The sequence below is a fragment of the Nyctereutes procyonoides genome, unplaced genomic scaffold, assembly GCF_905146905.1.
Source record: "Nyctereutes procyonoides isolate TBG_1078 unplaced genomic scaffold, NYPRO_anot_genome, whole genome shotgun sequence".
NCBI classification, from domain to species: domain Eukaryota; kingdom Metazoa; phylum Chordata; class Mammalia; order Carnivora; family Canidae; genus Nyctereutes; species Nyctereutes procyonoides.
Window position 1 is genome coordinate 41,742,562 of NW_026575042.1, and position 138,424 is coordinate 41,880,985.

The window sequence follows — 138,424 nt, forward strand, 5'->3', positions numbered from 1 at the left end:
ATAAAATCTTAAAAAAAAAAATAACTGATGTACTCCCTTCACCCCTAGAGAATGAAATTTAACAGATCTATGTGAGCATCACAGCATTAAATGCTTTTTTTAAAATCCTAGGTGATTCCAATAGGAGTCCAAGGTGGAGAACCACTAAATGACTTAATCTCTAAGGTATTTCTCTAAAATGTCAGGATTCTATGCTTAGTCTCATTTAACTACAAACAAGTATATAGTTTGCTTAAAAAAAATAAATTAGGATAATTGTAGCCATACTCAGCACTCTTTTTTAGAAAGTTTTACAGAATATGGTAGGCCATCCCAGGTTGGGGTGGACTTTCTAAAAAGTCTTGCAAATTACCCAGATGGAGTTATTGAAAGCTTGCTCATCATTTTGGGTGATAAGAACCAGGAGAAGAATGACAAAATTAACTTCTGTGACAGAATCAGCGGTCACAAAGATTGCACAGCTAAAACTAGAATTTAAAACTAATAAATAAAATTTAATAGTATTCTATACTTGGCTCAATGAAAACGAGAAAGTAAGTAGTATAAAGTGAAACCATGGCTCAACAGCTTCCAGCAGGAAGGAAAACAAAATTTGGCTGGACTGTAAGTTGTCAGCAGTATAATACAGTTTGTCACTCCGCACCAAGTGCAATTTGATATCAAATTGTAGTAACAAAAATCAAAAATATGAGTGCTCTTCACTTTGTTTCTATATTACTAATACCTCACCTATTCAGATCTGGGCACCACCATGGATATGTCGACACGTGTCCATGGACATATTGACAGATCTTTCCAAGTGGAAAGGAGAGTGTCTGCAGTGATGGTAAGTAACACTTCGTAAAATCAGCAAGCCACACTGAGCAGGAAGGAGGCCCAAAGGGGGCCATACAAGGACTAGTAAAGAACATGATATATTTTAAGTGTGGAAAAGATAATATGGTGAAGTGAAGGGGGTGGAGAGGAGAGAGGGAATGTTGGTGATTACTGATTTAAATATTTGCAAGATAAGCCTGTATCAAAAGGCATTTTTTTTTCATATCGTTCCCAAATACACAAATACAAACTTTAAGCAGAAATTACAAAAGACAGATTTTAGCAAGGGATTATAATGAAAGGATAGTATTTAAGTCAGTCTGCAATTTCAGGTAAAATGATGGGCATGTAACAGATACCTAGCAAACATTCACTAAACAAAGTTTTCAAGTGCAATCTGGATAATCATCAACCAAGGAAGCTTGAAAGGGATTTATTTAGGGTGGGAGGAGAGCAGAGGTTGAATGACCTAGCTTTTAAAACTACTTTCAATCCTGAGATTCTATTGCAAATTAAATCACTAAACCTTACAATAACTCTACGTTTTTATTATTTTATTTTATTTTATTTTTTTTGGTTTTTATTATTTTAAAATCAATACATACCTAAATCTATTTCTCCAAACAAAATATGTATCATTTTCTCAAACATGTGATTGGTTTTATCAGGTAAAAATAAGCTACCTTGCAAGTCTTTCTCCCACACGTGTGTTGTGGGCCTGACACCTGTCAAGGCAAACTCCTTTCCAAATAGTGACTCAGGACCCAGACATCTCAATATATATGCTTCAAGGGTCCCTACTTGGGGTTCTAACATGGTTGGCCTTGGGAGTGATCCGCATCGCTTCTGCTCATAAGGCACTGGCCAAAGCAGTCACATGGCTCTACCTGTAAGTGGGAAATCTGGGAGGCATATGGATTTTCTGTGAAAAGCACATGAAACTGTCACAAAAGTAAAACATCGTTGAAGATTTAGATTCTGGGCTACAAGCATCTGAGAATGGATGCCAATTAGGCATGTCACATAGACAAGTACATTTTCTGCACTTCTTGTTCTGTACTCATTTTAGACCTTAAACAATCATGTAACATTAGACTAAATATTTGTGAGAAAGACTGTTGAAGGATGAAACTGAAAAACAGTGCACACAACATACTTTCCAAAAATAATAGTATAATCTGACATCTTAAGCTCAAATGTCCCTAATTAGTAGATGTGATCCATCTAATCAATGGCAAGTGAGATGTGAGTTTATGCCCATTTGTCACATTCTTGTTTTGTGTGTGTGTTTTGTTAAAGATTTTGTCTATTCATTTGAGAGAGAGAGATCGAGATAGGGAGTGGAGAGGAGAGGGAGAAGCAGACTCCCTGCTGAGCAGGGAGCTGGATGTGGGGCTCAATTCCAGGACCCCCGGACCATGACCTGAGCCAAAGGCAGACACAACTGACTGAGCCACCCTGGCGCCCCATGTCACATTCTTGTTTTGAAATATAATTAGATTGATTATAACTCCTGAATCTCATTGCTGTCTCCCAAGTCTTTACACGCTTGAATTCACTGTGACCTTTTAAATGTCTCAGATTTGCCAAATCTTAACCAATTTTAAGTAGATAATATCTCCTCCATTTTTGTATAAAAATACTGCTACCCATGTCTGCTTTATTCAATCTATTAGTTATGTAGTCAAAAAGTTTCTAAATTCTGGATTTTTCTGACATAATCTCCATCACAATTCTCCTAAACAATTCATTTTTTTTTTTTTACCAGATTCATACAGGTCAATAACTCTGAAATTGTAAAGTTTTAATTCCATTATTCATCACATTTCTAGGAACACACAGACATTGAAAAATGGTGCTTGGTCAAAATCAACGAGCCACACCCAACAGCTGTGCAATCTGTAACCATGGTAACAACAGTAGTTCCAATGAAAATGCACATCAAGGCCACATCCTCCTTGGTTTCAAAATGCACTGTTTTCCATTTTCCCATTTTATAACTACTTTTCAGTTTAAAGGGGGATGATAAAATACAGTTTTTAGTCACTATATAAGCATGCTCTTTAAAATATTTTGTTAAAAACTGTTTTAAGATAGGTGAAACCAAATTCACACAATTCAAAATACTTACTGAAAGTCTAATACACCTATGGCCACCAAGCAGGTAACTCATAAATTGGTCACTCTCTGTCTCAGTCCTTCAGCACAGAAAGCTGAGGATAATAATGTTATCAATTTATTTTTACAACATCGTAGTATATCATTCTATCCAACTTGAGGCCACCACCTATTATTCCTTTATTCAAGAACAAGCTATACAATCTCTCTCAAGTCTTTACCTCACACATCATAACCAAATTGCACATTATTAAAAACAGATTTATTTTTATTTTTGGGCTGTTAAATTTAAAACTCCTTCCTATTCTCTTTAGGGATCATTTTGATTCAAATACAATGAAACCTGACATAAAACCAACTCTCTTTCACTATTTTTTTTTTATTTCCCAAATGAATGAGACCATATAATGTTTGTCCTTCAGAAAGGGAGACAGAACATGAGAAACTCCTAACTCTGGGAAACGAACTAGGGGTGGTGGAAAGGGAGGAGGGCGGGGGGGTGGGGGTGACTGGGTGACGGGCACTGAGTTGGGCACTTGATGGGATGAGCACTGGGTGTTATTCTATATGTTGGCAAATTGAACACCAATAAAAAATAAATTTATAATAAAAAACCCAGCTCTCCATTACTTATTCACACGTAAGTGCATACTGTGCTACACTGTATGCTAGGGTCTAAAACAGAAAAGACTAAATATGGCCCAAGCCCTCTCCTCAAATTGCTGATGGCTTATTAAAGAAAATGAAAGATAAATAATCAACCCAATATATTACGTGCTCAGAAAAGTAGGCTGAAATTAGAGGCAGTATAGACGATTATCCCTGTTTCGGTTACATCTACTGTGATGCAACAAACTACACAGGACTTAGTGACTTAAAACAAGGTTATCTCTGTTTCTCATGGTTCTATAGGGTGATTTGGCTCAATGGGTGGATTTTTCTTAGGGAATCACATGTGTCACCTATGGAGACAGTAGCCATCTGAAGTTTCAACTGGGTTCATTATATCCAAATAATTCACACACATAAGTGCCAAATCACACAGTGACCCAGCTACAGCTGGTAGCCAGAGTGCTCGTACATGGCCTCCCCATGTGGCATGGGCTTTCCACAGAATGGCACTCGTATTCTAGAGAGCGTCCTAAGAACGAATATTCCAAGACCACAGAGCCGCAAGGCTTTGACTCAACTTGCACTGTGCAGAGCTGCTTCATGGAAGACTCACCCAGGTTCAGGGTGGAGGGAGTGGGACAAAGGTATGAATCCTGCAAGTCATGGCTCATTGATGACCATCTTTGGAGACCTGCTATCACAGGCACCACATCATTTAGGTTTCAATAATACATAAATATTTTTAAATTTCCTCTTCTCTTAGTTCACAGAAGATCAATAGAGAAGCTGTCTTGGGACAATGTGAAAATCAATGAAACCTCTCTAGAGTTTGAGGAGGAGCCCCTGAATTCAGGCAAGCAGCCAGAGCCCAAGATGACCCAGTGGAAGGAAAGGAGATGGAGAGGATGTGTCGTCAACATCTGAATCCACGACGGGGATCCCTGGGTGGCTCAGCGGTTTGGCGCCTGCCTTTGGCCCAGGGCGCAATCCTGGGGTCACCGGATCGAGTCCCGCATCAGGCTCCCGGCATGGAGCCTGCTTCTCCCTCCTCCTGTGTCTCTGCCTCTCTCTATGTCTATCATAAATAAATAAATCTTAAAAAAAAAAAAAAAGCCTGAATACATGAGAGCTGGAGTAAATTAGCCCTACTTTAGTACACCGCCTTCCAACAACTTCAGCAGGAACACATTTTGTTAACCCTCAAAAGCTAAAACAGAGATCATTAACTTTCATAGTTTGTTTGAATCACTCAGTTTTCATACCACGGGAATCCTGCCCTCGTTGCTGTACTTACCAGCCCTTTGCTGATTATGAAGGAAAAAAAATTGTGATTTATCTTTGACTACCACAAAGTTTTGAAAAATATTTTTACAATGAAACTCTCTGGTACTGTCCTAACGTAAATTATTTTGTGTACTCAAAACCAACTACTATATCAGTTGTGGTTGAGTCTGATCACTTCTACGCTGATTTTATTATTAGCCCTGGCCCGTATGCCCTAGTGAACATAGATTAGCAGTTTACAAAGTAGGTATAGAATAGAAAACAGATTATTTCCTCAGTATTAACTGAAAATAACGCTAGCTGTCCTTCCTTCGGAAAAAGGTATCAAATTCTTTTCTTTAAAATATTATTATCAGGGACACCTGGGTAACTCAGAGGTTGAGCACCCGTCTGCATTCGGCTCAGGGCGTGATCCTGGGGTCCTAGGATCGAGTCCCACATCAGGCTCCCTGCATGGAGCCTGCTTCTCCCTCTGCCTGTCTCTGCCTCTCTCTCTCTCTCATGAATAAATAAGTAAAATCTTTAAAAAAATGTATCATGTTACTGAAATAAAAATTCCTGAAAAAAATCATCCAATGTTACCATTTTCATTCATATTAGCCCTTAAGAAAAATTTTGAAAGCATATATTTTTTTAAAATTAAGATTCCTGCTTTTTGCTTAAAATTTGGAGCCTATTAGTTATCTATATTGACCACAAGATGGGGCTGTGATGTCATAATTTGGCAAGATCTATAAAATTTAGAAACTGTAAAACAGATGAAAACAATTTAATAAAACAAAGTTTAATAAGAATCTCATGTTTCAAATATGCATATATTTTCAATTAATCAGTTATCTAATCACTGATGTTCAGCAAAAGAAAATTACACTTTAATTTGTCCATTTCTCACTTGGAAGTTACTGAGTTTTTTCAAATGCAAAATCCTACTGTGTAGATGCAAAATTATATATAATGACATGGTTTCTTTAAGGATTTTTTCTACCATTTCACATTGCATTTTTAAAAGTCACTGAACTTAAATCAGTGCTAAGAAAAATGTCTTTTAAAAGTATTTTAAAATTATTTTCTAATTAAGCAGAGGTGTCAATTCCTCATCACAAATCTACATAAAATTTTTCCTCTCCTTTTCCATTCCTTCTTTTTTTGTAATCTAGTACAGTTGACCCTTGAACAGCATGTTTGAACATGCATACACTCATCTGTGTTTTTTTCGATACAGTACTATAAATGTATTTTCTTTTCCTTGTGATTCCCTTAGTAACATTTGCCTTTCTCTAGCTTATCTAGTGTAAGAATACATACATAATACATATGACCAAAAAAAAACATGTGTTATACTTTATATTATCACTAAGGCTCCCAATAAATAGTAGGCAATTAATAAATTGGGGGGGGAGTCAAAAGTTATACATGTGTTTTCTACTACGCAGGGAATGGGGGTGGGAGGGTGGTCCTAATCTCTGCATTATTCAAGGGTCAACTGTATTTACTTTGGGGTAAAGATGATTTGAAAGAACCCAGTATAAAAAAAAGGAAAGAAACAGTATTTTGTTTTTTTCTTTTATGTTATTTATAGCATGCATGATCCGTTCACCTATGAAAACTTAAGTAAACTTCAAGTTGATCATGTGTGTGCTATGTAGTGTTAAATAGGCAAAAAATCCTTTTTAACTTTCAAAAGATTATAAAGATTCAGATTTCTTAGTTAACCATTTTTCAGTAGAGACACGGCAGCATGCCAAAATAACAAAATAATTGGTTACTTGATTTATTAAAAAAAAAAAAAAGACACCATCTCAAAAATCAAAAAGTAGCAAAGAAGCTACTTTTTACAAAAGTGTATTCTTATTTTAAGATTTTATTTATTTATTTGAGAGAGAGAGGACACATGAGCAGAGAGCACAAGCAAGGGGAGCAGAAGAGGGCGAGGGAGAAGCAGCAGGAGCCTGATGAGGTGCTCTATCCCAGGACACTGGGATCACAACCCCAGCCAAAGGCAGCTGCTTAACCAACTGAGCCACCCAGGTGCCCCTACTGAAGTGTATTTTAAACTATTTTGATATATTAACAATGATACAAAATTGTAATTTAATCCTTACACTCTTTTAAAAAGCTGGAAGAGTTAAAATTTATAAAGTCCACACATTCCTAGCATGTATACTCATCTTTCCAATTTTTCTAGTTCCTTTTATTAGAATAATTAAGCTATATCATACTTTGCATTTTTAAAGCATGTCTACATATAGTTTTCTACTCTTTTCACTACTTCTTTATATTTCTCTTCAAATTTAATCCAAAATTTATTGCTATCATTAAAGAGTTTTATACATTTTTCCCTTCCCCCCCCCAGGGCTTTTTCTTAATAAAGAGTTATTCTAAAATAAGTCTGTAGCTCACTATCCTGAAAGACCACAGATAAACACTGCTGCTTGACAAAGGCTGCTTTCATGAAGTCTTAAAGACTTTAATTTTCCAAAATAGTCAACATCTAGTCAAAGAGGGCTATTTGCTGAGACTCTCAACTGTGACTAAAAATTGTATTTGGCTTTTCCTGCAACTTGCAGAGATCGTTGAATAGACCAATCCATAGTCCAAATGAATGACAGGACCCAAAAATGTCATACAAGATGGGCTGGGGGGCTTAGCAAGCAGAGAGGTTCATAAGTGCAGATGACGGACAAGAAAACAGGAGTGAGGGAATATATAAAAAGATTCTGTCATTAGGATAGACAGAATGGACTCCATTTATATGGTAATAGTTCTCCTTATTTTAATTCTGTAGAAGGGTGTTTGATCTCCTAGGTAAGTTACCCACACAAGCAAATTATTAGTGTTTTTCAGATTTTCAAAAATGAGGCGGAATCAAGAAAAATAACATACTGAAATACTATTAAGTATCTATATTAAGGAAAAAATTCACATTGATTCCTATGCACATTAAGAATTAGGGAGCACCTGGGTGGCTCAGCAGTTGAGCGACTGCCTTTGGCTCAGGGCATGATCCCAGGATCCAGGATCGAGTCCCGCATCAGGCTCCCCATAGGGAGCCTGCTTCTCTCTCTCTGTCTTTGCCTATCTCTGTGTGTCTCTCATGAAAAAAATAAATAAAATATATAAAAAAAAAAAGAATTACGAAAAAAGCCAACATAAGAGGATTTAAACATCTCTGGGAATATATGTATACATACACCCATACCTGTAAACACAAATAGTTATTGTTGATATCAATATACTTCCATTTATTCAAATTAAATTAGTTGGGAATTCTCCCCTTTTCTGTTTTTTCTTTATATTAAACAATTAATACACAAATATATATCCATAGCAAAAGATTTCAGTTCCACAAACACTAAAAATAGCAGTGATGTGATCTAGCAATTCCATTCCTGGGAGTATACCTGAAAGAAAATCATGATCTCAGAAAGCAATCTGCACCCTCATGTTTGCGCTAGCAGCATGATTTATAATCGCCAAGACATGGAAACAACCTAAGTGTTCCCTGATGGATGAATGGATAACGACAATGTGGTGTGTGTGTGTGTACTGAATAATATATAATATGTTCTTTTTCTTTTAATTTTTTATTTATTTATTTGTGATAGGCACACAGTGAGAGAGAGAGAGAGAGAGGCAGAGACACAGGCAGAGGGAGAAGCAGGCTCCATGCACCGGGAGCCCGACGTGGGATTCGATCCCGGGGCTCCAGGATCGCACCCTGGGCCAAAGGCAGGCACCAAACCACTGCGCCACCCAGGGATCCCTGAATAATATATAATATTGAATATTATGCAACCTTAAAAAGGAAGGAAATACTACCATTTGTGGCCGCATGGACAAGCCTTGAGGACATTACACTAAGTGAAATAGGTCAGAGAAAGACAAACACTGCATATCACTGATACGTGCAATCTTAAAAAATGAACCCACAGAAAGAGAACAGATCAGATGTTGCCAGAGCTGAGTGGCTTCAAGGGACCATTTTCTTCATCTGTCCAATCCTATCTGTTTGCCACCTTTTATTTTTTATTTTTTTTAATATTTTATTTATTTATTCATGAGAGACACACAGATTGAGAGAGAGGCAGAGACACAGGCAGAGGGAGAAGTAGACTCCACACAGGGAGCCCGATGTGGGACTCGATCCGGGGTCCCCAGGATCACACCCCGGGCTCCAGGCGGCGCTAAACCGCTGCGCCACCGGAGCTGCCCTATTTGCCACCTTTTAAATTTGCTAGTCTACCTATGGGAATTGTTTACACTCTCCCTAATAACTATGAACGTTCTTTTTAAAAGTACATTTCATATCATTTCATGAAACCTGGGATAAAAGGGAAGACAGAAAATGCTCAGTTGGCTGCCTTGATCCAGTTTCTGAAGACACAGCATAAGATTAAAGTAGTTACTACAGGCTGCCATGCACGTGAACCACAACTGAAAAGAACGAGCAACGAGCAGACGTCTTTCCTCTGAAGTGTATCACATGGACATTATGCTGCCTTGCACTGGTAGACTCTTTAAACGACCAGAGTCTGCTCGCACTGGCTGGCACCCGTGACATATCAGCTGTTACGTATTTAGAATACCATCCTGACGTATAGTAACAGAATTAAGAAATAATGAATAACATGTCTCTTCAACAAAGTTGATGGGCTATAGGAATTTACTTCAAGTATTAAGTGTCACCAAGGAAGAGAAAAGAGGTAGAACCCAACTTCCTTATTTCCTAAGTCCATCCTCCAGTAATTATAATCTTGATCATCACTACATCCTCAGTGCCTGGAACAGTGCATGGCCCACGGTGGGGACTTGGAAAACACCACTGAACAGATAAATATATATTTAACAGATAGATAAATAGAAAATAGATATTGAAGAAATGTTTTGTCTCTATTTCTTCACTTGTAAAATAAATTAGACAATCCCTAGTCATGAGATTGAAGGTATCATAATTCAATTCATATATCAATAAGTAGAGTTTTCATTAAGTTATAATATCAGTAAATGTACCAACCAAAATGAAAACATCATAGCCTATTATATCCAGACATTCCTTTAGGATACTCCATCATACCCTGTCTTCTAAAGATAAATCACCAATAATAAAGAGACCAACAGAAATTTATTTTAAATTATTTTATTTTTCATAATCTTCTAACACACAGTGTTAGAAAAATGAATTTTGGCACCATGACTTAGAACTGTTTTTTCAAGTTTAACCTTTAAATTAAAAACAGTAGCTACAATAAGTAAATTTAAACCTCACTCAGAGAAATGGTGAAAAATCAAGTCACAAATTTTTTGTGCTGGGGAATTTTTTTTAAAAAAAATGGAATTAAGAAAAGGTAACAAAAAGAGTAGGAAGGATAAAATGCAGACTATGCTGGAGAGGCAAAAAGGTAAATAACCCTCCTCTCTAAGAAGGGAGACAAAGGGCAAAGAGAAGAAGAAAGGCTCACCAACTTTATTTTCCTGATATAAAATTCAAGTACTTAACAATGTTTTTTAAAAATCGTAAAATGCTACTACTAACCTCATGAAATTTTCTTTTTCCTCATTATTTTCTAGAATTAAAATCAAAAGTCTGTTTTGACTTAAGGACACTTGCTGATCTTAAGTTGATATTTGATATACTTTACAAAATGGAAAGGCTTAAAAGCTTTCCTAAATCTAATACCTACTCAATATAATCCACCTTGGAAAACTCATCTGAAGGAATATAGGGTTTGATTTCTAATACAAATGTAACAAAAAATCTAATGATCTAAACAAAACTATTTTCAACTGGCTCTCCGCACCTTAGTTGTATCCTGTACTGTTTCTTGAGGAAAAACATTGTGTAATATTTATTGTTCTTTGTATTCCTTCAGTAATTACTATAAAAAGCACCTGTATAGGTCATCAAAAAAGTACCGACACAATTAGTTGCATACAAATTCAGTCATAGCTCCAGTTTTCCAATGTTTCAAAAATTGTCAATTTTCACTTACACTCATTTTGTTGACATGTTGATAAATAACATTCTTCCTAAGCATTTTAAATAATATCACTAGTCTCCTGTCACTAGTACATCTGTAGCTGAATATTTTATCAATTGAAACACAAATTCAGAAAATTGTCATTATTCTCAGAGACAATAAGGCATAGAAATAAATATTTGCTTTTACTTTTTCTTTCTTTTCTTCTTCGATCTGTGTTTTAAGGCTCAGAGCAGACATTAAGAAATATCAAACAATTTTTTTTACAAAAAGTTATTCGAATGTTTGGCCCAAAGTGAAGTTGTTCTTTTGAAGTTATTTAAATATTCCTCTCATCTTCTCAAGCACAACTTCAAAGACATGTTCATCCATTCCAAAGAAAATTCAATGCAATGAAAAGTAAATAAGTTATGGATCTATAAATGATACTGCAATGTATCTCGTTCCATTCTTCACAGGAAGTCCTTCATGCAAATGTGTGAGTCTCCCAGGATGCATGAAGCTCCAGCCTTTTCTGGGTGATTCAATAGAGCAATTGTACCTTAGAAATTTGCATCCGCCTCCCTAAAAGAGATGGAACAAATAAATGTATCGCTTATAATATTTAATTTTAATCAGTGGAAAATTCAAATTACGCCATCTAAGCAGAATCTTCAAAAAAAAAAAAAAAGGCAAAGGCCTTTTCATAATGATATATTTCTTTTACAAAAGGTAAAAAATAAAAGCCGTAATTACCTGAAAATCTTCTCCCACATTATTGAGTGCAATGTTGATGGTAAATGTAGAAGCGTCATGATGAGGGCGAAGGGAACGCTGTCTTTCAGGGGAATATTTTACTACAAAATTCAATAGCGCAAACCCCTAAAAAAAAGCAAAGTAAACCAATGGATTCACTTATCAATAAAAATATAAAATAGCACATTTGTGTAAAAACTAGTAGGAGGTAGACAGGGGTAATGGGAGGATAACTACCTTCGTATAATAACCCGCAAAGACCTTCAGCGTAACGGGTGCAATAAACTCCCGGATAAAATGAAGCCATACATTCTCCAAATCAATTTGCTTCATGTGGATATCATCAGTTGGGACATTTTCATAACCACCAGATATACGGCTATCCTAGAAACAGCATTAATGATGTCATAAAGTGTGGTCCACATGCAATTCACATTTATATTACCTTGGAATTTTTTTTCAACTGCAAGATCATAATAGACAATAAAAATAACAGTTATTCAATTATGTGTACCATCTGCTTTAGTTGCAAAACTATCAAAATAACTTAGATAACATGGCTTTGCAAATGTATCAATGATGAAGCAAAGTGTTGTAGAGTCAGTAGACTCCTTTCTTACTTGTTTAATATACATGTTAGCTCTGACTATAGAGTAAATAAAACACATCTCCAAAGCCTTCCTGTGCCTCCTGAAAAATTAGTTTTTTACAGTAACCCTTCAGGCGATCTTTGCTACCCAATGGACAAAGATTCTGCTTGTCTGCCCTTTCGATCCCCTACCCACCGACAACAAGATTTCCCTGCTATGTTCCCCACTTTAATTTTATGATACCCAAAGTCCTTCCATGATTGCTTTTTATTATCTTACAAGCTGCTGACTTCACGTTCTTCCTCATACTTTGAACTTCCATCTCTCTGGTTAGCTAACTAGCTGGGGTATGAAGTTGAGCAGAGGCAGTAATATTCCAGAGTATTCCCTAGAATTCCTCGGTATTGTTAAGGAGGAGCATATGTGGATTCTCAGAGGAAAAGAAAAACATTGAACCACCAACAGCAATACTTCCTGCCAAGTCTTTGACACTGAATATAAATACAAAACTAATTACGCCAATGGCATTCAAACAGATTTCTTCTTCCAAAGTTTACAAACACACAAAAACTTTGGCAGTCAACCAGATAAACTTTGTCTTGGTACTTTCACTACAGCTCACTGTGAAAATGCAGAGAATAAAAAGTGGCCCTGGAGAAGACCAATACCACAAAATAAATAGACATATATTGCCTTACCATTCAGCCTGGAGACACCGACCTGTGGAAACCATCCAGTGTAATTATATATGTAAATGAGAAAATGAGGCCAGATAGATTAAATGCTACCAGAGTCCCCCTGAGAGCCTTGGCTAGTCCCTGTAGTTAGGTCTAGGAGTCAGAGATACAGGACAAAACAGATAAATCCCCTCTAAATTCTCTAAATATCTATCCCTGCTCCTATCCCACATACACATTACAGTTCTCTGTGTGAAATTACAACTTACATGATGCTTGCCCCCAGACCACTGGCCATAATGCTCCATTTCTTCCACCAGTTCATCACAGGCTTTTTCAGAAAAGATGGGAAACCAAAAGACATCGGGACAAGGCTATAAAACAAGGCATCAACATTAAGAGAATAATACTCCATGTCTTTTAACTAACCAATGGCATTTGAAAAGTAACAGGATGGAATTATTCAATATTCATCTCGCTTAGATGCCTTTTTAAGAAGTTTGCCCAATATTACTGACATCATTGTTATAAATAATAGCTTTTTTTTAATGCTAAGACTTTTTTTTTTCTTTTTTGCATTTAAACACCTGTAAAATCAAGGCATCTTTTAGATTCACATTTGAGCAAGCAGCCGTGATGTAGCTGTAACACTACAGTGTATATATACTGGGCAAATTTTCCTTTGTTTCACCTTCTGTGTCTCACCTCACACACTATATATCTCTGTGTGTGCAAGTACACACACGCATGTAGCTTGGTGTTGCACTTGAACTGACTTGCCCTATTTAAAATTACTTACTTCACGATTTGCCGTTGAAATGAAAGTTATTATGCATACAGTGCTCTATGACATATGCTAACATAATAAGTCTTGATACCTTGAGAAGTCTAAAATAGCTCTGTCAATATGTATGAAATAAATGGCAGTATTCTTATTTTTTCTCACAGTACACAAAATAACAGAGGATCTCAGAATTAAAGAGGCCTTACATTCTCTGAAATAAAGTATTAGTAATAGTTTGGAACACTAATCTAAAATAGTTCATTTTTTTAAAAAACATCTTTGAGAAGATTCTTGAAGTTCAATTTCTTTCAGAGATAAGCTTTTATTGAGTGAGGCCTACACCAAAGATTTGCCAGTTTCCTTATTTTTAGTGATTTGAGATAGCTACAACATTTGGAAGCATGCCAAAACAAAAGGCATGCTCTTAAAATTATTGTTCATCTCCAAGTTCTACATTTTTACAACTTTATAAGCCTTAAGGCTATAAAATTTGTAATTAAGCTGCATGATTTTTACATAAAAGATGGTTTTCTCCACTTTCACAACATCCTCTGCTAAAGCAATATTGCATTAACATTGTTCCCTTATGAAAAACAAGGCAAAAGTGCTCTACACATCATAGTAATTATTAATACAAACCTGTTCAACTATATTTTCAGTGAAAATTTTTGAATAATCACGGTTTATATATTTTTCCTTCCAGTCCTACCAAAAAAAAAAAAAAATCAAAAATCAATTGCACAGATTGAAGCAAGTATCTTTTTATAAATAATAGAAAATCCAAAGTTTATGCATTTCAGAAATTGCTCAATTTATAAATGACTCTGTACTGGACGAAAAGGAATTTTCAGGAACCATAGTTTTTTAATACATATTCTTTTTTTTAATACATATTCTTATTCTGCATATGCTCACATCATTCTATGAAACATCAAATTTTTATTTTTTTTTATTTTTTATTTTTTTTAACATCAAATTTTTATTTATGAAGTTTTATACCTCAAGATTTTAAAATTTGAATAATCTTATAGCAATTAGATTTACATGCTATAGTCTATGCATATACACAGCGATAGGTAAATATGTGCCTAGAAGTTAATGATAAAGAACAAAATCCTACCAACTAATATTAGTAAAAATTAGCAAATTAATAAACTAGGGTCTTACTTATATATACTTTAATAGTGAATTACTCCAAAATAATTTTGATTTTTTAGAATTATTTCAAATTTTTCTCTTCACTTCAGTTTTAAATATGTGTCAAAGAATGATCTTGGGTTACTAACACTTTCATTTCTTTTAATTATTGAAAGTAAGGTATAGAACCATACGTTGAGGAATAGCTTCTCTTCATGTTAATTCAGAAACCTAATTCTTCTCTTTGACTAATTTCTGATACATAAACCACATACTAAGATATCTTAATTAAAAAAAAAAGATACCTCAACTTTTGTCAACATCAGCTAAGGAATCCTTTTGCTGGGTTAAATGTTTTATTTAAAAACCACATATTTAGAGGGTATATTAAATACGGAGTGATTTAATATCAAAAAAGATCTCTTCTTAAATGTATTTAGACATGTTTAACAAAATTTTTAATTTTCTCTTTACAAAGTACAAACAGGGAGCCAGCAGGGAAGAACTGAGGTATAGACTTAAAATAATTACAAACAAAATATGTTTCAGAAAATATTTGTCTGAAATATATCTTTTGAGGTCAGATTTCATAGAGGCCTTGGTAATTTAAATGCCATTCTTAGTTTTGCACATCTCTGCTTATATGTAGCTCAGATATTTTTGATATGGAAAAACCAGTTATCTTCAAATTCTTTAATAAATTTCATTTATATGTAGTATGTAATTATAAGAATCAAATTACTATATTATCTCATTAATCCCTTCAATATTGATTAGTTCTCTGATTCCAAAATAAGGTGGGAAATTTAAAAAAAAATAGTCATTCATAACATTTCAGAATCTTTAAGTTTTTTTTCTATCTATCATTATTGATTTTAAGTAAAAGGAAAAAGAACCCCAAGATCTTACATTAAGGCATTAACTTCTCATTTTAGGCTACCTTTCAAATATCATTGAACAAACTGTGACTTTACTCATTTCTAAGTTCTCACAATGGGACAATCATCAAAAGTCATTAGTTAAATTTCAACTCGAAATCCCTCAGGAAGCATACTGATAAGGCTAATTTACCAAAAACAAGACGAAGCCATGGAAAGGAAAGCAGTTCCTACTTACTTCTCATGTTTTCATTTCATATTCTCCAAAGATATGAATTCTGACACAGAATTCTATAATTCAGGATATAATTTGGGATATTTTGTTCAAGAAACAAAATAATTCTATTCCTCAAAATCACCCCAAGAGACTCAAGTGTCAAAGTAAAATATGTAATTCCACCCTCACCATTTTAAAAAGCCTTTTTAATTATACTCCTGTGAAAGATGAAGATATGTAGCTAAAATGAAATGACAGAACTTTTAAAATACAAAAGTGTCAAAAGATATTCTTTTTCTACCCAACAGAGTCTTCAGAGACCATTAAATTTACTATCCTGGATGTAAACTACTCCTACAAAATAAAGGACAATTCTGATCAGGTGGATTGAATCTTTGTAATTTAAAACTCTTACTAAGGACGAGGGGAAAACCCCAACAGTAGCATTACAGAGATGATTGCTAAAGGGAGTATTTTCCCTTGAATATACGTTTTAAGTTGACTGAAGAAACAGGCTCCAGTAAAACAAAAAAGGAGTGAATGAATTCCTGTATGATTCAAATCTTTAAGATAAATAATTTTAGAGTTAGAAGAAAATAATTTCTTCAACTTCAGACTTTCTAAATATGCTGAATCCACTTACTCTGTAATCTTTTCTGGGTGTCTCTGGTGTGTACATTAACCAAATTGTTATACAAAAAATAAAATGATAAAATAAAACGTATTTTCCCAAACTAATTTTGTGAATTCTTTTCTTGAAAATTAAAACATAATATTGTCATAGGTGAGCTACTTGTAAACAGTTTTTCTCAAACCATAATTACAATTTTTATATGCTTTTAAATATATAAAAAGAAATATTGAGAGAAATCATAGACTTATAATTCCTTTCCCCACACCTAATATATGTCTTAATTTAAAAAAAATGTCTTGGTCAAGAAATATATCTTTTAAAGAAGAATATAAATAATAGTATTTTAAATTATATTATTTTTTAAAGACAATTATTATTTCTTAAGCTGTTTTTTAAACTTAAACTTTTTTAAAGACTCTTATCACATTTTTTCCTATTATTAATCCACTTGATTTATATCTATTTATAGTTATAGGAAAAAAAGAAATAAATGAGTACAAAATACATACCACAGGATTTTCAAAAATCTGCCAGAGGTCATTGTTATAATGGGAAATATTGTAATTAGCAGTTGATAAAAGTCTTCCAAATTCATGTCTATTAGAAATGTACATAAACACACCCTATGTGCCAAAAAATAATAGTATTAACAATCCTAGAGGAAAATACAAGAAAATACACTTAACCATAGGACAAATATGTAGGAGATATTCATTTCAACTTTTTTTATCTTATTCCTGAACATGCATTTTTGTTTTTCATATGAAACATGCATGATTTAACATAAAAGAAATAAATTTTTTATTAATTATGTATTCAAACAGCAAACAAAACTAATTGGTAGCACTGACACTCAACTGAAAAAAAGAAGAAGAATGACTGTTTTTGTCCCTTTCTCATTGATCCTAGATGTAGACATCAGGGGAAAAAATCCTGTTTGAAAGCAGAAATATTTTTGAGACACCAAAGTGCAATGAATTGTACCTCTTTTGGCTTCCTTCCCTTTCAAAGAAAACGTCACATTTTTAAACAAGAATTCAAATGTCAATATTATTTCATCAGACTGTATCATTCTTTTTATTGTCTTGATGTTTAAAAACTGAACACAGAAATTACTTGTTCATTAAAGGCAGCTAAAGAAAACCAGTCTTATATCCTTGCCCAAACCAAATAAATATGGCAAACACCACTATGGTGAGTTTGTTTCTTTTTGTACCTGTTTTAATGGTAAAAAGGGTTAGTTATTAATAAAAAATTATAATAATGAAGAGTACCCAAATCTCATTTTAATCAAGATGTACATTATATTTACTCCTACTTCTTCTCTCCCTTAAACAAAGCAAAACTAGAAAAACTAGTGAAAGGGTTTTGGCTTTAACTTTCTCTCTCATTCATCAATCACCAAATGATGTAAATCAGCTCAAAGAACTGGGTTGAATTTCACATAATGCCCACCCCCAATGCACAAAACATACACACACATACACAAATTAAGAACCAATGAATACCAACATTTTACCGTGCTAAATGGAAAGACGACTCTTAAAGAAATTTTACTGCTAGGCAAAACACAGTATCTAATATTAATTAAATAAACAAAAATAAATAAAAATAAATAAAAATAACACCTTTGGGGGGCTGAGCATTTGGAATGTTTCCGGAGTAGGGGAGTCTTTTTCCCTTTGTAAAGTCTAAAATGAAGAGAAGCATTGGGTAAGTTGACCTGCACACCCACACTCTCTCAGGTATTCTTAGGTAAATAACATTAGCAGCCCTTGATCAAAAGCTGACATTCTGAAATGTCCTTCATGGACAACATGCATAACAAGCAAAGCTTATAGCGCACACAAAGAAACAACTCCAGCTCTTTCTTTTTTTTTTTTGTCAAACATAAATCCAAGCTCATTCCTTAGTAGAATTTCATTAGACACAAAATTAAGACAAAGGAAAAAATGTGTAAGAGAGGCCATTCCAGGATGCGCTGTTGAGTCAAATTAGCAGAACATGAGCACATATTACGATCACGAGTACTGACGATACTCAATATAACAGTGCACACAGGTTTGTGGGAAAAACAAATATACTCAAACAATACATGCCTTATTGCACTAGAAAAAAATACTTGCCAACTTTTCTGATTTTCTCCAAATCACATTTGCTTATATAAATTTGAGTAAAATAACCTAGTCATTTTAAAATAGAAAACTATGTAAATGTGTTTTAAAACATTTACACATTTTGAAAAACAGACTACTTTCTACAATCACTGAACTTTTATAATGAAAGTAGATTTGTAGAATAGCAATGAATCATTGCTTTTCACACATGAAATATACTACATATCACCATCCTTCTCTCAGTGTAGTGCTAAGGAAATGCTTTGAGGAGTGTGTGTAATTTATAATGATAAAGAGAATAATGGACATTGATTTCAGAACAAAAGTGTGTTCTTCTTAAATGTGTAAATGATTTTTTCACCCAGGCTTTATCTAATTAATTTTAGTTAGGTCAGTTTTCCACTACAAAATTTCAAGTGGAAGTGAAGATGAATTATTAAACATGTAAAGCTGACTTGTAACAAATCCATATTTATGACTGAAATCTTGCTGGTGCTTATGAATTAGCCTAAGCATGGACCTAACATTTTCCAAACTGTTTCTACAGGTAAATGTACACATTGTTGCTCCCAATTTTTCAATAAAGAACCAAAAAAATTGGCTAGTACTTACAAATTAGAAAGAAAAGGGGAATCAAAACACAATGACACATCCACTGGTAAAGCAAGCCATTTTATAAGAACATTCAAGCAAGCCATCATTGTATACCCTACCATTTCTCTAGCATTTCGGCAGAGAGCCATATCAGGATCCAATTTATCACGAACAAAATAGTTTCTTTCATTCATCTCTGATCGAAGCGTCTTTCCCTTAATTAAGTACACATTAGCCATGTATGGGACATTCCATATCCCTCTGAAAGTAAAGACAAGACATTCCAAAATACCACAAATAAAAAATATTTTAAGGTTTATTTTTATGTTTTTAAAACAAAGGCCTTGTATGTTTTTAAATTTTGTATATATAAATCATTGAATCAAACTGCATGCAAATGCAAACACATGTAATGACATTTAACATACTTATACACACATATATGACCATCACCTGCTACACACTACCTTTTTGTGTAATAAATCACTGTCTCCCTACATAAACTTTATTATAGGGTTGGTATCTTCTCAGCATGTTGGTGGTAATCCTTCATCTCATTATTGTAGTTAGAGTATAATATTCTATTGTATAAAAAGTGTTTCCATTTAGGATTACGCAGTTTGATAGCAAAAATAGTCACATACAACCTAGGATACTACAACTAGCTCACGCTGGCTCCTCAGAGCACTTAGCTTCACTTTCCAAGTCTATACTCAGTGACTTCACATTTGAAGCTTGAAATCAGCTGTGGCAGAAGCATTTATACCACAGAAATTAGTAAACACTACAAATCAGGGTGTCCCTCAAGCCCAAGATCCAGCTGTTTGACCTTTACCAGCATACCACTACGTACAGCCTAAAATTCCCCTAAAATATGTTCTCTTGAGATTCACTAAGCCAACTCAAATTTCTCGAGAAAGATTAGATAGGAATAAATAAATAGCTAGAAGTACATGAGCATTGGGAGATACTTTATTTTATCCTTCATCCTTTCCCACATTTGTCTTCTCACTCTGCACATGACTCATTTCCTAAGAATAGCGAGTAAGGTTTCAGCCTAAGGCATATGCCTATCGCTTTTAGAGAACAGAAAGGAAAGATTTTGACAAAGGAAATGTAGTTAGATATTAAAAGGAATATGATTTCATTTTGTCTTGCTAGATGAACCTCAAAGGAAATAGCCATAAAAGATACACAATGTGTCATCTGAATTCAGAAATTTATCACTGGCAGTATGGAGTGTCTCAGTTTTGAAAAAACAAACACACACGTACACACCTGTGTACATACATGTCATAAGATGTCATTCCTTCATGTAGCTTTTGGACATGAAGTACATTCTTGTATTAACTAGATCAAAAGCCTCTCACATATTTTTTTCCTTGCACTTTAAACAACTGTGACAGGAGGCTGTACAAAGTATTACCACTGCCTAAAGCAACTTAAATTAAACATAAATTTTCTATTCTACTTCTGTAAACCCTTATTTCTGCTATACCCACAGACAGTATCAGGCATTTGGTCTATACAAATCATCCCAGAGACAATAAAAGTACTTTGAAACAACAGAGTATGATCTGAAGAGTGTTTTCTCAGCTATCATGCTTAATTACAGCTAACAGTAGCTTTTATCATATTTATATTATTCTAATTTACTATTTTCACAAGTAAAACACCTTTTTAATACTCAACTGTTCAACAAAAAGTGTATGGGGCTTCTATTCTAAATTTAGGGGCACATATCTTTAGTCATGAGAGAATGTTTTCCCTTTTTAACTGGGCTGATATATCTGCAAAATTAGGCAAAGCATTTAACATCTCGGTCACTGCTCCATCATCTGTATGAAGAAAGAGGATAACATTCCACTCCATTACTACCTAAACACTACATCAATTGTGATTAGTTTTTATTCTAAAAAAAAATCAACTGTTATCTCTGAAATAAATATCAATTATGTACACACTTTGTAGCAAGTATATTCTTTTCAAACTCTGGAAATGGAAATCAGATATTGGTGAAGAAACTGATCTTGAAGCAGAATATTAGCTATTTCACACAGAAAACTCTTGCAATAGGAAATGTTGGAAAGTTATAGCCTTTGGTTATTGTTTTTGTTTGTTTATTGTAAATTTGAAAGGCTATCAAAACAACTTTCATCCCAGGCACTAAATTAGCTAAATGAAATTCCTTTTCTAAACTTAACTAAATAATATTAGCATTCTGACAACCATCTGATGGCTACACATACCTACCATGTAGCATCTCTTGTATTTTGCACAATAGTAAGTTTGTTCCTGAGAAAATTCAGGACTTCAAAAATGGACCTTTGTAGTATTAGTTTTACACTAGTATTTCAGGATTCCAAGTGATCTCCGGGTTTTTGGATTTCCATTAATCATGAAGCAAAGGTAATGTTAATAAGACCACATAAGATTATGTGGCACTTTACATTACAAGATTGATCAAGTAACTTACACTCTATTCCCTTGAACAATATCCACATAATCTTCAGATCGAGCATAGTATCCATCAGGACTTAAGGCTCCCCAGAAATTGGACCACAGCTTTCCATGACGAGTTACAAGAGGAGCAATGATCTTTCTAAAGACAGAATGAGAGAAAAATAAATCCACGTGATTATTTATTTTTAAATTACCACAGAATTATGTGTTTTGGACTTAGCATGGCACATACAACACTACAGTTCATTTAATACACATGTAGTGAATCCAAAATCCTAAAAGTAAAATAAAAGAGAAACAGGAATTTCTTTCTACTTTTTCTTAAATAAGCATATTGCTAATTTTCAATGATGTTTCTTAAAAAGAGTAACAAAAAAAGGCACAATAATTGAAAGTGCTAATGAAAGTATAAAAATGACTTTTAAAAGTACCTAACTATATTCGAATAACTCAAACTACCTTATTTATTTTAAGTATTTCAGAAATTATACAAAATGAAATCAAATATTTTCATTGTCATTGAGAATACATAAAAATCCCTGGTGCATTGAAGTATCCAATAAATATCTGTTGAATAAAAAAATGAATTAAGATGAGCTGAGATATTTGTAAATAAGCCAGTTTTCCTAAAGTTAAGTCCTGAATTACTTTAAAGTATGTTTCCTTTTTTTTTCTTTTAAATTTTTAAAATGGGTTGTGCTAGTCCTGGCAACACTGGACATTCTTCTGGTCCTTCAACTATTTAAAAAAACAAAATAAAGGGTAATTGCCATAGCACTCTGCCTGACTACCTACCAGGAAAGTAGTCCCTTTGAGACAAGCACACTTTACAAATTCAAAATATGTCAGATTTTTTTCTTAGGAAAATCTACTTTTCCTAAGAAAATGTGTTAATACTTCCCAAATGAAGTAACGAAATCTGAGGTTCCTCTAGAATTACTTTTTTTTTTTAAAAGATTTTATTTATTTATTTGACAGAGAGCAAGAGAGTACAAGCAGGGGGAGCGACAGAGAGAGGGAGAGCAGACTGCCCGCTGAGCAGGGAGGCCCGTGAGAAGAGGGGCTAATCCCAGGATCCCAGGATAATGAGCTGAGCTGAAGGGATGATTTATAGACTGAGCCACCCAGGCACCCCTAGAATTACTTTTAAAATGAAATTAATTATAGTGGTGTCAATTTTTTTTTAAATGTATTTATTTATTTATGATAGTCACACACAGAGAGAGAGAGAGGCAGAGACATAGGCAGAGGGAGAAGCAGGCTCCATGCACCGGGAGCCCGATGTGAGATTCGATCCCGGGTCCCCAGGATCGCGCCCTGGGCCAAAGGCAGGTGACAAACCGCTGCGCCACCCAGGGATCCCTAGTGGTGTCAATTTTTAAGAAAAGCTCACACAACTCCATGAGGAAGTTTATGAACCAGGTGTTTTTCACACACACAAAAAAAAACCCCGACAACAACTATTTCATAACACTCTAGTCCTGTGAAGACCATGTGTGCCCTTTCCCTTACCTACAGAAAAGTGAAACATAGTCTGTAAATACACATCATACAAAATAGTGATTTTGGTTTCTTTTCCCTGGTTCCTATTAAAATGAAATGTTAACCAAAAACACTTAAATTTTGTTTTGTTTAGAATGTCTATAATATTAGGAATGGTAGTATAAATTAGAATTTATATACTATGTTAATTTAAGGAATAATTCAATGGTGATAACTGACAAGCTCAAATACATAGTTTAAGAAATCTTGTAACTTATAATCTCAGCTGCCTTCCTAAGAAGGTTGGGCAAAGAAATGGAAATCAAAATCCATCTGCAGTGTGCCTCAGTGTTTTTGAGTACCGAACTACCGTAAGGCCCCCATCCACGCTTTCACTTTCCATAGTTTCATTTACCCAGGGTCAACCATGGTCCAGAGGAGATGATTCTTCTGATGAAGCATCAGATCAATAGTAGCCTACCACTAATTCACACTGTCTGCGTCATTCACCTCACTTCATCTCATCACGTTGACATTTTATCATCTCACATCATCACAGGAAGGGTGAATGCAGAACAAAAAGATATTTTTTTGAGAGATCACATCCATATAACTTTTTTGATAGTATATTATTATAACTGTCCTATTTTATTACTGCTGTTAATCTCTTAATGTGCACAACTTAGAAATTAAACTTTATGTTAGAAAAAAACATCGTATATATAGGGCCTGGTACTATCTGTGGTTTCACGCATCCACTAGAGCTCTTGGAATATATTCCCTGTGGATAAGGGGGAACTACTTTATCAGGATAGTGGCTGGGGGATGATGAATTACACTATATCACTGAAGGAGTAAAATCTGCAGCAAAGCAGTAAATTGTAGAGATAGGAAAAGAGGGAAAAGAGAGCTGATGAGATGCTGTAAAGCCACATGACTGAAGATATGACCCATCCCTTATCCCTCTAACCTTCAGTCAAGTCTACTACATCTTAACAATATTTTTTTCCTTTTTATTATTTTTTTTCTTTTTTTTACTTTTTTTTCATCTCTTTCTGTTTTCTTACATTTTTGGTGTATGTAAATTCTTTCTGCAAACTATATGCTTGAATACAAGAGCAAGAACCACAGGTACCATATGAACCTAAACCTATGATCAGTAACAGAAATTTATGGAATTGTAGAAATAGCCTCAGTTTTATTAGCCCTCTAAGGGCAATGGCCCCAGATGGCAGTTAAGTTATATACAAGGGAATTTTATTTTTTACAAGGTTTAAAATATCGGATTAATATTAAAAGGGATATATGTTAAATACATAGTACAAATTCATTAAATAGCTCACTTAAGAATAATAGCTATCTGCAAAAGTGTCATATAATAGAAACATATAAATATTATTTAAAAGTGTGCATACTACAATATTAAATTTAAATCAAATTAATGGGCAATTAACACTACAAATTCAAGTAAGTATTACTGAATTCCTTTTTTTTTTTTTTTTTTTTTATGATAGTCACAGAGAGAGAGAGAGGCAGAGACACAGGCAGAGGGAGAAGCAGGCTCCATGCACCGGGAGCCCGACGTGGGACTCGATCCCGGGTCTCCAGGATTGCGCCCTGGGCCAAAGGCAGGCGCCAAACCACTGCGCCACCCAGGGATCCCCAGTATTACTGAATTCCACTAGGTTTTAAGAATTACAAACTGCACCTCTATCCCGTATCTCTATGGTAGCCCAACCACTTTTCCTTGCCAAATGGTCAAAACCTTATTCATATGTTTTGAAAAATTACTTGAAATTTATATCTATAAATTCAATACAGTGGGGCTGTATATACTGATTAATACTAAGAGGTCTTAGATTTTGAAGTAATAACTAAATTCTCAAATTGGCAAATCATATTACATATAGAGGAGGTTAGTATAGCATAATGGATTTCCTCATATATTTTACTCAGCAAAATAAAACCAGTAATTCTAACATTCCAGTCCTAACCATTCTATTTACTAAGAGAAATAATTGTGTTAATATATGTAAACATACTTAAAAACAATACCTGGAACTTAATAAGCACTCATTAAAGGTGAGCTATTCGTAGGAAGATTAATAAACTACTAGTAGCAATAGGCGTAATATAATAAATAATGATTAATATCATAAGGTGGTATAGATAATGTTTTTTTCACACTTCAATTCCATTAAATAAAAATAAGTACTGCCAAGTAATAATTATTAGTTCAGTACTAAATAAAATCACAGATCTCTGAAATTTCTTTCAAATTCTAAGAACTTAGAACTCTGCAATAACTTTTTAGGTCATAAGTTATGATTCTACTTTAAAAGTATCTATGGAAAATTTTAAAATTCTAAATTTTATTTATTTTAATTAATTAATTATTTATTTATGATAGTCACACAGAAAGAGAGAGGCAGAGACACAGGCAGAGGGAGAAACAGGCTCCATGCACCGGGAGCCCAATGTGGGATTCGATCCCGGGTCTCCAGGATCACGCCCTGGGCCAAAGGCAAGCACCAAACCGCTGCGCCACCCAGGGATCCCAAAATTCTAAATTTTACAGATATATCATAATTTCATCAAGCTTTAAACAGAAAAATATGATTTATAACACTGCATTTATGATTATAACTAATATTAAATACTTCTTTCATTGGGTTTTCTATTTGACTTCTTCAAAAGAAAATAATTAATTCAGAATTGAAAGTTTCTAAGACACAGAAAATAACTTCTGTGAGTTCCCTCAATTCACTAAACATAGATATATAAGCACAATATGTCCACATGGACACAGAAAATGATTATCATTTTAAAAATAAATTGACAATGAATCTTACGTAGTACCTGTTTTGTTCAATCAAAATTTTTAAAGTCCTTGGATTTGTCAAAACAACATCTGCATCCATACTAAAATAATAATCACAGTTTTCATCCTGACGGCAAAAATCCCTAACATTGAAAAAGAAATAAGAATTAGATAAAACAAATACTTGCTAGTTGAAAGATGTCAATATAAAGCTTATATATAAAATAAAATTTCTCTAACATATTCTTCTAATCAAAATAGTAAGACCATATCAAAAAGGATAAATATTGTCTTAAATTTCAAAATGGTCAGTTTATTAACATAAATATTTATATAGAGATAATCATTAAAAATTTTAGGTCAAGTGAAATACATTTTCTAAGCCACTAAAAAGTTTAAGGCATAAAATATCTGGTCAGAGTGGCAATTCAGAGTTTATTATTTAGACCTCTCTGAAAGGGAAACATAATTTAACTCAGTGTATTTATCAACAACTTTTTTCACAAATCAAAATGCTTTTTGCACACCTACACACACACACACACACACACACACACAGTGCAAAACCTTGCTTATCCCACAATTCAGCTTTAAGTGAATCTTGGAGATATAAATGCCATAACTGTTTATTTATTAATACTTTTTAAACTTGATTTGCATGGAATTCTAAGAAATTTACTTTCCTGCTTCTTATCAGGCGTCACAGACTATGATTCATATTTTTCTTAGATCTGTAGCCTTATCATCAGGAACAACAAGGAATGAACTACTTCTAATACATAAGATGCTTCCAAAGATTATGGTTTCTACATTTGGGGCTCTCTTCTTTTGAGCTCCCTGCCCTCACTGATGATCCTAGTTATCACTTTCGTCTATTGTCAGTATGTAGTCCTATGCCACATTTATATCTAAGCAAATGTCATATAGGACAGCAGACAGAAAACTACTAAAATTGTGCAAAAAAATCAGAACATTCTTTACAATTTTTCTAAGTATGTATGATGGCAGATGGTAATGACTTATTTTGGTGATCATTTCACAATGTATACAAATATTGAATCATTATGCTGTACATCTAAAGCTAATATGTTATATGTGAATTATAATTCTATTAAAATACATAAAATAGCCAAAATAATTTTGGAATAAAAATTGAAGGAATTAACACCACTTGATTTTAAGATTAATATAAATCCCTGGTAATAAAGTATGGCATTGATCTAAGATCAATGAAAAAGGGTAGAGATTTCACCATCACTCATAAATATTCAGTCAATTGATTTTTGACCAAAGCCAAGTCAATTATATAGGAAAAGAAAAGGCTTAAAATAAAAAGGAGTATTGAAACAACTGGAATTCCATTTGCAAAGAATAAAACTTGACTCCTATTTCATTCCAAACACAGAAATGTATTCAAGATGAGCTGTAGATTGAAACATCTTAAACATAAATGCTAGAACAACAAAGCTTATAAAATAAAAAATCCAAAGAATGTTTTCATGAATTGGAATAAGAAATATTTCTTTTTTTTTCAAAGATTTTGTTTATTTATTTATGAGAGACACAGAGAGAGAAAATGGCTGAGACACAGACAGAAGGAAAAGCAGGCTCTATGTAGGGAACCCGATGTGGGACTCGATCCCAGGACTCCAGATCATGCCCCTGGCCAAAGGCAGGCGCTCAACCACTGAGCCATCCGGGCTTCCCAAGAAAGATTTCTTAAATAGAAAACAGGGCAGCCCGGGTGGCTCAGTGGTTTAGCGCTGCCTTCAGCCCAGGGTGTGATCCTAGAGACCGGGGATTGAGTCCCACGTTGGGCTCCCTGAATGGAGCCTTCTTCTCCCTCTGCCTGTGTCTCTGCCTCTCCTTCTCTCTTTGTCTCTCTTGAATAAGTAAATAAAATCTTAAAAAAAAAAAAAGAAAGAAAGAAAGAAAATAAACCCAAAAAGCAAAATAAACAACAAAAAAGACAACCCAATGTAAACAAAAATACACAAAAGATTTAAATAGATACTCCACAAATGAATACATACAAATGGCCTATTAACACAAAATAGCAAATTAGCTGTAAGGAATTAAATTACAATCATATTAAGATATTTCTGATACCTAATAAAGTAGCTAAAATAAAAAAGATGAGCAATATCAACTGTTGACAAATGTGGAGCAGCTGAGGTCTACTACCTTGCTGTCAGGAATGTACAATGGTACAACTGTTTTGGAGGACTATTTAGCAGTTTCTTATAAAGTTAAACATACACCTACTCTAACCCATCTACTCTAAACATACATCCTGGTTAGTCTGCTCGTTGGTATTTTCCTAAAATACACTAAAGCAAAATACGTACACACACACACACACACACACACACACACACACACTCTTCTAATAAGGAATCTTCATTAGCAATCTTATTCAAATGGCTCCAAACTGGACATGATCTAATGTCTATCAACATGAAGGTGTAAAATCCACTTGCGGTATATTCAGATGATAAAGTATCAATCAGTGATGAAAGGAATGAACTGCTGATAACTGCAACGATATGAGTAAGAAAACGTACTGAGCCAAAAAAGCCAGACACAACAGAGCATGTAAAAAACAAATTAGAGAAAATAAGTTCCAAATGTGGATCCAAGGCATTTTCTCCAATGAATAAATTATGGAATCATTAGTTTTGTCTTTCCGAGGCCTATTTTCCTGCCTATCCCTTTATTCACACACCAGGCATGACCCATTACTCTGAGCCCTGAGCTTCTGCAACACTAGAAAACATCTCCGGAAGAGAAGGTCACATGACTTTGTCACCTTTTTCTCAGCAGCTCTTAATCCACTGCTGGCATATTCAATTAACATTCACTGAAAAGTGACTGTTTTTATTATTACCAGAATTTTACTAGTAATCTGCTGAAAGACCTAAAAATTTCTTCTGAGTATTTTCTAGATCAGTAGGTGACTAGAAAGTAGGAATACCCTTTTCACTCCACAATATGAAACACACATTTTCACCACACATAATCTTCAGAGAGTAAACACTTAAATCACTGCTACATCAGTCATACTATTCATTTGTCTGAGTAATTTTTTTTCTTATTTCAAGTAATCTCTATGCCCAACATGAGGCTCAAACTCACAACCCAGAGATCAAGAGTCATATGCTCTTCTGACTCAGCCAACCAGGCATCCCTGAGTATTTTTTTAAAATCTGGATCTGCAGTTCAATTAATAGTTGGATTAAATATGTTGACTCTTAACCATTATATATGTATATACGTATAATATGTTGACTCTTAGCCATTATATATATATATGTGTGTGTGTGTGTGTGTGTGTTATGTGCACACATACATATTGCTATCTTTTTCTCTATATGTATATATAATTTTCATTGTCTTTTACATGTAATACACACAAATATATAGTCTGACATATAATATATAGTTCATGTGCATACATACACACACAGTTGAGACACCCAAGTTTAGGATACTAATTTTGAAGAAAAGTTGTTTTTCTTTAAATTTCTTTAGTAGAAATTGTTAATGTAAATTGATTAAAACATACATTCCCATGTTTCTGGCTTCGGCTTGACTTAGATTTTCTTCTGGTCCTACTATTTTTATAGTATTGATTTCATGTTTAGCTTTATCAAAAAATACTTTGATGTCCTTTTCATGATAAACTTCCTGTAACATATTTTAAAAACCAAAAATTAGTGCAAAAATGACAATAGGATGACTGAAGTATTCATACGTAGAGATGGCATCAAATTCAAAGTTGTGAATTCCATAATTCACATACTACTTAAATTACAAATGAAATGAGAACCTATATCAGATATATTATAGTTAAATTCCACCTAAATATCACATGGAGAATCTAAAATAGATACATATCAATATTTTTTAAACAGAAGATACTTCAAAATTCTTCTAACATCTACTACTGTACAGGTCCTTGAAGAAAAATTTAAATCCTGGGTGCTACAAAGTGTTTCTGAACTGAAAGAAAAATGGCTTGTAGCCTGAGAATCTTAGATGTATGCTTTAAAATATCCATTAAAATGTCTATTAAACCTAATAGCTATTAATCTAAGTTATAAATATAGTCACATTTTAGAAAATATTATAATACCCTATGAACCCAGAGAGAAAAACTAATGGTCATATGTAAAATTGTATTTTTACAAAAAGAAGATAAACTTTAACAAAATCCTACTGACAAGGAAAGAATCATAAAATCATGAACATATAAATCATAGTAGTGTGATTCAACTGTGCTAAATTTAGGTAAGGTTATGTATCTCCAACATTAGAACATTTCAGAGCTTTTTTTGTATTAAGTCTCACTAAGTATTTCTGAAAGCTTTTTAGCTGGTTAAAACTAAAACTAGTTACAGCATAAAAGCTACATAGAGTTAATTTTATATAAAAAAAGAAAAGACAAAATCCCTCTCATCAAGGTCATATGAAAAGAGGAAGACATAAATAAAAGACACAATATATAAAAACAAAGCACTTAAATGTAAATAAATACATTACAATGCACTTTACATAGCAAATTCTCAATGATTCACCCTTTTCAACTTATTTTTAGTTGGTTTTTTGCAAACTTAAAGTACTTTTGAGAAAAGGCAAATGATAACCTGACATGTACAAATGTTAAACAAAAAGCATTAGGACAAAAGAAAAAAAATGCATACTTCATAGCTCTTGTGTTTTCCTACAAGATGTTAAGTGTTAATTATTTTAACAGGAAAGAGACAAGTAAATGGGAAAATATTGGGGAAAATGTCCTTAAGTCTAGATCGTATGTGGGAGGTTTTAGGGAGGTTCTGATTTTTTTTGGAGGAAATGACAGTATCAAAATCCTTTGGGGAAGAGCATGCCATTGTGTGTTTAATCAAAACAAGACTATATCTGGAAGCTATTTTAAGTTCTGATGTTACAATATTAGCTGAAGCTGCAAACAATTTAATGACTAGTTCCATAAAAGAAAGTCCGAGAATTAACCCCAAAACAAAGGAATATGAGGACTTTTGACATTTCTTCACTTATATATTAAGTTGAGATATGAAAATAGCTGATATTCCACCATTTTTGATCTACGAAATTGAGTTTCATGTGGCTCATTCCAATACTGTGATACTAGTTTCCAGACTATTAATCCTTAGGTCCTAAACAAACATAGCAGTTAATGACTCCAAAAATTCCCCACTGTATTTAGCCCAATGGATTATTTTAGACATAGATAAGTAATAACAAATAGCTCCAAAGAAGATCAAAATAATTTTTACATAAAATATTCATTTCTCAAATACTTACTTTGTTATGAATAAAGAGTTTAAGTGCTTCTTTTGGGTAATCCAGTGTCAACAAAATGTCCAGAAATCGAGGTAGGAAAGGGGTTGGTTGTTCAATAAAAACTCCAATTGTTACATTTGGATGGACCTTTGTTTTATGGCAAACATAAAAGCAAATTATTATTAGTGTGGATTTACTCTAAATTCTATTTAAGTCTTGCTGCACCTGGCTGGCTCAGTCGGTTAAGTGTCTGCTTTCAACTCAGGTCATGATCCCAGGATCCTGGGATAGAGCCCCACCTCTGGCTCCCTGCTCATTGGGGAGCCTGCTTCTCCCTTTCCCTCTGCCCAACCCCCACCTCATGCTTGGGGCTCCCTCTCTCTCTCCCTCTGCACTTTCTCTCTCTCAAATAAATAAATAAAATATTTAAAATAAAGAAATAAATTCTATTTAAGTCTTAATCAATACAACATAAACATATTAGGAAAATCAGTTCAACATAATCTGCTAAATTTCAATTGCCCCATGGCAATTCTCTAACACTTAAAATACATCCCTACAGCCTCCATCAAAGTGATTTACCCAATCACATCCTGGCATTATGACTTAGGTTTGAAGAGGAAAATCTCACTATCTACTTATTACATGAATATAATACAGGAAATTGCCTACTCTACCATTCAATACTTCCTTTATGATAGTCTCTAAAGAAATTTCCTCTAGATCTGAATCTATTTGACATTTTCATCTACGAAGTCAGAATGTTAATTATGTTTCCCTTTTTGTTTCCAAGGCTTCTAAATTCAGCATTTAATTTATAGCTCTGATAAAGCAACCATGGAGGTCTTGAGCCTTTATTCCTATTCTTGAATATTTCCTTTACTCTCATCTTATGGATAGTACTTTATTTTGTTTCATTATTACATATAAGAAAATTATTTTCTTTCACTAATATAGTTTATCTTGTTCAATCTTCTTTATAGATTTTTAAAAATCCTTTTTGGGTATGTTTTAGAGATAGTTTATCATTCATTCATTGCATGAGAACTTTTGAAAGTTCACTTTACTTGTCAGTCCTTGTGGATAAGCAACATTTAGGACAAGGAGTTCTTGGCTTGAAAAATTTACAAATGGTTGGAGAAGATAGAAACATAAGTAAATATCATGTAATAGTGTTATTACCAAAATTATATGAAAGATTTCTTTATAATGCCTTTGTTAAACATGTCTTAAAGCCTGAATTGAAAGATTAAGGATCTTTAGAAGTATCATAGAAGTTAAGTGCTCAATTAGGTACCTCCTCTCCCACCTTTTCACACATGATGCCTAATATATATTTGTTATCTGGATCATAACTTAATATTTGTTTGCATTGAACTACACCATATACACCACTGTATTTCTTTATGAATTCATTTACTCACCCAAATATTTATTACTGAATAAAAAAATAGTAACTGAAGACAAAATATCAACCCTCTAGGAGTTCTCGATTTAATAGGAGAAATAAGTAAAAAGTCGATCAAAACTCTCCCTTATTAAATGAGATAATACATTCCATTTACATTTCATAATAACCTTAGAAGTTACTTATTATTACAGAACTACACATGAGGAAAATGAGAGAGAAATTAAGCAACTCAGAACACATAATTAGTAAGTAAAGAGCTGGGTTTCAACGTGCTACATTTGCATTAGCCATCTAAGTTCGTTTTATATACTAAAAATAATGCAACAGTTAACACTGACTGAAGGCTTAGCACTGCATATGTTTATATACTTTATACATATAAAATAATACTTACATATATGTATAAAGTTTCATTTAACGCTCCCTTTCTTTATAGAGAAAGAAACTTGCCTATGGCCCACATCTAAGAATATGGTAGGCCTGAGATCTTAACTACCCACATCATTTTAATTTTTATGCCCCTATTGCATAACAACTAAAAAATTTTAAATACTTTTCTATCTTTGTACCAGAAAGTTTATGTAAAAGAAGACTGAACAGATAAAAGCATTAACCCTCCCTCCAAAGGACAATACTACTTTCTGCAAAACAGATCAGGATTAATTTTTAAACATCATGGTGCTGCTTCATTCAAAAATATTCTAGCAGTCTTTCCAGATAGGAAATATTCAGTTAGTTATTTGAGAGACAAGCCAAAAAAAATCTTATTTTCAAGAAAAGTAGAGCTTTATTCAGAATTTCCTAAATGTGAACAAGTTACTATTTGTCCTCCTTTCAGACAGTGGTAAGCATGGAAACTATTTAATTCAGGAGCTTTGGTTCTTTACAGTGAAAGCATTTTATATTTGCATGGATCCAGGAGTTACCAAGACTATATACTTGGAATTTTATTTTTGCTTATATTGGTTCTACCTATCTGGCATGCTGTAGATACTCAATAAACCTATGATGAATGAAGAAAAGAATCAGCCTAATGACAAAGTCATTCTTAGAATTAATTGTTCACACACATAATAACAGTCTCCCAATTTATGAGAGCAATTTTTTAGAAGAAAAATGTTACTATAAGATATCCATTAGAATTGCTCTGGTTGGGATCCCTGGGTGGCGCAGCGGTTTGGCGCCTGCCTTTGGCTCAGGGCGTGATCCTGGAGACCCGGGATCGAATCCCACGTCGGGCTCCCAGTGCATGGAGCCTGCTTCTCCCTCTGCCTGTGTCTCTGCCTCTCTCTCTCTCTCTTTCTCTCTCTCTGACTATCATAAATAAATAAATTAAAAAAAAAAAAAAAAGAATTGCTCTGGTTGATGACAGAAGAAGGATGCATCAAAATGTTCTACAGATACGTATTATCTCTATTTGCTCCTTTACCCTCAGAGTATAAAAGATAAAGTACAGTTATAATTCTCTATGAAACATACATATAAGAAGCACCATACCTGGAAAATAATATGTATATGATATCCAAGCAAAGTTGCAGTGCTCAGAAATACAGGGTCTAGAGCCAGAATGCTTAAATTCAAATCCCATCTCCAACACCTAAAAAAAATCTGTGTGCTCCTAGTACACAACTTAAGCAAGTTAGTTAATTTGTGTGTACCTCAGTTTTTCATTTGTAAAACTGAATCAATAGTACTATCTACCTAAGAGGTTTTGTGAAGTTTAATTGAGTTATTTTATGTAAAATACTTAGAAGAGTCTTTAGCTATATAATCGTATATTATTTTCTGTCATCAAATTTGAAAATCAAGCAGATAATACTAGTCAATACAAATGCTAAAGCGTTTTTTTCTCAATGCTTTGACTAAGTTAGCAGACTAAAGCATCCATCATGACAAGCTATTAAATATTAACAACTAAGTCCCTTTTATTGAGATCAATTACTAGCTAGTTTTACTTTCAAAAACAGTTGAGAAATACACAAATCTAGCAATTTTCGGAGTCATGTTTTAGCTTTATAAATCCATTACCTACCATATTACCAAAACCATAAAATAATGTGCTTTTTCTGAAAAATCACTGCATTTCATGACACTGTGCTTTTTCACACATAGTCAATTTCACTCACATCTACTGTAGATAAGTCAATTGTATCCAAATCACAAAGAGTGCAGCCATTATCCTGTGTCCATGCATTAGGTACATAGTTTCCAAAATAATTCAGGAGAATCTAGTAAATGAAGGAAAACTGTATTAAGAAAAGTAAACCTCTCCCATTAATGTGCTTTCATACTAAAAACATCTAGCTTCAAAGCAGGTTTTCTGCATTAGGTATATTCTTTAATAATTCCAATATTTAGCACCTAGAAATAAACACTGAACTAAGTTCTCTCTAGACAATGAATCATAAAATCAGGGCAAACTTCTTCTAGAAATGCCAAAAAACGCATTATAAATCACAAAGGTCATTTTATTCCATTATGTAAGAAATACCAGAGGAGACAATAAAGAAATAGGACAATGACACACAGAGTTTTAATTGAGCTAACGAGACTCAGTAAAAACAACACTAATAAGAGCAGTCTTGTGAATAGTAATTTAGTAGTAAGATAAATATGTGCAAAGTTGTAGTGCAGACACCCAGTAAATGGGGCAGCACCAGCGTAACCTCTTGTCAACCATCACCACACAAAACAGGTATTATATATACTTTATCACCAAAAAGCACTAAACTCTTCCAGGAAACTATGCTACCTACTATAAACTAGGCTTCTGGGCAGTGGTTCGAGGCACTGACTTCAGGAAAAGAAAGCCTACAGATTAAAAGAGATCTAGAACAAGGTCTTAATTACTGCCATCCCATAAATCCTGTTGACAATAAACTGAAGAACTATACTGCTTTCCCCATGTACCTCTTTCAGATCACTCAGAGCATTTCCTTTGTAAGGTATCTCCCCCTCTCCTCAGGCATCTATTGGCACTCATTTCATCTGTAAAATCCGAGTCCCTTGTGTATGTTTTGGGTGGAGAAGAAAGTGTGGGAAGGTAGAGGTAGACAGAGTAGAGACATAAACACTAAAATATGTTCTGAGCCCTCAAGCAAATCCTGAGTATTCCTGGAGTGTAAATATTTTAGAGAAAATTCTGTTGATTTACTTTTTAAAATCAGTACACTTTTCTACTGCAATTTTAATACCTGTAGTGGTATGAACATTTGTAGTTTTTAAATTTTTATGTTTTTATTTCTTTTCAAAAATTATTTCACCTTAAGACAGTGAAGCTGTAGCAAACAAGCTTCAGCTGTGATTTTATATTATGGTGAAAAGGAAGCACCTAAAACCCTCACTGTTTATATAATCATTAATTTTTCATTAGAGAGGTGAGATGAACTCAAAAGAAAAAAGTATCAAAACATGAAATACAATAGTCAAAAACGTACAGAAGTGCCAACTGGATTTCTCTAGCTTCCTAAGATGCTAACAGATCTTACAGTACAGAATAGATGAGGTAATTAGTCTAGTACCATTTTACCAGATTCCTCTCAAATATTTGGGATGCCATCCAAATATTTCTATTGTGCTAAAACTGAAACAAATGTTGTTGAAACAGTAGAGTATTAATCACAATAGGAAAAATCTTTAGGTTATGCTATGTTATGCAGATATTGTAGATAATAGTTACCTTTAATCTGTAGAGTACGATCCTAGCACATGGAAAAGTAACTCATTCACATCTCCTTTCAATTACATAATTCAGGAAACAAATTATAAGGCAGGAAATAAGTACTTATGAAATTCATTAATGACATTTCAAGGGTCAATGTGGTCATTTTAATGTGCCTCTACAGTAAAAATAAAAACTTTTACTATTGTCAAACTATAAACACAAACATTAGTCATTCATATTCTATATAGTAATATGGTTTTGAAGGAAGAAAACAGATTCTTGTGAAAATGGAATCTGTACTAAGCATTATTTCTAAAAGAAATTTTAAAACACTTATTTATTTTTATTTTTTTAAAGATTTTATTTATTTATTCATGATGGACATAGAGAGAGCGAGAGAGAGAGAGAGAGAGAGAGAGAGAGAGAGAGAGAGAGGCAGAGACACAGGCAGAGGGAGAAGCAGGCTCCACGCCGGGAGCCTGACGCGGGACTCGATCCCGGGACTCCAGGATTGCGCCCTGCGCCAAAGGCAGGCGCCAAACCACTGAGCCACCCAGGGATCCCCTTAAAACACTTTTTTAAAAGCTAGTGGAAAAAGAATTTGTTTAAAATATCCTGGGAAAGAGTATTTTCTTGAAGAAAAAAAATCCCCCCAAATAGTTGACCATATCTAAAATTCTCATCAATGTGTAAAGACTGGCACTTTCCTCATCTCAGAAATCTCATAAAAAATAAATATTTATTTCATGAATTATTGATCAGTCTATTAGGACCCTTGTGAAAGTGAAAATGAAAATGATCAATATCTTTTAAAAGGTTAGAGCATAAAAGGTATTAGTTTTAGTTTTCAGAATTAAAACTTCACTTTGTAACCTTTTTACCTTCTACTTTTTACCTCAGTTTCATTGTCATAGATAATTAAGATATTTTTAAAACATTACTTTTGACTGGAAACCTTTCTCTTTTGGATCTCTTACTACACAGGCAGAAGTTATCCATCACCCCCACCTTCCATTTACATCTGTTTTCTTCATTAAAATCTGCAGACATTTATGCTGGCAGCTTTGGACAGTGCAGAAAACTGTTTATGTAGTTAGGCTGTTCCAGGCAGTCCCCAGCTACTAGGTGGTAGTACTTTCCTCATCCTTCTTTCACAATATTAAAATGTTTCCAGGGATGATGTCATTTCATTGGCAGAGAAACTTTTCCAACCAATCTTTCTTTCTTTCCTACTTTCTTTCTTTCTTTCTTCCTTTCTCTCAAATCATCCAATTATTTAAAGTCATTTGTGTTTGTATGTACAAAACTAACATCCCTATTTTTATTGGAAATCAAATTAGTTTCAGGAATGCTTTTCTTGCTCAAATTAGGTAATTTGATCTTCTTCTGTTCAATTTTAGCTTCTATAAAAAAACTACCAATTTCATGATTACCTTAACATGATATTTTTAGATATTTAAAAGAAAAGGTAGATATTAAAGTAAGCATCTTATGCTGTGTTACTAACAATAAATGAGTTTCAAGAATAAAAAGTAAAGCTTCAGCCAGAAATCACAATTTCTCTCTAAAAATTTATTTATATCAGATTGTATGTACCTAACCAAGTATGAAAATAGTCATGTAGATTACAGAAACATATTTTAAATAAAATGTTACTTTAAAAACACAAAATTGTTTACACATCATTATGAAAATAAATGCAAAGTATAAATGTTCATAGATACAGACTGAAAGGACATAAAAACTGAAAGCAATCATGAACAAAATAATATCAAAGGTTAGTGGGATTAAGTGATTTGAAAAATTATGTTCTAATTATTAGTAAAAATCATTTTTACTAATAGCATAAGATTTAGAGAAAGCAACTAACTTTAATAACTTTGGTCTATAAACACATTAAAAACAATTTATCATTTTTAGATTATGTATATATTTTAAATGAAAAAATGGCTTAAATATTATCAATTAGGTCAATGTTATGGTTCAAAGCCACGGACATTATAACACCCTTTGCTAAATAAAATAAGTAAAATTAATTTACAAAAATTCATACAAAATATCATTTTGCCTTTCGTGATGGTTAAAAAAAGTGTTTGTATCTAGAGAATAATCTGCTTTCTTTCCCCCATGAGCCTGAACACAGGAAAATGTGATACATTCATGTGCTTCTAATTTTAACATATTTTTAAATAAGATATTAGCATTAAGTAAATGACTGTTTATATAATCTTTTCTCAAATGTTTATGTTATAACAAGTACAATTTTTATATTATGATTTCTATAACTTGTAGGCTAAGGCCCAGTAAGAGAGACCAAAAAAAAAAAAAAAAAAAAAAAAGTCAATTCCATCCCCGTCCAGCATGTGGCATTATGTACTATGATGGAGGAAGTTCCAAATGTTATAAAAGCATGCAGGAAACCTGAGGAGTAAAGATGATTAAGCTGACATCTAAAAGGTGAAAAAGATTTAGTAGGTGGTTACAGCAAGTGGGAATTAGGGGCAGAGGATTCCAGAGTGAGTGAAATGCAGGTACAGAAGACTTGCAGAAGGAGAAAACATGAAACTTGCAAAGTCCAAAGTAATTCAGTATGGCAGGAGTTGAGGGAGAGACAAGGGGAGAGAATGAGGGATTCTGAGAAATGTATGTGTGGATATTTGTAGTGTCAGGAGTGGTGGAGTCGATGGGACTGGTGACCACTAAACCAAAAGTAAAATTTTAAGAGCCTCAAAGGCAAGTTGAGAATTTGGATCTTCACCCCTAAGTCCACAAACACCATTATACAGGTGAGTGATATGACTGGCCCTTCTGCTTCAGCAGAATACCCTAGTTCCAGGGTCCTGGAAGTTTTTTTGTTATGAAAATTATATTTGTTATGATATGTATGTAACAACTTCTATGCACAGGAGTCAAAACAAAATAGCTCTTGATTTGGGAATGGGAAAGCAACTAGAACCAAAACAAAACTCCATATCCAGTTAATCAACTGGATGAAAAAGGAGGCAGAACTGAAGGTCTTGAGCTCTGGGTCTCATATGATACAAAAATCTACCAACTGGATATTCAGGCTGGAGGTCAAGGAAGGTACAGGAGCTAGAACAAGGACTTGAAAATCATCACCATTAAGAGAGGATTTGCTGATGTAGAAATGAAGCAAATTAACCAAGCATTTGTGTAAAAGAAAAAAGGAAGGTGTCTCAGAACACTTAACTAAAACTATAACTAAAAAGGATCAATGCCAACCACCCCATCTACACAGTGTGTTAGATTTTTTTCAAATGTATGCTTAAAAAATAAAGAGAAAAAGATAGAGATTTAAGAGACTAGAAAATTGGTAGGCAAGCCAGCAGAGAATTGCTCAAACAAAGGAAAGAGTATTTCAAGTGGGACCAAGTGGGATCAACATGGTCCAATGTTATCTTTGGGTAAAGTAATATGAGGGCTGAAGATGTCACACCAGACCTCAGCTGGAGCATTTCCTGGTGTGGTGGGAAGAACTGAGGTAGTTGTAAGTTGCCTCTACTTTAAAAGTATGGCTGTGAAGGGAGGAAAAAAGACAGGCAGGCGAAAAGGCAAGGGGATTGAGGAGGATGTTTTAGTATGTGCTGGCTCAGTTTTGTTTTAAGATGGGAAATACCTGAGAGTCTTTAAAATGCTGAAGAGTATGAAAGAATAGAGCTGGGAAACCTGATACGAAACAGAGAAAGAAGTACATCCAGCAAGATGGCATTGTAGGAGGGCTGAAATGGGACAAAAAGTAGGGTGGGAAGATTAGAGGAGACGAGGAATCTACTTCTTTCATTCTGATGGGGAAAAGCTGCCAATATGGGCTTTCCCTTGGATTTCTTCCCATCCATATAGCTCTTTTTTCCATCCATATAGCTTTTATTGGAATTCCAGACTACTCAGTCCTCTGAAACAGCAGATGACATTTCCCCTCTCTCTCTTCCCACAGTGCATATCTGTTCATCTCTTTTCTAGGTACTTATGAGTAAACTAAGCATCTCATTATCTCAGAATACTGCTTTAAGCACAGGTTTCATGAAATAGATATTAAACTTATCTATGAATTTTGCAGTCAATAACATTTTCAGCAAGCTCAATTATATATATTTGAAAAGCATCCAAAATTGCATGAGTCACATTAAATCTTTGGCAACTATAACCCATCAACCTTTATATAAGTACAAAAAGAAGCTTCCAGCCCTTTAGTTATACCTCAATCTTCATATCTTCATAGAGTTGTTAATTGAAAAAATGGTGACCTACAGACCTGCACATTTCCTATTCAGATAGGATATCCTGCACAAGGGAAATATGGCTCCTTCTCACATTCACTGTTACTATTAAACATTAAAGTGAAGTGTGTTACAAACAGAATAAGCAGGTATCACTTTGCTCAGGGAACATCAGTTTGATGAATCTGAAGGAAACCACATAATCTATAACGTAAAAGATGAAGCCAGTAGATTGCTAGCACCAAAACAGAGCCTCTTTAAGAGTCTACCTCTTAAAAATAAAGGAACAGGGGTAATCACTGTGACTCACCTTGGTGGGTCCATTTCCATTAACTGCCACTGGTAATGTTTCATAAAAAACATTCTTAGCTCTAGCCTTGCCATTTTCAAATTTCAAAACAACTTCATCTGGGTTAAAAAGAAAAAAAAAACAGATTTTAGTCATTTAAAACATATGTGTATTCATATACCCATATACATGTATACATATATCTTTTGGTTATAAAATTTCTCACAAATACCATTCCACATGCCACAGCACTTTCAAAATTTTTGCCTGCACTACATCAGCAGAGCACCACAATCACTCCAACACGGTACTAGCAAGCTGAGGTGCTAAGCCACTGGAGTGTCTAGTACAAGGAAAGCATCTTTGCAATCCTGTCTTCAGGGACTCTGTGTGATCCAGGTGGAACACATAAATTACTGTCTGAATGTATTCAAGTGTGAACAGGAATCCTTGCCTGCCTTTCAAATATAAGTATGGTGAATAGAACACTGCCAGACACAAACAAGGTCTCCACAATTGGCCATCATTGATAGCATTGCCAGTTCTTGAAAATCAGGCCTATTGCAATTCCCAGGAAGATACAAGTCAGGTGGGAGCAGAAACAGTTGTTTTTTGTTGTTGCTGTTGTTTTCCAGTTCCTTTCCTCACATTTCCTAAGCACTCTCAACTAAATGCTTTCCATTCTAAAAAGCTTCTAGGGCATGAACTGCCTTGAAGAGTTATACTGAACTGCAATGTATTTCTAATGTTTAAAGCATTAATGCATTAATGAATTAATATATTTTTATTTTTAATATATTAATTACTGTATTAGGATATTTTTGCCAAGATATTTGTCTATCTAGGAAAATACAGGCATACACGCATATGCACACAAAAACACAGACACATAGACACACACACACATTCCACAGTCCATTACCAGTTACCTTCAACTATGTACAGTACTCTAATATACTGAACATATTACTGAAACATATACTGAAAAATTTGTAATAATAAGGTATAATTAATTTAAAAATATATTTACAGTCTCCAGATAGATGATGAAACATTAAATTCTAAATTGCCTAAAGCTAGAAGCTTATCTTTTTTTGCACTAGTCTTAGGACATGATTTTAAGTAAATGTATTTCACCTGTATCAAGCTAAGCTCAAGTCCATTATTCTTAAAAGTTGTAGTATCTGTAACAGTAAACCTTAATCATACTCCCAAAATGGATAGAACAAAGGACAGACAGTTGAAAACATGGTGTTCATTTGTATACATAATTCAGTATTTAGGAAGCATACCTACAGCTCCATTTAAAGTCTGGAAAATTTTGCATTTGTGATCCAACGTGATGTTAATAGCTTCCTAAAAAGTGACAATACAGATACCATTGAAAATGACAACAAAAATATAAACAATACTATCATATTAATATAATGTATTCTCTTGCAGAATCTAAAGATATGATTTTTTTTTAAGTTTTTACTTATTTATTCATGAGAGACACACAGAGAGAGAGAGGCAGAGACACAGGCAGAGGGAGAAGCAGGCTCCCTGCGGGGAGCCCGATGTGGGACTCGATCCCAGGACCCTGGGATCACCACCAAAGCCAAAGGCAGTCGCTCAACCACTAAGCCACCCAGGTGACCCCTAAAGATACTGTTTGTAAATTATTCCAGCAATACTCTTTAGAAAGAAAGACTGTAATTTTATTTATTTGACCTTAAAGGATAAAGGGAACGGCAAAAGATTCATGCTATTCTCCAAACAGTTCCACTTCTCTACCTTATGACTAATTCTGACCAGTGAATTTTTAGCAGAATTTAAATGAATCACTTCTAACCTGGAGCATGGAGCTTCCAGTTTGAAACCTTAAGTATGCCCTTTGGCACATGAACTGGTAAGACTAAGACAGCTGCTCCAATGCTCCAACAGCTTGAATCCCCAAGTGACAACATAAGCAGAAACCCTCTGCTGACCTAGAATGGACACATAGCAGGAGAAACAGACCTCTGTTGTGTTAAGCTCTTAAGGTTGGGGTTATTATTGCAGCATAATCCCCTATCTGACTGCTACAATAGGTATATAATTAATCAACATAATCATAAGGATTAATCTGCTTTACAAACTTTATGATTCTCAATGGACCAGTTTTTCAGCTACATTTCTGTCGTAGTAATATTCCTAAAATTGACTTTGTATGTTGTTAGAGATTGAATGTTTGCATCGCCTCAAAATTCAGATAAAGTCCTAACTCATATGTGACGATATTTGGAGACAGGGCCTTTGGGAGGTAATTAGGGTTAAATTGAGGTCATCAGAGCAGTATTCTCATGACAGAATTAGTGCCTATAGAAGAGACACCAAAGAGCTTGAACACTCTGTGTGTGTGTGTTTGTGTGTGTCTTTGTGTCTCTGTGTGTCTCTCTCTCTTCAGCATGTGAGGACATGGCAAGAAGGTGGCTATGGTCTACAAACCAGCAAGAGTCTTCACCAGAAACCAACTATGCTGGAGCCCTGATCTAGGACTTGCAGCCTCTAGAACTCTGAAAAATGCAGTTCTATTGTTTAAGTCACCCAGTCTATGGTATTTTGTTATGACAAACTAAGTAGACTAGGACACATGCTAACCAGATAAAATTTTATGCTTAGAGAGAATCTTAAACATGATTTATACAACTAAAAATACTACAAACTCAACAGTGAGATTTCAGAGAAAGCATCCTGAAGCAGAAAAAACTAAATAAGACTCAAAGTACTTTCACAGTTGAATTACACCGAGAAAGACAACCATCATGCTGCATGGACTAGTACTTATGCCAAGAGTAGGTTTCTCCTCCCAGATGAAAGAGCAAGTCCTCAGGCTTGCTGTGTCAGGCACATGAGAGCAAAAAAAATGGAGATGAAGAAAAATAAACATTTTAAGAATAAAGTTTCTTAAGTATTAAGTGTCTAATGAAAATACTTAGACGACTGAAATATTTATCTAAGAAATAGAAGCAGCTAGAGTTGCAAACTCACCATAAAATATACTTTAAAAAAACATGTTTCCAATAACAGCACCCACAAATTATATAATTCAGTAAATTTTAGAACTATATCAGTTACACACAGTGAATATATGCAACATTAACTTACATTATGTAAATATATTAAAAATATTATCAAATTAGAGAACTTTGGTTTTACTTTTTCTCCAAAGTTTCATTTAATTCAATCTCAGGAATATTCTTTCAAGGGCTGATAACACACAGTTATTGTTCCCTCCATTCCCCTCCTATTAATAGAACTCAGATTTTCAATGGGCGATTTTTGCTTAAAACAGAGGACATTTTCTTTGCATATTGTTCATAGCCACACAGATATGTTTTGGTCCAAGAAAAGAGAATTTTTTTTTCTAGAAATGTTATTTAAAGAGAGTTGATACATCTGAGATGGCTCTTTATTTGCTATTCTATCTGTTAACTGCCTAGAATATGGATGCATGGTGGAGTTCCAGTAGCCATCTTAAACCTTAAAAAATAGATTACATTGAATATGGGAGCTGTTACATACCCTCTTCAGTGGATCAATGTAAATTTTGGTGTAAAATAGCTGGTCATCATCATTATCCTGGAGATTCCACTGTTGAACTATCTGGTTGATATTCGGAGCATAACCAATAAATCCTGCAATATAACAGAGAGAGATTAGAGAATCAAGTAGTTAAAAACCAAAACTTGTGTGTATTAATTCCATTGACCAGTTGCCCAGAGTTGTAAAGCCATTAGGCCTAATCTTTAGGTTGGAATTTTACAGTCACCATGAAAGAAATGTTATTGAACATCCTCTGTTTTATATATAAACTATAATAGAGTGAGTTTTTACCACCAACTGCAAATCAAAGACTCTTTTTGAATAAACACATCCTCAAAATTAATGGACACAAGAGAAGGATTAATGTTTTCCAAGGCTCCGAAGGGAAAAAATTACTAGGAAAAGAACAGAATAAGACAAGAATTTTCTTCCTGGCCTTCTAAAATGTTCTTTCTTGGATCCTTTGGAGAGGATTCACTGTTTCTGGAAAAAAAAAAAATCTCTACTACAGTGGTTTCAGTGTCAGTGCCAGTGATACTAGCAAAATCAAAGGAATGTTGGAAATGTCACTGACTGCAAACATCTCAAAGAAATTCTATATCTAGGACATTTTGGGAATTTTTCCTTTCCTTGAACTAGTCATTATTGTACCTGCTAAACCATTTTCTGGCTAGATTTTATGTGTCATACTCTGGAGAAAGGAAGTCTAAAATTGGATTGTTCTCCTTGGCCTTCAAGCATAAGCATTAAATTTGCCAGTAACAGTTGTCTATAAAAGACACAGACAACAGGATCATTTTTCTCCTGTTTGAATTTTCCTCTGCATTTCAGAAATGCAGCCAAACTGCTATGTTTCATTGACATGCAATACTTTTTAAAAGGAACCAATGTTACTCCTGTGAACTGAAAGAAAACTTATTTTTTTACTCTCAAATTTAAAATTTCCTCATAGGAATAAAAGAATGAAAAGAAAGAAGTCTGGCGATATTAGTATTACCTAGAGAAGACAAAATGAAAACATGCTTAAACCAATCAGTGGTTGCTCATTTTTGTTATTTTCATCAAATTAAAAGATCATAAAACACTGAAAAATAGGGCATTCTTAATTCTTATAACCAATCTACTGTGATGAAAATATGTCCAAGTAGTAGCATATGACATTTTCCAATAGCTTATATTACTGTTTTTCAAAAATTACATTTCCTTATCCTTTTTATAAATCTACTTCAATATTGAAAAGAAATTCCATTTTCTCAGTATGTGAGATTTCATGATTTAAATTTTTAATTAAAAACTGCCATATTATTTCAAAACTAATAAAGTTTATAATATTCTGAAATTTTCCTGATAAATACATTTTCTTTCCATAAGTTTATATAACCATAAACAAAACTCTGTCCCTTAAACAACTCTCAATATACCTTTTATGAAATTATATAATCTTTTGTTGAATATATTTAGATTTCCCAGCATCACTTTAATTATTATGACTACAGATAGCATAAGAATCATGTTTCGACGTCCTTATATGATCTCTTTCCCACTTAAAAGCACCTTTCCCTTGATTATACTTGTTCACAAAGGCACTCACTTGCTGGTTTTCTGCTGTTTTCATAGTACTGTGCATCTGTCTGAAATTTAGATTCCTAAAGAGATATTTCACCATCTAGATGAATTTACATATGATACTTTACTACATGTGTCATGTTTAGACAAATTAGCAAATATGAAATAAAACTTCTCCCAGAGGTCTATAGCTAAATGCCTTTTAAACTATCCAGGACGGGATCCCTGGGTGGCGCAGCGGTTTGGCGCCTGCCTTTAGCCCAGGGCGCGATCCTGGAGACCCGGGATCGAATCCCACGTCGGGCTCCTGGTGCATGGAGCCTGCTTCTCCCTCTGCCTGTGTCTCTGCCTCTCTCTCTCTCTGTGACTATCATAAATAAATAAATAAAAATTAAAAAAAAAACTATCCAGGACTTTGGATAAGTTAAAAGCTAGCCATGTGTTACTGAGAGCCTGATAGTCTGGAGGTAGAAGTGGCACTAATCCATAACCGAGGGTTCAGACAGACATCAAGAGTGGGGAACAATCTAGGGAGAACCTTTGTCAGTGAGTAAACTGTAAATGTAAGAGGAAAAGACTAATAGCTAAGGTGATGGAGTCGGAGTGACCATCCTGAGAAAATCTAGGTTCTGATTTGAATATGGAAGTAAAATCCAAAAGTGGTAGATAGATAGGGAGAAATATAAAATGGTCAAGAGATCCCCAAACGAAAAACTGTGGTTGTACTGAGAGGGAGAGAAAAAGTAAGTTGAAACCTACGCAACACAAACTGGAATTTAAGGTTTCACAAGTGCAGTATTTACAATGGGCTGACAAACTTCCAAGGTACATCTACAGGAATGGGTGCTAAAATATTTTGCAAGTAAGGAGAGCTGGAATGGAGTCATCCCAGAGAAACTATATTACTTGCTAAAGATTTCCTTGCCAAAAGTGGCTTAAGCAGAGCCTAGAATCCAAAAATGCTGCTACTTCAAACAGTACTCACTTGAACTAGACTGAATAGTATCAGTTATGTACATGTAAGTCACCAAAAAAAATCTGTTTTCCCAATGTGGCTTGTAACTTCCACCCAACTTGTTCAACATGTTCCCCATCCTATTTGGTTATGTCTTCTGGTCATATGTGTTTATATTAATCTCAGTCTAAGGAAAACATTTTGGAGTCGTAATAATGTCCAAAGTCAAGTTTTATTTTATTTTTTGAAAGGAGAGAGAAAATTTTGTTCCTTTAATCCATGGTGGAGTAGCTAATGCAGCACTTTATACCCAAACATTCAATGCTGAACCTTTTTGACTAGGGATTTCAAAATAAATCACTCATTTACTCTGATATAATTTAAAATATAGATAAAATTAAGTAATGCCTATTTTTTACAGACACATGATTGTAGCCTGCACTTTTTCCTAAGTAAGGTAACTTACTACATCCATTATGCTAGAGGCAGATAAATCTCAAACTGTAAGCAGAAGATTATAGTGTTTCCTTGAACTGAATGTCTTTAGGAGAAATCATTCAAATTTGGGGAACATGGGTTTTCCCACTTATAATCTGGAAATGATAACATTTACACTGCTTGATTTTGTTAAGAGCATCACATGCTACAATATGTGGAAAATCTTTTGTCAACCACAAATTACACAATGGATTCTAAATTGATATAATTTTTCATAGTAATAAGATAATAATTTTTTAAAGTTTCATTGTCTATAGTTACATATACAAAAAAGATTGTTTCATAAATATTTATAATTTTCAATCACTAGCATTAAACTTCTCTGCCAGTAGCTTACCCACCTCCCGAATTCAGGTAGCGTTTCCCAATGTGCACAATGGGATACTTGTCTGCTAGTCTTTTATCTGGCCACAGAATTCCATCTGCTGCAAAGACCACTTTGTGGTTTGACTTTTGGAACTTTTTTAGAACCTCTTCTGGACCACCAGCAAATATGACATTAAAGCTGTTTAATGAGGGAGGGAAAAAAAGTTTTAAAATACACTTGTCAGAATTTAGGCATGTAAACCAAAAAATAATCACTAATAAAGTTAGAATTTAGAATCCAACAGATAAGATTAATACCAACTATTTACAGAATCCTCCAATTTTCCCTCAATTTAAACTAAATAGATTAAACTAAATTATTAATGTTTACAGATGTTGGCAAATGAAGTCCAAATAACAATTTTTTTAGTACTCGTCTTAGTATTCCGCAAAATCCAAATGCTAAATCAGTGTTGAAAGGTTAAAAAGTCAATAACTCGCTATAGAACTTAATGATATAGACACAGTCATTGAGAGAGCAGCCATTACAACTGCCTGATGTTTCAATTTACTTTGTACCCATTCATTATAATTTCTGAAGATTTGATTATCTTTCACAAAATGTGTCACCTTCATAAATTTATATTTGAATCACTATTTAGCCTCAAATCTTAAAAGTGTTTAGACAAGTACATCTTTTTAAAGCTCAATAAATTTGAAAAAAATTGTCCAGAAGTTGACACTATTTTAATATCTATGGTTTCACTGATTTTTCTGAAGACATTATTGCTCATTGTTCATTCACAGAATGACAATGACTTAACAAAATATGAAGTGTAAAAAGCCACTGCTTGATATGCTTCCTGTCTGCAATAAATTCTTTATTCTTATTACAATCCCAAATACTTTTGCATCCTTTTTTATTTTCACATCAGAGTGAAAACCTCTGACCAAAAGTTTCTAAAGATGATAATTTAATGACCTAACATCCCAGGTAGCAACAAACAATAAGAATAAACTAACATTCATGAATTCAGCACCTTGTCTTCCCAAGAGTCGACAGATAGTCCAGATGCACTGCTGTGATAATGTGAGTGGAGGGGTAAGGAGGCCCGGCTGTTCCACATGCCTTGCCCAGCCAGACTCTCTCTCAAAGAGCTTGTTAATATGCCAGGATAGTGGTAACGCATCAGGCAACATTTAATAACTTTCTATATATGAATTATTTTATCAAAATAAAACACATTATTGCTCATCTCAATGAAAGTAGAGAAGTTTTAAAATTACTTCATACTTCAGCAAGAATAGTATAAGCCTATACTTGTGGCAGAGATGCTAACTGACCCCATAGGAATCCTGCTAAAGATGACCCTGAAGCTAAATATGGCCACATGCCTAAGTCTGTCCAGTGGAATGTGAGTGGAACTGGTGTGCTTCTAAAAACTCCAGGTCGGCCTGCCCTCTCCTCCTTCCCTCTTTTTCTTTCCCTTTCATGGTGAACTATACTTTACAAGTAAAAAATACCTGACATATACGCACCTTCATCATATAGTCTACTTCTGAATCTTAAAGCAAAACAAAACAAAAAATAAGAGTGTTAAAATGTTACTAATGTGTAACTAAATTTAGTAATTGTGCCCAGCCTTTTTTTTTTTTAAAGTAAAAATATGGTTGGAATCAAAGAGATAGACTATTTCTTTTCATCTTATATTGTTCTGGAGGATTTTAATTTTATGACTTTTTTTCTTCAGTTACAGAAAACATGATCTCAAAAATAAAACATATCTATATAAACATATTTTGGTACATAGTTTTCTCTTTCTTCCAGAACCAATAGACAAGCTTCAGTTAATACTAGTAATAACATATTCATAAAGGGACTCAGAGAATACGATTTGAAGTCCGTTAGTTGGGTTTCTAAATTTCAGCTTTGTCATGTACTAAGTTACCTTAATCCAGTTACTTAAACTCTTTATGCTTCAGTTTCTTCATGTAGAAAATGGGGAAAGGCAGCACCTATCTTATCAAGTTATTGAAAAAAATAAAAAAATTTTTTTGAAAAAAATAAAAATTAAGAACAATATCAGGCACATTATAAGCATTCAATGAGGTTAGAAATTAACATTATTGTTACTAGAAGAAAGAGACTCCAGTCATAGGAGAGGCAGGAGGTAAAAACTCACTTTTAAGTTTATACCAATCTGTAGTTTATTTATTTATTTATTTTTAAAGATTTTATTTATTCATGAGAGACACAGAGAGGGAGAGAGGGAGAGGCAGAGACACAGGCAGAGGGAGGCTCCATGCAGGGAGCCCGATGTGGGACTCGATCCTGGGTCTCCAGGATCAGGCCCTGGGCTGCAGGCGGCGCTAAACCACTGAGCCACCAGGGGTGCCCTCCAATTTGTAGTTTAATTTTATTCGGGGGGGCACCTGAGTGGCTCAGTCCATTAGGAATCTGCCTTGGGCTCAGGCTGTGATCCCAGGATCCTGGGATCCCACATCGGGATGCCTCCTCCACGGGGACCCCTGCTTCTCCTTCTGTCTCTGCCTCCCTTTCTCTCTGTCTCTCATGAATAAATAAATAAAATCTTTTAAAAAATAATTTTATTTTTATATACACATGTTAAGATAAATTTTAAATCAGAATAAATGTGTTCTGACTAAAACCTCAAACTGACTTTTCTCTGTTGATTTTAAAACTGAATTAATCTGACTACACAAAATAATATTTATAAAAATGTATCAATTGCCTCTTTTTCTTATAAATATGTACAACTTAGTTCTTCAGTATGAGCACTTCAGATTTCTGCCTACTAGGATAATCCTGTCTTTTCAAACAGGGTTATTTTCCTGAAGACTCCTAGTTGTTGACATAATTTTTTTAATATTAGGGGATTAGGAGAGAAGACCAATGTCATGGGTAATTGAGCCATGAGAGGCAAGGCAAATAAATCAAACCTCTGGGACAGAGACTGTCCTCTAAGTTGCAGAACCACCCTAACACATTGTCTGGAGATGAAAAATAAGGCTTACCATGTCAGAGAATCACATGTTTGGAGACTTAGGCCAAGTGATTCAGAAATTTTGCAGGTAGCATTTTGTCTTTAAAAGTATAAATGCACATATTTTTTGTCTTTATAGCCCTAGTGAAGGATACAGTATCTATACTGTATATCTCAAACTATTAGCAAAAGCTAGTAGCTTGAAAAGGAGGATTTGTGGCAGCTTTTACTTTTATGATTTAGTAGTTTATAAGCATGTACTACCTTCATAACAAAAAACAATTATTTTAAAGTAAAATGTAAAGGCAAAAATTATGTTCACATAATTCAAGTAAGACTGAATAAAAATTTAAGGCTGCTAAAATTTCCCCATCTTATTTTAGTGGCATTGTCATTTTTTTAAGTACTTTAGAAAAGTTCTCTGAATTGATTTGAAACTTTTCAAAGGGCAAGCAAGTTTTTCTACTTAAAATTACTTTGGCTACTGTAACCCAAATAATCAAATTTTTAAAAAATGCACAACACTCACAAAAATAATTCTCACGGGAATTTAGTCCATTTAAATATGAAGAATAAAATAAAATTTTCCATAGTTAACTCTGGTAAATACTCCTGCGTCCTGCAAAAACCATAAGGTCCCACCTTATGTGGTCATATTGAGTTCTCTAACAGACATGTCAGCGTTCTATCTCCAACAGGTCATTCAAAACTTTTACAAGTGTTTGTCCTTCTGTGTTCCCTGTTTCTGTGGCACCATCAACCACCCAGTCACCCAGGGTGAAAATCTTTCTTCCAGCCTTGCCTCCTCCCTTTCTACAGCCTCTTTCATCAACTATTTCGCCAAATCCTATTGATTCCATCTACTTAATCTATTCAGCATTCAAATCCTCTCCACTTTTCTAGAAGTCACTGGACTAGATTAATTTAAAAACCCTATCAGCCCCCACATTACCTATCTCCTTCTCACTTCTGATAAGGATTGCCTAACAGATTCTCCTAAAAACGATTCCAGCCTCCAGACTGGATCAGTGGTTCTGAACTAGGTTTAAAGCAGTACTCTGCCAATATTTACTATCTAGCCTTTTACAGAAAATACTTTTGGCTTTGAGGATAGTATTTTCTACATTGCAAGGACATAATTCTACAGTTGTGATGCAAAAAGTAGCCAGAAGCAATGAACATAGCTGTGTTCCAAAAAAAAATTATTTATAAAAACAAGCAGTGGGCTGGACCATGGTTTATCAATCTCTGACCTTGGAATAACATCTAAATGAATCAGCAATAATAACTTTCTATTAAGTAACCTGTTCTGAAACTAAACTGAATTCTTTGATCTGTAATCTGTTACTCATGATGTTCCATCTGCTTAGCACATCTTTTCTCAACTGGGTCCACACCATTCACTCGAGGTCTATTTCAAATCTCACCTCCCCTAAAAACTCTTCTACTTGATCACCTAAATGGAAAAGAGCATTTCCTTCCTTCTAACTACCACAGCTCTGCTCCTCTCTCCTTTCATGCAACATTTGATTTCTTGCTTTTCATGCTGGGAATACCTACGGTATAATAGACTGCCTGTTCTTCCTTCATATGTCAGATTCACATCTTTACTCACATGTGTAGTCCCCTAGCCTTGTATTTTGAGGATAGTCAATAAATATTTGTTGAATGAATGAATGAATGAATGAATGAGTCATCCCCAGTCTTAGCAAAGGCTAATGGTAGCCAGAACAGAAAGCAACAGAAGAGTTCCCTAATTTTATTTATTTGTTCTTCTACAATCCAACACTTTCTTCATCATCACTGATGTAAACCTAAGCCAAAAGTTATAATCATCCAACTATTAGCAGCTAGTGGTTAAAAATTTAAAAGTCTAATGAAACTGAATCACACAAGTAGCAACATACCTGATATTTCTTGTCTTTAATCATGTTCTCGCTGTAAACACGTATCTGTATTTCCATAGATAATACCACAGACCAAATACTATGAAACCACTCTCTCCCCCTCTCCAAAAAAAGGCAGCTAAAATTGTGAACCAGGGGTGCCTGGGTGGCTCAGTTGGTTAAGTGTCTGCCTTCTGCACAGGTCATGATCCCAGAGTCCCAGGATCAAGCCCCATATTAGGCTCCCTGCTCAGCAGGGAGTCTGCTTCTCCCTCTCACTCTGTTCCTTCTCTCTCACTTGCTCACACTCACTCCCTCAAATAAATAAATAAAATCTTAAAAAACAAAAACAAAAACAAAACTATCAACCAGGGGACACCTGGCTGGCTCAGTCAAGGTAGAGCATGCAACTCTTGATCTCAGGGTCACGAGTTTGAACCTCACGTTGGGTGTGGAGCTTACTTAAAAAGAAGAAATAAATATTTTCTAACAACAACAGCCCAGTTAAACTTGCAACATAAATTACAACAAAATCAGTACAGAATGATAAATACATTTACTGTTAGGAGTTTTGAAGGAAGAGGTAGGAATTAGCTCCTAAAAAGTGGGTACTATTTTAAAAACTAAATATTACTGAGACGCTTTTTCCTCCAAATGGTATATACTTTCATTTCCTGTACAGAATTCTTACTGAGGCTGAGCAGAGGTAGGAGTCAATGAAGACAATGCCGGGGCTGGAGAGTCACCTCCTCCAGACTGAGTAGCTAGTGCTGGAGTAACACCTAACAAAGAAGGCAGCCAAGGCGGGAATGGTGGCAAGACATCAAACCGCTCAAGCTGTTAGCTACCTGTGCAGCCCCGAGTCACCATGATTTGTTGTTTCAGGGTCAGTCTCCTTATTGGTAAAATAAATAGTGAAAGAAAAGTTTCACTATTATAATAAATAAATGAAAATTAAATATTATTTAATTATTAAATATTAAATAAAAATTTCCCTCTACTTGTATAGCTAAGTTTATCTCTGCAACATGAGAACTTACAAATCTAACACATATTTAGTACACACACAGTAAGTATTCACTAAATTAATAAGGGAATTTAAAAAAAACTTTAAAAAATTCCCAAAATTTATTATTATGCAGCTACGATATGCCAAATACAACATGTGCAGAGCTGTGGATAGAAAAACATATCCGGGGGCAAGATTTCTGTATTACTCAGCCTCCTTGTCTGACTCCATTTCCAACCACAGTGGCCAGCACTATATTTGGCACATAACAGATACTTAATACACATTTACTCAAAAGAACAAACTCAAGGAGTTGGCAATCTGATTTGGAAAAAATTATATGTATATATATATATGTGTGTGTATTATATATTATACACACAATAAATATTTGTACATGTACACACAGATACAGTCAGGCAAATTAATGCCATATAAGAGTATCATATATCAATTTACAGATAGATAAATAGATAGATAGCATATATAAACATCCAATGCTGTTTTTTTTTTTTAAATGTTTATTTATTTATGATAGTCACACACAGAGAGAGAGAGAGAGGCAGAGACACAGGCAGAGGGAGAAGCTGGCTCCATGCACCGGGAGCCCGACGTGGGATTCGATCTGGGGTCTCCAGGATCGCGCCCTGGGCCAAAGGCAGGCGCCAAACCACTGCGCCACCCAGGGATCCCTCCAATGCTGTTTTTGCATACAATTTAATTCTTCCTCATTCCAACATATCCACTAATATACTCAGTAAATATTAATAAGAACATTTGAGCAACTTGAAAAAAACAAGACATTCATTTCCTACATAATTCCTAAACATATTTCAGACTATTCTGGATAAGCCAGATGGCAGTACAATATATTTAAGTGACAGCTAATTATTTCAATCTTTCTTTCAAAAAAGGAAAAAAAGAAAAAAGCAATACTGAAACTAAAAACTCATGTATTTTGGCCTTCCTTCATACTAATATAATGAAATGTTGTCCATTGCTAATGACTAGGTTCTTTGTGTCTGCACACTTAAATTGTCATCACTGCCAGGAAGGAGGAGTCCATCAAATAAACCTGCCATAGTTGATTAAAATTATAGCCATCATACTTGAAAAGCGTTGCTTTCAGAAAATTTTTATTCTGTCTTCTGCATAAACTATGTAAGTTAATATAAAATGCAAGCATACTGTGTACATAATCTTAACTATAAAAGGTATAAAATATTTACTTCTTGGAATAAAATAAGATAGTATCTGGTCACATCTACAGAATGTACCCATATAAATTATACTTAGTAACAACAAAATCATAAAAATATTTTTATGAACAGTTAACAAAATGACCCAATAAAACATAATTTTTGACAATTTTCTAAGTAAATGATTCTAAAAAGATTATGCCAACATGCGAGGTTTGTTTTTTTTGTTTTTTTTTTTTAATTTTTTATTTATTTATGATAGTCACAGAGAGAGAGAGAGAGAGGCAGAGACACAGGCAGAGGGAGAAGCAGGCTCCATGCAGGGAGCCCGATGTGGGATTCGATCCCGGGTCTCCAGGATCGCGCCCTGGGCCAAAGGCAGGCGCCAAACCGCTGCGCCACCCAGGGATCCCGTGAGGTTTTTTTAATACCCAAGTTTTTTTAATTATATTTACATACACACATACATACTACAGTATGAAATAACTTGAAAAAATTTGTGGTACACTCTCATATGGATAGTTTCAGTTTTCATTTTAAGAACCAAAATCTTTGCCAAATATTTGGTTTTATCTAAATTAAATATTATAAATGCTACCTTATAGAATACATTTATAAACATCTAATCTCTAATTTTATTTTATTATTTTGTTTTTTTAAAAGGTTTTTATTTATTTATTCATGAGAGACACAGAGAGAGAGGCGAGAGAGAGAGGCGAGAGAGAGAGGCAGAGATGTAGGCTAAGAAAGAAGCAGGCTCCCTGCAAGGAGCCTGATGTGGGACTCGATCCCGGATCACACCCTGGGCCAAAAGGCAGATGCTCACCTGCAGAGCCACCCAGGCTTCCCTAATCTCTAATTTTAAATGTTCATCCAAAAGTCAGTTTAGAATACATATTCCCATGGAAGCAATGTTATAAAATTGTTTCCAAATTAATTCGCAAAAACCTATCTAAATGAGCACAAGGGAGTATTTGCAGGTATTCTAAAGGGCACCTGGGTGGCTTAGTCAGTTGAGCATCTGACTCTTGATTTCAGCTCAGGTCATGGTCTCAGGGTTGTGAGACTGAGCCCCACGTCTAGTAACTTGTTTAAGATTCTCTCTCTAACTTGTTTAAGATTCTCTCTCTCGGAGCACCTGGGTGGCTCAGTTGGTTAAGCAACTGCCTTCGGCTCAGGTCATGATTTCAAGGTCCTAGAATCAAGCCTAGCATCAGCATCATGCTCCCTGCTCAATGGGAGCCTGCTTCTCCCTCTCCCTCTGCCCCTCCTCGCCCCTCTGCTTGTGCTCTCTCCTCACCCTCAAATAAATAAATAAAATCTTAAGAAAAAAAAGATTCTCTCTTCCTCTCCCTTGACTCCTCCCCCACCTTTCTCAAATAAATAAATCCTACTGTTGCCTTTTTTGTCAAGCTGGGTTTTAACATATCATCTAAATAAACACAATCTCAAGCAGTTTTCAGATACCTCAAAGTGTCCCTTTCTTAAGACAAACAACTGGCATCTTATTAAATCAGTTACTTCCAAGGCTAAATCTTAGACTGGGAGGGTGGGAGGAGGTGGAATGGAGCAGGAGAGTAAAGGCAGAGGTTCAGAGGTTCTTCTGAAAACACAAAAGGAGGTTTGGGGATCTAAAACCATTACCGGCACATAAGCGGCAACTTTTACAAGGAGAATTTACCTCAAAGTCAAAATCAAAATGTACATGTGGTAAATTCAAGCTGACCAAAATGGCTGTTTGAAATCCACAGGATTTTAAACCAAAACATACTCAATATTTAATCTAAACAGTTATTATGAACTTCCTTCTCTTTTTCTAAGGATAAATGTATATATATATAATAATACAGTCTGCATAAAATTCCTAGTACACAAGCTCACACCAGCTATCCTACATTTCATGTTGCAAGAACAGGTTAGTTATAAGCAGAACTTTATTTCTTGCCTAAGAGACATTAGGGAAATTCTAAAGAAGCAAGTGTACAGACCCTCTCAACTTTTAATGGTTGATGGCACTAGGGCTTCTTTATGTCTATTTTCATTTCAAAAATTATGCCTTTCTTATTTTTATATTTCCATAAAAAGTATTACTCTTTCTTTTATCTGCAATAATTTATGGTTTGGGATTTTCAAAATGAGGGAGAATTATAAGTAGATTTTCCTAAGTTATAGGGGGAAATGCGTGGGGATTTGAAATGAGCAATCAATGACCAAAAAATAAAAAGGTAGAAAAAACAATGGAAAAAAAAAGGTAGCAACTAGTAATGACTCATGACAACTTGATATAAAAACTTGTAGAATGAAGGTAAAGAAGGACAGTAGACACTCGAAACCAAGAAGGAAAGTAAAACAATATACAAAAGATATTCACACATTAGAAAGGATTTTCTTTTTTAAAAAAAATAGGCTTTCTCATTTCTCACTTTTAACTTTTCATGATCTGTTTCCTCCTGGTTGACCAGAATCCACTGAGTTACTCTCCTCAATAGAAAAGCTCAACATGATCTTTCTTCCATCTCAAGTTAGGATTAAAACATGAATTTCACAAAAATGCTAACTCCGCCATGTTTTCTCATTGTCTCATCAGATTGAACCGATTACATAATGATGTCAGACCACGGCTTTATAAGTAAAACCTACTTTTTAAAACAATGATTCCTTGTGAATAAAATAATTTAATCTATAATCCCCAAATCTGAATTTTGATACTTTTTAAAAATAATTTAATGTATACTTAAAAATCTATAGATTATTTCTCTTACCATTCAGTAAACAAAACAACCAAATCCTCTTGATTGGCATAATGTTCCATGACTTCTTTCATTAATCTCACTTTTTGGCCACCTCCAATACTATTAATTCCATCACCACCTCTCCACTCTTCTCCTTGACCCAGGACCTATAAATGAAATCAACATTCATCACTGAGCAAAACTCAAGTTATCACAGTATAATAAAAGCTAGAAGTCATTAGGAGCTTGTACAATATTACACAGTATCCACTCTTTAAACATTTCACTAAATCACTGAATCATGGTGCTACAGAGAAAAACATTTGATGCAGAAGTCAGGTCATGATTCTTCAATGTTATCTACTCACCCCATAAAATATTGTTCCCAATTTTACCATTTCAAAAGCAGAGTCTAATCCAAGGAGGTCAAAGGGTGGTTTGGGGGGCGGGGCACAGATAGTAGTTCTCATATCTTATTTCTATTTGTTCAGATAAAATTTAAAAAATACAGAAACTGTCCATAACACTTTTCAATCTGGCAGAAAATCTGTATGATGAACACTGAGAGTCCCTGAAGCTCAGTAACCCCTGGACAGGACCCTTAGGTGATTTACCTACTGAATCAAATGGGTTGTTCAAAGAAAGAAGGCATTAGGTCAAATGTCACCTTTTTTACTTTATAAGCCTTAAACTTACATTATCCTCAAAAGCTTAATAATAATTTGCCAATGTAAGAAATTGCCTAAGCACCGTTAACCAAAGCTAAACTTGTAGCTGTTCTCCTCACTTGCCTTAGACGTTTGCCTAATGCCTCCCACATTAGAAGTGGATGGAAATTCTGGGCTGCTTCCATAGTTTGGTGATCATAAATAATGCTGCTATAAACATAGAGGGACATGTATCCATTTGAATTAGTGTTTGTATTTTGGGGGGTAAAAACCCAGTAGTGCAATTACTGGGTTGTAGGGTAGTTCTATTTTTAATATTCTGAGGAACCTCCCTACTATTTTCTAGAGTGGCTGCACCACATCAATAGTGTGAAAGGGTTCCTTTTTCTCCACATCCTTGCTAACACTTACTGTTCCCTTGTTTTTTATTTTAGCATTCTGACTGGTGTGAGATGGTATCTTATTGTAGTTTTGATTTCCATTTTCCTGATAATGAGTGATGTTGAGCATCTTTTCATATACGTGTTGGCTATCTGGATGCCTTCTTTGGAGAAATGTCTGTTCACGTCTTCTGCCTATTTTTTAAATTGGATTATTGGGGAGTATTGAGTTGTATTAGTTCTTTATATATTTTGAATACCTAACCTTTTATTGGATATATCATTTACAGATACCTTCTACCATTTAGTAGGTTGCCTTTTAGTTTTGCTGCTTATTAGAAAATAAATATTATTAGCTCCAATATCACTAAACACTGAACCAAATATAAACCTGTCTGGCAAAGCCCATGGGGCTCCTATTAGCCTCAGATCTCTAGTTATTACTTCATCACCACCTTTATTGCAGGTTACTGTCACTTAACAAGTTTTGGTGTAGTATCAAAGAAGAATATCTAAGATGACCTGAAATGACTGTTCAGATACTTATAGAAAAGAATTTTTTCATATTCTCCAAACATAAAATATGGATAGAGACTAACAAAAGTCAAAACTGATGTGGATCTGGATTCATATTGGGGCTAGTCTAAAAGAATTATTAGCCTAGAAGAATTATTAGTTTTTGCCCAAAAACTGTCCTCCACTGGTGCTATGACTTGTTACACTTCCACTCCAAAACTCTTCTGGACTTTTCCAATATCACAGTAATACCAGACCAGCCGCATTCAAGAGCCTAGTCTGTGCAACACTCCATGCTAAGTTCTATTCTCTACTTTCTTTCCACTCCATCAGTGTGTCAGACTTTAGTATGCATCAGAATCATGTAGAAGGTCTGTAAAAGCACAGACTGCATTGGGGCACCTGGGTGGCACTGTCTGTTAGCTGACTGTTGGTTTCAACTCAGGTCCTGATCTTAGGGTCGTGATATCGAGTCCCACATCAGGCTGTGCACAAAGTGAGGAGTCTGCTTGAGATTCTCTCCCCTGCTGTCCCTCCTGCTCATGTGTGTGTTCTCTCTCTCTCAAATTTTAAAATAATAATAATAATAATAATAATAATAATAATAATACAGGGTCCTACTGTGTCTAGCAGGGTCCTATAGCCAGCATTTATAATTTAGTAGGTCTCATGTCAAGCTTAAGAATCTCCTTTCTAGGGATGCCTGGGTGGCTCAGCAGTTGAGCATCTATGCCTTTGGCTCAGGGCATGATTCTGCAGTCCTGGGATGGAGTCCCACATTGGGCTTCCTGCATGGAGCCCGCTTCTCCCTCTGCCTGTGTCTCTGACTCTCTCTCGTGTCTGTAATGAATAAATAAAATCTTAAAAAAAAAAAAATCTCCTTTCTAACAATTTCCCGGATGATGCCGATGTTGGTGGTCTAAGGTCTACACTTTTAGAACTATTATGTTTCATAATTGGGAAGACAGCAAAAGTCACTCAAATGGCCTGGGTCCAAGATCTGACATTTCATAGCTATGTACCCTGCGTCAACTTTTCCTTACCTAGAAACAAAGTAATATCTAACATATATACATGGTTTCAACAGTATACAATATATAAAGCTTCAAACAGTGCTTCAGATATAAGGAACATCCCACAGTCTCCCCAGTCCAAACTCTGAAGATCCCCCTTATTGGATTTCAGCATTATTCAGCATTAATTTACCCTGATTTCTCTGTTACTTCCATATGCCTATCAGTACATACCACTATATTTTTCCACGATCCTAACAAACTTTTTTTCAAAGATTTTATTTATTTATTCATGAGAGACACAGAGAGAGAGAAAGAGAGAGAGAGAGAGAGGCAGAGACACAGGCAGAGGGAGAAGCAGGCTCCCTGCATGGAGCCTTGACGTGGGACTCAATCCTGGGACTCCAGTATCACACCCTGGGCCAAAAGCAAGTGCTCAACTGCTGAGCCACCCAGGCATTCCATCCTAACAAACTTCTAACATGTTTATCATTTATCCTGCATTAAACATCTGGTTCTTAACACTAGATCTATTTTCCAGCAGTGTTTAGCCTCCTTAATAGCTGCTTTATATTAACATCTGTACCTAGTCTTCCAGGGGTCATGTAAAGGAATACTACTGGGGATCCCTGGGTGACTCAGCGGTTTAGCACCTGCCTTTGGCCCAGGGTGCTATCCTGGAGTCCCGGGATTGAGTCCTGCGTCAGGCTCCCGGCATGGAGCCTGCTTCTCCCTCTGCCTGTGTCTCTGCCTCTCTATGTCTATCATGAATTAAAAAATAAAATAAAAATAAAAATAAAGGAATACTACCTTTTTTTCTACATTACATACTAAAACAGCTCAGTTTTTCCCTAAGCAAAATAATCTTACTCTCTTTTTTTTTAAGTTGTGTTTTGTTTGGTTGGTTAGTTTTGTGTGTGTGTGTGTGTGTGTGTGTGTTGTTTAATTTTTTTTTTTTTTTTTTGTAAATATGTTCACTTTGTTTGTTGGTTTGTTTGTTTTCCTGCTTGGGATACCCCCCCATCCACCGCTTATTTGTGGAAAAGACTTGGTTGACAGATCCTCATCTCTATTAAAAAAAAGATAAGTAAATAAAAAAGGAAGGCCCTTCACAATCAGTTCACTAGTTATATCAAAGTCCCCAGGTTTCCTCTGATTATTTATCAATGAGATATTCCCCTGGAGGTCAGTCTTCTAAGAAGCCTTTTTGTGGGACACCTGGTTGGCTCCAGGATTAAGCATCTGCCTGCCAGCTCAGGGAGTGATCCCAGGATGCAGGATTGAGTCCCACACTGGGCTCCCTGCATGGAGCCTGCTTCTCTCCCTCTGCCTGTATCTCTGCCTCTCTCTCTCTCTCTCTCTGTCTCTAATAAATAAGTAAATAAAATCTTTAAAAGAATTCAAAATTAAAATAAAAAGCATTTTTGTAAACTATTTTTATAATGTTCACAAACTCCTCTGAAACAAACAACAGGAAAAGCAACTCTCAATAATGGGACAGAAAAGGGATCCCTTTCACCATCATGTTTCCAATTCTCTGTAAACAAAGAATCAGACTATGACAAACACATCCATTACAGAAAAAAACTCTTCCAAGTAAATGAAAAAAATTACTGTCAAATCTGTTACACTGTGCTTGTACATGACCCCTCAAAAGAAACATAAATATATACAAATATATTTTTCTGTTGTTTTACAGAATGTGTTTATACAAAGCATTAGCAAGTATGAAGAAATTATTATCTAAGTGGCATAGTATTAATAAGGTCAAAATGTATGCTTAAAAGAATCAACCATTTGTTTTAATTATAAACTCAGCGACTATGTAACCAAATTTCAACTTCCTTGTGTGGATTGCGGATTGTGGTGGTGGCATTGTTATTGTCATGAAAAATGTAGTTTAGTCACATATTCTAATATCTCCATGAATTAAAAGATATACTGTACCTTCACAGTATAATTGAAGTATCTAGCCGACTGCATAAATCGATGGAATCCATCACTTTCTTTTGTTGCTACAGTTATGACTAATAATTTATCTGCAAAGACAGAAGAAACAAACATAAGATGGTTTACCTAGAGGTTAAATGCTCCCACTTTACAACCCAATAGTGATTCAAGTCCTCATTAAATCTACCCATCTACCTCCTATTAATTTGTGTAATGAAGTCCTAAAAGCCACAACATTTACATCACTGTCAGTGACTTTTTTTTTTTTTTTTTTTTACAAATAAAGGAACCAAAATCAGCACTGCCCTAGAAAATACACAGCTTTTAGTCACCATTTCATAATGGATGATTATTTTCTATCCAACATAAAACCACTTATTAGTAGGAGGAGGTAGATTTAAGCAATCATTTCAAAATATCCATAAAAGCTATTAAGGACAATCCTTATTAGGAAAAGGTATGTTGGAAAATGTATAAAGGAAACAAGTACATTAGCAGATACCAAAAGTGCTGGGACATTTCTTTCAATCTGAGACATAAGAGAACCCATAGACTTAGAAAACAAAAGTTAACATCTTTTCAACATTCTAGGCACTAAGCTATATCGTTTGACTTACTTGCCTGTTACCAATAACAAAAAATTCACCAATTCATAACAGTCAACTAAGCAATAGGCAATTATTGGAAATAGCATTACTGCTCATAGAATTGAATTAAAAACAATTTCATATAAATCAAAGTATTTTTCCACCAAATTTGAAAATAATTAAAACAGTAAAATATGTAGGTGCAATACACATGAAGGAATAACAAGATTCAAACATTCATGTCAACCAAAAATAGGAAAACATTTCCATAGAGATAAATAACATTCTTAGGTTTTTGTTTTTGGTTTTTTTTGGAGAAAGATATTTCTCATATAATTTTCACCATTATGAGAAGTAATACTCAAGGAAAATTAAGTTACTTTCATAAAGTTTTCAGGCTCTACGTAAATATATTTTAAGAGTACTTTTTAGATTAACTATTTTTTAAAAACAAAATTTCATTTGTAGAGTTTTAAACAAGGCTTAACTAATTATAAGAAAATGTGATATATTACCATTCACAATAAATTCTGAAAGAGAATACCAGATTTTTAATAAATATTTTCTACATAAATCATAAGAATTATCTACAAGTTTAGATTTTAACTAGATGGATTTTGACACTTACCATTTTCAGTATAAAACTAACAGCAAAGATTTCAACATCCTTAATAGGAAAAGTAATGTTGGCCAGACCAGTGAGTAGACAAAAATGTTACCTAATCCAATGACTCAGAAGGCAAAATTTAAAATGTGTAGTCTGACTATGTCTGGCAATCTTATGCCAAATAAGGACTCCCGTTGTCTTACTATTATTGCTAATTACAAAAAGCAAAACAAAACAAAACAACAACCAAATGATGAATAAATAATCTTATTAAGGAAAAGTATGTTTAATAGCATTATATGTAAACATCTGTTTCCTCTTACATGCTATTCAGTATCATTACTATGATGCTAAATAAATCTTAATTGGGGGCAATAAAAAAAGTGTTGACATGTACTACTCACAAGTTCTCACCAATCAATTCAAGAGTCTAACTTGCTCACTATTTATGAAGTATTCTTGTTAAAATTTTAACCTAAATTTGATACATACTTGATTTCACAATTGACCTATAGAATCAGTGGCAAAGAGGAAAAAGAATGGAAGGGAAACCAATATAGTATATTAACAGAATTAAAAGATAATTCAACCAAATGTAAGCTATGGAGTTTAGTTTAGTCCTGATCTGAAAAACTAATGGCAGAAAGGTATTTCTGAGAAAATTAGGGAATTTTGAACACTAATTAGACGTTTGTTGATATAAGAAATTACTGCTAATTTTTTATCGTGTTAATGGCATTGATTTTTTTGAAGAGTCCTTGTAATTTGATTTTTAAAAAGATTTTATTTATCTATTTGAAAGAGAATGAGCTAGAGAGCACAAGTGGGCGGAGGGCTCCCACTGAGCAGGGAGCCCTCTGCAAGGCTTGATCTCAGGAACCTGGGATCATGACCTGAGCAGCAAGTAGCCGCTTAAAGGACTGAGCCACCCACGTGCCTCAAAGAGTCCTTATAATTTAGAAACACATATTTAAGTATTTACCCAATAAAATAATATACAGTATTTACAGTTTGTTTTATAATTATCCCGAGGTTGAGGGAGGCAATGAAGGAGGAGGATAAAGATTAACTAAGATTGGCTATATGTGATCACTGTTAAAACTGAATTCCTTTTGTATATGTTTGGAAATTCCTACAATTAAAAAAGAGTTCAACTATATGCACAATCCCTAAACTTCCAATCAGAAAAATACTCAATATAAAACTTTTAACAGTCTAAACAAATCATCTAAAAATAATGAAATAGCAGAAATATTCAAACCAAAAAAATTGTAATTTAAACAACTATTATTAGTTCTTCACTCAATGCACCCACCACAATCAAAATGATAATGTGAGATGACAGAGAAAGGAAATGGGCTTGAGTAAGTGGCATCCATCAACCATTACCAAAACCAATCTATAACAGTGTCAAAGAAAAGGCAAATAGAACTCAACTGTGACAGAATGTAACTTCTGTTGCCACTATCTGGCCCTATTATAAAATAGATTAATATGATTTGTATGAACAAGAAGCATGTAATGCATCTATAGAGTATGGTAGATTAGAACAACCATTTATTACTGAAAATTCACACCATGGCAAAAAATAAAAACTTCTGTTTTTACAATCCCCTCAAATGCCTATCATTATAGTAATATTTAACATATGCCGAAGTGGCTAAATATATAGCTCTCTATAAAAATTCAGGTGAATATCAGAATTCCTCTAAAAACCAAGAAGTCAATTTATTTAGAAAAATCAAAATACACTATTAAATTCTCTCTTATTAATACAGTTCTGGGGGCAGAAAGAATGCATTGTTAAAGAGTCATTTTTTTCTCCAAATAGTTGTTGACATAAGAGCAGAATTTATCAATATTTAGTGCTAACCTAATGTATCAATATTTAGTGCTGACCTAAGGTTTCTTTTCAAAAGCAAAACAGGGACTTAAAATAGAAAATTTTTGTTAATATACCATCTGCAAATGCTAAAGCTGCACATAAAATTCATCTGAAATTCGTTGTCTTAAGGACAGTCACTACATTAAGTAACTTAGCACTAGCTGCCTTTGAACCCATTACTGAAGGATAAATCTCTCATTTTTCCAAGAAAATTTCCTCACAAACAAGTCCTCAATTTTAAATTTGCAGATATCAAGAAAAAAATTCTAAAATAGGAGCTACAAATATACTATTCTCACTCTTCACCTAATTCATTTTATAACCAGATATGTCCTTTATCTATAAAGATCAGCGACTCTCAATTTTCTACTAAAAGAACATATTGCATTTTCCTAGTAATGGTTAGCATAGAGGCAGAGACTAGTAAACTTTCACTGTAAAAGGACAAACAGTAAATATTTTATTTTTTTAAAGATTGTATTTATTTATTCATGAGAGACACACAGAGAGAGAGAGAGAGAGAGAGAGAGAGAGAGAGAGGCAGAGACACAGATTGAGAAGCAGGGTCCCCACCGGGAGCCCGATGTGGGACTCAATCCCTGATCCTCGGACCAAACAGGGATCTCTCCCCAAGCCAAAGGCCGAGGCTCAACAGCCAAGCCCACCCAGGAGTCCCAATAGTAAATATGTTAGACTTTGTGGACCACATATAATGTCTGTCTTGACTCTTTTCATTTTTTAAACACTTAAAAAAAAGGATTATCAATTTTCTGGTCTTTCTTTACAAAAACAGTGAGTCAGATTAGGCCTAGGAGTCATGGTTTGCTACTGTAGTTGGCCATATGAATCTGAAGACAAGTAGTTGGGTTCAAATCCCAGCTCTACCATTTATTTGTTAGAAATTGGTCAGCTATGTGTGTTTCATATATATCTCATCTATAATATGTATGTAAAATAATACCTGCCCAATAGGTTTGCTGTAAGAATTAAATCGATTAATATATGCTAAGAGGCTGACATATTTTAAGGTCTACATATATCTACATAAATAGTATCTTCTTATTTCTACTCAACAAATCCATGGATGAGGTAGGCAATAGTTGTACAAATCTCAGCGGGTTATAACTCTTTTTCTCTACCAGAGTTATATACTCAAGAATCTGATTTCTCTTCCAATTCTCAAGATTTTATGATGCTAGTAATGACTGAAACACACTCATACAAACCCAATCTATGTAAAAACAGTTCAGGTTGAAGCTATTTATTCAAATAATTTAGCAAGAAAATACAGATATGCAACAGCCCCCTAAACCCACTTAACCCACTCCACTCATAGCTCTACAAAGCAATCAGAGTGATCTTTTCAAAACACTTAGATATCCGAACATGTCATTCCACTGCTAAATACCCTTAAATGGCTTTGCATTGCCCTTAGGATGGTACCCAAGCTCCTTCACCTCAATGTGGTCCTTAACTGTGCCCCTCTTCAGTGTCACCCATTACCTCTCCCTCCTTTGTTCTCTCTGCTCCAAAGGCCTGGCCTTTTTTGATTCGCCAACAGCATCTGCTTTTTCCCAAAGAGAGAACCTATACAACATCATTATTTAATTCTCCTCCTGAACTCTTGATGGAGTCATTGTCTATTGAAATTTCAGATTCTTCCAATAGGCCATTTCTTTCGGGAGACTGTCCCTGACTACCTCTCTTTCAGGGCACTTACCACAAATTATATATCAACATTCACCATTATTACTTGAGATTAAAGTCTCTCCCACCAGCTAGACTATAAATGTCTTACAGGATGTCTTTTTCTCAACACTACACCTCCAAACTGTATCAGTGTTTAGCATATAGCAGGTTCTTAATAAACATTTGTTGAATGAGTAGATTTGGGAACAAGTAATGCTACGCTTCATGTGAATCTGTGTGTAAAATAATTTGTTCTCAACAAAATCCCTATGTCATTAGCTTTATTATCTCCAATTCATAGATGAAGAAAGTAAGGTTTATTATTTTTTAAAGATTTTATTTATTTATTCATGAGAGACACACACACAGAGAGAGAGAGAGAGAGAGAGAGAGAGAGAGACAGAGGCAGAGACGCCGGCAGAAGAAGCAGGCTCCATGCAGGGAGCCTGATGTGGGACTCAATCCCAGGTCTCCAGGATCATGCCCTGGGTTGAAGGCGGCACTAAACTGCTGAGCCACCTGGGCTGCCCAAAAGTAAGGTTTAAATAAATTAAACAATTTCACTAAAGTCACTCAATCTGTTATTAGCAAAGCCAGAAATAGACCTTCAGCTATTTCTCAAAATTCATTTCTTTATGATGATTCATGTGGACTTACTTGCTAGTGAGAAGTCAAGAGACTAGATGTAAACTCTGAGTTTTACTACATGTGTAGAAAAGAGATAACATAGCAAGCCTGAAACTTCTATCCTTAGAAAGACCTGTATGCAGGGAAGGTCCTTGACTGTCATCTGGAAAATTGGATTTGGAGAGGGTTCCCATCATTCCCTATAATAATGGTTCACTGTCCCTAAAATTGAGAAACAATGTACTTATGCTGAACAGCTGCTTTCCTTCTATAAGTCTGGAATTTTGATACAGAGGCATATGTGACCAGCCCCCACTAAAAACCATGAGCACTGAGTCTCTAATGAGCTTTCCTAATAAAACATGTGTTGTCACAGTTAGTTGGTAGGGGAATTAAACAAACCCTGTGGGACTCCACTGGGAAAGACTACTGGAAGCTGTGTCTGATTTCCCTGGATTGACTAGGTACCTTTTTCCCTTTGCTGATTTTGCTTAATATCCTTTCACTATAATAAATCACAACAATGAGTATGACTTATATGATAAATCCTCTTAGTTCTCCTAATGAATGGTTGAATCTGGTGATGGATGGCCTTGAGGATACCAGACCCAACACGCTTCTAGTTATAGGCAGCAAATCTTCATCTGAATAAGACATTATGGGCCTAACTAGTTATGTGTCTGATAAAGGGCTAGTTACAGAGAGACAGAAAAGACTCCAAACAGGCTCCAGAGAAGAAGTATTTGATACACAAGCCGATTGCACTCTGTTTCCACCCCCATCCCCCCAAGAGTCATTTCATTTTTTTAAAGATTTTATTTATTTGACAGAAAGAGAGAGAGAGAGAGATAGAAAGAGAGAGAGAGAGACAATGCACAAGTAGTGGGGAGGGAGCAGAGGGAGAAGAGGTAGATTCCCTGTTCAGCGGGGAACCGGATGTGGGGCTTGATTCCAGGACCCTGGGATCATTACCTGAGCTCAAGGTAGAAGCTTAACTGCCAGAGCCACCCAGGTAGCCTAGTCATTTTATGTTACTGTAAATTGTGAACTCATGAATAATGTAGCAAAGCCCACTTCTTTTACAGAGGAGGAAACCAAGACCTAAAGAGAAAACAAGACTTGTCTGGGATCCTGCAACTCAGTGATAACCAATCTAGGACTGGAACTCAAGTTTCTCAATTATTAAAAGCATGGTATTCCTAGGTCTTATTGAACAATTTTGTTGCTTTCTGAAGTACTAAGTCACCCAAACACTATGACAATTAAACCAAAGTTACAGTGTGTAGGTACCAAGAAAAAATTTCATTTTCTGGAATTGTTAAAAAGAAAATAGTAATTCAAAACAAAAATTCCTTAAGAACAATTAATGCCAAAAATTTCAACAAAGATAAAACCTAAAATGGATGTGCCAAAGAGACATCAAAGAATTCCTTAGGATTTTTGTAGTAAAGAGGAGAGAAAAGGAAATATTTAAAAAACAAAAAAAACAAAACAAAACAAAACAATAACCCCTTCCAATCACTAATGCTACACAGGGAACAGCTTCCCACATTAGCATTCAGAGGGGTGCTTGAGCTTCCACTGCCCACTCTGGACAGTACACAGATACACAGTAATCAAGAGATGTGCCATGAGGTAGTACCGGAAAGGGTAGTATGCAGGATGACCAACCACCCCAGGCTGCCCAGCAATCAGGAGGTTCTCAGAGCACAGGGATTTCAGTTTTTAAATTTGGAATGTCCTGAGCAAATCAGGACAATTTGGTCACTGTAGCAACATGTGCAGTGGGATTAGAGAGGGTGAGTATTGCCAGTTATGTAGAAAAGAATGGATGAAGATGGTCCAGGAGCCAAACGGTAGGGAGGCATTAAGTTAAGGATAAACTCTTCCAAGAGCCAGAAGTCCAACCAAGACCACATACCAAGTGAAACAGGACCAGACTTAGACCACCAAAGGTCTTAGGCACCAAAAAGTCAAAGTAGAAAAAGACCACCTCTGTCACTCATAAGTATTTCAAACCATAATATGCATTTTTAAACTTTTTTTAAATAAAAAGTTGTACATACACTAAAATTATAACTGCCTTTTTCAAAAGGTTTTCTGATTTTCTTTTTGGGTTTCCCATGTTTCCTGATGAGATAGATATAGATACACACACACACACACACACACACACACAACCCATGTTTAGTCTACTAGGTAACCTAGTATTGACTAGAAGATAAATTTCAAGACACGGTCAAAAGAGATATTTACATTATGCCCAAAAATTCCTAGCAGCTAGTTGCTTTCACAGTGCTATGAAAGCTCAAAGGCATTTAAGAATAGCATACAAACAGATAATTGTATTGCAAAAAAACATCAAAATTGGTATCTCTGTAGTCAGTAAAACTTGAATAACTATGATAACATCAGAATTTTAGAGTGAGGTGTGTGGGCCCTTCATAACTATATTAATCATAGTAATCATAGATGGAGGAAAACTTTGATTTAAATACATACTTAATAAATTTAAGTAGATTTATGTTTGAATAAATCTATATTCACCTAATCACAAAAGTATTAACACATTTTAGAAAAACATTAACATATACATATGACCATGAGTATATATATATGAATATATACATATGAATCTATTCAAACTGTGTAAAAAGAAAAGAACAAACTTTATTCAGAACTCCAATTCAATAACTCTCTTTGGTAATACCCCACCATACCCCACCATCCCTCACATCCCTATGCATGACCTAAATTTTAAGAACTCAACCTAAAGGTTGATTGACAAGAAAAAAACTAAAGGAGGGCAGCCTGGGTGGCTCAGCGGTTTAGCCTTCAGCCCAGGGCCTGATCCTGGAGACCCGGGATCGAGTCCCATGTCAGGCTCCCTGCACAGAGCCTGCTTCTCCCTCTGCCTGTGTCTCTGCCTCTCTCTCTCTCTCTCATGAATAAATAAAATCTTAAAAAAAAAAAAAAACTAAAGGAGATTCACTTGGCCTCTACATCCAGCAACATGTCTCTCCCAGCAACATGGAGATAAAAATGCAAGGAATTGATTACTGCCAAAAACCATACAGTGAGGTCCACCAAATTGTGTCTGGAGTTTAGAAGGGGAAACTAAAATTTAAACACCAAGAATGATCATGGGAAGGGAGACTTCAATCAGGGTAAGTAAAACATGATTAAAAAAAAAATAAAGAATAAAAAGTGTCCTAACTTTACCTGAATATAAACTCAAATATGAGTCAATATGTGAGACAGCTAGCCAAAACAAACAAAAAAACTACCTTAAAAGAGAGGTGATGATCCCTCTGTAACCAGTGCAGCCCATCCATGGAAAATTATGAGATGTTTGGCATGCTACATTGAGGAAAATTTTGACAAACATAGAGACTGACCAAACACAGTTGAAGGTCTGGCAATTATTTCACATACTGAATAGTCGAGGGATTGAGAATTTTTCTATCTGAAAAAAAGATTCAACACCTCCCTGCCTCATTATATTTGAGAAGAAAAAAAAAAAACAGATCTCCTCTATCTTATTTTAAAGAAGATAACTGGCTGGGGAAGAATTAATGGAGAGATGGCAGATTTTATATCAGTATTATCAGACTGCTATAGCAAAATACCATAGAGCCAATAGCCTATAAACAGGAATTTATTTCTCACAATTTCTTGAGGCTGAAAGTCCAAGATTACACCACCAGCATGGTGAGGGCCATTTTCCTGGTTCACAGCCAGCACCTTCTCCATCTGTCTTCACATAGTGAAAAGGGCTGGGATCTCTTTGGAGCCTCTTTTATAAGAGCACTAACCATATTCATGAGGTCTCTACCCTTGTGACTTAAGCACCTCCCCAAGACCCCACCTTCTAATACCATCACCCTTGGGAGTTAAGTTTTCAAAATATCAATATGGAAGGGATACAAACGTTCAGATCACAGCAAATACAAAGTACAATTAAAGGCATCCAGGATGAACAGACTATGTTAGAAAAGTAGTATTTCCTACCTTTATCACCATTAATACAAAGAGGATAGGTCCATTTTCCAGGATTTATGACCTGGAGGGCACACTTGATCCATTCAAAATATACCTTGATTAACATTTTAATGTCATAGGGAAAAGGTGCTGCTCCCTTCACAAATAGAACAGATTTTGATTTGTAAGAATTCCAAGGGTTCAAAGGTTACAGCAACCTCCAAAATAGAAAGATGTACCAGTAATGAGAACCTCCTTTGAGTGGGACGGGGTAACCCATCTGCTAGCCAAATGCTTCAGCAGAGACTATAAATTGACTGCCAAAAATCTGGTCCCAAGGTTATGTAGTTTGTTCAAACAAATGTGATTTATTGCTGTTTATTCCATCTTTTACATAGGCACTAAAAATATTTCCCAGACTCATAAGTAAAGGGCATCAATAGTAAAGTTAACAACCAGTACAAAGCAGCAGAAGCTGAGATAATATATTCTTGCTAATTCAAGTACAAATGAAAAGAAGTGTTGCCCTTGGGCAGAGGCCAAGCTGAAATGGACTTGTGGCCAAGCAAGCCATGCTCTAAGAGAAAGTTGTTAAGGATGAGGTGTCTGAACCAAAATGACCTTACTCCTCCATAATGGGCAAAGAAAATTCATTATGAAGTGTGCCTAACCTAAAGGAATAAAAATAAATGAATCTGGAATGCAAAATTAAAAGCACACCTGATAAAGTAGGGAGTGGCTAAAATAGAAACAGAAAAAAGTCGACTTTCACTCCTCATCTTCAAGTATAAACGTTTGCTGCTTCTACTCTACATTGCCACGAACACATTACAACACATTTTTTTTAAAGAAAGGCATTTTCCATTGTATCCATCTTGCACAAAATGAGTACATTTAATCTGAGCAGGAGTCCATCCTCACATTGTTTGGAAAGTTTTATGGCATCTATTTTGGCCGCTCAGAATCCTCCCCCAAAAACTTGCTAGTTCTCCACACTGTTCAACAAATTGAACTTGCCATATAAGAGATTACTAGAAAATTGAATCTGTATATATGATACTTGGGGAACATAAAATTAAGTGTAGATGATTTGATTTCTACAACTATAGATCCCTTCTATGAAATTACTATAAGACTCCAAAAAAACCCCAACGAGCTTTATTGTTTGTGTTGTAAATGGTCATAAACTTTCATCTTTATGTAAGAGAAATATCCTATTTTTTTGAAAGTATGGCTAGAAATTAAAAGAAACATTCTATCATTCCCAGTGCCAAGTTAGAGATTTAAAAAAAATTTATATATATAGATGACTGATTTCTCCTTCCTCAGCCACTCAAATTAATAATTTACTTTTTTGGACTGAGTGATAAAGTAGGAAGTGCTATTCCTTCTCAGTCCTTTCTCTCAGACTCTAGCTAACTTTCCCTCAGGAGATACCAATAATGTTGTTCTTATGCATGCTTCAAAAGTTGTCAATGTATATCCTACACTCCAATTTTGCCTATTTTAACTTTTTTATTATTCAATTTATTTGAAACAAAAGAGCAAAAAACTTTCACCCATTTCTATCTGTCCCCTCCAACCCCCAATCAACCATTGGTAGTTGACCTCTGGCAACCACCAACCTATTCTCTTTATCTATGAGTTTGGTTATATATATTTTAGATTGCGCATATAAGAGTGATCATATGGTATTTGTCTTTGACTTATTTCACCTAGCATAATGCCCTCATGGTCCATCCATGTTGCCACAAATGGCAAGATTCATTCCTTTTTACGGCTGAGTAATATTCCATTGTATATATGCACTGCATTTCTTTACCGATTTAGCCATCAACAGACACTTAGTTTGTTTTCAGATCTCGATATTGTAAATACTACTACAATGGACACGAGAGTACATATATAACTTTGGAATTAGCATTTTCATGTTTTCAAATACCCAGAAATGGAATTCCTGAATTATATGGAATTTCTATTTTTAATTTTTTGAGGAATCTCCACAGTGCTTTCCCCAGTGACTGGACCAATTTATATTCCCATCAAGAGAACACAAGGGTTCCCCATTTTCCCTCCATCCTTGTCAACACTTGTTATTGTTTATCTTTTTTGACAACAGCCATTCTAGTAAGTATGTGGTGATCTCATTGTGGTTTTGATCTGCATTTCCCTGGACTAATCACGTTGAGCATCTTATGTGTCTGCTGACCATATGTATTTCTTCGTTGGAAAATGTCTATTCAGACCCTCTACCTATTTTTTAATCAATTGTTTTATTGTTGTTGAGTTGTATGAGTTCTTTATAATAAATTTTAGATATTACCCCCTTATCAGAAGTATGGTTTGCAATTTTTTTCCCTTTCAGTAGATTGTCTTTTCATTTTGTTGATGGTGTCCTTTGCTGTTAAGAAGCTTTATAGTTTGGGACACCTGAGTGGCTCAGCGGTTGAGTTCAGGGTGTGATCCCAGACGCCTGGGATCAAGTCCCGCAATGGGCTCCTTGCATGGAGCCTGCTTCTCCTCCCTCTGCCTTTCTGTGTCTCTCATGAATGAATAAATATTTTTTTTAAAAAGAAGCTAACTAAAAAGCTTTTGTTTATTTTGTTGCTTTTGATGCTTTTGTTTTGGGGGTCAGATTCAAAAAATCGTTGTCAAGACCAATGCCAGGGAGTTTATCACCTATATTTTCTTCTAGGAGTTCTATGGTTCAGGTCTTACATTCAAGTCTTTAATCCACTTTGATCAACTTTTGAATATAGTGTAAGGTAGTGGTCCAGTTTCATTCTTTTGCATGTGGCTGTCCAGTTTTCCAAACTCAACTGGTTGAAGAGACTGCCGTTTCCTCATTGCATATTCTTGGTTCCTTTATGATAAATTAATTGGCCACATGTGAGTTTATTTCTGGGTTTTCTATTCTGTTCCATTGATCTGTATGTCTGTTTTCATGCTAATACCATACTGTTTAACTACTACAGCTTTGTAATATAGTTTGAATCATAGAATGTGATGCCTCCAGCCTGTTCTTCTTTCTCAAGTTTGCTTTGGCTATTCAAGGTCTTTTATGGTTCCATAAAAATTCCAGAATTGTTTGTTCTATTTCTGTGAATAATACCTTTGGAATTTGGATAGGGATTACGTTAATTTTGCAGATTGCTTTGAGTAGTATGGACATTATAGCAATATTAACTCTTCCAATTCATAAGCATAGAATATCTTTCCACTCATTTATGTGTCCTTCACTTTCTTTCAATAATATAATTTTCAACATATAGGTCTTTCGCTTCCTTAAATTTATTACTAGGTATTTTTTATGCAACTGCAAGAGGGATTGTTTTCTTAATTTCTCCTTCTGATAGTTCATTAGTGTATAGAAACACAATAGAATTTTGCATAAAGCCTACAACTTTACTAAATTCATTTATGTTCCAACAGTTTTTTGATGAAATTCTGATTCTCTCTATATAATACCATGTCATCAGCAAATAGTGACAGTTTCTCTTCTTTCTTTCCAATTTGAATGTCCTTTAGCTTTTTCTTGCCAATTTCTCTGGCTAGGACTTCCAATACTACGTTGAACAAAAGTGACAAGAATGGGCATCCTTGTTTTACTCTAGATCTTAAAGTAAAAGCTTTCATTTTTTTTAAATTTTTTTAAATTTTTATTTATTTATGATAGTCACACACACAGAGAGAGAGAGAGAGAGAGAGAGAGAGTCAGAGACACAGGCAGAGGGAGAAGCAGGCTCCATGCACCGGAAGCTCGATGTGGGATTCGATCCCAGGTCTCCAGGATCACGCCCTGGGCCAAAGGCAGGTGCCAAACTGCTGCGCCACCCAGGGATCCCAAGTAAAAGCTTTTAGCTTTTTATTACTATGTTAGCCTTATTATGTTGAAGTGGATTCCCTCTATGCCCACTTTGTTGTGGGGTTTTATCATAAATGGATGTTGAATTTTCTCAAATTATCTTTCTGCCTCTATTGAGATGATCATATAATTATTATCCTTCATTTTGTTAATGTGGTATATCATATTGAATAATTTGTGGATGTTGATTCATTCCTGCATCCCTGGAATAAATCCTGTTTGATCATGGTGCATGATCCTTTCAATCATTGCTGAATTCAATTTGCTAATATTCTGTTGATGATTTTCACATCTATGTTCATCAGGGGAATTGGCCTGTAATTTTCTTTTCCAGAAAGACATCCTTGCAGTCAGGGACCCTTGTCTAGTTTTGCTATCAGGGTAATGCTGGGCCTTTTACAATGAGTTTCAAAGAGTTCCCTCCTTTTTTATTTTTTGGAAGAGAATGAGAAGGAGTGGCATTAATTCTCCTTAGAATGTTTGGTAGAATTCACCAGTGAAGCCCGATCTTGGACCTGGTTTTTGATTACTGATTTGATCTCCTTTCCAGTAATCAGTCTGTTCAGATTTTCTATTTCTTCATGATTCAGTGGTGGTAGTTGTATAGTTCTAAGAATTTATCCATTTTTCCCATTTGTCCAATTTGTTAACAAATAGTTATTCATAATAATATTTATGATCTTTTTTTGTGTGTGTGATGTTTGGGCACCTGGTCGCTCAGTTGGAAAAGCATCTGACATCTTCGGGTCATGAATTTGAGCCCCACATTGGGTATAGAGATTACTTAGATAGATCTATATATTTCTGTGATATCAGTTGTAACTTTTATTTCATTTCTGATTTTATTTGAGGCCTCATTTTTACTTTTTTATTTTTCTGTGAATCTAGCTAATGGTTTGTTAATTGTATCTTTTCAAAGAACCAGCTCTTAGTTTCAATGATATTCTCTATTATCTTTTTAGTCTCTATATCATTTACTTCTATTCTAATCTTTATTACTTTTTTTTCCTTCTATTAACCTTAGGCTTCATCTGTTCCTTCTTTTTCTAGTTCCTTGAGATATAAAATTAGTTGTCTGAGACTTTTCTTGTTTCTTGAGGTAGGCATTTATTGCTATGAACCTCTTTCCTAGAATTGCTTTTGCTGCATCTCATAAATTTTGATATGTTATATCTCCATTTTCATTTGTCTCAAGATATTTTAATTTCTTCTTTGATCCATTAGGTGTTTAGTAGTATATGGTTTAATTTCTATAGACTTGTGAATTTTCCAGTTTTCTTCATATAATTAATTTCTAGATTCACATCATTGCAGTCAAAAAAGATGCTTGATATTATTTCAATCTACTTAAATTTATTAAGACTTGTTTTGTGGACTAACCATATGGTCTATCTTGGAAAATGTTCCATGTGTTTTTGAGACAAACGTATATTCTGTTGCTTTAGGTGGCATGTTCTGTTAAGTCTATCTGGTCTAATGTATCTTTTAAGATTGATGCTTTTAAACTGATTTTCTGTTTGGATGATTTATCCATTGATGAAAGTGGATCACCTACTGTTAAACTCACCTACTGTTATTTGTTGCTACTTCTCCCTTTAGATCTGTCAATATTTGCTTTATATATTTATTTACATATGTTAGGTGCATAAATATTTACAAATGCTACTTCTTCTTGGAGAGCCCTTTAACATTATGTAACATCCTTTTTTGTAACTCATTACAGTCTTTGTTTTAAAGTCTACTTTGTCTGATATAAGTATAGCTACCCCAGCTTTCCTTTACTTTCCATTTGCATGGAATATGTTTTCCCATTCCTTCACTTCCCATCTCTGTGTGTCCTTCATCTAAAATTAGTCTCCTATACACAGCATAAAAATGGGTCTTTTTTTTTAATTCATTCTGCCACTCCATGTCTTTTGACTGGAAAATTTAGTTCAGTGATATTTAATGTAATTATAGAGAGGTATGTGTTTATTGCCATTTTGTTAATAGTTTTCTGGCTATTTTGTAGTTCAAAAATTTTTTGCATCTCTTTAAAATCTACATATCTTTGAGATATTTTCAAATGTAATCCAGCTACACTGTATTCCATCATATAGATAAACTACAATTTAATTAAACACTATGGTAGTGACAGTTATTTACATTGTTTCCAATCCAATGCAGTACTAAAAAAAAAAATCTGTAATGGAAAATGATTTATTTAAGTATTTGTTACATATGAGATTGTATCTGTAAAATAAACCAAAAAAAGAATTTCTGGGTCAAACATTTTCCTCCCATTTACCATTTATCTTTTGACTTTGTTTTGATTGTATGATTTTTGCCAGGCAGAATTTCTTTTTTTATAGCATTGTTTTTATCAGACATTAACTCATGTTTTCTAGGTTTTAGAAAGGCTTTCTACCCGTTACAGTTATACAACAGTATAGTATAGTATAGTATTTTCTTCTAGTACTTTCATAATTTCATTTTTTCACATTTCTTTCTTTTATCATATAGCTACTGTTGAACAAATGGCTGAATCTGATGAGATTTTCTCTCATAGTATTCCAAACAAGGAAGCTGTTAGATTCCATTCTGAATTACCAAAACTTATGATGAATTAACACAATAATGCTTTATGAAAAATATTACTTATTTCAACTAAGACAAGAAAGTGATCTGTAATTGTTTTAAAGACAGAATAACCCAAAAGGTAGTTGATATATTTCAAAGTATACAAATCCACAAAACACTAAAAATAACAGGAAGATAACACTGGTTCATAAAGGTTTTTTTCTAAGTAAATTTGGCTTTCTAACACTATTTTGACTGGATATAAAGCTCTATATAGAAGGTTCTCTATGTGCTCCCATCTGCCACTGACAAAAAAACACCTATGGTGTAATTACCTGTCCCAATCAGCTCCCTGTTGCCTAAGTGCCTATTTTTCCTCCCTTTTTATTTCTTCTTTCAAATTTGGATAGTGACTTACTTGAATTGTGAACAAGTCATATGTTAAAATACATATATGGATGATTCTCTCTGACAAGTCGTTGTCAGCCAAGTCCAGCCTGTGTCCAATTAACCTCACAACCTTGAGACAGTCATCCACTCAGTAGATCCTCAATCACATCAGCCATGATGCATCAGAATCCCTGCACTACATACAGTCTCAGATATAGGCAAATTCCATGATGTGGGGATGGTATGGTATGGGTAAGCATGTACCTCAACATGGAGCTTAGAAGGCTTGAAGGACAGCAGCCTCAAAGATGGGATATGACTGCCATCATGCAGTTTACATGCAACATGGTAGACAAAAACCAAACAAAATATTTCATCTAACTTATAGGGCTAAAGAGAAGGGGGTAGTATAGAGAATCTTGAATGTGCTACAGTTTTGGATAGCATAACCCGGTTTCACTGAGAGGGTAATGTGAAATATATGAAGTGAGCTAGTTAGGCAGACACCTCAGGAAAAGCTTTCCAGTAAAAGGAAACAAAGAATACAAAGAATCAGACTTAGATAGGTTCAGTCCTCATATGTCCTTGGGATAGTGAGGGGAGGACACTACAGGCACCAGAATAAGCAGAAGAGACTAAGCAAGAGAAAATGAGATGAGTTCAGAAATCAGAGTGAATAGATTGTGCAGGGCCTACTAGGTCATTGTAAAGATTTTCCTTTTGCTCCAAATGCAATGGGAAGCTATTAGAGGATTTTGAGTGAAAGGATGACCTAACAGTTGCTGAATACTACTACTACTACTACTACTACTACTACTACTACTACTGTTAATAGCAGTGTCTACCATGTAGATACTATTAACTAATTTAATCCAAGTACCACAATGTGATATAATGATTTGGTCATTGGAATGACTAAATATATACTTCTGAGATATAATTTGGTCTTCATCCACAATTCCTCCATCCATAATTCAGAGCCATAAAGGTGAAATGGGTATCCTGTTATTAATGTACGTGACTTTTGAACCTCACCCAAGGGTGGGGGTTGGTTGTCAGGAGGATCAACCATGTGATTAGAGGGTTGGAACCTTCAGTCCCACATCCTGACCTCTGGAGAGGGGAAAGGGGCGGGAGGTTGAATCAGACAATGGCCAATGACTTAGTCATTCATGACAATGCAATGAAGCTTCCATAAAAATCCAAGACCACTGGGTTCAAAGAGCCTCTGGGTTGGTAAACACATCGAGATTACAGGAGAATAGCATGCCTGGATATGGCATGGAAGCTCTGCACCTTCTCCCTATACCATGCCTTCTGCATCTCCTCCAACTGGATATTGATACATATACTTTACTATGTCCTTTAATAAACTGGTAGAAGTATGTTAGTGTTTCCCTGAATTCTGCGAGCCACTCTGGAAAATTAAAGGAACCTAAGGAGACATTCATTGGAACCTCCCGTCTATAGCCATTCGGTCAGAAGAACATGTTGTTTAGCAACTAGTGTCCAAAGTGGGGGGTGGGGGACAGTCTTATAGGACTGAGCCCTTAACCTGAGGAATCTGATGCTATCTCCAGAGTAGATGGTGTCAGAATTGAGTTGAATTCTCAGACACTCGGCTGGTGTCTGAGAATCACTTGGTATTACTGGAAAAACTACCACCAAAGGCATTGCGTCCAGAAACCCAAAAAAGATACAACTATTCCAATGTTATGTTTAAATATGTTGCTCCAAAATAAACAGACTATAAATGACAGGACCAAGATTTGAACCCTGATAACCTGGCTCCAAAGTCTGTCTCATAACTGCTATACAATACTGTGTTCCAGGATGCCTGGGTGGCTCAGTGGTTGAGAGTCTGCCTTTGGCTCAGGTCGTGATCCAGGGTCCTGGGATTGAGTCCTGCATTGGGCTCCCCATAGGGAGCCTGCTTCTCCTTCTGCCTATATCCTTGCCTCTCCCTTCGTGTCCCTCATGAATAAATAAATAAAATCTTTTTTCTTTCTTTTAATATTTTATTTATTTATTCATGAGCAACAGAGAGAGAGAGAGAGAGGCAGAGACACAGGCAGAGGGAGAAGCAGGCTCCATGCAGGGAGCCTGACACGGGACTCGATCCCGGGTCTCCAGGATCATGCCCTGGGCTGCAGGTGGCGCTAAACCGCTGCACCACCGGGGCTGCCCAAATAAATAAAATCTTAAAACAAAAAACAAACAAAAAAAACGTGTCCCATAACCAGACTGAAGTTTAACAGGATTACTCTGGTTGCTATGACTGAAAGAAGTCAAGGATAAAATCAGGAAGCCAGATTGGGAGAGTGTTTACGATAATCTAGGGTAGAGGCCATGCTGATAAAGATCAAGGAGTAGTAGTAAAGAAGATAAAAAGTGATCAGTTTGGATATATTTTGAAGGTAAATTAAACAAAACTGATGGACAGATTAAATGTGAGATTTGAGAAAAAAGGAGTAGAGAAGAACTCCCAACTGTTTAAGAAGACTAACCTTAAAAGTTTAGTCTGCTGTGTGGGTAAAGAGGTAAGAAAATGTTTAAATTAAAAGTATTTACTGTGCCCCTCTAGATCATAAAAATATCTAAGATTTTATTTATCTATTCATGACAGACACACAGAGAGAGGCAAAGACATAGCTCGAGGGAGAAGCAAGCCTGATGCGGGACTCAATCCCAATATCCCAGGATCATGACCTGAGCCAAAGATAGATGCTCAACCACTGAGCCACCCATGTGCCCCAATAATAAAAATATTTAAATGCCATATTCCCTATCCTGAAGGGGATACAGTCCCTATAACTTTTCCTTTGTCATTTGCTCCTGAAAGAATTATGGAAACCAACTATCAGACAACCTAAATGTAGTTTAAGTGTCCTATTAGAACGCATAAAGCAGAATAATAACTGAGCCAATCCTAAAATGTGAAGCTTTCCTGTACTTTATTTTATTTAGATTTTCATTGGTTTTAGGCAGAAATCAAAAGAGGTTTTCTTTAAAAAAAAAAAAGAAAAGAACTGTATGTAGGGGCATCTGGGTGGCTCAGTTGGTTGGGTATCTGTCTTTGGCTCAGGTCATGATCCTGGGGTCCTGGGATCAAGTTCCACAACTGGCTCCCTGCTCAGTGGAGAGCCTACTTCTCTCTCCCTCTGCTTGCTACTCCCCATCTTGTGCTCTCTCTCAAATAAATAAAAAATCTCATAAAAAAACTATTTGTAGAATAAGCAAGGCAAAGTTGCACATTCCCGTATAAATTTCATCACTTTGAGTCATTTGTAAGAAATGTGTTACAAGGATTAGAACATGTACGTTGAAAAGCAACTGGGGAAAAGAAATATCAGCTATTGGCAAAGAGCATTGTTAGAGGATGGTCACTGTGAAAAAGCTGATCTCTCTCTTTCTCTCTTCCCCGTCTCTTGTATAATCATATTCTATTAATACCTAGCTGCAACATATTAGAAATGAATGGTTAACTGGTTCTTCAAAAAGAACAAAAACATAGCAAGGCATTAAGTAATCGTACACATATTTAAAGCAGATGTTTATAAAATAGCTCTCTTTTGAATGCAGTCTAATCTTAGGAGTATCAATCCATCCAGAGCAGGGTACTCTTGGAGACTGGGTCAGGTTGTACCTGAGTGAGTCAGCATTTCAGTCACAGTGTCACATAGGACCCACTGATGTGAGAAATTCCCCAAACTCCAAGTTCTCAAAAGTAAAACAAGGAGACATTCCCACTGCTGAAAGGGTTCCTGACATTACTCATCAGAGAACAGCTCCCCAGGATGTCTGATTTCACCGAGACCTAGGAGCAGGGGTAAGTATCAGTATTTCTTCACATCGAAGACCTCCCCAGCACTCTTCACTTGCTCTTAATTCTGGAATTTCTCAGAGTGGAGAAAACTCACAATGATTTCATAAATTAGTAATTGTTTATATTAGAGATTCCAGATTAAACTATCCTATTTATGTGTCATTTTCCAGAAATATACAATATGGCTTTAAATAAGAATAGAAAATATTTTCTCAAAGTCACAAATTACTCTGTTAGCATTTTTAGTCATTGAGCATTCCAGTCAGTTAAGCCATGGGGCCTCTGACCTTCCTCTAAACACTTAATAGAAATCATTCTATAAAATTCTATAATTAAGCAGAGAATACCAAGTATAATCTCTTCCTGATGTTTCATGATCATTCCTTACTATATCTTCCCATGATAGAGGAATTCCCCAAAACACATCTAATTCTATAGTTATTTATCCCCATGATAAGTTTTGCACATGCTATTTCTTACCTCTAATTTCTTGGTCTCCATTTTGATATCTAGATGTTAGTAGTATGCCTGCTTCTGTCAACAACACAATTATGTTTTTCCTGTTATTGCCCTTTTATAATCTTTATAACATGTACTGAGAGGAAGAAAACTCATTTGTTCATACTATGTATTAAAGTCAGTAAATGGTTTTCCTATCTTTAATTATCATTAATATAAAGAGAAAGCTATGATGCTTATATCCCAAAAGTACAAAGTTAACTATATTAAAATTAAAATTTTTGTATTTCACAAATGTTCATCAAGCGATCACTACCACATGAAATCTTTAGAGATGTATCTTCCAACTTACTTAAACTCCCCAAATGCAATTACAAGATAATATCTAACATTAGGGAGGTTCTAGTTTTTATTGTAAAAAATAGTCACGCTGACCTTAAACATTCTCGGGCTGAAGCAGTAAAAAGTATCTCAGGCTTCCATGGTATTTGGTGAAATTTTGTGTTGCTTTGATAATTATTAGAATGGCATGGAAAAAATTCAAAACTCCTTCTGGGGAAAAAATGTACAACCATACACGCACACACCCTACCTAAAAACTGTTCTGCCAAAATAAAACAAGCAGTATTCAAAGAAAAGAGAAACCTCTAGACATAAACTCCATACTCCTCTTCCTTTAGGACAGTAATTTTGGACTTGGTATGCATAATACAAACACCTGAAGAGCTTTAAAAAAAAAAAAAAAAGGATGCCCCAGACCCACCTCAGACCAATTAATCATTCAGTATCTCTGGATTATTCTTATTTCCATTTTCAGAGAGGTAGATCACTGTGGTCAGAGAGAACCCCTTGTTCATCAAAGGAATACCACTTAAGCAGGAGCACTTGGAAATTTCAGCCCATGATAGAGGAAAAAGGTCCCAGCCTCAGCATCAATTTATATTCCCGAAGTACAGATGTAAACCTTGCCTCCACTCTACCTTTGAGCCCTGTAAATAATCAATGGCTTCATCTCCATCCTTTCAACAAACAGTTCTTGATGGATATCTGTGAGCTGGGCACTTAAATGTTAGAGATACAAGCAAACATCAGAATTGAGGACAACGTAAACTTTAGGAGCTGTGTTGACACAAAGGAGGCACTCAGTAAATATTCTTGGAAGAATCCATCGCTGCCTTCATGGATTTTACAATATAACAGGCAGTGGGGTGACAGATGGTAAGCAAATAATTGCATAACTATGTATACGTGGACATTTTGGTGAATGCTAAGAATGAATTCAAAGCAAGAATAAGATGAGAGCTTTTAATAACAGAAGTTGTTTTAAATTGGGGGGTTAAGGAAGAACTCTCAGGAATTCATACTAAAACTAAGGCCTGGAGGAATGATGAGTTCATGTTAAAAAGTGTGCTGTTTGTATAGGGAGTGGAAATGACTATAATCTTAGCAATATTGACTTCTCAGGAGTCCCCTCTTTAAAAGCCAGCTATTTTGTTTGTTTGTTTGTTTTTCTTTCTCATTTCTGTCCCTAGAGGGTTAGAGGAATTTGTAACAATGTCTCTTACTGTATCATTTACCAAACACTCCTATATGAAAAGTGATTACTAAGTTACACTTTAACACAATAGCAAAGTAACTATAAACCTCCTATTGAAAGTAACTAAAAACCACAACCGAGGCTATCTAGTATTGAAATAACTATAAATCGCAACTGAAGCTACTAGCTACTATTCTATTTCCTTCATTAAAAGATACTAATATTGTCTAAATACCATATACCTAAATCAATATGTGTATGGCATTTTCTTTTTTTTTTTTTCAGTAAATAGAAAATGATGCAATCCAGCAAGTTTCCTTGTTTGATTCAATTAGCAAAAAAAAGTTTACTGCCAACCAGCCAGCTGTATCAAACTATTACCTCCAGATTTTTCTCTCAGTACTGTTTTTTTCTCCTCTCTTTGCTTATTCACTTTCAGTGTCTTTTTCCAATTTTTCTCCCCCCATCTCCTTCTGAAAACTAACAGTGGCACATATCAGAAGCACTGGGGACCTTTTTCCAACTACAGGGTAGCTACATGTTTTATGCAAAGGATGGTCAATGAAAATACTGCAAAATCCAAACCTCTCATACTACACTATTTATTTTGCCGTTGAACTGGATGGAAAGTAGGTGAGGGGAGTATTTTCCAGATACATAAATCTCTTAGTGCTTGCCTTTAAACATATTAAGCATGATAAATAACAAACAATAAAAGCTGTATTCAAACAAAGCTTTTTAATTAATACATTGCATCAAATGAGAAGAGAAAAGTATCATCAGCACATTCCAATCTCCGGTCAAATCAAACTCACAGATGCCTTGGTGCAGACCACAGCTGATTCAGGGACTGCGGGAGCACTGGCTGACCTTCCCCCATTTGTTCTCCTCTTCCTTGCTTTGGTTATATGGCAATTTCTATAAACTTAAAAATCTGCTGCAAGCTGCTCTGTAATTTTTTAGCGCTTTAACTATCATTTTTGCAGAGTGTTCCCTCCCAAATTCAGAGTTCAGTGAATCATAGCAGCTGTTTTGGCCTTCTTCCTAGAGTTTAACACTCTGACTTTCCTTGCAAAATTTCTGATGTAGGGGGTCTGTTTTTCAGTACCAGCACTTTACTGAATAAACACTTGGATAACAATATCATAGACAAAAAACAGACTATGAATTTTAACAATAGTGATTATTAAAATAACTATAAAATAGTTACCAAAGTGTCTCAAGGAAGTTCCAATCCATGCAAACAAAAGTGAGAAATAAAAATGGCAACTAGGCTATACTGACATGAATTTAGGCAAATATAAGCTTTTTTTTTTTTTTTTGGTTTTACTGAGAAATAATTGACATACACCATTGTGTATGTTTAAGGTGTACAGCATGATGATTTGATTAACATATACGGTAGTCCCTCTGCTTATCAGTGGGGGATATGTTACAACCCTCCCACTAGATCCCTGATCCTGGGAACAAATTTAAACATCTAACTTACAAAACTTTAACTCCTCTGTTCTGCTGACACTTCCCATCCAATCTATCTGCAAATTCTATCAGCACTACAGAATCCAGCCTTACTTAACCACCACCTCTGTGAGTGGTCTAAATCTGGGCACCATCATCTCTTCCCTGGACTACTGAAATAGCTTCCAGAAGGATCTCCCTGCATTTATCCCTGTCCACTTCATCCTATTCCTTACACTGTCCCTAGAATGATACATCTATATAACTCTATCAGCCAAGGGCTTCAGTGTATAGTTGAGCAGTTGTACTCAATGAAATCCCAACTCCTTACCATAATCTCTGAGTCCCTAATGGATCTGGTCCTGTCATTCTGATCTCCTCTTCTACCACTAGCCTCTCCCTGCCCCTACCTGCAGACACATGGGAAAACTTGCTGTTCCAGGGACACATCAAGCATTGGTACTTGTGATTCCTTCTGCCTGTAATGCTCTTCTTCCAGCAAAAATTCCTCTCTTCATGTCTGTTCAAATGCAACCAATATGAAAACAGTACCTAAAATGGCATTGCCAACTTAAGCACTCTTAGCCCTCATCCCATTTTATTTTTCTTTGTGGTACTTATATCTATGTGATACATCTGTTTATTGTCCTTTTTTACTCTATTTTAGTACTTCTGACATAAAGATGCAACTCAGAAAAAAGAGCAGGGGAAAAATGGTTTTATTTTGTCAAGTAAAGAAGGAAATCATTATAAATTTGAGAATCCCACTCTTATTTCCCCAAAAAAACTATAAAAACATCTTTTAAAAATAATGCTGCTGCTGAGAATTCCACATAACAGACCATTTGGTACGTGCTGGTTGAAATGACCATATAACCTCTGAAAAGCAATTCGATAATATGCAACAAGAGATAAAAGAATTCATACCTTTTGATTTCAAAAATTTTGTTTCTTGGACTTATCTTGCAAAAATGGAAACCAAAATGCATTTTCAAGAGTATCCCTACAATATTATTTTGGTTACTACAAAACAGAAAAGAAATCATGGGATGCCTGGGTGGCTCAGCGGTTGAGCATCTGCCTTCCATTCAGGACGTGATTCCGGGGTTCCAGGATCAAGTCTCACATCGGGCTCCCTGTGAGGAGCCCGCTTCTCCCTCTGCCTAGGTCTCTGCCTCTCTCTGTGTGTCTCTCCTAAATAAATAAGTTAAAAATCTTTAAAAAGAAAGAAAGAAAGAAAGAAAGAAAGAAAGAAAGAAAGAAAGAAAGAAAGAAAGAAAGAAATCCTGTATCTAATAATAGAATAATGGTTATACAAATTATGGCATAACCCCATAACAGATATCAAAATATTACTTAAAAATCATGATTGGAACAGTATTTAAAGCCATAAGAAGGGGAAGCCCGGGTGGCTCAGCGGTCTGGCACCGCCTTCAGTTTGGGGCGTGATCCTGGGGACCGGGATCGAGTCCCACGTCAGGCTCCCTGCATGGAGCCTGCTTCTCCCTCTGCCTCTTTCTCTCTCTCTCTCTCTCTGTCTCTCATAAATAAAATCTTAAAAAAAAAAGCCATAAGAAGATACTTACAATGTAGTGTTTTGTGAATATGATAGAATGTAAAATTATCTCTTTACACTTGTCAATATGTGTATGTATCTTGATTTTATAATGAAAACCTATGAAGAAATGTGAACCAAAAAAAAGGGAAAAAAGTATCAAAATGTTTTACATTGTTTACTAATGATAGTGGAAATGCAGACAAATTTATTCTTCTTAAATATCTTTGTTTTCATTTATATGCATTTATTTTCATTATAACCAAAATACAATTTTTAAATGAAGTTATACCATCTTCATTAAGTCTGTTGTATCTTAGTTCTTACTGACTCCCACTGGTGCTTCAACATTTCTTACAATAGATTTGCCACTTTTTACTAGTTTTCAGAATGATTTACAGATGAAAAATATGATTAGAAAGGGTTAAACTGCTTATTGGGGCACATGTCATCAAAATATATCTGGATTCACCAAAGATTTATTTTTATCTTCATCAAAAGGGGAGCAAAAATATTTGAGATTTATTGTTTTAAACATACACACATAAAACCAAGAGCTTAAAATGCTGTATTAGCATTTATTAATCTAATCCATCCATTTCCAACCTAGTTTTGTTTGTTTATTCATTTTAACTTTGAAGTGTATGTACTTACCATTTGGAATTGTCAAAAATTATCAAAAATAAGCTAAACAAATGAGTTTTTTAAAAAAATAAATGGCATGTGTAGTTGGCGAAGAACTTCGATAAGTAAAGTAAAACTTAGATAAGTAAAAAAAAAAAAAAAAACTTACCTAGATAAGTAAAACAAAGCATTGTATGTCCTAACTCCAAATAATTTCAAGGAAGCCCAACATTCTAATTATAATGCAAGATACTCCTGCAGATTTGCTCAGCCACAAGCTTATTTATACTTTCTGCTATGGGCAAAGAAACTACAAAAGTTATAAAAAAGATTACATGAAAACCAAACTTTCAAATAAAAATCATTAAAAGTAAATCTGTGATTGTGAAGTTATGATGATGCACAAAGTTTGCTCTTGTACTTTCACTTTCATGAATACTTAAGAAGTGGAGTCAAAGTAAATCCTTCCTTCCTAAATGAGCCAGAATTTTTTCTGTTATCTCTTAACCTTCTCAAATTCCAGAAGCCTTAAATAAGCCCCAGTTGTTTCATCTCAGAAAAGTGACTTTAGTCAGCTAAGTAATTACTGAAAACTAATAGGGTGTTGTGTGAGATGAAAGCACTAGAAAACAAGAAAATGAATGAATAGCTGAAAGTCAAACACTATAAAATTGTAATTAGAAATAATTTGCACTACACTGTCCTCCACATAAGTTATGATCCACTTAAAAAAAAAAAAGGAGGATAAGGGGAAATAAATTCCTATTACTTAGCTGCCTCTATTTTATAGTTTTATTTTTCTTATGACTTTCTTCAGCAGTTGGTCTTGAAAGTCGAGAAAGCATTCAAAAATCTTAGAACTTTATAATAGACTTTCATGTTAGTAAGTAGAGCATGTGTTTCATGTAATGCTGACTCCATGCTTGCATCCCCACTGTCAAAGACATAAAATTCTGAAATTACTGAGTGATCTGTCAAGCTTCAAGAATAATTACTGAAAAAAAAGTCATAAATGTTGAAGCTACATTTCTCTAACTCTTTTGGAGCGAAGTTCCAGATGAAAATCATGCTCCATCTTTCAGATTCATGTGTATGAGATGTGGAAGACAGATGGTCTTCTCTCCCTGACTTCTGGCTATTTCCACTAGTAAGCAAGTTTTCACAAAATGTGGAGTTACTCTACATCAGTGTTCCAGTCTTCCATTTTGTGCAGGAAGAGAAGAAGAAAGGGAGAAAAAGAGACAGGGAGGGAGACACATAGGCAGACAGACATGCTGCTGAGGCAGCAGTTGAATTCTACTTCCTAGAGTCTAGTCACCAGCTTCATGTAAGAAGTCAGTGGAGATAGCTTCCTGACCCCTGAATTATAGCTACGGCAATGTATTCATAACTCAACAGACCTACCCTCAAACTGTAATCAGGTAGTAACTCCCTACTTCCTAGAACTTTCCTGTTCTAAGTATCAAGGCTGAGGGTTCAGCCTAAAGCCTGACCTTCCAGCCTTTCCCATAATTGTGTAAGCCCATTTGTTAAACTTGTTAAATCTCTTTCTGCTCGAAATATCTAAAATAGCTTCTCTTTTCTGAATGGAACTCTTACAGGCATAGGTGCCCAAACCTCTTGGTAATTGGGACTGAGGTAAGTCATGGGTTACCAGACCCCTGTAGGATCCATAGACAAAGAAACTTACAGAGGCTTGTGGTTCTAAGGCATAGCAATTCACAGACTTGAAACCCACAATAAGAGACACTGTTGTCCTCTTACAGGTAAATCCAACAGAGAATATGAAGTTAATTCACATGGAAAGAAGGGTAATAACATATTAAACACCTAATTAAGCAATAGATTATATGTTAGCAAGGGCGGGGGGAGGACAAAGAACCATTTGTAGAATACATCACTTAATACCTCTAGATTCCATTTCTTGGATTAGAGAAATAGGAACAGTAGTAAAAGAAAATATTAAAATCAGTCATCTTTAAGAAAGTTTCCAGCTGCAATAAAATGATTTTTGGAGAACACTCTGATAAGTGACATCAAAAACAGCTTCATGAATGGGAAGCATGGAGGTCTTAAAAAGGACAAGTGGGATTCTGACAGTGGGAGGGAACTGGAAAAACAGGTATGATTTAAGAAAGACAAAAGTATGTCTGGACAGTGAGAAGTATGGTATGAATACAGAGTGAAAACTGGGAAATAATAAATACATGGAAGGTACTGGAAGCTTCTGAACAGAGCAGTGAAATTAGAAACATTTGGAGCCAGTTAATTCTTTCTCATGGCGGATGTGCTATGCATTGTAGGATGTTTTAGCAGCATCCCTGACCACCACCCACAGAATGCCAGTAGCACCCACCACTCATGGCACTTAAAAATGTCTCCAAATGTTATCAAATATCCCCTCGGGGCGAAATCACTCCTGATTAAGAGCTACTGGACTCTAGAAAGATTAATATGAAAAGATGAGATAGAGTAATAATTAAAGAAGCGATTATAACTATCTCATTCTGTGATATGTGGGCAGAGCAAGAGTTGCAAACACACATTAGTGAAGAGGCCAGGTGGAAGCTGTGGTGAGCTCTTCTCAGTATCAGCCAGAAGGCAAATCCATGCTTCCAGGTCTTCCTTCCCCACCTCCCCTTAAGAGAAATAAATTCCAGACTTTTAAGTAAAATCTCCTGATTTTAAAAACACAGGACTTAGTTCAAGCTTTCTGGAAACCAATAAATAGGCTGGGTTTAACCCTCAAGCTGCCCAAGATCTGTAGCCTGGACTAAGGTGCCGATAGCTTGGAGGGTATTTAGGAGGAAAAATTAATGGATCCTGATAGACTGATCAAACAAACCAACTCTAAAAAGACACTTTTGAGAAAAGGTGGAAAAATGAACTTAAATAGGCATTAGATGAAATGAAGAAATTGCTACTGAGTGTGATAATGGTATTAAGATTATGTTTTAAAAAAAGATGTTTGAGATATTTAGTTATATGTTATATATGGATATGCTTTCCATTACAGATTTAAAAAAAAAACAGCAAGAGAAAATAATGACTGGAACTCAACATATTTGACTATCAAGAATAAATCAGGGAAATGCCTGGGTGGCTCAGCGGTTGGGTGTCTGCCTTTGGCTCAGAGCATGATCCCTGAGTCCCAGGATAGAGTCCCACATCGGGCTCCCTGTATGGAGCCTGCTTCTCCCTCTGCCTGTGTCTCTGCTTCTCTCTCTCTCTCATGAATAAATAAACAAAATCTTAAAAAAAAAAAAAAAAAGAATAAATCAGAGGAATGGGGAAAGTGACTTCAAGGATTTGAATCTGAGTAAATAAAGAACATCACCAAAGAGACTACACCACTAAATTTATTGTTTATTTCCTTTGTGTTCCCCTGGAAAAAACTATCTTTATATCTCAACTTGTTAAAACTTATTTTCTAGAATTTATTGACAACCTCTACTTTTCTCTCATTACCAATCAGAATACATGAAATATTCTATACCTTAATTCTAGGTTCCACTTTAGAATAAGGGTAATCAGAATTCTACTGTTTAAAATAATAACTTTAGGGCAGCCCCGGTGGCTCAGCGGTTTAAGCGCCGCCTTCAGTCCAGGGCGTGAACCTGGAGACCCGGGATCAAGTCCCACATCAGGCTCCCTGCATGGAGCCTGCTTCTCCCTCTGCCTGTGTCTCTGCCTCTCTCTCTGTGTGTGTGTCTCTCATGAATAAATAAATAAAATCTTTAAAAATAAAAAAAAATAAAATAAAAATAAAATAATAACTTTAGTTAGTGGCAGTTATGGAGTAATTTCTGTTCACAGACCCTGTGCTAAGCCTTTTACAGGCATTATCACATTTAATCCGCAAACCAACCCTAGGTGACAATTATCATTACAAAGAAACTATGATTCAGTGAGGTTAAGTAACTTGTTCCAAGGATAATCAGCAAATAAGTGGTAGAGGGGGATTTAAATTTAGGCTCTCTGATTCCAAAACCTTATCCCCTTAACCATTACCTTACCATTGTCTCCCACGTGGCATCTTTCATAAAATCTTACCTATCCACTCACCCATAAAGAGTAGCCCACGATGACACTGCTGATACTGGTGCAATAGCACCATTCAGGGACTTGCTAGAGAGAAAAGGGGGCTGACTGTTTAGGATTTTATACCCTATGAAAAAACCCTATGCTTACACTTGTGGGATATAAAAATACCAACTACTTTATGTTAAATAACAATACAAAAGTTAGTTTATCATTTTTTAAAATAGATCTTTCTTTATTTCTTTAACCTTACCTACTTTATGGGAAAAAACATCTGCTAATGCTTACTTGCTTATTCAAGAAATCACAGTTAATCTCCAAAAACAACATCCAGGCTAAATGGTTCTGTGATTTTTGGTAATCTTACGCTTGAAAAAGTAACAACTGTATATATTTTCAAAATTAAGCTACCCTCTCCCCCCTGCAATTGTTTTATTTGAACTGCTTCCTTCAATTTACACAAAATCCCTCTGTAAACAGCAAGGGGGGGGGGGGAGCCAAGAAAAGAGAAAAAGCACTGGGCACTACCATCTCCCCCTAAGATTGGGTCTAAGATGATGCCACTCACAAGATATGTTCCATTCTTCGGGTGCAAACATAAGTAGAATAAATGCTACTATGACAATGCTCGAGCAGGATACCAAAGAAAATTCCAGATCAAAAGGCATTCCAACTTTCTACTCCATTCTTAAGGATTAAGAGTAAATCTCCATGACTAGAGACACATGCATGCATACAGAGACAGATACAAATTCTTTTCTCCCATAAACTGATTTTCTTCTCATTTACCATGTTCCTAGTTTATAAATGCAGTCATATTTTACAGATATTTAGTGAATCTAAAAATTAGATGATTTGATTAACTGTTCCAGGAACAGTTTGGAAGAGGGTCTCCAATTTTTAAACAGTACATTTCATCAAAACTTTTTTCTAGGGGAGCCTGGGTGGCTCAGTGGTTGAACGTCTCTGCCTTTTGCTCAGGTCATGATCCCAGGGTTCTGGGATTGAGTCCCACATCAGGCTCCCCTCAGGGAGACTGCCTCTCCCTCTGCCCCTCTCTTAGTGTCTCTTATGAATAAATAAATAAAATCTTTCAAAAAGAAAAAAATCGGCTCCTGAAGCCGCCACCTCTGCCGGAGGCCGAAGCGGGACCCGCGCCAGAGCCAGAACCGTGTTTCGCAACCAGTATGACAATGATGTCACTGTTTGGAGCCCTCAGGGCAGGATTCATCAAATTGAATATGCAATGGAAGCTGTCAAACAAGGTTCAGCCACAGTTGGTCTGAAATCAAAAACCCATGCAGTGTTGGTTGCATTGAAGAGAGCACAGTCAGAGCTTGCAGCTCATCAGAAGAAAAATCTTCATGTTGATAACCATATTGGTATCTCAATTGCGGGACTTACTGCTGATGCTAGACTGTTATGTAATTTTATGCACCAGGAGTGTTTGGATTCCAGATTTGTATTTGACAGACCTCTTGCTGTGTCTCGTCTTGTATCTCTAATTGGAAGCAAGACCCAGATACCAACACAACGGTATGGCCGGAGACCATATGGTGTTGGACTGCTCATTGCTGGTTATGATGATATGGGCCCTCACATTTTCCAAACCTGTCCATCTGCCAACTATTTTGACTGTAGAGCCATGTCCATTGGAGCCCGTTCTCAATCAGCTCGTACTTACTTGGAGACATATGTCTGGTTTTATGGAGTGCAATTTGAATGAACCGGTTAAACATGGTCTGCGTGCCTTACGAGAGACACTTCCTGCAGGACAGGACCTAACTACAAAGAATATTTCCATTGGAATTGTTGGTAAAGACTTGGAGTTTACGATTTATGATGATGATGATGTATCTCCGTTCCTGGAAGGTCTTGAAGAAAGACCACAGAGAAAGGCACAGCCTGCTCAACCTGCTGATGAACCTGCAGAAAAGGCTGATGAACCAATGGAGCATTAAGTCACAAACCAGCCTATATGTGTATTATCAAATATGTAAGAATGCAGGAGCCTTGCTGATGACAGTAATCTATACTTTGAACCAAAAGATGCGGCGTGGTCTTCTGGTATGTTTTAGGAATCGGTCCAGATGTGTTTTTCCCAAGTAACTTGTCTGAACCATATAATGGTGTGTATTTTTATTTGAGAGGGTCTATATAATCATTTTCTAGAAAGTATAGTTATCTGTACTAATGTTTTTATATGAAGAACATAGTGTCTTTGTGGTTTTAAAGACAACTGTGAAATAAAATTGTTTCACCTGCCCAAAAAAAAAGAAAAAGAAAAAAATCTTTTTCTAATTTTAAATAATTACTAGCATCATTTTTGTTAACCAGCAGGACTTAAACAGTCAATACTGAAGCAGAAGAATATAGTTATTTTTAAAAACAGCTTACAGGACAGCCCAGGTGGCTCAGTGGTTTAGCACCGCCTTCAGACCAGGCTGTGATCCTGGAGACCCGGGATCGAGTCTGTCCGGCTCCCTGCATGGAGCCTGCTTCTCCCTCTGCCTGTGTCTCTGCCTCTCTCTCTCTGTTTCTATGAATAAATAAAAATCTCTAAAAAAAAAAAAAAAAAAAAACAAACCACAAAACAAAACCAGCTTACACAGCTTACAGTACTTAAATGTACTGAAGAATATAGGATTCCTTTCAGAAGCCAGAAAATAGCTTCATATAAACACCAGACTATTTTCCACTCTCACATTAAAACACTTGGAATATTTTTAAATGTAAATATAATTAGAGTTATTCTTAGACGGACTTTGTTACCTCTCAATCAAAAGTTAATTAGGAAAAAAAAGCAATATCGAGGCCTGTCCAAGTCCAGCTCCTGGGAGACTAACTAGAATATTAAAGTACAAAACAACTTTGTATCTATGCTTCCTTTGGCATAACCAATGTGTTAATAGTAAGTTTCCTTCAGGCCTGTTTTCTGATTCCAGCAGCCTCTGCCTCTACTCCACATCCTGACTCTTAGGATTCAGGAGACATCAAATAAACAGAAGTATAAAGATCATAAATTACAAAGGAAGTCTGGAGAAGCAAGGCAATTGGCTCAAGGTTGATGAATAAAAGGGTCAGAATTTAGATCATGGTTTCCTGAGGCCCGGATGTCAGTGCTCTTCCCCCATAGGCCAGGCCACTTCACCTTAATGCTCCTTCCATTTGTTCAGTTTTATATATGCATTGCTTCTCCCATAAGTATCTTAGAATTTTAGTGTGGAGCAGGAACTGAGCCTGGTGTGTTTTTTGTTTGTTTCATTTTTCTATTTTCCCTTTACATAAGGCAACACAACACAGACTAGTTATTGAATAAATACTTGCTGAATTAAATTTTGAGATATTAATTGTGATATTCAGAGAATTCCACCAAGGGAATTATTCTTAGCATATGTTTGTACCTAAGAAGTTACAACATGTTAGTTACTTCTAGAAAAAAATGTATTCCGGGAGAATTTTTAAAGTTTAGTTAATTAAATAAATAGAGATTTATTAAAGTATGTAGACTCATAAAAGCAAATGTAAATAGCTACTGAAAACCAAGAATTAAAGCAATGCCAACAGAGCTATAGGAAAAGAAATGCATAAAATCTTTCACTCACACAGAAGAAAATAGTTTGTCTAATGGCTAGGGTTATGTTGATATGACCTATGAAACTATAAAGATACTAGTATACCTACGTCTAGGGAAAACAGTCATATTTCTCCTCTACTATTGACACACAATACTTCTGATACCAGATATGTAGATTTTTTTCCCCCACACTGGCCAATTTTCCCACACCAGGCATGTGTCCTGCAATTTAATTCAATTCAACTAGAATTAGCACAGACCCTATAGGTTAAGGTTCAGTCCCACAAGAATGCTCCCATTTTAGATGCCAATCACAAGTAGTAGGTCCCCAGGTTACCCACAACTTCTGTCTGACTTGACTACAAATCAGAAGTTCCCAACACCCCCTCCTCTGGTTTGAAAATTTACTAGAGCAGCCCACAGAACCCAGGAAAACAGTTGACTATTGCAAATTTACTACAAAGGATATTTTAGAATGAACAGCTATATGAAAGAAGACCATGTGTCCCTATTGATTTGGGGTATACCACCCTTCTCGCATATAGATGCAATCACCAACCCGGAGGCTCTCCAAACCCCATGCTTTTTGTAAAGGCTTCACCATGTAGGCATAGTCAATTATTGACTTATTTTCTAACCCCTCTTCCTTTACAGAAGAGGAGTTTTAGGGCTGAAAGCTTCAAGTTTCCTTCCTTCTTTCTTTCTTTCTTTCTTTCTTTCTTTCTTTTTTTTTTTTTTTTTAGAGTTATTTATTTTAGAGAGAGTGTGTGTGCATGCACTGGGGAAGGATCAGAGGGAGAGGGAAACAGAATCTCAAGCAGACTCCCACTGAGTGCAGAGCCCCAAGCGGGGCTCAACTCATGACTCCAAAATCATAAGTTGAGCCAAAACCAAGAGTCTTAACTGACTGAACCACCCAGGTGCCCCTGAAAACTTCAAGCTTTTAATCATGGCTTAATCTTTCTGGTGATCAGCCCCCATTCAAAAGCCCATCAAGAATCACCTCATTAGAACAAAAGATGTTCTTTTCACCCAGGAAATTCTAAGGGATTTAGTAGTTATATGACAAACTCCTATCACTCGAAAATTACAAGGGTTTTAGAAGCTATGTAGCAAGAACCAGGATCAAAGACCAAATATTATCAGGGACCAGGAGCAGAGACCAAAATATATATTTCTTATTATTTCATAACCTATTAACACTTACAAACTTAAAAAGTCCATGATTTTATGGACTGCAAACCAGGAGAAGAAAAAGCTCTCTGTAGAAAGGAACATGGTAGGAAGAAATAGAAATGGGATAGAAAAGTAGAGAAAGAAAAGCTGAGCAAGGACACAGAACCTAGGAACCCCCCAAACTATTCCAGGTATGCAGGTCTCTAATTATACTTAAGTCAGAATAGAGTAAGAACTCTGAGTCTCTACTTTGTAAGTCTGTTGATTGCTTTGCTTTGGTGGTTTTCCAGTTTGGAGTTATGTTTTGTTTTGCCCTTGGTTACCTAGTAAAGTCACTGTTTAAAAAATTCCAACCCTGTTTAAACTAAACTAAGAAGAAAAGGAGAATTGTCCTTCTCTAGATGTGGCCGACAAGAATTTCGGAGGGTCTGGACAAGCAGAGCACTCTGGTCACAGTTGTGGTGCCAGCTGGAGGCCAGGAAAGACCTAGCATGGCTAGAGCAGGAGACGCGGGACCTCTGAAGACAAGGGGCCTCAGAGCTGGCTTGGGCATGACTGGAAAATCCCATCAAAGGACCAGTTTGCTCACTGCATAACAGCCCTGTGAGACTTCCCTAGATGATTGAATTAGAGAGGTCATTTTAGTCTGCCTGCAAAATATCTGCCAGCTTCTTCTTTTTCTTTTTTTTTTTAAGAAGTGATTTAAATTCTATATTTGCTGATTTTTTTTTTTGAGGTATTGAAATAGCTGCGGGTGTTTATCATCCTGATAGAAACAGGAAGAAAAGGATTAAATGTTTAAAGAACCAGTTGGAGAATACATTTAAAATATCTAAAAGTAACTGGCTACCTTCTTAGCCCTGTGTGTAGTACCTGTAAGTAATTAGCACCCTAAGGCCCCATGAAAGCTGTGGTTCCGAACTAATGAAACAGACTAGTCAATGACAGAGCCTAGTTAATGGGACAATGGCTCTGTGCTGAGACTCTGTGGCCACTGGAATTAAAAAACATAGCTTCTGGAGTTTTTTATGAACAATGCCCAGAATCAGGAACCCAAGACTTCTGGGCTTCTATGAACATCTTCCACTTGCTGCTGTGCCTGCAGGAGTGTGAAGCTGTGTGGCATGATGCACACTCAACTTGCTGTACTCGAGTATCTGAGGCTGACTGTAGATGGTGACGAAAGAGATAACAATTGCATGTGCTTGGGCAGCCCGGTGGCTCAGCGGTTTAGCGCCGCCTTCAGCCCGGGGTGTGATCCTGGAGACTAGCGATGGAGTCCCATGTCGGGCTCCCTGCATGGAGCCTGCTTCTCCCTCTGCCTCTCTCCCTCAGTGTCTCTCATGAATAAATAAATAAAATCTTTAAAAAAAAAATTGCATGTGCTTGAAAGTTCCTTCATGCCATAAGAACCTTTACCTTGTGATGTCAACATAATAGAGGAGTAGAACCACATTAGCACTTAAATCAAAGGAAAACCTTTACTCTTTGTCTTTGAAGGAACTTTAAAACAGATAAATAGTAACTAGAAAATAAATAGGAGAATCCTTTCTACAAATTTGAGAATGTAATCCTAAAGAAAATGAATAGATGGGGATCCCTGGGTGGCGCAGCGGTTTGGCGCCTGCCTTTGGCCCAGGGCGCGATCCTGGAGACCCCGGATCGAATCCCACGTCGGGCTCCCGGTGCATGGAGCCTGCTTCTCCCTCTGCCTGTGTCTCTGCCTCTTTCTCTCTCTCTGTGTGACTATCATAAAATAAATTAAAAAAAATTAAAAAAAAAAAAGAAAATGAATAGATGACCAGTAAATGTAATACACACTGGGATGTCTTATGAACCCAAAATAATGAAAGCAGTTACGAAAATCAACGTAACAATCAATATAACTGGCGTCCCTGTTCCAGTCCCACAGCTGGCTCCCTGCAGGGAACCTGCTTCTCCCTCTACCTATGTCTCTGCCTTTCTCTCTGTGTCTTTCATGAATGAATAAATAAAATATTTTTAAAAACAAAATAAATAAAAATTAAGTGACGTTATTAACAGAAATCAATTTCCCTAAAAAAAAAAAAAAAAAAAAAGAAATCAATTTCCCTCTCTTAAAGTACAAAAGAAAATACATAACGGAAATCTTTCCTCTGTGTATAAAAATAACATACCTCTACTCTTTGAATTTTGTTTTAAAATACAGTTATCCTGAGTGGGGGATATTGAAAGTTATTTTTTAACGATAAGCAACAGTTTTTGAAGGGGCATTCTTATGACACAAACAGGGTAGTAATAACTTCTGTGCTGTTAGACTACTCTCAGTAACGGCATTTCCAAACACAGGCAGCAACAGTAAGGCTGTATAGCTAGTAAGCAGTATAAGATAACACATCATAACACACTCTATTATTCTACTACTCAGGATGACTATTTCTTAGCTAACTATAATCTCGATAGCTCTAAAAATTAGTTCTGTTATTTAAGGTTAATTCAGTGAGGCAAGCAGATCACTGCAAATGCAAACTAGAAAAATGTAAAAGAAAACTATCTGTCACTTTAAGAGCCACCTATTTCTCAGTTTAGCCTAATTCATAGCAACTGCTAAAGAAAAATAAAAGTACTCATTGATAAATGTGCTAATCATTTTCTCCCAGGAACTGAGCCACAATTCATAACCAAGTTTCTAGACCAAAATTCTAGAACACCCACAAGCTATGAAGAAGAATTATGCATCTCCTTTTCCATCATTCAATGTTTTATTCCTTTTTGATCATGAGTACACTATTTACACCACAGCACGTGTCTAGTTAGCATCGAGTGCCATGTTTTAAAAGTCGTAACAGAGAAGCTGTATCTTTGAATTAAAAACACCATAGAAATCACTGGAAAGTCTAAAATGAAAAACAGACCTTTCACATGCCCAGAATCAGCTGCTACTGTCCAGAATCCAGCTCCTTCCAAGAGAGCAACAGATCTGCATAAGCCACAGCTTAAACGGAAATGTCATGTCCTAAGGCAAGGATCCACAAACTTTTTCTTTTCAGGACCAGATAGTAAATAATCTATATTTTGCAAGCCATACAGTCTCAGTGGCAACTATTTGACTCTGCCTTACAGCACCAAAGCAGCCACAAACAATATGTACATAAATAAGCGTGCCTGTCTGCCAATAAAACTTGATGGACCCTGACTGTTGAGTTTCATATAACTTTCACATGTCACGATATACTACTTTACATTTGATATTTTCAACCATTTAAAAATAGGAAAACTTGGGATGCCTGGGTGGCTCAGCGGTTGAGCTTCTGCCTTCGGCTCAGGGTGTGATCCCGGGGTCTTGGGGATCAGGGATCGAGTCCTGCATCGGGTTCCCTGCAAGAAGCCTCTGCCTCTCTCTGTGTGTCTCTCATGAATAAATAAATAGAATAGAAAAACAAACAAATATAGAAAAACTATTGTTAACTCACCAGCCATACAAAAACAGACAGCTGTGGCCTGCCAGATTTGGCTTACGGGCCACAGTTTGCCACCCTGGCCTAGGGCCCAGTTTTCCTTCAGCCTGTGCCAATCCCTTTCTCCTCCATTTACATAAGCCTACAAATATGTGCTTTCCTTTTAGCAAAGCATTCCTTTTGCTTCTTTAGGTCTCTAAAGTCTAGGCTCTATTTCCCATAAGTCCCAAAAGTCCAACAGAACAATAAGAAGGTCGACGAAGAGCACAGCCTGGAGAAAGGACACAAGCTACACCTGTGTTGCTTTCCAGCTATGTGATCCTCTGCAAGTTACATAACCATTCCAAGTCTCCACTTCACCATTTGTAAAATTTAAAAAAAAAAAAATCATGGTATCCAATCACCTGAGAGTATTTCTGAAGGTGTGACTTTACATTGAGTAAGGTAAGTAGAACAGAAAAATATAACCTGGGAGAAGAGCTGCTAAACCACATTTCAGAAACACGGCCTTGCTAGATATTTCATTGATAAATTGCTAGATCATGATAGTGTATGGGTCCACAAGTAGAGAAAAGAAGTTCAGTGAAAATAGTTAAAATCCTGGAAAAATGCAATCTCACTGACTACATGCTACTTTTTAAAATTCTACAAGTGGACCAGACACTGAGAATCTTCATGTTACAACAGGGAAGGTACTGTGAGGAGCACAAAAATGAATAACTTAGTCCCTCACTTCAAAGAATTTATAATTTATTAAACAAAAAATAAACAAAAAAATCTAACATACTTTTTTTGTGTGTGTGACCCTTTTACACACTGAAAACTTTATTTTAGCTGTTTGCCCAGACAACCCTTCTGATGCAGGTCACCTGCTCCCCCCCTCACTTCGTAAGCAGGGCACACTGCCCCTCACTGTGTCCCCAGTCTCGGGGCTACTAGCAGGAGCACATTACAGCAGGGGGATGCACCCGCTGGCACCCCTCACCATAAAGGCTCTCCTCCTCAAGGCAGTAATGACCCAGAATGAAAGAGGAGTGTGTTTCCAGGGGTGTACACTTTTTTTTTTTTTCACTTATTTATTTTACTGGGCAGGGAGGGTAGAGAGTCTTAAGCAGATTCTGTGCTGAGCAGGGAGCCTGACTTGGGCTTGATCTCACAAGCCTGGGACCAGGGCTTGAGCTGAAACCAAGAGTTGGAGGCCCAACCAACAGCGCCATCTAGGCGCCCCAGGGGCAAGCACTTTGGACTCAGCCCTGGGGGCCTCTCCTTCCCTCAGCTGAGATCCCCAACTCCAACCCAGAGGTATGATTGATATAAACCAACCACATTACAAAGTCAGAAAGTGAGCCAAACAAAAGCTAGTAAGGGATGGGGCGCCTCGGTGGCTCAGTCCGTGGAGCATCCGACTTGATTTCAGCTCAGGTCATGATTTCAGGGTCCTAAGAGTGAGAGCCCCACACCCAACCCCATGTGTCAGGCTCCACATTCAGCAGGGAGTCTGTGAGATTCTGTATCTCCCTCTCCCCCACTCAAATAAATAAATAAATCTTTAAAAAAAAAAAAAAGATAGTAAGGGGAAGAATTTCCTGAGAGTTAGTTTTAACAATGAATAGAATTTGAGGAGAACCGACAGACATAGAAATTTGAGAATACTGTATATGTATGTATCTAGAATAGTAGGGTATGTGGATTAACAATTCCACCAGACGTTACTAAACTGTTCTCCAAAGATGATGTGCTTCTATTAACAGTCTGTGGGTTCCCATCCTTACAACAGCTATTATGATCAGAGTTTATTTTTAAAATGCCTTAATCAGGGATCCCTGGGTGGCACAGCAGTTTAGCGCCTGCCTTTGACCCAGGGCGAGATCCTGGAGACCCGGGATCGAATCCTACGTCAGGCTCCCAGTGCATGGAGCCTGCTTCTCCCTCTGCCTGTGTCTCTGCCTCTCTCTCTCTCTCTGTGTGTGACTATCATAAATAAATTTAAAAAAAATTTTTTTAAATGCTTTAATCAATGTGATGGGTAGAAAAAGGTATCTCAATTTAACTTGCTATCCTCACATTCTCCACAGGTGTTTCATAGGTCCCTTTTTATATTATGAAATAAAAGGCATAGTCTGCTTAAGCATGAGTCGTTCTGTGGCTACAGCCCAGGCACAGAAAGTACACAGAAGACAAGGATCTCTCTCTCTCCCTTCCAGAGGTTTCTGCAGGACCTTGGTCTTTCCCTCTCCACCCCAAAAATTGCCAGTTTGCATCAGCAGATGGGACAAACCTTTCCTTTCCTCCCTGAATGTGCCAGAGTAAATTAAAGAGTTCATAAATGAACATGGTTGAAAAATACTGGTCTTGACAGAAACATCTGAAACCATTTCCTCCATTTTTGCCCAAAACTTGGTTTCTGCCCAATTTAGATCATGAAATAGCCAAGATACCTTAGAAAACACAAAAAAGTTTTGATCCAAGACTGGAGACTTGGTTGTAAACACTGGACAGATACGTCCACTCTTCTCCTCTCATCCAGAAAGCAGAAAAGTATAGGAAAGACAAATTATGGTATTAACCTGATTTGTGGACACTCATTAGGAGGCTTTTGCCTTGAAGGCTCCACACAGATAAAATTTTAAGGGAAAATACCTATAAGTAATTCTAGGAAAAAATAATTGTTTTTAACCAAAATCTTATTTAGATTCTTTCCGTGCTAAAAACAAAGTTGCAACCAAATAGGAATGAACACAGTACACGGCAAAAGCCTCTGAAAGGTATAAGTAAAACCAGTGTTCTCAATCCTGGTCAACACACGGCATCAAAGAAAGCTAGGAAAAAACATATTCCAAAACTTGATTAATGTGATTCAAATAGCACATTCCTTACCACAGTGGAAAAATGGAAAATCACTATAAACATTTGCTTTCAAAAAGGAGTTGCCAGTATCATTCCAGTAACACTATAATGCCTCATTGCTCCAGATACACATTGATTTTTCTAATCCAGGGGTTTTCAACCCTGGGAAATTTTACCCTTCAGGAGACATTTGGACATTTTTCAATCTGAGCCATTTTCCATTCTCACATGTGGAGGAGGGTGCTATTGGTATCTAGTGGGTAGGGGTCAAGGATGTTGCTAAATATAGCACAATGCGCTGGACAGTACCCTCACCCCAATAAATAATTATCTGGAACAAAACGTCAATTGGACCTAGAAAGCCTGGTCTAATCTACTTCTTCATGGCTAATGGGGGCACGGTGACAAATACAGATGGATAGAGACGGTAAGTACTTTTCTTAAAGACCTGCTATGAAGTGAGACAAGTTAGAGTTCTTAAGTTCACTTGACAGATAAATGAAAGGGTCCAGGTTAGCAACTTTCGGTTATAATATTTTAGGGAGAAACTGGAACATAGTCCATGATTCTGGCAGTGTCATCGAGCAGTGTACTGTCTATATTTATCATCTCATCTCATTTACCTACACAAAGATCCATAATCAAACTGACTACCGCTGCCTCCAGGTATTTACAAATTAATATTTTCCTGCATTTAGGTGCTAACTGAATTCCCCATGCCTACCCACCAAAACCAACCAGACCTCGGATTTCAGAAGTGGGTTTTATGTGGTCAGTTTCTGAGGAAAACATTCATATCTAAAATTCTCTTTCCCTTATGTTACAGTCCGTTAAAACTTTACTGTCCAGCTCCATGAAACTTAAAAGCCAGAGTGGGAAAGCAAGATGCTTTGGACTATAAACCTAGAGGAAGCTACAAAGAGGTGCCTTCTATAAAAAGGGGAGGGGGGTGATGGTAATGCACTGAAATAAAATATACAAAGCCTGGAGAAGTCCCTCTAAAAGCAGCAAAGCCCTTGGAGATTATTTTATTTCCTAGTAAGGTTGCCTTGGGTGCTCCAACAAAGAAAGTCATTTTTCTGGGGATTTTTTTTTTTTTAATGTCTCCATTTCCAAGTTTGCTGAAGGCACTTACTTGTCTATTTTCTAGGTGTTACACTAAAAGAGAATTTGAAAAAAAAAAAAAAAAAACTCAGTTCGAATCTAAAGGAACCACACAGGGTTCAGAAATCCATTACGAAACCACCAAATTTATCTGGGAGAAAGAAAAGCATCATGTAACGGACAAAAATCCACCTGCACACTGAAGTTTCTCAAGCTGACAAAGCAAGTACTGTTTGGCAGGAATGCAGAATGATGGGCATGTTAGCTCCCTGGAACCTCCTGAAACACTTAAAAATGAAGACAAACTACTGCTTCGGTGGACTAGCTGGGTTCTACACCAAATGGCATCTTCTGACTGCAACCCTGAAACAGAAATTTGTCCTTGTGCCTAAAGTCCAAGCAGAAAAACGCCCTATTTACTTAAAAAAAAAAAAAAAAAAGGACGAGATGATCCTAATTTAAAAAAAAAAAAGAAGCAGTACAGCAGCACAAGGACACTGAAGCGCAGGATCTAGTTTCAGAGAGTCGAGCACAAAAGCGCCACCTCCAAGGACACCGCCCGTGCACCGGCGGGCACCCAGCCGCGCGCAGACACCCCACGCGGGGAGGCCCTTTAACTCTCGGTAAACGTGAAGCGCGGGCCTGGACTCTGCGCTGCAGCCGCAGCTTCTGGAAGCAAGACACCAGGTTTAGGGGAAAGGCTACTACGGGGAGACGAGCGTCCGGAGCCGCCCCTGGGGTCCCCGGGGAGGACAGCTGCCGCCTGCAGGTGAGGGCGGCCCGCGGCCCTCCGGGCAGGGGGTCAGGGGCCACCGGGGCGTCCTGGGGCGCTGGGGGGCACGTGTCGCCACCGAGCCCCGAGCTTCGGTCGCAGAGGCCCCGCCGCCTCCTCCAACACGAGTCCTTCACGCCGGTTCCAGGAAAGGAGCAGAAGGGAGAGTCGCCGCAAAGGTGCGCGCGCCCAGCCCGGGCCCTGCAAGGCCCGACGCCGCGCCCCGTGGTGCGGGAGGGAGCTGCGCGCGCTCAGCGGCCCCGGGGGCGGGGGCGGCGGCGGCGGCGGCGGGGGGGCGGGGGGCGCCGTCCCTCACCTCGGGGCCCCGCGCGAGGGGCGGGCGGATGAATGACCGACCCGGGAGCCGCGGGGCGACTCACCTGCGGGGATGCTGCAGGGCTTCTCCGAGTCGGCCCCGACGCCGGGGCTGCAGAGCTGCGAGGCGAGCGCCAGCAGCAGCAGCAGCAGCGGCGGCGGCGGCGGCGGCGGCGGCTTCGGGGCGCCGCTGCAGCCCATCTCCGGCCTCCGCAGGGCCCGCGGCTCCGGCGCCCCCGCCGCCCTGCAGCGGCGCACTTCTCGCGAGAGCGGGGGACCCCGGGCGCCCGGGACGGCGGCGGCGACGGCGGCGGCGGCGGCGGCGGCGGCGGCGGCGGCGGCGGCGGGGCCGAGTGCGCGCAGCGGAGCCGCGGCGGGACGCGGGCGGGCGGGCGCGAGGGCGCGAGGGCGCGAGGGCGGGCGCCCCCCGGCGCCGCGGGCGACTTATAGGCTCCCCGACGGGGGAGGCGACTGGGCGGGCCGCACCCCGGCTATTGGCCGCCCGCTGACCCGCCGCGCCGCGCGGTCGCCCCCGCTCGCCGTCGCTCGTCCCGGAGTGTTTGCTCAGCTCCGACCTATTTAAGGAGCGGTCTGCGGCTACGTGTGGAGGCTCACGCCGAGCGCGCACTGCAGTTAGGGAGTGGGGCGGGGGCGCAGGGGGCGCAGGGGGTGCCGGGGGCGCAGGGGGTGCAGGGGGGGCGGGGGTGCAGGGGGCGCAGGGGGGGCGGGGGTGCAGGGGGTGCCCGGCAGGCGGGGCCCCCTTTCTCAGCACCAGACGCCTCCCAGCCCCCCCCCCCCCCCCCCCGGGACACTGCCCTCTCATCACATCCTCAGCCGTCTCAGCTCGGAGACCTCGCCTGACTCTTTTTTTTTTTTTTTTTTAAGGATTCATGAGAGACACGGAGAGAGATGCAGAGACACAGGCAGAGGGAGATGCAGGCTCCATGCAGGGAGCCCAACGCGGGACTCGATCCCGGGACCCCGGGATCACGCCCTGGGCCAAAGGCAGGTGCTCAACCGCTGAGCCACCCAGGCATCCCCCTCGCCTGACTCTTAAGTCATGGAAATGGCTCGCCCCCCCGTCCCCCCCCCCCCGCCTCCACCCTCAGTCCTCACTGGGGGGGGGGGCAAGTTTCTGCACTCTGTAGAAGGCAGGCCCTGTTGTTCTTTTACCCCGTACACCGAAATTCTTTTATCGCCCAGTGAACATTTCTTGCTCCTCCGCCTGCGCCAGGAGAGCCACAGACTCTCTCCAGTAATGGCTTGTGAATCCTGTGTAATTGGAGTCCAGCCTGTGTAACCTGGGGCTGTGCCTTACAAGATCTTCCTTCAGTCCACATGGAAAATTACTCCCAGAGTTGCCTGAGCCATCCCTCCGGGGCCTGGCACACCCTCCCCTGCTTCCAGTGTTGACTCCTGTCTAAGTAAATTCCCTTTTTCTGAATTACACCTCCTCACATGTTAGCTAGCCCCGTGTTCAGTCTGCTAGGAGGAGAAGGGGCAAAAGTACCAACGGGACAGCTTTGCTTCATATATTTCATGAGATGAGCTCTTATGGGAGAGAAAGAATCAGATGTAACACCCTAGTTTTCTGTAATCTTCCACCTCTATTTTCCTAAAACAAAACAAAACAAAATATATGTATATATACGTATATATGTGTGTATATATATACATATATATATACACATATATATATATATATATATTTGAGCCAATACCCTTTCCAACTGTGAGCCTTTGGAGTTAAAACAGAAAATTATTGAAAGAGATATCCCCTTATGATCACATTGTGTCCAAAATTAGCATCATATGTAGATGAGTAACAAATGGTCTCATTTAAAGCAGGTGGAAAAACCTGCAAAGAAATGTTGCCTGGGTGTGACATTTTAGAAAATCATTTCCTGTGCCCAGAACTAAGCCAGTTGTTACTGTTTTGAAGGTTTGGTCTCGGGGTTTTAAAAGGAAAATTGGAGAAAGTTCAGAGAAGAGTAACAAATAATTAAAGAAACGGAAAGTATGACCTGTGAGAAGAATGAAATAAGGTTTATGTAGCCTGAAGAAGAAAAAAGCTGAGGGATGGACTCCTTAATAACATCTTTCGGTGTGCGGCCAGCTCCACTCCATAAAATTAGGCAGAAAACAAACAACATCGGTCTTCTGAGTCTGCAGACTCTGAACGGAATGGCTGGTCTTTTGGCCAAATCTCCGTCTCCAGAATTCCAGAACCTGTCTACTGCACCTGAACTCCGCCAAACTCCTTGCATCGGACTTCTTGCTTCCCGGGTTGTCCAGTATCTTCGAGAATTCACCTGGTTGGAGCCTAGCTCTCTTCCCCGTCTCTCCCCCTTTTGCCTCCGTACACACTGCTAGCCTCTCCACATAAGCGGGTATTTCAATTGCAAAGTCCACCAACGACTGCAGGTTCCTATGAAATTTCTCCTCTAGTAAGAGTCAAGACTATCAGACTTGTATAAAGCAAGTATTGCTTTGGGATTTTTCAAATAGCCAGGCACATTTATCGTTGTCTAAAAGAGCCCCCAATTCTGAAACCAAATCCTTCCTGCCGCCTTATATTTCCAGCTGTCTGCTGAACATTTCTGCTTGGACATTCCACTGGCACAAACCCTAAAGGTCTTTAACTCATCAAATCCAGATCCCACTCACAGCTTCCTCATCTCTGTTAATGATACTTCTGCTCTCTAACTCGCATAGCCTCAGACATTCTCTGCTCTTCTCCTCCTACCCCCGCAACACACAGAACTCGATTCCAAATCCTGTCATTTTTTCCCCTGACATGTTCTCTTCATCTATTGCTTTCCATTCTCAATGCCACCTCACTAATGCACTTCTGAATATACCCTGTGTTCCATGAACTGTTTCCTAACTACAGACCTTTCCTGCCCCTAGTAAGATGGCACAATATACCCCAGCTAGATTCATCATTCTCAGATATTCTTTTGATTACTTTATCCCCAAACTCAAAGATTTCTTAAGGAATCTGAAAATAATCCAAATCCTTTAACATTGAATTCAAATTCCTTTACTATCAAACCAAATCACCTCTCCCTATTCCGTATAAACAACCAACATGGTTTGCTTTATTATCCCCCAAAGCAGACCAAAGACTTTGTCATTTTTATTATCTAGAGTTTGGATAAAAATCACTGCCTTCGTTTGAGTTTTCCCAGAGGTCAACCCTGAGCCAAGATTCAAGATCAACAGTTTGTTGGGAGTTTCAGAGAAAAGGGGTAGTTGGAGGTGAAATGACTCAGGAAAGAGAATTCAGTTGATAATGGGTGCATTTATTAAATCAACAACAGTAATTGAATAGAGTTCAGTCCCACACAATTGCTGTACCTAACCCCTCAGAAATAGCCTGGCCAAGGGGCAAGAGAATGGGGGTATATATACCCCAACACTCATTAGTCATTAAAAGCTGAGAGGCACTTGTTAATTCTCAGGCATTCCAGCCTGCTTGTGCTCATAGGCACACCAGGCTCCCAGTCATGATGCAGCTCTTAGCCATAAGTCAGGTTGGCATATCCGGAAATGGTAAAAAGCTTTGAGGAGAAAGAAGAGGAATGAGAGGAACACTAACACCATCTGCTCTGTCACCATGCCTCTGTTGATCTCGTTCCTCCATCCAAAAAGGGGGTTCCTCCATCCTTTCCAGGGGCTCCTGGGTGGCTTAGTGATTGAGCATCTGCCTTTGGCTCAGGTCATGACCCTGGGGTCCCGGGATCAAGTCTCACATCAGGTTCCCTACAGGGAGCCTGCTTCTCCCTCTGCCTATGTCTCAGACTCTCTCTCTGGGTCTCTCATAAATAAAAGGTTAAAAATAAATAATAAAAAGCTCCTCTCCACACCTCTCCTAACTCCATTCATTAGGCTAACTTTTGTCAGGCTCAGGTGCTGCCTCCTACAGGAAGCCCAACTTTGGTGCCTCATCCTACCTCAGGCCAGGTTGGCATCCTTATTCCAGGTTTTCTTACTCTTTAAACAAATCTCTGTCATTTGCGACAGTTTTTTATTAGCTTGTTTTTTTTTTTTTAGCTTGTTTTTTGAGAGCAGGATCCAATTCTTCATCATTTCATACTAAGTAACTGGCAGATAGTAACATGTATTCCTTCATTCACTTATTCATTCAGAAAACATTGGCTGTTTACCTTCTCTGTCTAGGCACTGTTCTAGATGCTGGTAAAACAAATATATTAGTGAGAAAACAAACATCCCTATGCATTTGCTCTTACATAAAGAAAGAGATAATTGGGACACCTGGGTGGCTCAGTGGTTGAATGTCTGCCTTCGGCTCAGGTCGTGATCCCAGGGTCCTGGGATTGAGTCCCGCATCAGGCTCCCCTCAGAGCCTCTCTCTGCCTCTCTCTCTCTGTGTGTGTGTCTCTCTTGAATAAATAAATAAAATATTTTTTTAAACAAAGATTCTGAGGCCATAACATATCTGGAGTGGTAAAAGAAGGCAAGCAAGGTAGCAAAGAGCAGGAGTTCAGTGACCGTGGGTTACACCAGTAGACGTAGTGTAGCCTCAAGAGGTAACAAGGAGGGCAAAGTTAAGTAGGCATTTGGACAAAGTCAGTCATAGAGCCTGATAGTATCTTTGGCCTTAAGGACTTTATGCTAAGTAAGATAAGCCGCTTCAGTCTAAAATAGTCAAACTCACAGAAACTAAGAACCAAATAGTAGTTGCCGGGGGCTAGGGGAGGGGGAAAAGGGGAGCTGCTAATCAGTGGGTGTAAAATTTCAGTTATGCAAGATGAATATGTTCTAGAGATCTACAAAACAACATTGCATCCATAGATAACAAAACTCTCCTGTACATTTAAAAATCCGTTAAGAGGGTCGATCTCATGGTAAGTGTTCTCACCACAAGTGAGAAAAGAGAGAGAACGCCATTCGGATGATTGCACGCATAGTTAGTGACATGGTCTGGTGTAGCGTTCGAGAAGGTTCACAGAATTCAGATACATGGTTAGACTGAGGGACACAAGAAGGTGAAGTACAAAGCCTGGAGACCAGTTTGGAAGGTAATACAGTGGTCAAGGAGATGATGGTGCTTTCGGCCTGGTTGGCTGCAGTAAAAGCATGTCAGCTTCTAAATAGACTTTGATTGTAGAGCCAACAATCAAATGGTTTGAATGTAGGTGTGAGAGCAAAAAAGGAGGCCAGGATATTTATTCAATGAATATTTGTTGAATGAACGAGAAGTCAAACCTTGGGAACACATGAAATAGCCCTGGGGGTGGAGAGGGAGGGAGAGGTTAAATGAAATAGATGAGAAGGAAAAACAACCAGACAGCCAAGAGCTGAAACTTGGAGAAGACAAATGCTTTGAGGGGAAGAGGAGGAGTCAGCAAAGGAGACTGATAAAGTAAGAGAAATAGCAAAAATTCTGCAGAAGAGAGACTTGGGAAATAGAAAAAAGCCTGGGAAACGGTCGGTGCTTTTAGCACTATGGACATGAGTTTAAGCTCAAAATCTTAGATGGGAGCAGAGACCACAGTGAATGTAACATATAAACTGGAGATGAGGGTGTGGAGGACAGTGTGCAGCAGCACTTTCAGGCTGGCGATGCCTGGGTGGCTCCGTGGTTGAGCGTCTGCCTTTGGCTCAGGGTGTGATCCTCGGGCCCTGGGACTGAGTTCCACGTTGGGCTCCCCACAGGGAGCCTGCTTCTCCCTCTGCCTGTGTCTCTGCCCCTGTCTCTGTGACTCCCATAAATAAATAAACAAATAAATAAATAAAATCTTAAAAAAAAAAAAACTTTTGGGGTGTAACACTAGTCTAAATCAGCCTCTCCTGCAGATGTCAGGGGGCAGCCTTTCTAAATTTAGGGCGAGCAAGTTGCCACCAAGCTGCAGGTGCCTTCTACAATTGAGAGTCTCGTGGCATACTCTGTGGGCCCCAGCTGCTTTCTTTTTAAATTCTTTAAGCTTGCAGTTTGAAGGGAATGATTTCCAAGGTGACTTTTTCAGGAGTTGGATATCCAAACAAGACCAGTATGAGAAAATAAACATAGGCTTAACATACAGTAAGCAAAATAGCTTTCTTCGCCCAACAAAAACATTTATTTATCATAGGGGAAATGTGCATGGGCTGTTTTCTGAAGTTTTTTACTTCACTGGTTCCTTTTTGTCTCCAGGAAAAGATAGAAGCCCTTTATAGAGTCAAGTTCCCATTCAGCATTCCAGCCAAGTTTTTTTTTTTTTTTAAGATTTTATTTATTTACTCATGAGAGACACACAGAGAGAGGCAGAGACAGAGACATAGGCAGAGGGAGAAGTACTCCCCGCAGGTAGCCTGATGCAGGAGCTGGATGTGGGACTCGATCCCAGGGCCCTGGGATCATGACCTGAGCCAAAGGCTCAACCACTGAGCCACCCAGGTGCCCCCCTCCCAGCCATGTTTTTAAGCTTCATTATATGATTTAGGCCTCTGAGCATGACTGTATAGAATCTTCCCTAGGTAGATAGGAATCGTGAAACCCTCCTACCTAACAACATGATGTCAGACAAAAAGCTAATCTTAGGCAGATTCAAAGTAAGAAGAGCGGGCCAGGATGGCAAAGAGAGCCAGAGAGCACACAAGTACTCCAAAGATGATCCTAACAGATGTTTTGTGACTGTTCTCACTGACTGAGACAGAGCTGTCTGAGCCATGAGTCACCCTACAAGGTCAACAGAAGAAATGTGTGGCTTCTGAATTCGGTCTCCCAAACAATTTTACCAAAGTTCCATACCAAAGCTATGACATATTTGCTGACATAAGTGACATCAGAATGACATTAATTTAACCACAATACAGTGTCAAAAATTTCTTGTTCAATGGTAGTTTCTAATGATGTCTTAGGCTAGCTTTTCTGATCCCTCATTCTCCTGGACTTGCTTCTTCTCAGGACCATTTATTTAACTCCTTTCTGTGGAAACATCTCTACCTAGAGGCACATTTGCCCTGAAGCTAACGGAGTGTGGAGTGTATAAGCATCAGAGACTTCACTAGCAAGAGTCTCTGGGCGTACGGGGAGTGTCTGGGAATTGTATAATATCTTATGTTGAGAAGGAAGCAAGGTTATAATCAGGAACAGTTACTAAAAAAGCATTTCACAGAAACTGCCAAAGGAGATCTTGAAACCGAACCCCCAAGGATTCCATCAACTGTTAGGTTTACTTTTCTTTTCCTAAGTAAGTACCCATTCTTTACCTTATTTTGAATTTGTAACACTATAGCCTTTTTCTTCTTAAAAATGCCTAAAATGATATATACTTGAGACCCCATTAAACCTTCATCTATTCCTTGTCCTAACTCTAAATCTAGACCCAACTCTTTCCATACATATTGAGAATATAAGGAATCTATAATCAGTAATTCCTGATCAGCTTGGAGTTGGACCTCCCTGAGTCAACTCTAATCTTATACTGGGCCCAGTTTCCAAAAATATTATTGTTACCATATTCCCGTGTGACTGAGCTCTTCTTTGCATGCCTTAGCTCATGTATTTAGTTATTATCTTGGATCCCTGTCCGATAGCCTAGTTCATCTCAGACTGAGAGCTTTCCTTGGCTCTTCATAAATCTTCAGAGAATGGAGGCCTCTAGCTTTGCCAACCTCTGACCCTCCTCCAAGTCTGTTGCTGGCACTATCTTGCCACCTGCTATTGGGTGGCTCCTTATGTGCTCTGCCCCATGACTGGCTGGTCGGATTCTGAACATCCCTGTGCTGGCAGAGCTGATTAAGGCCGCATTGAACTTAGCATACATTGATTATGAATGTTTGATTCAGTCAGAATATTATGAGTAAGATGATTGTATCATAATTTCACTTGGTGAGATCTCCAAATGATGTTAAATGGAAATGAAGCATAGCCTAACTAAGAAATACCTAGATCCAATATGCAATCAAACAGATATAAGTAACTCTAATATTAGATGTTATAAAAAGAACAGAGAATAAAATCATAGAAAATTATAAAGCTTTGGCCCCAGAGAAATGGATATTATTTAAAAATATGCCATCAAAGTACTAGTAGTATCTTTAATTCATCATTCCTGAAATCTGGAAAATGAATTTTGTGACATACATTAAAGGAAATATTTTTTCAATTGAACTGAAAGAAAGAAGGATTTACTTTAAAGGATGCGCCAGTAATGAAAAGCGTGAGAGATGTCTGGGTGGCTCAGTTGGTTAAGTAACTGCCTTCAGCTCAGGTCATGATCCCCGAGTCCCAGGATGGAGCCTGCATTGGGCTCCCTGCTCAGTGGGGAACCTACTCCCTCTGCCCCTCACCTCATTTTTGCTCTCCCTCTCTGGCTCTCGCTCTCAAATAAATAAATAAAATCTTAAAAAAAGAGAGGAGAGAGAGAGAAAAGTATGGCATTGGTCAGCGTGCCATGCCATGCCCATCCTGAATGCAGCACCCAGAATTATAAGTGTAGTCTTCTTTAGAGCATTTTTCATTACAGGTTTCCAAAAGAGATGGTTTGCGTCAGATATAATTTTGTGTATTATAGACACATCACAATTCACAGAGTACCTTCATACCTTTGAAGATAGTTGTAATGATCATGCAGCCCACTTGCTGACTGCTGGTGAGCCTCTTTGTATCATATGTGAAACGTTCAGTGAACTCCCTGCAGGCATCATATTTTGCAAAGGCCTCTGACATTATCCCTGACACCACTCTGGTATATGAAGGCAGCCATTTGGTGACTGCCCTCTAATTTATCTTTACCTTCAATCACAGTGTTTTTCTTAATTACCGTCCTCATGTTACTTAGTTAATGTGTGGCCCTCCTTTTTTTTTTTTTTTCCAGCTATTAATATGATTCTTAAAAAATTTTAACCTAAAGTAGAAACACTATTTAGGTGTAAAGGATTGTCAGTTGAAAAAAAAAAAGTTTCAGGTATAGACTATAAAAGACAAATAATCATGTAAAGAACAAGTTTTTAAACAAGAATATTTTTCTTAAAAATTTAAAAATCTCTTACAATGAAAAATATTATCAGATCAGTTATGTAAGTACCACCCTTTGATGTTTTCAGTTTTTCAATAATTATTATTTATTGCCTAAATTGAAACAAATAAATGTGACAACTAGTATTCACACAGCAAAATTGCCCCGAAACAATCACCAAAGTGGAAAATTCCTTTTTCTCTTTATTCCACCCATGTTTTCCTTAAAGTGGGTGCGCAGTAGTTCATTATGCAGTCAACAAATAGTTACTGTGCAGGCACCATACTCCAGACACTACTTTGTCCTCAGGATTTCAAAATGAATTAGATACTTCTCTCACTTTGAATATATTCATGCATGTTTAAATCACTGTGCTAAATAGTAAATTAAATCATATTATGTATTTCTTTAGTTTATAATATATCTAAATAAAATTTTATTACACTAAAAATGTTCTGAATTTTGGATAACAGAATATTAGAGATATACCTTGATGTCCCAGGTAAAATAATAATTTGAATTATCCTCTCAAGATAATATTTTTTGTCATTTCTTGTTTATAAGGTTAAGCATAGCATTTGTTGTCTACTGATTTGGGCACATAGTTAAATAACAGAAGTAAGAAACATTATGTTCTTTCATTTTTTTTTTTGGTGTTGTTATCTATGTCAATTCTCAGTATCAGTCTTTTTTGAAAGTATAGAGCACACCTAGGAAATAATTGATTTTGATACTTTAGTTACATAAAAAAAATAAATTACAAAAAAATGTCATTTTTATTGCAAAAATAAAGTGTTGGAAGGTAAGCTATTAAAGTCTTTTTTTTTAGCTATTAAAGTTTTAATGTAGTCTTTACTCATGACCAATATCAAATATCAGCTAAATTTCATACATCCTAATTTTTTTCTCTGTCACAAAACCAGTTTTGTGAGTATACAAAGTATATGCTAAATATACTTTTAATGTATATGCTGAAGGTATTTCATTAATGGCAATATGGCATCATGTTTATCTCAAATCTTTGACTCAGGTCAACCTGGATCCCAATCCTAATTTTACCATTCCATATCTGTGAAATCTTGACCTGATTTCTTGACCCCTTGAACTGATTGATATTAAAGAAAATCTACTATTACACAACCGTGTCCAGAAGCAGGGAGGTCTCCAATCATAGGTCTGGTGGGTCTGATTCTTTCTGATACTCTTGGCCTGCCATGCCCTTGCTCTTGGACTGGTAAGAACATGTGTGCAGGGGTTCTAGGAATTACATTGACATGAAGATATCCTGAACATGAAAAGGAACTGCAATTTTTCATGTCATTGCCCAGTAACTGCCCCCAAAAAACATGTCAAAAGACTTCCCTTGGTGTCATCAGCCAGAATTAGGTCACATGGTCATTACCTAAACCAATTCTTTTGTTTGTACCACTCCATCTCACATTCCAAGGTATTTGGCAGCTCCAAATTAGGAGCCTTTTCTCTAGCAAGAACTATTTCATTTCCCCTCTGTAGGCACTTGGGTTTCAGCTTTCTCCACTCTGCTAAGGGATTTGCTAGGGATCTATCTGCTTTACACGTACCCATAATTTACTGGTATCATTTACTCTCATCCTACTCTTATTACCTTTTGTCTTTGCCTACTTACTTTTTGTTCTTTCCCCTACCTTTTACCCGGATTCTTGGAGAAAGTAGACAGAAATTCATGTGTTTAATCTATTATATTTAACTAGGTATCTGTTTAACTACATTAAGCCTCAATTTCCCCATCAATAAAAAGAGAATGTTAACAGTTCCTATCTCATGGTATGGTTGATCAATTAAAGGAGCAAAGTATTAAAACAAATATAACATTTATAATGAAACAAATGATGCACAGGAAAGTATGTTCAATTCTATTTTATATTAAAAATTCCATAAGAATAGAAATGTTGCTGTTCTGTTTATTACTGATTAATACATATTTTTCTAATTAAATTGAATTTTTCAAACTTGCATTCAATAACCTATTAAGTAAATAAAGATAACATCTGTGTAGTTACAATCATGCATTTCACAGATAAAGACATGTAGGCCTACTGGGCTGACATGTAGGCCTACTGGGCTGAAATCATCAAAATAGAGACTTAGAGAACCCATTGTCACTGGTACATATTAATGACCTCCCGTTGTTGCATCCCAGCAAATAATTATCTCTTTGTTGTGGTTACAAATAATGATATTTTTTGCAATCATTTCCTATGGGAAACTATTGGTTTCAATAAGATGATTTAGACAAGAGGTGGGTGAGACTTAAAAATGGATTTATAAATATTTCTAATATTTCTAATACTTGAACTTTGGTTTCTCAAAACCTTAGGGACCTCCATAGTGTTGTCTGATAGAAATCATTATCAGTACAGGCTGCACAAAGTCCAAGTGATCCACATATTAGAGGTATATTCTTTAAAAACTGTATCATCAAGATGCACCTCGTCACTAAGAATAAATTTAATGGTGTCTGAACATTCCATAAAAAAAGGAAGCAGCTAATCATTTTATCACCAAAGGGCTTCTATGATCCATGCAGCACCAAGTGCCCCCTCCTTCTCTGCCCTGCCTGACATTCTGCCTATATTCTTCACCACATTTGCATCTGAGAGTGTATTACTTCCTTGCATATGGTTTGTATTTTCCTTTGAGGCAGGGCTTTACCTGATTCATGTTTGTATTCCCCAAACCTTAAAATTGTAGGCATGCCATATATATCTCATGAATGAATGAGAGTGTCTTTACTCCCCCCTTCCCGTCATACATAAAGACCGAATTCATTGTTTTCTTTTTCTAACTAGTATTTCAGTAATTGATATATACTTATATTACTTACTATACTGAGATTAATAAAGCAGGATATTGACTCCTGTTGTCATGGTATACTGCCCCCCACTCTATAAGCTATTATAGTTGTACTTCTCTGTCTTTAATTACTTCACTCTTTTTGTATCATTATACCTGAATCTCCACTTCTTTTTGATTCAGATGTTAGGAACCTGGTGTTAAGCTTACCATCGTGTGCTACGAGTTTGGGAAGAGTGACTATTGAACATTGTACTTTTTCAGTCCAATGACCAATGTTCGGTTGAGCCATAATGGCAAAGTTTCATTGTCGTTGAAAAGTAATGTTAGTTTGCTGTCTTATATTGTGACTTGTGACTCTTATCAGAATTTATCAGAAAACCGGCATTTAAAAATATTCAAAAACTGGGCAGCCCGGGTGGCTCAGCGGTTTAAGCGCCGCCTTCAGCCCAGGGCCAGATCCTGGAGACCGGGGATCGAGTCCCACTTTAGGCTCCCTGCATGGAGCCTGCTTCTCCCTCTTGCCTGTGTCCCTGCATCTCTCCCCCTCTGTGTGTCTATCATGAATAAATAAATAAAATCTTTAAAAAAATGAAAATAAAAATAATCAAAAACAAGTGTGATGTATTATCAGATGTGAAATAATAATATGTGATAAGAACAAAATGTTTTCTATAGAAGTACCTCTTTCATCAGAAATCAAAAGGAAAACAAGAGGCCATTTACAGACAACATAAGAAAACTGTAACTGGTTAATAAAATCTTTTCTGATGTTCTTATTGTAATTTTTTTTTAAGAGAGAGAGAGAATGTATGTGCAAGAGGGGCACGGTAGGGGGTGAGCAGAGGGAGAGAGAGAGGGAGAGAATCTTAACCAGCTCCATGCCCAGCATGGAGCCCAACACAGACTCCATCCCATGACCCTGAGATCATGACCTGAGCAGAAATTGAGTCAGATACTTAATCAACTGAGACACTCAAGTGCCCCAAAACTTTTCTGATTTTGAAAAAAAATCTATATACCAATATTTTGTAAAGTCAGTCAATCAAGACTGGACATCATTAATAACATGATGTTACATTGATTCCCTCAGAAAATATTCATTTTATATCAGCTGTTTACTATAAAGTATTTGCCATTTCTCCAAGATGTTTAACTATGGAATTTTTAAAAGACAATAAGAGTTTTGAGGGACTAAATTTTTTTAAGACTTTAAGATTTTATTTATTTATTTGACAGAGAAAGAGGAGGAGAGAGCACAAGCAGAAAGAGTGACAAGCAGAGGGGAAGGGAGAAGCAGAAGCTCCCCACTGAGCAGGAAGCCTGATGTCAGACTCCATCCCAGGACCCGGGGATCATGACCTGAGTTGAAGGCAGATGCTAAACCTACTGAAGTCACCCAGGGGCCCTGTGGGACTAAATAAAATTTAACGTGAGGCCATGTGAATTTATTTAATCATATGTCTGCTTTCCTGTTGTGTAGAGAAGTACATCTTGGTGTAACTCCACCAATCTTTACATATATGATAATCTAATTAATTGCAATCATAGAGCTAGAAACTAAAAAAAAAAAATCAGTAGAGTATTGTTTGTTGGATGAAATTTGAAAGAATAAAACATATTTAAGAAATGATTTTTAAATTAACAATATTTCTTGTATTTTTAAACTATTTCTTTCCCCCTTATTTGTTTCCAAAGCCTGAAGGTTGGCATCTACTATGTGTCATGCTGGTGGCAGGACACTAAACGCCGAATATTGAAGGCTAAGGTGAAGATTTGGCCTTTGGTCTTCGGTCACTGTCAAGACAATCCCAACTGATATTGTCCCCTTCTTGTCAATTGTTGCTGAGACTTTCATATTTCCATCTATAAAAGGAATCCATGTGCCTTTTCACTGCATCATTTGAAGAAAATTTGCTTTTGGTCACATGACAGTGTGAAGAGTTCCTTGAAATTGAGATATAGATTGAACATTTCCCCGAGTCATCACAAAGCTCTGCTAATGCAATTTCACATCACTGATAGTGTCACTAATCTCCTTGTGCAGTTAAGCAATAAAACGTTTGCCTCTCAGAGGGATTATAAAAAGTATGATATTAGAAATGGGATATGTCATGATGATGTGCAAGGTGACCATTTGTACCTTATGATCTTCTGCTTCTGCTGTGCCGTCTCACGAGAATTGCCTTCACTCCCCTCCCAGGCCATGACACATGGCAGGCCCAGAGTTACACCAAGGCTTTCTACTTGCCTTGCAGCCTGCACATTAAACTTCCCCATGTAAACACATTTAATCATTCTAAAAGATGAATTTAGTTGATGTAGCGTTTTTAAAAAACATTTTCATAGATTTGCTGGAGAGGTAGATATGTCACCATGAATTATGAATGAAACAAGGTAGCATTTACTAAATATTTTAAAGATTATATTAAATTTTAAATTAACTTTTAAGATTATATTAATTATATTGATAATGCAATTACATGCTACAGAACTTTGAATGCTAGTTCCAGGGAGAGATTTTTGATCAAGTGTGCATTTCCAACCTCATAAATGGAATAACTCTTGCTCTATCCTTTAAAGCCACAAACTAAATCTGCCATAGTCATATTGCTTTTTACTCTATAGCGGACATGCAAGAAGAATATGGAGAGAGGCTTTTCTAAAAGAGAGAAATAAAACCCTTTAATTTAATTTGCTGCTCAGTTTAGTAAGAATTACCTAAAATATCTAACCCTGAGTCATTATTAAATTTTTTTTTGTTTTATTTATTTATGATAGGCACACAGTGAGAGAGAGAGAGGCAGAGACACAGGCAGAGGGAGAAGCAGGCTCCATACACCGGGAGCCTGACGTGGGATTTGATCTCCCGAGTCTCCAGGATCGCACCCTGGGCCAAGGGCAGGCGCCAAACCGCTGCGCCACCCAGGGATCCCTAACCCTGAGTCATTATTATTGTCATTTTTCATTCTTCACATGAGCTAAGCAATAATATGAATGAACAAATGAACAATATTCAGTAACAACAAAAAATGTGTTGTCCTTCCATGGGAAGTTTCAGGAATTCAACAATTTATCTGTGATCATTTGTAAGCATAAAACTAAATGCTCCTGGAAAGTTTTCTCTGCTATTCCTGTAATGGTTTGTAGGGTTCTTTGCTTCCTTCCTCAAGATCCACCTAACAATCTCAATCTTAAAAGAATCATTTGTCTTCTGCTTAATAGAAAAGTGGAAGCTGTCAGTATAAATGGTTTGAAGTACCTTCTTTCCCTATTCCCATTGCTGAATCTTGATCTTGGTCTTCCCAGCCTTCAAAACTGAGAGAAACAAATATTTGCTGGTTAAGCCACCCGGTCTAAGATATTGTGTTAGGGCAGTCTCACCTGCCTAGGACAGGTTCCAAAGATATTCTGTTTATGTGGGTTATATTCATTGATATTTACTATATTCAAAATTAAAACAGACTCTTAAATAATATTAATTTATTCACTACATGTTAACTATGTGTTAATACAAATAATATATTTTATGGAAAATATATTTCCATAAGAAGAATGGTAAATTTTTTTTTCAAGAATGGCAAATTTTAAAAATATTTTGCTTAATAGAAAACAGTTGGATTTTCATTTCTTCTACATTCAGTTGGTTGTGACTTTTCGCTTTTTGGTTGAAGTACAAAAAGAATATCTTGTCTCATACAAATACATAGACAAAAAAAAGACAAGATTATTATGAAAGCCTTTTTAGATAATTGTGGATATCCTTTGATGCCACAACAAAATTTGCATCTGAAAGGTTAGTTGCAAAGTGAATCATGTCAAAGAATGTTTGGTATTCTGTTACATTAAAATTCATTGGTCTGTTTTGCACTTTGAATGGATTTTTATGTATTATGTTGTAACAGTGTGCATTAAAAATGTGAAGTACATTGGCTCATTGAGTTATGCAGATCTTCCAAATACACACTCGAGATAATAAGAGTGAAAAAAGTCAAATAAACTCAATATTATTATGAAAATGGCTTTGACTATTTCTAGACAGTACAGTAGTGGTTAAGAGAACAGGATCTGGCGTCAGACTCCTGACAGACTCCTTGGTATGATTATCAGCCACATGGGGAAAAATCTGCATCCACTTATTATAGGACTAATAAAAATACCTTAATCATTAGGATTGCTGTTATATTGAAACACCATAATACATGTAGGTACTGGTGCACAGTCACTGAACAAGAATGACAGTTCTTTTTACATTTCCTTTGGTTCCTAATTTTATCCTGTGCTTCTAGTTTGTATCTGTGTTATTTACTTTGACTTCATTTCCTCCTCTCACTTCTGATATTCAAGGTATATGTGACCCAGGCCAAACCTGAAAAAAATTGTCAGAGATTAGAATCTTTGGCTAAATCCAAACTGGAAGGCAGGGAGACAGGCAAATGCATATTTTATTTAGAAAGAAAATTTCTAGAATTTTAAGAGGTAAAGAAAGTGAGTCTTTAAATTCTAAGGATTCAAAAGTTGCACAGGTAAAGGGTATAATTTATTAGGGATATTTCCTCATTAAGGAAAGAATATGATTTACTAAGAGGAGTCTATTCCTAGGGCTTCCTTGAGCATCTCTGTAATAGGAAGCAGAGCTTCTCCTTCAGGCTGCTTGAGTTGATGGAACAATTGGAAAAAGCATTATGTCAACCTAAGAAGAATGGTTGCATTTGGCTCCTAGGCCATGGAAAAAGTAGCTGACTTCAGCTCTTTGTGGGACGTCTGACTCAACTTGGGTTCAAGTTTCCTGTTTTGGTTACTATTGCTGTGTAACAAGTTACCCCAAAAGGCAGTGTCGTTTAAAACAACTGTTTTATTAAGCTCGCAGAGTCTACCATCAGAAATTCGGACAGGGCACAGTATGAACAGCATGGCTCTGCTTCTCCTCGTCAAGGGCCACAGTTGGGAAGATCTGAAGGCTAGGGGAAAGTCTACAGAGCTAGAATCATCTGAAGGCTCATTCACTCTCATTGTGGGGGGCAGCACCTACACAGTCTATCCATGGGGCTGAGGCCAACTCATAATATGGCAGTTTTAAGGTAGTCAGAAGTTACATGGTGGTTTAAGGCTCCAAGTGTGAGTATTCCAGAAAATAAGTTAGAAATTGCCTTGCCTTTCATGACCTAGCTTTATAAATCACATTGTATCATTCTCACCATACTAAATTTGTTGAAACAACTGTCACAAGACTTATGTGGTGTGATCAAAATGTTTCACATACATGTTCACACACACACACACAGATGTGCACGTGTGCATACACACACACACACAAACTCATTTAAATTGTGAAATTCTCACTCCCATGTATGGAGACACAACACTGAAAGAAATGCATCAAAACGTAAACTCTGGTTACTTCTGGGTGGTTGAATTATGAGTGATTTTATTTTCTTTATTTCTACTTTATTTTCCCATTTTCCTTGCCAAGCTTTCTCGTTCAATGTCTTCATACCTAGCTCTGCTACCAAAGAAACCTTAATCCTTCTCAAACTCAGTCCAGCTAGGCCCCAAACTATCCAAGTCTACCTCTGACTCACTGGGCTCTGAAGCCTTTTGTTGCTTTTCCTATTCATTCTTTATCACTGGGACTAAGCTCGTGGGGTAGGACTGTTCTTTATCTTAAGCTCCAGAGAACAGTTTCCTTGTCTGGAACTCAGGCAGTTTAAAATGTGGCCACAAATTCTTTGACACTACTCCTCACCTCTTGAATATAAGCCCTCAAACCAAGGTTTGTTTCTCACTGACATCCTGCTCTAAACAGATTTATATTTCAGCTTTATTCACTTCTGCTGAGTCTCTACGTTAGCCTTGATAGAGTTCCCTGGTGCCTGGGTTTCTGTGCCCGGTGCCAATAGCCTGACACTGAGCTTTAGTTGTTACTGCTGTTTTTTAAGTATTTACCAGTTTGAAGACATCTTCCCAATCTAGAATTGAATAAAGTCACTAAGTACTCCTATGTATAAACATAAAAGTCAAGGCTCAGATACAAGAAACCTTCTGCCCTATAAACAAGTCCCTGTTATCTTTCATTAATGTGCCACTCCTGGTACAATAGCAAAGAAGTTTTAAAAAATACTGCTACCAACAGCCATCACTCCTCCCTTCCAGAAACCTCTGACATAGCTTCAGGTTGATCATTTGACCAACTGGAGTGTCCTTGTTTTCTCCTTGTAACAAATGTCTAAAACAATAGTGTAAACTTCCATCTCCTCAACTAGTAGCTTCATCTACTAGCAACCAGTTGCTCTGAGATAGAAATGAGTCTGACTAACATCTCCCAGGCTCCCATGCTTACTTCTGAGGCATCTGTTGGATTCCTAACCCTAGAGACAAGATAGGGCCTAGACAGGAATACTCTCTTGCAAAACAAATTGGTGAGGAGAAAATTATTCCTGGATTTATATCCCAGGAAAAATCAATATATCAACATAAAAGTCAAATATCTCTTGCCAAAAGGCTTAGAAGATTATAAAAGCAGGGAGTCAAGCTGAATATATACAATGTGTTATATTCTTAAAGATTTTTTTTCCTTATGATCAATGAATATTTCCAAGTAGTGTCTCCTTCAAAGTAGCCACAGTGGCTAGGGACACAATTATTCTAATGATGCTATTCTCATCCATACCTTTTTAAATTCATCTTTTTGGAATTATTTTTATAGAGGCCATATTATTTTGCCTATACTCAATGCATTTAGCTAACTTCTATTTAGTCTCTGTTCCTGCTAGACACTATTTTATGCAGTGAAGATATAATGGTAAACATGAAACACAAAATCCTTGCCATCTCCGGAACTCTTATAAACAAATAAACATAATATTTCTGATGGTGTTAAGTGCTGACAAGAAGGAGAGAGTGATTTCGGAGATTGAATATTTTAGACAGAGGAGTCAGGGCATGCCTTTCTGAGCAGGTGAACTGTGAAAAAAAGGAATAAGCTACTTTAGGATCTATGAAGGATGACCCAGGACCCTGGGAGAAAACTGAGTTTACTTCATAGCATATGGGTATATGGAAAGCTACTGGAGGAGTTTCAAAAGGGTGTAACTTAATTTGGTTAATCTTTGAGAATAGAGTTGAGATAAGTGGGTGAATGTGGTGAGTGATTCAACTGAGTCATAGAATTTATGGTACAGACTGAGTTTTGTAGTCTGGGGAGTCATTTTTAAAACATGATTTCCAAAGTGTTGTTAGCAACAGAGACCTTAGAAGATTCTCTACATTGGCCTTGCCCTAAGTCCTTATGAAAAATAAACATCTTGTTAACAATGGGTGTGTATACAAGGGCAGCTAAGTTCGTAAAAAATCGAATGTGTCTAAGAATTGAACATATGAAATATATATAGGTAGATAATATGTGTGAAATATATATAGGTAGTTATATATAGGTAGGTAACAGGTAGATTATGTTGCTTCCTTTTAGGAGGGTTAAATATGCTATTTGATTTTTTTTTTTTAAGGTTTTACTTATTTATTTAGAGAAAGAGCACGGGCGTGGGTACATGAGTGGGGGGAGCAGAGGGAGAGACTTTCAAGCAAACTCCATGATAGGCAGGAAGCCCCTTGGGGACTCTATCTCACAGCCTTGAGATCACGACCTGAGTCTAAACCAAGAGTCAGATGTTCAACCAATTGAGCCACCCATACCCCCCCATGATGTTTGATTTTTTAAAAATGTTTCATGAAAACTGTAATAGTACACTTGAATCTAGAGCTTGTCTAAATGAATGCATATTCAAACTTAGAAGAGCCCAACATTATGCAGTCTCCTTGTACCCTAAAAACAGAACTGGGTTCTGGTTCATAAAGGGAACTTAAATTAATCTATCTAGATGTATGGAAACATGGCATCCATACACATTTTTTTTTTTTTCCATTTCACTTACTTTACCACTCACACTTTGAGAATCTTCCCGTAAGTTTGTCTGTGATTCATCCTTGGGTCAGATGACTTAATGCTTCCATCTAACCAAGAGAAGGGAACATGATTATTTAAGAAGTCCACGATCCCCACTCAGGATGCCAGGAGCCTCTAAGGGGGCTAATCTTGTGGCTTGGCACTTTTCATCTTTTCTTTTTCCTTAGAAAAACCAATGCTTACAGTTGGCCTGCTAACTGGCATTTCTTTTATCCCTTGAGGGTATTTCTGGGTCAGTATGCTTTGATAGCACATAAAAGACTCTACAAGAGCCCAGCTAGATTTCTTTGTACAGAGCAAAACAAACCCTGTTCCTACTCTTCCTTCTTTTCTTCTACTAGTAAACATGCTAATATTTGGAGTAGTCCAGTCCTATCCACATAATTATCTCATTGGAAGTCTCACAAAAACACTTATCAGAAAAAGAAATTTATCAAAACAAGTCAGGCATTATGATTTTAATATTACAGATGCAAAAGTGGAGGAGCACAATAGCTTCCTTTGTAGCCTAAGATCATTTAATTAGCAAGGGCAGCTGCTGAACTCAATGCAAAGTCTGGGCCCCCCCAAATTCTTGTACACTCTGATACACCCCATGTCTCTCCAGAAAACACCCCAAACTTGCTAGTTATGTGCTTCCCCACTCCTAAATGAATATTGGACACTGTCCCAGGGTGTTTGGTGTTCCCTTGTCATATATTTGTTACTGATAGTGGTGACTTGTCTGGTTAATAAATAATTCTAGGCAATAGTTTTCAGATTGGCACAGATAATAATAATGAAGGAGACTCTGTGGCTTATGTTCGAAACTGACACTGAAGGCAGCAGTTAGGAGGTATGTTTTTCTAAATTCCTAGTTTAATGCTGACAGGATATACCCTGAAGGTTACATTTCCACATGAATAAAAGCAGGATGATACCTTTAAAAAGAAAAAAAAAAAAAGGTCATGAACACTCACACTCACACACAAGCCAATCCAACTGTGCATATCCTTGGTTTAGTGTCTTTTCTGTGTGGTTCAGAAAAAAAAGATGAGCAAAATCCTCAAGTAGGTTGGTTTAGTTGGCTGAAAGAAGGAAGGATTAAGGGTGGGGTGGGGGAGATCCATGTGGGGTTGGGGAGTTATTTATTTATTAAGCTGGGTATGGGAAACCAGGAAAGGAATTGAGCCAGTGGTTGTAAAATCTAGGAATACTGGGGAAGAGAGATAAGTAATGAAAACTTTTATTTATTTATTTATTTATTTTTATTTTTTATTATTTTTTAAAGATTTTATTTATTCATGAGATACACAGACTGAGAGAGAGAGAGGCAGAGACACAGGCAGAAGGAGAAGCAGGCTCCATGCAGGGAGCCCGACGTGGGACTCGATCCCGGGTCCCCAGGATCACGTCCTGGGCCGAGGACAGGCGCCAAACTGCTGAGCCACCCAGGGATCCAGTAATGAAAACTTTTAAATCGTTTTACTGGGCTTTAGCATGGTGGTCTCTCTTTGCTTCTTCCTCAAGTATTCAATCTTCTTAGAGTTCCTTTACATACAGAGAAGATATAATACTCTTCAGTGATTTTTGGAGTACTGTTTGCATTTTGTTTGTAGGGTTGACAGATTTCACAAGTAAAAATATAGGAAGCCCAATTAAATGTGATTTTCATATAAGCTATGCATATTTTTTATATGTCCAAGTCTCAAATATTGCATTGGGACAATCTTCTACTAAAAATTGATACTTGCAATTTGAATTTAACCAGGCATCTTGTATTTCATCTAGCAACCCTATTCATCTGGCTAAGACATCGCTTAAACAAAAAAAGTTTATTTTCCCAGGTCGGGCAGTAACAGCTATTCCCAAACTAGACTGCACCTTGGAACCACCTGAGGAACTCCAGATTCTGGTGGTGTTGCTCTGAGATTCAGGCAGGGTATGGGATTTTTCAGAGCATTCCAGGTTGACACTAATGTATTCCCCTAGTGAGGAACTGTGACTGATGTCCAATGTCACATTAGACTGATGTCTAATCCTGCACTACACAAAACAAAGACCTAAGAGACTTTTGGAAAGTACTCATACCCAGATCCCACCCTAGAGCAAATAAATCATTGGGGGGTGGGGCGGGAAGAGGGGCTGGCCCCCTACACTGCAATTTAGGAAAAGCTCCTAATGAATGCTAAGTTAGGAAGTCCTAAATTGCAGCCTAAAATATGGCATCCTAAGGGAAGGCCATCTATAGGAAACTTAAAAGTTTATTTTTACTCTTTTAAATTATGAAATAAAAAAATAAATTATGAAATTAATATTTATTATAAGACATTCAACCAATAAAGTAGCATCTAAAATTAAGATGAATCCCCCAATTCTACTTTCCAGAGGTATCCACTGTCAAAGCCTTGACCTTATTCTTGGGCCATGTATACAGGGAGGAGGAGAGAATGAATCAATGAGAAGCAAATGATACCTGTCAGTTATCTTTTAAAGAAATTGCCACACTTCACTTTTAATGGAACAGAACTTTCTTCATGTCACCACTTCAGGGAAATACTGTGTTTAGTCCAGGCTTCACCGTGAATCAGTGAAATTAGAAGCTGTATTATAGAAGGGGAGACGGGGAGGAGAGATTGGAGAGGACAAGCAACCTCTACTAGGATCATATTCCTGTGCTGACATCCTGATGTAATGGCAGTGGCCCCAGAGAGCACCCCTGGCCATTCCCTGTCCCCTCACACACTTGCTGCAGGGAGCAGAAATAACTTACCCAGCCAGTGAGTCTGCAAAAGGCCCTGGGCATAAGCAGCTCAGTCCACCTTTTTTGTGTCTCTCTGGGGAGGCAGCTTGTCCGCAGAGAGCACACCTTCCTAGCTCATCTGTGGGGTAGGTCTTATAGGGACAAGCCTCTACCAGGGATCTCTCTGGTTTTCCAGCTCTGCCCGAGACGGAGAGGGTAATTCTGCTTCTACCCCATTCTGTAAACATTTTATTGCCAGAGAACACCACACGTCCTTAAAAATAGCTTTATCAGAATAAAAATAATTTGTATTTCTTTCCTGTGTCTCTCTCACAAATGGTTTCACTCACAAAGTAATCTCTCAAAACACCAGCAACGTAAATATAGTTTCCCTTTGAGAGTTATAGAGCTGTCGGGGAAGAAAATAGTGTAAGTTCTCTGGAATTTCTACATCAAGGCAGTTCCTGTGACTACACCTCAAACAAGTGCCACGAACATGTTATAACACAGAAAGTCACAAAGGCAAATGGGATGAGGAGAGATATGCAAACATACGGAATGCAGAGAAAAATAGAATTTTTTTTTTTTTTACTAGTAGAGAAAATAATAGCAAAGCAATTGAACAGGATAAAAATAGATGCTGAGAGTTGCCAGGGAGACCGCTGACATCCTATACTCCTGATTCCTGAATAAAATACTCTGCATCCAGCCATGTCATCTGTATGTTACCTGTCAGGGCAACAGGCAGATTAGGTCACATCTGGGCAAGAGTTGGGCTCCATTGCGCATTAGCTGTATTAGCTCTCCCTGTTAGGGTAGTGGCCTGATCGTCTTTGCGGAACTGATATTCCTTTTAAACTGACAATTACATTTCTTCAAGGCAGGAAAATCTAGCAAACAACAAATAATAGCCTTTTACAAGTACGTATATACATATATATGTAATAAATGAACTCGGATGCGAGTGGTGACTAGACAAGACAGCGTTATATCAACGGCTGAATGAATAAACTTCTATCACCCATGACATAAACATTTTAAATGCTTTTGTTGCTGTTGTAGCCTAGTAATTTCGTTTTGTCTCTAAAGTTGGAAGACTTCCGTGAAATTACTCTGGTTTATTGAAGTAGACAATATATATATGCGTAAAAATGAGTTAGAGCATTATCTTTTTTTAAAGATTTTATTTATTTATTCATGAGACACACACACACACACAGAGGTAGAGACACAGGCAGAGGGAGAAGCAGGCTCCATGCAGGGAGCCTAACCTGGGACTCAATCCCGATCCCGGGGCTCCAGGATCACACCCTGGGCTGAAGGCGGCGCTAAATCGCGGAGCCACCCAGGGATGCCTGAGTTAGGGCATTAGAACACAGAAGGCAGCAGCCGCTGGATCCGCACTGTGTGCTGCTCCCTTCCTGCTCTCCCCCCTCCCCGCCCCCGCTGCACCTCCCGCTGCTTCCCCTGCTCCTCCCTTCGCTGCTCCTCTCGCTGTCCCCCCCCCACTGTTACTCCCCCCTGTTCCCCCGCTGCTCCTCCCCCTGCTGCACCCCCCGCTCCTCCTTCCACTGCTCCTCCCCTGCTCCCCCCGCTGCTCCCCCCGCTGCTCCTCCCCCTGCTGCACCCCCCGCTCCGCCTTCCACTGCTCCTCCCCCTGCTCCCCCCGCTGCTCCTCCTCCATTGCTACCCCCACTGCTCCTCCCGCTGCTCCTCCCGCTGTTCCCCCGCTGCTCCTCCCCCTGCTGCACCCCCTGCTGCTTCTCCCCCTGTTCCCCCGCTGCTTCTCCCCTGCTGCTCCTCCCGCTTCTTCCCTCACTGCTCCCCCTGCTGCACCCCTCGCTGCTCCTCCCCCGCTCCCCCCGCTGCTCCTCCTGCTGCTTCTCCCCCTGTTGCTCCCCCCGCTGCTCCTCCTCCTGCTCCTCTCCGTGCTCCTCCTGCTCCTCCCCCCCGCTGCTCCCCCGCTGCTCCTCCCCCTGCTCCCCCCCTGCTCCCCCCGCTGCTCCCGCAGCTCCCCGCGCTGGGACGAAGCTGGGCTCTGGGCGCCTGGGCTCAGCAGCAGGTGCCCTCGCGGCAGCTCCTGGAAGGCGGAGTCCACAGGCGCACGCACCGCGCGCTGCTCCCCCGAATCGGTGTGAGCCTCCTTCCCGCTGTGGCCCATCCCGGGGGAGGGTGGCCAGGGGAGGAGGCCGAGCCTCGCCCCGGTGCTGGCCCTGCCTTCCCGCTCGCAGCCTGGAGCAGGGCTGCAGGGGAGTGGGCTTGGCCCCACCCAGCCATCACCTGGAGACAGCCCCTGCCCCTAGACACCCCCCAGACCGCCAGACCGACTCCCAAACACTGGGGGATGGGGGGATGGAAGGGATGAGCGAGTCCGAGGAGCCTTCGAGGGTGTCTGACCTCACTGTCTCGGCTCCAGCATAAACAGACATGCGCTGGCTCACACGGCACAGTGAGAGCCCCAGCATTTGCACAGGCCTCCCGCTGCAACCCCACCCCCGGGGCCCGGGACCAGGCCGGCCTAAGGGACAGGCCAGCACCGGCCGCACCCGCTCCGAAGTACTGAAATTCCACTACAGCCTCAGCCTGGGGTGGGGGTGGGGGAGTTCCTAACGCTAGGGGCCTGGCCCTAAGACCCTGCTCCCCAGCCTTCAACTGAGGGATATTTATTTGGGGGAGAAAGTTTGGAGGGGAGAGAGAATGTATTAAGAAAATCAACTTTAAAAAGACAATTGAGAACATCAGAACTTTGAAACAGTTTTCTTTTTTTTTTTCCCCTATTGCTTAAAATTCCAATGTTGTGAAAGATGTTGCATCACAGTGTTTTAAATCACTGCTACATTTTTGGTGTGGTGGAAGGAAATTGGAATAATAAATGGAGATCTGTATTTTTACTTCTGGTTCTCACTCTGAATTCCCGGTGTAACTTTGGGCACTATCTGAGCCTCTCTCAATTTCATTTATATAATAGAATGTAGAGCAGATAGTCCTTAGTGCCCCTTCTAACTCTAAAATCCTTTGATTATATTCATGAAAACTTCTAGATTAGTACCAATATATTCTTGACTGAGGAAAAGAAAAAACCAGCACACTTTATTGAAGAGCTCATGAGCTGGTGCTGCCCACCCCCGTAGTAGACTGGCCAGGGGGGGCTGCAAACTAGATAAATACTTTGTCATTTAAATTGCTTCTCTCAGTCCCTCTCTAGGGGCCTATTCCAGCACAATCAAGAGCTTTAAAAAGTAATTTGTTTCCATCAGTTATAATGAAAGAAATTAAAACGCAAATAAATTATGTTTAATAATTATTAGCTAAGACAATTCGAGCAAACATGTCAAAACTACCCAAGGAATGGTTTGTTTCTACAATTAAAAAAATAAATTAAAAAAAATAAATAAATTTATCTGAGCCTGGATTGCAGAAGAGCTGACACTATTTTAGATGAAGCCTTTTTATTTAACAATAGCATTAGACACATTAAACACATTTTAAGAGAATCTGGAATTCAATAATATGATAGAGGGATAATATACATTGTTTCAAATAGAAAATAAAAAATTTAGTTGTAAATTAGGTCTAACAAATAATATAAAAGTTCAAAATTGTTTTAGATTTTGTATTTCTGTTAAAGCATTGTCCCCTGAATATTTTATTTTATAATAGAATTTTGTGCTGTTAAAAAAAAATAGATCAGTTCCATTGCTGGCAATGTTGCAAAGAGCATCTTAAAGCCCTTTTGCTATAGCATACATAGAAAGTCTGACTAAAGTATAACCAAAAGTCATGTAAATGCAAAATGTAGCTCCTAAGAATGTAGGAGAATTTAGTAGAGGTCAAAATCAGGCACAGTCTGAAATCTCTGACTATTAAACCGATGCTGACTCTTTCTCTGGCATCCCAGAGCGGAGTTACCAATCTTTATTGGCCAGTGGCTTAGACTTCACCTACTAAGATGAGACAGGAGATGAGCCATGGGCTTAAGCAAAGGCGCAGTGTTGGAATAGAGACTACCAATAAAATGGGAACTTTCTTTTTTTAAAGATTTTATTTTTCATTTGAGAGAGGGAGGGAGAGAGCACGAGTGGAGGGAAGAAGCAGAGAGAGAGGGAAAAGCAGTCTGCCCCGCTGAGCAGGGAGCCCAATGCAGGGCTCCAGCCCAGGACCCCGGGGGCCCCTAAAATAAGAACTTTCAGAGACACACACTCCAGTGTAAAGGGTGAACTTGAAAAAAAATTCACCTACTGGGAAACTGCGATCAAGAGAAAGTTGGACTGTTTTGGCTTGTGCTATAGGTACAGAAAAAATTGTTCGCTGAGAATTTGTAACTAAGATTATCCTCATTTTTTTGTTTTCATATTTAAAATGCATACATGCGTTGGGAAGCACCAAACTGATGGAATGGCATAAAAGTGATCTTCAGTTGGGAACGCCACTGGGTTATCAGCAGAAACCAAAGCACACCTGTAGGAGAGAACATACCCCCGGATAAAACCCCTCGGAGCCTCATGAGCTTCCCAGCCATAATCCTAAACTTCAGAGACCACATGGGCTAACATGCCACCATCTTCCTCTATTTCTATCTCTCTATATTTCTGAGTTAACACACAATGATAAACCACACAACACAGAGGCTAAAGAAGCACAAGGTCCGGTGGTTTAGATCGCAGCCTCCGGAGCCCCCTTCAACTAATGGTTCTGTGGACATGAGCTAGCTGGCTTCCTTTGTGCAGGATACCTAAATCTCCATTTCCTCGTCTATAAAATGGGGATTATTATCATCATCTTATCTCATAGGGTTATGAGAATGGAATGAGTTAGTACATAGAAAATCCATACAAACAGAATGGTGTCCAGAGTAGAAGCACCAGAAAGAGTAGCTGCTCTCGTCCTCATCATCATCGTCACCATAGTTCTCTATCTAGTTAGTTGACCACATTATACCACTTGTCTCATGATTGGGCTGGTTTCCCTCTCTATGTGCCCAGATGCATATTCATCTACCCTGGAACTGAATCTGGAGGCAAACCCAGCAACCACACATCTCAAAATTGTTGGAGTTCCTACGGCTGGCCTCCCGGCGGATAAGCAGCAGAACGAAGAGCTGCAAGAAAATGTCATGGGCCATCGTTAATTAGCAGAAGGCTTTTAGAGTTGGCTCTTTACTTTTTGTTTATATATTATGTGAAGAGGCACCGTAAGAGGTGGCTCTGCCACCCCGACCTCAGCCCCGACCCCACCTCTGCCATACTCACCAGTGCACATTCACCCCCTGGTTGATTCCCCCCCCCCCCCCCCCGGTTGATTTCTAGTTGGACCTTGACACTGGGCAGCTCTACAAGCTCCCAACTTTGCTAAAGTTCACCTGCTGTGCTCTCCCTCCCTCCCTCTTCCAGGAGGGGTCCTGTTTCTCTCCTTTCATCCAACATTTCCATTTTCCTTCATTTACTGTAGGGTGGGAGGGGGAATTCTAGCTCCATCTTCTTCTGTTATCTCGTGATGAAGTTTGTTTCTTCCTCTGAAAAATGGTGTTGATGCTTGTCTCATGATGAAGTTGCGAGAATCTATATTTTCAAATAAAATGATTTTTATTTTATGCAATAATTATTTAAATTTGTGCTGCAATTGCATACTTCCCTGCTGTATCCTTGCTGAGGGATAGAGGACTGTCTCCTTGAACACCTAACACACTGTCATACGCACATTAGAACCGTGTTTACTCATTCAACAAATATTTGTTGAGCATCTCAACTGTCCCACTCTCACGGGCTCTGTGTTTACTGTAACCACCAATCCCTGCTTTGCTTGATGGAAATTTGCTGAATTGACCTCTTTGATTGTATTTACTATGTATTCAGCTCGCAGACAAAACTGTAAAATGCATCTCATTCACCTCCACCAGTGCCAGGAAGCGCACCTGGGCTAACGACACAACCAACCTAAACTATCTGATTAAATGGGATAGAAATATATAGCACCTGAGATGGTGCTAGTGACAAGGCCTCTACCAACTGTGCCAACATCTCACTGAACACCTGCCAGCATGGCCCTCAGATATGTAAATTTTGTGTTTAAAAGTCTGTCTCATCCATTAGCCTGTGAACCCCTGAGGGTAGTAATTATGTATTTTTTACCTTTGTATTTCCCTCTGCCTTCAGATATAGTTCTATGCTTGAATTTAGTAGAGGCTCAATAAAGTAATTATTAATAAAATGAAATAGTGGAGAGAAGGGTATGTTTTTTGAACGGTAAAACTTTTTACTGGGTACTATGATAAATATTCCAAAAATATATTCACTGATTGCATTATGATTCATTAGGCAGATACTGAGTGAAAGCCTACTAGGTGCTATTAGTAGCCATGCTAAGTGTCACCAAGTATAGTATTATGCTAGCTCACTCTGACTACACTTGGAATGTATCATGCTGTTTTTCTCCTTTCTGGGATTTACAATTTAAGATGTCTAGAAGCAAATGGGAAACAGATTCTGTGAAGGTCAACCAAATTATGGGAAAGATCCATTCACTAGCCAACAAGTTAAATTTGGGACTAGTTTATTGAATCCAGGCCTATGGATTTTCCAAGTGTGCATCTTTCAACATATGTTAAATTAAGCCTTAAACACTGGGGTAGTGGGCAACGGATACTGAAAAGTAGCCAGCTGTCCCAGCAGAGCAGGATGCCATTCCCTGGAATCACTGCTTATTTTATACTTGAACTTAATTGAACATCTAGTTGGTGGAGAAATTCAACTACTAAATTTGTCTGGCACCCAGCTTTTTTGTATAATTTTTGGGAAATCTGGTCATTAAAATTGTCTTAAAATGCATCCTTCACTGACAGTCATAAATTCTATCAGCTTTCCTACATGATATAATGCTATTGCTATCGAAATCACACTTAAAATTTAAACGTGCCGTAAGTGGATTAGAAATAAGCATTTATAAATAACTTGATTATGTTGGAAAGCTAGTTACTACTACAAAGCACTACAATGACTTTATGAGAAGTAAGCTTATGTAAGAAAACAAGGACCCGGGCAGCCCCGGTGGCGCAGCGGTTTAGCGCCACCTTCAGCCCAGGGCGTGATCCTGGAGACCCTGGATCGAGTCCCACGTCGGCTCCCTGCATGGAGCCTGCTTCTCCCTCTGCCTGTGTCTCTGCCTCTCTGTCTCTCATTAATCAATAAAATATTCTAAAAAATCCAACAAACCTATCTTAGTCCATTTTGGCTGCTATAACAAAAATACCATACATAGACCGGGTGGCTCATTAACAACACATTTATTTCTCATAGTTCTAAAAGTCTAAGATCAAGGCTCTAGTGGATACAGTCTGGTAAGCGCCCATTTCCTGATTCATAGGTGGATATTTTCTCACTGTGTCCTCACGCAGATGGGTCAAGGGAGCTCCTTGCCTTCTCTTTTATAGAGGTTTTATAGAGGTACTAATCCACTCATAAGGGCACCATCCTCCTGTTCTGATCATCCACCAAAGTCTCACCTCCAAATACATCACATTAAGGCATTAAATTTCAACATATAAATTTGGGGGGGACACAGACATTCAGTCCATGGCATTCTACCCCTGGTCTGGACAAAATTTATGTCCTTTTCACATGAAAAATACATTCACTCATCCGAACTGCCTTAAGAAAAAGTCTTAACCTCTTCCAGCACCAACTCAAAAGTCTGAATGTCCAAAGTTGCATCTAAATCAGATATGGGTGAGACTCAAGTTATGACTCTAGGGCCCACCAGAGCCACATCTGGGGTAGCAGAGGAGCATGGCAGGAGAGCGTAGAGAGCAGAGCCCCCATGCGAGGTAGCACCTAGTGTATAAAGAGGTCCAACAGATATTGAAATCCTCTCCTTTGAACCAATCAGCCCCCAAGCCCTTGCAATAGGGGCCGTAATGGGAGTAGTGGCTCTGTTAACTACTAAATCACCTTCAAGGTCATTGCTGCATTGTCTTGGAGAAGAGTTTCCTGGCTTCTGCTTAGAAGGCTCATTCACACTAATCTCCTTGGGCATACACTCAATGTTCTCATCTTTCACTGTGTGGATAGGCTGAAAAATTTCTAAGTGTTTACGTTCTGCTTCCTTTTGCTTAAGTCATTTCTCACTCCTTGCATTTTACTATAAGAAGTCAGAGGAAGTCTAACTGCACCTCTAACTAAACATCTAATTTCATCACTTGCAAGTTCTATGTTCTACAAAACACCAGAACATGAACACAATTCAGCCAAGTTCTTTGCCACTTTATTACAAAGAGGGCCTCTCCTCAAGTTTCTGATAACATGCTCCTCATTTCCATCTGAGGCCTCATTAGTATGGCCTTTACCATTCATGTTTCTACTAACATTCTGTTCAGGATTACATAGCTATTTTCGAAGAAAGTCAAGGCTTTCTCTACAGCTCTTTTTTCTTTCTGAGCTCTCACCAGAATCACCTTTAAAGTTCTGTTAAAATATCTAGACTTCTAGAATGTGTCTCAAAACACTTCCAGGTTCTATCTATTACCCACTTCTAATGCTGCGTCCACATTTTAAGGTATTTGTTATAGCAGCACCCCTACTTCGCAGTACCAATTTCTGTCTTAATCCATTTAGACAACTGTACAAATATACCATAGGCTAGGTGGCTTAAGAAACAGATATTTATCTTTCACAGTTCTGGAAGCTGGGAAATTCAAGACTAAGGTACTGGATTATAAGGACACTAATCCTGTTCATGAAGGCTCCACCTCCAAATACCACTACATTGGGATAATTCATAATTTTTGGGGGGAAGGGAAGGACACAAACATGCAGTCTATAGCAGAGACTCAATCAAAAGCCAAAAAAATAAAATAGTATTTTGCTATAAACCATATTATATTTATTTAAAAGCCAAAAACAATATGATGAAGCATGAAAACACACAAATTTCAGAGAGTAGCTTTTTTTTTAGTGAATCTGGTCAATTTTACACAATGAAACACTATTTTTTTAAAAGATTTTATTTTTTGTTCATGAGAAACAGAGAGACAGAGACAGAGACACAGGCAGAAGGAGAAACAGGCTCCATGCAGGGAGCCCGATGTGGGACTCGATCCTGAGTCCCCAGGATCACACCCTGGGCGGAAGGCGGTGCTTAACCGGTGAGCCACCCAGGCTGCCCAAAATGAAACACTATTAAGAAATATGAGATTATAATATGAACCATAATATAAAAATATAAGACACATAGTATTACTTTTAAGAAAAGTGAAATAATAACTGTAAGAGACAAGTTAATACCACAAAAATTTTAAACAGAAATTTAAAATGTCGTATGTTAAAAATAACTCTTTTCTTAGTATTATACAGCAGGTCTTGGGATGTAGGGACATAGGCAAGTAAAAAAGGAGGTTTATTTTTTTTTTTTTTTTTTTTTTTTTTTTTTTTTTTTTTTTTTTTTTTTAAATTTTTTTTTTTTTATTTATGATAGTCACATAGAGAGAGAGAGAGGCGCAGAGACACAGGCAGAGGGAGAAGCAGGCTCCATGCACCGGGAGCCCGACGTGGGATTCGATCCCGGGTCTCCAGGATCGCGCCCTGGGCCAAAGGCAGGCGCCAAACCGCTGCGCCACCCAGGGATCCCAAAAAAGGAGGTTTATAGAAATAAACTTTCTCAATACTATTTGATTTCATATATAAAACGTCAGACATTTTAAGAAATAATATAAATGTCTAAGACTAAATGTCTAATTATATTTTCAAATATAAGATAATTAGTTTTTAAAAAAGCAGCAGTTTTACATTTTTTTTTAACAAGCCGGTAGTAGCACCCAGAAATAAAAATTACAAGACACTCTGTAAAATAACTTTACCATGAAAAGATAAATATAATTTAAAGACAAAGCACCTTTCTTTGACTTCAATAGGAACTGTGGGCAAAGGCCCTCATCTCTGAATAATCCCATCAGAGAACACTCAGGCTTGTTTTCTTTAACAAGGAGAAAAATATATTTCATTCTACATACATACTGGCTGTGTTGAAAGAACACAGTCCAGGTCCAGATAGGAAGGTAGAGTGCAAAAGAGGCAGGCTGATTCATCAGTCTATTCACTATGGCACTATACTTTTAACTAGCTTATAAAACAAGTACATTTATGTTATCCTACATAATTTTACTGTTAAGCTATAGTTCACAAAGTAGCAGCATGTTTGCTGTGTTTTATTATTTTCCTTGCATAGATATAGATTTATCTATCTCTAAGTTAAGAAATATTAAACAATGTTAAGGTTTGTAGTTTTTGCTTTTACAAAGTGCTACACAGAATGTCCTATTTGACAGAGACAAAACTCTAACTCTTGCCATTAGAAAAACATGGTGATTATCAGGGATCTTCTTGAAAGAAAAAATACAACTATCTTTTCTGTGTCACATCAAAAAGATACAAAAGTTCAATAGGCAATCTTAAAGATTTGGCCAAACATATTTAAAATATGTTTTAAACCTCTTGGACTAAGAGAGGTTAAATGGATTAAATGCAAGCTCCTTATAAGGGCACTGATGTCTCTAAGTTGCTCAGAGATCTAGACTGGCTGTGGCCCTACTCACCTCTTTTCCTGATAGTCTGATCCTGACTCCATACACAGGCAGGTCCTGACTGACCATGCTAGCGAATGAGAAAATATGCATGGAAAATATAAACCTATAAATTTTATGATAAAAAAATGTTTTGTTTGGTAACAAAAATTTCCATTGAAACTCATAAACTTGCAAAACAAAGTTTTGATACATATGCACAAATACATTTTTTCTTGTACAATAAAACATAGTATTTCTATCTGCCTTCCTTTTTGTTTTTTAATATCAAAAGTATCATTCTTTTCACCTGGAATCAAATCTGTCTTCAGTAACAGGACAAGAGGTAGGAGTGGTAGGTATAAAAGCCATCTTACT

General features: G+C 37.1%; 1 protein-coding gene and 1 pseudogene across 2 annotated transcripts; one reads left to right on the forward strand and one right to left on the reverse strand.

Annotated features, from left to right (window-relative positions):
• Positions 1-9,951: 9,951 nt before the first annotated feature.
• On the reverse strand, positions 9,952-105,304 carry PLOD2 (procollagen-lysine,2-oxoglutarate 5-dioxygenase 2). 2 transcript variants are annotated; one of them, XM_055321332.1, is made up of 20 exons: positions 105,077-105,304; positions 62,091-62,182; positions 57,597-57,733; positions 47,771-47,934; positions 44,390-44,502; positions 42,136-42,199; positions 40,865-40,962; positions 34,779-34,880; positions 31,263-31,388; positions 29,503-29,624; positions 25,976-26,080; positions 21,648-21,773; positions 19,291-19,432; positions 18,089-18,151; positions 16,970-17,083; positions 14,234-14,299; positions 13,080-13,184; positions 11,781-11,927; positions 11,544-11,669; positions 9,952-11,372 (listed from the first exon to the last, which is right to left on the reverse strand). In XM_055321332.1, exons 1-20 carry the CDS (start codon positions 105,210-105,212, stop codon positions 11,217-11,219), a joined length of 2,304 nt encoding a protein of 767 aa, XP_055177307.1. In that variant the 5' UTR covers positions 105,213-105,304; the 3' UTR covers positions 9,952-11,216. The 2 variants fall into 2 exon arrangements, with proteins under 2 accessions (XP_055177307.1, XP_055177308.1); XM_055321333.1 differs by lacking the exon at positions 18,089-18,151.
• LOC129507275 (proteasome subunit alpha type-1-like) lies at positions 89,806-93,776 on the forward strand (annotated as a pseudogene).
• Positions 105,305-138,424: the final 33,120 nt, after the last annotated feature.

Bases quoted from the DNA above. Each gene is read 5' to 3' on its own strand.
- PLOD2 (XM_055321332.1), bottom strand. From the start codon at position 105,212: ATGGGCTGCAGCGGCGCCCCGAAGCCGCCGCCGCCGCCGCCGCCGCCG. The intron at 40,963-42,135 runs GTATGCTTCCTA...TTTTTAACCCAG, and splicing joins GACTTTAAATGGAGCTGTAG to ATGAAGTTGTTTTGAAATTT. The intron at 29,625-31,262 runs GTAAGTATTTGA...AATATGTTACAG, and splicing joins AACTCTTTATTCATAACAAA to GAAGTTTATCATGAAAAGGA.